We start from the raw sequence: 120,794 nt of genomic DNA, 5'->3' as shown, positions 1-120,794 counted from the left end.
AACCGCTAAATAAAGGTACACGATTTAAGCATTTTCTTCTATTTCTTTCTGCCTTGACTCTACTGGTCAAGAAACATCACAATAGGCAAAATGGGTGAAATGACAACGGCGGCTCTTACCGTGTCCAGGCTGCGGCGTTCCGTTTGCGACAACGACTCTTCTTACTGCCCGGCTTGCCGTCGACTCGTCCACGCCGACCGGTTCACTAGCCTTTATGAGAAAGCCGCCGGTAGCAAAAACTTCAACGCCAGAAGCACCAGGCAGTATGAAGTTACCGCATGACTGCGATGAGTCGGGCTCGGTTAACGGATGCTGACCCTGCCGAAGCGAGATCGCAGCTGCAGCTCAAACTCGCAGGGATATTTCCTGTCCCTGAAAGCACGTTCACGACACAAGTGGAGATCTGCAACGGGCAGCACGCGATACTGACGTTCCGCAGGCATTCGACGAACGAGAAAACGTGAGCGAACGCACACCACGCCGATCAACACACAACGAGTGACCATCTATTTAGTTTTACGGCCTCGCAAAACATGACGACGGGATTTAGTGCAGTTTCAGTTATTTTGTAAAGCTGCCGAGAAGCGGCGCGCACATCCTTATTTGACAAAACAACGCAAGAAAGGCAAAGGGTTAAAACAAAAACCAAAACGCGTATATGAGCGTCAAGCCAAGCGCTACTTCTAAGGCGTTGCCACCTCGCGGTGAAATATTGCGGCAAACGTCGTGACTGTCCAGCTCGTTCATAGGCTTTGTGCAGGCATCAAGTCTATCTCGGTTGGCTCTGTATGTCCCTATGGCCAGCGTTCTTAGCTTAGATTTCCCTACGGCTTAAGTCGCTTGCACAAAACTTTCAGTGCGCGTTTAAGACTGCGGTTAAGACGGAGCTTAAAGACAGCGTTCAGGCAGTCTTAACTGCGAACTTTATTAAGATTCAAAATGGCTGCAGTGCGGCTGGTACGGCTGGATACACATGATAGACCACTTCGAGCGTGGAAAACGTGCAACTAAGTTTTTCTGTACCCCTTCGTGTTGATGCAGAGGTGACACGCGTCCTCTCGGAGTTGTTTAGTGACTGGGAACTTGTGTCGACGTTCTTCTGTTGCTCTTTGGACGCGCTGGCTTCGTCGGCTTGAGGTGAGCTTGAACATTTTCGCCATTCTTTTGCGCAGGTGCTTTGCTATGATACGTCTCTCGTGAATTAAACGGTGAATGCAGTAAAAAAAAATAATAGTACGCGAAACGATGCTCTTCATCACCGTTTTGTTTGTGCTATGATCCCGGGCGATGCAGAATAATTGATGGTGCGTTTCCGAACCCATTTCTTGGTTGCCGTATTTGTAGTCGTAGTTGTTGCGACGCACATATTTCTTTTTTTTTTCGTTTTCCCTGTTGTGTGTACTGGCACCGTATATCCCACGGGGGCCTTTAGTGGTGTGACTATACGGCTAAACGCGGCACGAGCTGCCGGTTTCAAACCTCGCATGAGTCTCGCTTGCTAATCGCCTCTTTCTTTCCGCTCAGTGTGTAAAATGGGGCGTGCAGCTCAAACATGCGTTCGTACCGCTACATGTAGGTTCCAAATCAAGAGCAATTGAAACATGTGTCACAAGTGAAACACGTACGTCTTGTTTCCAGCCGTCATTCTCCGGAGGATGGGCCTTGCGTGAATACATCAAAGCTTTGGGAGGCTTCCAACGTGTCGTGGGCGCCATCCATTGCACTCTCTTCAAGATCCTAGTGCTGGGCTGCGTCTGAGAGCGTGCACAAACCAACTGATCGTCTTCGCATTAGTGCTTCAGTGATTTTGCGCTGTTCAAACAGCGCTTGTTCTGCCATCTCAGGTAGTTTGGTGATGGTGATCTCAGGTGTTCTGCCATCGCAAGTAGTTTGGTGATGGTTGGATGTTTATACGTCCCCGCTGCTTTTGGTGTCAACGCTGCGTGCTTATTGTGTGGAGCCCTTCACAGCGTCACCAGAAGTGAGACCAGCTGCAGATCGTTTTGATTGCTCATGTGTGCTTGGTGTCAGCACTATGTGTTCAGTGTGTGCAACTTGATGTTCACAGTGCCGCTAGAGAAGTGAGACCCGTTGCACCTGTGCTGTTGGTGCCAGCCTTGTCAGCTTTGTGTGGTGCCGAAACAATCAGTGTCAACACATGTGAAGCTGCAGCTGCCAATGGACTTCTAACATATCTTGCAAATCTTAAAAGTTGCTGTATCAGGCTCCAGCATATTTAAGCACTCACTTTTGTGGAGACAATTGGTAAAGTCCTGACCGGCCTGCTTTTAAAGTGTGATTCACAAGAATGCAGATGTTTGCAAAGTGTTTATGCAATTAAAAAGGCAATTGCTTTCATTTATAGCAAAGTATCAATACACTGTTTAAAATGTATTACTGCATATGCAACTTTTGGAACCCTTTCATTATCCCACAGAGTTCACATACTCATACTCCTGTATCCAATGTGAGCAATGTGTTTTGAATACTGATACTACCTGTTGCTGCAGGCAGGTACGTTATGTGTTTGCCAAGAATGTGGGAGATGTTTCCAACTCCCTTGAATATTCTGTCCCATGTCTCGAAGACCTTTTTCTCAGGCTGCATTACCACGATAGAAATGTGCTGTAGCAAAATCCAGCTCTGAACCAAGGCTTGTCCTTTATGCATTATTTATTTATGTATTATGTTACTGTGAAAGCTACTGTGGCAATCAGCAAAAGACGCTAAAGACGCAGGCACAAATTTAAACTTATCAGTGACAAACTGACAGTAAATGGTGTAGCCTATACCTGAAACATGGAAACTAACAGTCGTGTTAAGCTGAGCAGCACTCGCGGCAGCTCATGCGATAAAGACCATTGACAAATATTCAATAAGGAACTCAATCTGCTAAATGTTAATGCCCGCAGTATTGTTATTAAGCCTGAACTATTCGAATTTTTGTCAGTGTTGCACGAACCACACTTAATTGCTGGCACAGAAACTTAGTTGCACTACGACGTACAGAACGCTGAAAACCGTCTCATCTTTATTTGCCGTTGGCTCGGGCTTTTTCAGATAGTAGCATCACAATATTTTACATGACAAACTACAATCCTTCAACATTCAACCCTTTAAGGCTCATGATCTTTTTAAATTGCTTAGTTTTTCTTTAGGTTATTGAGCAGGCTGAGTGCATGGTAACAATGTGCACAACAGGCTATTTTGCTAAGATTCTGCATCATGATATATTAATTGTTTGTACACATTTCCTTGTGGTTGTGCTATGCCGCACTTCACTTCCAAATGGTCATCATTGAAATATTCGTGTGAATCACAAAAGGCCAACAATTGAGTGTAATAATTGCAATATGCCAAGTTTGAACGCATTTTGTTCTAACACATTCCTGCTTACAAAAATTTAAATATTTCAGCAGAGAAATAGCTCGATTGTGGTACAGCAGAACAAAATTGCATACTGTTCGTCACGTCAGCTCTATAAGTGCAGTATCGTCACTTGTCTAGCATCTTAATCTTTGCTTTTGCTGTTAAGTGAAAGCCTCCTACAAAGCCTCCAGGCATGAGGTTTTCAGTGATTTTCAGCCTCCAGGCAGAGGTTTTCAATACCTTTAATGATTACAGCAGACAAAGTAGGTCACGGTCACAACACCCAGCACCAATAAATGGTTGTTGACATATTTATGCACTCTCCTTCGCACCTGATTTCATAAGGGACGTTAAATACCGTTAATGAAAGTATGTTCTTTGTCCTCGCTAATATCCGAACACTGTGATTCTTTAACTGCATGTGCACTAGCAGCTCATACTGACAATGGTTAACCTATTATTTGAAAGTAGATGGGAGGCTACAATTTTAATGGAGTGTTTGGCTGGGTTTAAACGAAACTTCAGGGAAAAAAAAAGGGGGGGGGACATGCCCACCAATATGGTATACAGAGAAATACCGTAAAGCAGTCTTTTAGGCCCCCTTCTTTTTATTGTCTACAGTAATGATCTTGTTTCCATAGATTCATCTGCAAAACACATTTACGCTGATGATACAAGTCTGTTTTTCTCTGTCACTCGGGCGTAGAGCTATCCAGTCGGGCTAACATAACCTTGGAAAAAAACTGAACACTGAGCGTGTCAAAACAGTCTAAAACTCACTGACAATAAAACAAAAGCAGTTCTCTTCCATCACAGAAATAAAGCAATCGAGCTTTATCAATACACTCAGTGGCACTAAAACAGAAATTGCTCACTCTGTGAAAACGTTAGGCGTGTACTTCTCAGGGCACATGACATGGGAAGTTCACATAGAATATTTAGTCAACAAACTACCACACACAGTAGGTTCTCTACGCCGACATTTCCCAGTATTTCCACTTACCATTAACATTATGCTTTATAATTCACTCTTTTCGTCAGTTCTGAACTACTCCTTGCTAGTATGGACAACAACAACAGCAGAAAAACGTACAATAAGAAATATTGCTAAAGCTTCTTACCTCGAACATACAGGACCAATATTTAAGCAGCTAAAAATGGGTAAAGTAATATCTTTGTATACCTACAGGCTTTTGTGATTATATAAACAAGACATCAATAAAAAGGACAACACACTAACACTCATAGCAGCGCTTCAAGACAACACACACATACGACACCCGTAACCCGGAGCATTGGCACGTTACAGCATGCCAGACGAACTATGTCAAGCAGATGCTTCGCTTCAGGCTTTCTACCATATTAAATCAATAATTCCCTTATAGTGGTCAAGATTTCTCTCTTCCTCCCATTAAATTAATCCGTAAAATGTTCTATGAATACATATTTTTAAATTAAGTGTTCTATTGTGCAACATGTCTCTGTATTATTTTCATGTATTTTTCCTAATTTACCTTGTGCTTTTTTGTAATCTAATTATTTCTCCATTCATTATTTATTCATTGTGTAAGCGTGACTTCTCTGCTGTTAAATGCCATCACATACAGGGGCAGCTGGGGCGTCAAGCTGCTCTTCGAAGCAGCTTTTTAGCGGCTGCTCCTTTCCTTGTATTAAAGGAAAAATAAAGTATATTATAATATTATTATTATTAAATTGCTGTTTTGTATTTCACAATGTGATGCATAGTGCACTGAATTTTTCAAGAGGTACCTGTGTAACATTTAGAATATTACAATGCAATTTTTATTAAATACATTAAATATTAAATAAAATTACATAAACATGCAACATTCCTATTCAGTGGTCCTTGTTTGGAAATGCTGACAGTTATTATTAAGACTGTTGGGGGGGGGGGGGGGGTCACTGATTTCAGTCTACTGCATGTTTCCTTTTTTCAGCCGTTCTATGAACATCTTTGCCGATGTCATTGTGAAAGTGCATGCAAAATGTTTTCAGCCAGCAGCAAGAAGCTCATGCTAGTTGGTCACTGTCTAATAAGGCCAGTGCCCAGCAAGCATTTGCATGCCTGTTGCTTATGAGTTTTTTTGTTGTTTTTTTTTCAAGAATAATTTTTCTCAGTAATTTCCTCTTGCAAAATAAACTGTTTCCTTCGTTAGTTGCCTTGTTTTCAGCCTCAATAATTTATCATTACCAAGCCTTTGTGTTGTTCCTAGGCCCTAAATTACATCATTCACATCACAGCTTGCAGCTCGGCGGCCTATGGGTACTAATGTTGTCTCAGCACAACGCAGTGGCCCAGTTTATGGAACTTGACTGTTAGATTTGGAGAACCCTACTTCGATTCTGCCTTGGTGTCTGCGTTTCGATGGTGACTAAACACAAAGCTGGCCGTGCACTGGGCAATCTCAGTGTATGTTAAAAAAAAGGCACAATAAGCTTGTGCACATCCCGACTATGACATTGCTTAAAACTTGACATGGTAAATCCTGTAAACAAAAAAAATCATGTTCTCAAAACGTATGGGCAGAGGATATACAGACAGCACTAAATGGGTGCTTGAATGAAGACATAGTCAAATTGTTAATTTTCAGTAGGTGAGCGGCGGACCGGTCACCGGGAAGTGTCTGTCATATGAGGACAGGTGAAAGGAAAAATGATAGTGGTATTGATTATTAGAGGTTATGACTTGTGATGACCCACATGTGTACCGACGACCTGTAATTGCAATTGATTAGAAATGAATAAAATGACTTGTAATGACCAAATGTCTAGCAATGACTTGTTACGACTACAATTGATGCATGAGTGCTTGGTATTCCAGCCAAGCGGCAACAAGTCCTGTCATTGACACCGCATAGTAAGAGTCGCTTAAGCACTTGATGTTTTATGTGCATGCGCTGTTATGTGTATGCATGTGTATGCCCTGTTCACAAATGTGGAGCACCACCAAATCGTCTGACAGCAGTTCCGATTTTTGAAGACATGTGCCACACAAAAAGTCCTGTCTGTCAAGCTTACTATATTTAATCAACATCAAGCAACACAGGTAATGAATATACCCCTTGTTAGCTATCAAACTAGGCTGTTTTCTGCAGTGCAACACACCATACCGCAATTCCTATTATGTCAAAAGGTAAAAATACGGCCAGCAAAAACAAAGATAATAGCAAGGTTGAGTCCTTCCCAATCTTCATACAAAGAACATATCTGTACTAAAGCGGGGGGAAAAATGGTAGCACATCTGTGGCGCACATTGCAAAAATAAGGGAATAAAATAAAATGCTGCGATAGCAGCAGCTAGTGAAAACGTGGTCTGTGCGTGTCTCTTCCCGATTTTTCCTCACATTCAACTTCATAAACCCTTTCTTGCCATTTGTGCGTTAATTGCAGCGCGAATGTTCACGCCAATCGCAGCCCAAATGCTTTGTGAACACAAACACGACCCAAGGACGAAAGTTTGTGCTGATCACCGGTCGTTTACAGTACGGAGACAGTAAAATGAAGGCATGTAGAGAGCACAGCATTACATTAAAGCCACCGACGACCACAGACGTGACACAGGCGTGATCACGCGCACAACTCATCACTTCGCCACGAGACGTATGCACACGGTGCACAGCGCGCACACATAAGCGCGCACACACACATACGTCGAATAAAATTACACATCACAGCATGCGCGTTGGACGCGGAAGCTCTTCGGCCATCACCGGAGACGCACTTAGTCACAAGGTAGATTTTATCGCACATTCTATTTTTTTCTTTCTTTTCACTGAACGCTCACTGATTAACGATGTGCTTGGCTGCCTTACTGCGCCGCGAAAGGGGCCCAAATGCTTCGTACGCTTGCAGCCGGATGCCGAAACGCAGAACCAGAGATTTCAACAGTTGCAGAGTAATAGACTGCTGGAGAACGAATGCTGACAGAGGAAAAAACGAACTAGTGAGCGCACAGGCCACACAGCAAAACACCCGACTGCAATCTTCGTTGCTCACTTCGGCTCGGCCCGTGTTCACCAGAGTGGCTTCCACGAACACCCTCAGCAACCACGTTAGTCATTTTACCTCATGACACAATCTTAAGTCGCAAAAAAGCAACGGCACGGATCTAGCACAACGCAAGAATGGCAATGTTTACATCTCAAAGCTGGGACGGGGCCAGCACGTCCCTGATTTCCCCAGTTTCGCTACTTAGGTACCTGCCGTCCTTGTGTCTTAGCTAAGACGGCACTAGAGTCGTAATCTTGCAAGCGACTTATTCAAGTCAAGACTGACGCCCAGTCTTGGCTCCAGTCTTAAGCAGCCATGCTAACGGCCTATCCTTAAGACTGCAGTTAAGTCTGAACTTAGCTAAGACAGTCTTAAGATCGTTTGTGCAAGCGGGCCCAGGTGAACAGAAAACTGCCATCGTTGTCCGAGAAAAGCCCATACACAAGACGTTCAGGACCCACGTATGCCTAGGAAACCAAACGTGCTGCTTTACATAGTCACACATATACAAGCGCACGAAAAAAAAAAGAACCCGAGTATCAATTTGGATACATGGTGAGGAGCACCTTGGACCGCTTAGAAACAGCGGCTAAGCGCGTCCGCATTCCCATTTAACTTCCCCTTTTTGTTTCAAAATTGTACTGCTGTAAAATCAAGCTCCATCTTAGAAGGCGACTGTTCTTTGATGTCGCAGTTTGCAGCCAAGCCAGGGGACAATGGTCCGTCTCTACGGTGAATTTGGCCCCTCCAATATAGCACTGCAATTTTTGAATGGCCCATACAATGCAAGCGCACTCTTTCTCTGACGCGCAATAAGCCCTCTCTCTAGAACTCACTTTTCTGCTCAGGTAGAGCACGGGGTGCTCATTACCGTCGTCATCTCTCTGGCAGAGAACAGCACCTAGCCCTCGATCACTTGCATCACACTGGACCGTGAATTCTCGGTCATAGTCTGGAGCTCGCAATACCGGACGGCTAATCAGCACAGCCTTCAGGTTTACGAAGGAGGCTTCCTTTTGTTCGTCCCAGACTACATTTGTCGGTTCTGTCTTGCGGAAAGCGTCGGTCAGAGGGCTAGCCAAAGCTGAATAGTTAGGGATGTAGTGATTGTAGTATCCCGTCAGCCCCAGGAATGCCCGAATTTCCGTCTTCGTGCTCGGCCGCGGGTAGTCTGCTACCGCAGAAATCTTAATCTCGCTGGATTTCCTGAAACCTTGACCTACATTGTGACCCAAGTTGTCCACGGTCGCCCTTGCCAGGCAACATTTCTCGGCCTTTACGGTTAGCCCAGCTTGACGCAAAAGGCTCAGTACAGCTCTTAAATGTACCATATGGTCCGCCCATGAGTCGGAAAAAACCGCAATGTCATCTAAATAAGGCACCGCGAATGTTTCACACCCCTTTAAAACCCTATCCATGAGTCGGGAAAAACAAGATGGAGCATTTTTGAGCCCGAAACTCATCATTGTTGGCTGGTAGCTGCCCGTCGGAGTGACGAAAGCCGCGTATCTGCTGGCGCTTTCAGTGAGCGGTACTTGCCAGTATCCTCGAGTAAGGTCCAGCGTAGTCACATATGCCGCTCTACTGACCTGTTCTACTCTCTCCTCGATATTCGGAATAGGATACACTTGATCCCTGGGGAGAGAATTTAGCTTTCGGTAGTCTACCACAGGCCTAGGGTCTTTACCTGGAGCTTCTACTAAGATCATAGGCGAAGCATAATCGCTTTCCGCGGGTTTTATTACTCCCAATTCCAGCATGCGAGTTACTTCCCTATCCAGAATTTCTCTTTGCCTAGGAGAAAATCGGTAGCACCTTGATCGCACTGGCACGTCTGAAGTCAGCTCAATATCGTGCTCAGTCAAATCAGTCCTGCCTTGCCTGTCCACGAAGCAGGCCTCAAACTCTGTTATTATCTCGCCCAGATCGGACAGCTGGGATTTCTTTAGTTCTCCTCTCTGCTCCGTCTTTTTGAGAAGCTCCTGAGCGTTGCTTTCTTTTCCGCTGAGGCAAATCAAGTTGTCCCCCATCTCCTCGGGAAGGTTTAATGTTAGATTTACAACGGCTTCCCTCTGCACATAAGGCTTCATAAGGTTGCAATGATAAATGCGCACTTATTTAAGCCTACCGGGGATTTTCACTGCGTAGTTAGTGTTAGAAAGCTTTGCAACGACTTCAGCAGGTCCTTCTCACTCTACTTCGAGCTTATTCTGCCTTGAACCTCTCAGCAACATCACCTGGTCCCCGATACGAAACGTCCTTTGACGGGCTGACTTATCATAGTACACTTTGTAACGAGCCTGGGCTGATTTTATGCTGGCCTCAACGAGTTCCTTAGCGTTGTGTAAGCGATTCAAGAGGTTCAGAATGAATTCTACTACTGTTGGGTCTTCTCCGCGCCCCTCCCAGGCTTCGCGCACCATTCGCAAAGGTGCGCAGTGACCTTCCGTACACCAACTCGGCTGGGCTAAATCCAGTGGATTCGTGCGGCACTAACCGCAAAGCGAAAAGTGCTGCAGGCAGGCAGGTATCCCATTCGCGCTTGTTTTCATAGCACAGTTCCATCAGGACTCGTTTGAGAACAGAATGCCATCTTTCTAATCTGTTGCTCTGCGGATGGTGGATCGAGCTATGCACTACCTTAATGCCGCATCGCTCGAGAAATGAGGTGGTGAGGACACTTGTGAAAACGCTACCCTGACCACTTTGGACCTCGGAAGGGAATCTAACTCGTGCAAACACTGATAGCAGCGAATAAACTACACTCTCGGACGTCACCTCGCGCAGCGTAAACTTCTGGAAAATTTGTGGCTGGGCATAACATAGTGAGAATATAACGGTACCCTGACTCTGTCACAGGAAGTGACCCAACTACATCTATTACTAACCGGTGAAACGGCTCGGTAATGATTGGTACTAACAAAATCGGAGCTTTCCACTTATCTTGCGCCCTTTCACCCGCTGGCACGTGTCGCATGACCGTACAAAATTTTCCGTGTCCTTAAAACATCCAGGCCAATAGTATTCTTGCAACAGCCTCTGCTTTGTTTTCCTTATTCCAAGGTGACATGACCACGAGCTGCCATGGGAAAGTCGCAGTAAGTCTTCGCGGTAGTTTTGGGGAACGACTAATTGGTCCCGCTCTACTCCGCGCTTATCCTTGAATAAGCGATACAGCACTCCCTTTCTCATCTCGAAAGAAATATGCTTTGCTGTCTTAGAGGCGCGGTGGCGCTCCCTTATCTCCTGTATCTTGGGATCATTGGATTGCTCCATAGCTAAGTCCTCTCGGGTTCCACTTAGTAGTCTCGTGAGATTACTAGACACTGGCGGCAAGAGGTTGCTCTCAAGAACGTCCTCATTCCGCGTCTCATCAAGCTCACTTTCAAGTTGACTTATCTGAGATGCCTCGCTCTGACAGTTTTCTGACCCGCTATCTTCCGCATCGACCACTGTTTTAACTGCCGTTTCCTCCGCTGTGAATTTTTCTGGATTGAGCAGTGTAGCTAGTTCTCGCGCCTTTTAACGTGTTAAGGCTTGCACAACTCTATCTCCGAAAAGAATGCCCCTCTTTCGCAGTAGCATGTCCGATTTATTGGAAAACAAATACGGACAGCACTTAGGAAGCTTTCTTGAAACGGCAGCCTCGGTTGTTAACTCGCCGAAAGGGCCCTCGATGACCACGTTCGCGATTGGCAAGCACACACTCTCTGTTCCTCCACTACCTGGCGGATCCATGTACACTGTCCTGTATAGTCGGAAGGCGACACATACGCCGGATGGACAACATCCATCGTTGCGGCCGAATCGCGCAGTACCTTCCAAGGCTTCCCATTAACTACTAGGTCATGTAGGTAGGGTTCCAAAAGCTGCATATTTTCATCACAGTCACTGACATACGAGGAAGCAATCTTTTCTTTCCGGCAGTTGAGGGCAATGTGACCCTGCTCATTACACCTAAAGCATGTGAGCGGCTTCCTAGCCTCAAGCTTATTCTTTGTGTTCTGCGCGTTGGTCACTTCCCCACTTTTCTCACTGCCGTCCTTTCTAGGAAGTTTGCCTGAAGAAGCCCTCCTTTCTTCGTTTGCAACTCTAGCGAAGTGCCTTTCCTGACGGTTATTCACACTCAACTTGGGATTGCGGGGCCTATCCACTGCTGGGTTGCTGAATTGTCGGCGCGAAGCGTACTCCTCAATAAGTTCGGCAGCCTCAGTTGCCGATTTAATGTCGCCTCGGTCCTGTAACGAATTTCTTTCTTTTTCTGGGAGGTAGTTATAAAACTGCTCCAAAAGAATTCGCTCGACTACAGCGTCTCTATCACTGTAGGAATCTGTGCTCTTTAGCCACTCGCCCAAATTGACTCTTAAATTGTACAGGAATTCAGGGTAACTCTCGTCCCTGGACTTAGTAGCGTTCCGAAAACGTTGTCTGAACGCCTCGGCGCTAAGCCTATACTTTCTCAGAAGGCAAGCTTTGACCTTCTCGTAGTTGTCCGCCTGTTTCTTGCTTAGCCGCGCGACAACCTCCGCTGCCTCGCAGGGCAGAACCGTCAATAATCTCTGAGATCAAGTGTCTCGCTGGAAGGACAGTTTTTCGCAGGTTCGCTCAAAGTTAGCCAAATACAGACCGATATCCCCTGATATCACATATGGCTGCATGTACTTTGACATCTTGAAATCTGCCTCCTTGTTGAGAAGAGGTACCGCTAGCTGGGGACAATTGCCCGACCTCTTGCTCAACTCTAGTTCTAATTTCCGGAGCTCAATTTCTTGCTCCAGCCTTTTTGCTTCTCTCTCAATTTCACGCCCAAGCCTCTTTTCCTCTTTTTCCAGCTTATTCAGCTGTCTGAGCTGCTCCTCCTTTTTTTGTCAGATGAGGGTTCATGCTTCACTGAGCTTCTCATCATCGGTTCCCAAATCAGTGATTGCCTTTAAAATCAAGGGTTTTCGTGCCAAACCACTTGTATCAATTCCCAATTCCTCACACAATAGCAACAGTTCCGGTTTCTGCAATTTTTGTAGGTCCATGATTGCTCCGAGTGTCGGCTACTTCCAAAACAACTGTGCAAACTACCAAACCTAAAGGCGTTTCAACACTCTTTACCAGTTCTAAAAGCTAGCCCTGTTCTAGCACCTGGTCCACATCAGAAGAAAAGACAAGCACTCACCCACACATGCGATCGATGTTCCGAGCTGCTCTCTTGTTGGCCGATTGTTGCTCCTGCTTGTTACTTGAGATGCCACCTCCGATCACAAGATGTTGTGGCTTGTAGCTTCAGATCCACCTCCAATCATCAGATGTTGTGGCTTGTAGATTCAGATCCACGTTCAATCACCAGATGCTGTGGCTTGTAGATTCAGATCCCAACGCTCGTCACCAGTTGTCGTGACGCTGGGGCTAAGTCGACCCAGCCTTCACTTGGTAGCGTGCAGAGACTCCGGGTTGATGAAGGATTGAATCTTCGAAGTTGGTAAAATATATACAAGCAGGTTTAATGGCACTTTGAGAAAAACTTATTTACATGAAAAAAGAAGGGTATATCAGCAAAATGACAAGCGTTAAGAGTTCATAGCGAGAAGCGTCTGGATGAGCCCTTTACCCAGGGCTGAGAGCGTCATTTCGTGCTCTGCAATGTCCTTAAAACCCCCTATGTCCAGCCCCTCTCTGAAGATGCTGACCAACCAGTTCCAGGGCACGCCCCTCAGGTATCGGCATCCAATCGAACACATCACTGCACTGATGGTCTGATGCACTGACTGGTCCGGCATTGATTCGTTGGGCGCGGTCACTTGTTGGTGGGTAGAGCTTTGGAACGGCGAGGAGGTACATTTCTATTCTTCAGCAAAGATCCGATATGCTGGTTCCGGCAAGTGGATTTCCTTCTCAGAAACCCAAGTGCACGTGCGCGCCGCATACTGCTCCCAGCATTGTCCCTTTCCGACAATTGCAAATCTTTGCTGCATTCCCGGGAATACCTCTAATGGCCGTATTCGTCATGCTCCTTTCTTGTCCTGTACGTCAGCGGACGTGTCACTCTGTCGTCTCCTTTGGACAATAGGCATTCCTCACTGGACAATAGCGCTTCTCGACGGGAAGGGTGAACAAATGAATAAAACCCCATCCGGCTATTACCCCCAGGGCGACATTTCTTTGTATTTTTCTTGACGTTCCCTTGACAGGGCCAATTTGGCATTTGCAGGTTTTCGACAAAGCAAAACAGGCTCACACAAAAGGATTCATGCAAAACAGGCTCACCTAGCGCCCTTGCACCAACAGCACATATCCACAGCACATATCCATGCCCACAGGCGAACAATAGAGCGCGCAAGAGTGGACTATACACGGTAATAACAGTACATACCGCGGCTGACATATTTTGGTCTTAGTTGCTTATGCTCTTCGGCTAGTTGAATAAGGAGAGAACGACAAACTTCCTAAGCCTGGTTGCTTGAAGACCTAAGAAGATGCTCATTTATTTGAACTCTGTAGATCATGAACGGAACAACCAAGTGTCCTTTGATACATCTGCTGTCCAGCGCAGCCGCTGTCAGCAGGATCCATTTTAATGCTAAAGTATGCTCTCAGCGGGTTAGTGTCATTTTGCTCTTCCAGGCAGCAGGCTTTCTCACACGAGTCTTCAGCATGAGCTACACATTCGGCTGCCGTGGCAGCTGCGGACACGCAATGTAAAAACATAAAACAAAACGTAGCAAAATAACAGTTCTAACATTTTTTACCACTATTGTTTTGATGGATACGAGAAACTTTAGTGTATTTATGCAGCAGTATTTTGATGCCGCTTATCAGGCAGCAATATTGATTACGCTACTGAAATTTAAATAATGAAACATTTCATAAAAGTTATGTCCCAAGAAAATGACTCAGTGCAGTAAAGCAGTAAAAAATTATTGAACATAGGCTTCGCATACAAGCCTATGAGAAGGTAAAGTTATTGCCTCCGATTCGCTCTGAATTTGGCGTTACTTGCTTGTGTATATCAATTTTGCTACATCATTAAAGTTCGTGAATATTATCGACTCATCGTAATTGGGACAGATTCAGGTTACAACACTCTGTAAAAGATTATACAAAATATGTACACAGATCCGTACTACAATGCCCTATCAAGGCGTCTGCCTAGTATAGGAAAGGCATAGTTGAGTCAGCGTTGAAAAAACTTTATATTAAACACACATTTGATCTTCAATGTCAAAAACCCACGTAAAGGCATGGCTCAGCTGGAATTGCTGCTAACTGATTCGTGTCAGTGATCTCCAGCATCGGACGCACAAGCTCCGCATAAGTTGGGGTTCTTGAAGAACAGGACATTCTACCGTATGTTTTGCTTAATAACGCCGGCGATCTATTTTCGTAGTTAAATCTAGAGGTTATTTTCCCCGGTGCCATTCTCTAAAAAAAAAGCCATGTCGGAAATAAAGGTAAGTATTACTTAAGTGCATTCAGTGCAATGTTACGGAAGATGAAGAAGCGGGCACTGGGTGGCCCGCTAACTTCGCTTAACAGATCCACTTCCCCTCTCGGCCTCAGGACTAATTATTTATGACTGAATGAACTAAGCTCGAATACAACTGAATAAACCTAACGCTAAGACTTTATTTGGCCAGCAGACGTTAGCATATTTGACTGCCATGACTCGCCAATATTATCTAAATAGTTTAAATATATCAATAGTTTGTTAGAGCAAACATGACTGTTTCGCCCCTTTTATTACATTTCGTTCTCTTATCACTAGCTGCTGCTTTTTTGCAACGGGTAATTTTAAAAGTTCCAATGATTTAACCTTTATTTGTTTCCTCACTTCTAGCTTTGGCTCAGAGATGCATTTTGGTTCGCTGCGCTGCACTGTTTTTTGTCTTCGCCTGTTCGTACGCATTTGTATTTTATTTAAACTGAATATATATATGTACCACTTTTGATTTATTTTACGCAAAAGCCATTTAGGCTTATGGATCGAAATCCCGTGCTTAATAGTTGTGTGCGAAATTTTATCGCGGATCTATCCTCTGTTGTCAGTATTCAATTATTCTGATCATGTCACCAGAGAAATAAAAACGTTGTCCCCACCGGGAATCGAACAACCGCGCCTCGTATCCCCATCAGAGCAATTTATCCAACTTCACCACACTAGAGATTGTAAAACACACTTATTATTTCTCCTTGTCTGCCGTGAAGATGGGAGTATGAAACATAATGACGCTGCAATCTGTGATTATAACAGTGATGACAGTATCAATGATAATAACGGTGCATTCAGTTCATAAACGATCATGAGAGAAAACGTGATGCACTCTGTGCAACAGCAAAGCATTTCTGCAGCGTCCATTCCACAGTGCTCTTAGAATTATTATACGGCGCTTTTTGATATGGACCTCTGCACCACGGACGAGGTCATTTAGTAAAGAATGTTTTAATATTATTTGGATGAAGTTGTAAATATCACCTTAAACTTAGAATAACTTCGACGAACCTCTTTATTGAGGTACAGTGGGTGGAAACAGAAATCAAAACTGTTTCTCCGCTATAAAATAAGAATATTGACTGCCTCTGCATAAAACTTACCAAAACCTTCCAAATATTCTAGATACACAGTTAAGTTCCGACAATCAAATCTGCTCCAAAAAAAACGTGATTAACCGTGAGCAGCGTTTCTATATTTGCCTCATATTTTCCCTCTACTTAAAAGCGCAATATGTTCCGAGTAAGCTATTCATGTGTTGCTTAGAACAAGCTGTAAAAAAACACATTGCGATTTTGTTATGATAAGAGCCAGCACGAAAAGAAGAGGGCCATCAGTGGAGCTAACACGCACCTGCCAAGATAATGGTTATCTTAAGCTATTTCCTCGTCAGACAGCCCATCTATTAGAGAGTTTTTTTATTATTTCCCTAAATACGTCCGACAAATCTACGCATCCTGCACAAATTACCAATACTTTTCAGTTCTAATCACTGTGCCTCGTCTGCGTCGGTTATAGGAGACGCTGTTGTGAAGAGCTGCGAAAAATATCACGACCTGGGGTTGTTTAACATCGCTTACATTACGCCTGACACGGGTGCTTTCTTTTCGCCTCCATTGAAAAGCGGCTTACGTGGCCATGATTAGAACTCTATGTTCTATTATTCTGTAAAGTGCTATCTGTAAGAAGGTTGATTTCTCTTGTTGAGGTAACTAAACGTGTTTCTTGCTCGTTTTTGTTGTTATTCAAGTTGTTATTCATGTATGCAGCTTCATTTTTATCGTAAGGCTGTCGATGCAAAGGAAACGAAGTTGAATGTATCTCATATAATTTAAGTTGCCGAGATATGACTATGATACAATAATGCGAACGTTGAGAAGAATTTCATATGTTGCAAAACTTGTTGTATCGTAGATGCGATTACTCTACACATGCAAGGAATTACACACATTTTCCAAATGCAATCAAATGGCAATGAATTATATGCTGATATTGGAAGAAGCTATTAAAAGTATTTCTATTCACCTTTACTGAAGCACGTAGAAATGAGATTCCGGACTCCATTATTCAATAATAGAATTGAAAGATGCAACAAATTGGTATGCCATGTAATAAAGGATAGATAGCGCCCATAATTACTTTAGTACCTTGTTGGAGGTTACTGATGCGTCTGTCCCAATCATTCAAATAACCCGCAGCTTGCAACCTACGTAGTAAGCAATTGTTATCTTGTTTTAATTAATAGCTCTTCTTAATATAACTCAAATTGTAGAATAAATTATGCTTGTGCGATCTTCACGGTAGACAGGAAAGTTTCTTAAAAAGACATTCAGCGAAGGTACTAATAAGCAATACTTAAGCAAATAACTAAAAACTAAGAACCAGAAAGCGTAACGACTGAGCAGCGTTTTCAGACTACCATTAACAATCAGTAATTATGCAATCGTACCTCAACAGTATGCGACAACAATAAAAAATGCAAAGGCGAATGCAATGGCATGCACATAGTTTGGTCATGAGCAGTTAGTAACAACGACACTAAAACAAAAATACACAATTCTTCAACAGAAGAATAACAAAAGTATTACAAAAAAATCTGGAGCAGAGTAAGTATTGTTTTTTATATTCCACAGCTTTTCGACTGCCACGTACACTGATCGTCTTATTTTGCAATTGCTTCATGATGTTTCCGTCAATGGGTTGTAGGAAAAGCTTAGGCATTTGTGCAATGTGTTGCATTTGCGGATCATGTTTTATTCTAAGGTTCGCAATTCTCTGCTTTTCTTATTAAGTTTATTTTCAAGAAAGAATACATTTTCAAATAATATTGGATAATTGCATGAGGGTAGGGATATGACTACATAAAAGTGCTCATTAGGTATGTGTCCGCGGCTATAAAAATGAAAGTTCCTTCTGGAGAGACCAGGAGCTCTGATCTCGCAAAACATACAGCCAAACGCATTTAAGTTTTCACATGAAGTCGGCAGTGCTTTTCGTTGTCATCCTTCTGGCTTTCATTCCTGCATCACAGTAAGAATTATCTGAAATGTTTACTTTTCATAACATAGGCAATGAATTATTGGCAATGCACGGAAATAAACACATGCCATTGTTAGTGAAACAGGCTGTCAATTGCATATATTAGGTAGGAACGTAAATCATAGCCGAAATTGATAATCGAATCAGCATATAATTGTAAAATCTGGAGCTTCAGTGCATCCACGCTTCTCCACAATTTATAGATGCATGTTTCTACTAGGATCACTTGTGATTAGCTTATTGTATACGTTTTTATTCTTGCTTCCGCGCACCTGGTGTAGCCGAGCAGCCCGACTATAATTTTTATACGATTGTCGAAGCAGATTTTTTTTTAATATTACCTTCAGACGCAAGTTTATGCTTACATTTGGGGAATATTCTATAAGCTTCAAGTTCATATTATTCGGCCTGCGGTCGACTTTCTCTTGTGGGGGACAGCTTCGATATGGCGAACATTGATTATGCGGAACCAGTATCAAAAATATGTAAACCAAGTCGGTTCATGATCGCACAACTTATTATAGCACACTCTCAGATATAGAAAACAAGTGTATGCAATTCCGACCTTTCAACATTGTATGTAAACGTTCTGTACGCTATTTTTCTTTGCAGTTGCCAACCTCCACGAAGGCGGCTTTGCCCTCTTTGGGTGAGCAGACGTTAGATATATGAAACACTCTACCACTGCACAAATAAATACGCAAGGTTTCAAGATTTTTTTTTTTTCATGTTTTAGATCACAAGCTAAAACATAAGTACATGAAAGTAATACAGACATAAATATTATGCCGATATTTTAACCCTGAGGAAGGTATACGTCATATCGAATATATTGCTAGAAAATATTAGGCCACTATAGTGAAAAATGATTCAGGTATTTTGCTCTATGCATTTTGCTTTCTCCAATATTTCTAGACTGTCCCCGCCGAGATGGCTCAGTGGTTACGACGCTCGACTGCTGTTCCCTGGGATGGAGAATCGAGTCCCGGCCTCGGCGGCCGCTTTTAGATGGAGGAACAAAGAATTGCGCCCGTGTACTGCGCGATGTCAGCGCACGTTAAACAACCCTAGGTGGTCGAAATTTCAGTACTACACTACGGCGTATCTCATAGCCTGAGTTGCTTTGGGACGTTAAACCCCACAAACCAAAACCAACAAAAAATATTTGTAAACTTTTCTTTCTTTAAAGAACTGCTCTAGTGTAATCTTGAAAGATTGTATTAATTTAATATTTATGCTAATGGCGATGTATTGCATTGCCTCACTTGCTACACCTTTTTTGATGATCTGACTTGAGCATGCGCAAAGAATGTTTCAACTATTACACACGTTTTCATGCTCCAAAATTGTCACATCGAACGTCACCTATTTGTCGCGAAGGTGGTTTACATGTTCTCGGTTGATTTTGACTGTAGGGAAGACAGAAATGTTGAAGGAGCATAAAAAGGAAAGCAGCTGGAAAAACCTCGCGCCACAACCGAAGTGTAATAATTAAGAAAAAAATATTATTTACTGTACATATAGAACCAGCAGGCGCCCCAAACCAAGATGACTCAACGTATTGTGTGCCAAACAATACGATCCAAACAACGGTCCCTACGTTATGATAAATCAGCTCTACTAGTTATCATAGCCCTATCTCTAGAATATAAAGCTCCTCACTTGAGATAATCCTACGATAAAGATTTGGGGGCACGCAGGGTAACCAGGACGTAGAGTAGGTACTTCCACCAAGTCTTAGCTCGCACTGAATCTAATTACCTTTATTGAGCTTTCTCTTTTCTTTCTTTTGCGGGTATATGAAATCAGTTCGTCTTCCCCTTTAATAGCGGCCTGTGGACATCGTTGATGCGTGGGCCTAAGCAATACTTTCTTTATCTTTGCTTGGGGCGCTGAAGTAACTGTACCGTAATGTTTTCCGGGATTCCATTTCAAAAACTTCTTGTATTGCTTTGATAAAGAAGCTTTAAACGAAAATTGAGATGTGTTAAAAAGGTTTTGTGGTTATGCGAGCATGAAGTCTCTATCCTTTCATTTGCTGCCATGACCATGCATTTTTTATTATTGTTGGCAGCGTTTTTGCGACACTTAGTTTCTATTAAATTACAGTCATGGATACTTCCATATTCAAGTAAGAAACCACTATACGACCAACAGTCTAGGGGAGAAGTAATTCTCGTGCTGGTTTCCGCTGAGAAGTGCAACACTACATTTCGCCCTCTATTCTCCAAAAACCAAACCTAGCAAAAACATTCAACTATTTGCCAAAAACGCATGCCTGCCGTTCAACGATAAATCAGCAAACAAATATATACCACACAGTGCTTCTTCGGAACTATTAACGTCGGTTTTAAACTACGCCCAAATTTGTTTAGGTTTTGTAGTAGTTAAACTCAGCCGGTTATTCTTTTTCTCTAAGGGTCGGAGCCGTTGCCGTTATTTTCGGGAGAGTAGCAATAGGTTTATTTATGTTTATTTTTTAATGCAGAATCTGGACCTAAATGTGCACACCTTGCATATATATTTGGTTCTAATTATTCCTTTTTGTGAATTAACGATCGAATATTCAGGCCCTAAGGAGGCACATTTAATTCCCGGGGAAAACTTTTTGAACAATCCATATTTAAATATCTAATTTAAAACATCAATATACGGCCCATTGCAGTACTCCAATAGGCGCAGTCGGGAATGGTCATTCTGCGGAAAATATAGCTTTGTATTCGAAAAAGTTGTATCATCTACTAATTTACGCATTTTATTGGGAAAAACAAACATTTTGTTTCTATATCTGGGTTAAAGCTTCATAATAAATTGAATATATTTGTAAGGCATTGCTCTGTTATCTCTTGTTAAAGTTTTGAATTTTTGTTTCTTTCCATCCGCTAGTGCGAACAAGGAGCCCTGCCTGGAAGTGAATGCACTCGAGGCTGTGTTTGTGGCCATCGCCCGATTCCCGCTCTGTTCAATCGGCTTCCCTGTAACCCAACACAGCCACCTCGTCCCCGCCCACCTTTGCCGCATAATCGAAGGCCACGTTCACCGCCACATCAAGGACCAAGCCATATCACAGCCGGGGCCAAATAGGAGAATAGATATGGTGGAACACATCTCGCAAAGTTTTACAACTGGGAATAAAATCAATACAGTGCAGTTTTCATGTCTTGTACGAATATGGATAATAATCACACAAAGCAGCTTCTGACACTATGTGCGTAGATATGTTAGTGCTGCTGCTGGCATTCTGCAATTAAGTAATTGTAAAATCTCTTTAAAGTTGCAACTGCCACGTTCATCTAGAAAAGTTGCAGGAAGGTTTTAGCATGATTTCTGGATATCGTAGGCATATAATTCACCGGGAACTTGAGCCGCATAAGTATCAACTCAATGAAATATCTTAGAAGGCTGCTAAATGTTATTGTTGTTTCTTTGAAGTGTTTGAATGCACACATGTATTAGTCAAAATGGGATTACTATTCAGCAGTGAAAAGAAACGGAACTGAGGATTACGAGAAGCCTATGTTCTTTAGTTAACAATTGTCTTGTTTTTGTATGCGCTGAGCTTTTACGAATAGCGAGATTTATATAGCCTTTAACTTCTGAAGGAAAAAAATAAAGGCGGAGATGAGATGAGGCGTGCGGTGTAGGGCTGAGATGCATTGCAGATAGTTTTTCCTGCCTGAACTCAAAACCTGTGATGCACTGACCTAAAAAAAATGAAATGACAAAGTTACAGACAAGAACAGTGCGAGGTAGCTCAAGTAACTGCACAATAACAGGATTGATTTGGACTATAGTTTTTTGTAGAGCATCATTAGTGAAAGCTTCCAAAGTGCAGCCTTTGAAGAATATTTGAGAACTCTCCGGAAATGGAGACATGCCACCATAGACTGTCCAAAACTGCTGCACAAATCACACTGCTTTTAGAATTCCTCCGGTACAGTACGCCCATACTTTCAAACACGTTCGAGATTAATATGTGTGCCCTCCAGGCCTTCATGAGTTAGGCCCTTAGCACAGGCCTGGACCTCCCTCGATGCGCATCAACATTGAGAAGTGTTACATTCGCCAAACGCCACCCGCTATCAAAGTGCATTATGCTGGACTCCTTGCGAATGCGCAAACGACACATTTCCAGAGTACCACAGCATCACAATGCGCAGATGCCTCTGCAGAGGCCACATTGTGCATTCGCCAGGATAATAGCAACGCACCAGACATCCATCCTGAACCGTTCACTCCGCTAGCACGACCTCCATCGCTACGGTGGTGTCTGCTGCTTCCATGTGTTCGTTGCTATCCCGGTGATATCGAAGAAATCAAATTTATCAACGGCAGCCCTTTAGCAACTGACATTGCTCATCCTACAGAATGACTATTAGGATGGTATTCACGCCCATACCGATGGCTCGATAGCCCCTACTTGTTCTGCCCACACCGTTGTCGTTCCTGCAAGACAAGCAAACATGTGCCAACTAATTCGCATAAGACTACCTCTCCTGGAGCAGAATTGGTCGCACCTCGGGCTGTTGTAAAGTATACCTGTGAACAAACTTCTCAAAACTGGGCTGTGTTTTGTGTTTATAAATGGCCTACAATGTTTTCTATCGGTCTTGAGCCATGGTGACAATGAGCAACTTGTAGCGGATGTGCATCTGCACCACCAGGCATTATTAGGCGCCAAGAAATCGCCTACGAATGGCTAGCAAGCCATAGTGTAACTGTTGGCGACGACTTACGTTAGGATACTGCTCGATCTGCTCACGATAGAGCCAGCATTATGCCGATACCATTGACAAGAGCCGACGCAGCAAGACACCACCGACTGCTCACCCCAAACATGACTGACAATCATGGCCTATGCCTGGGACTGGACATCGCGCTCGCACCACTGATCTCAACTGCAGATAAAAGTCGGCTGCCCCTGCTATCATGCTACAATGTTGTGTCGCCAGTTTACTATCCCCGCTCATTCTTTTACTATAGACCTCTAGGCACGTGACAGCTGTCATATCCTTGGCCCTTTTGCTTTCCTTTTCCTCCCTTTGTTTCCTTCGCCCATGTTGGGTCGCCTACTTGACATGGCCTAATTAACTTTGCTGCCTTTCTGTTCTACTATTTCTCTCTGCACAAATCATTACTGGCGGCGGCGATGGCGTAGTGGTCTGTTGCCTAACCACGACGATGTGCATAAATATTGCTCCAACGCTCGAGGTGGAGCAAGCTTCGGTGCACAAGTGATCATCATCAGCAACATCAGTAGCAGTCAGACTACATCTCTGCAGGTTGAATTCCTCTCCCATATTCCTCCCATTACCGCACGGCGGCGCTCTTTTCCCAACAAGTTTGACGGCCGCCAAGCACAGCTGTGCGCCGCATGTGGCTGGGTGGGCAAGGATGCGTCGCCATCCCTTGAACTCGACAGGTAGTTTATCGAGGAATAACCCAAAATTCGGTAATACAATCAACGGAGATATCGCCCTAAAACCTAAACATCCGTGCCGTCAGCAGACATTAGCACAAGCGGTTGCCATGAATCAACTATATTGTCTATCTGAAAATACTATGAACCGAATGTCATCTTAGACCACAAAGGGCTGTTATCCCGCATTTAAAAGATTTCTTCCTGTTAACACTAACAGCTACTTCTTTTAAACGAATAATTTCAAAAGTTCTATTATTTTACATTTATTGGTTGCTTCACTTAAACTTTCAACTTGAATATAAATGTGGCTGGCAGAGTTACAAGCTCATTTTCCTATGATGATGTACATTTGCTGTTGATGTAATCTTCCAAGCTCCATTGTGCTGCTTTTGACTCATTTTATGGGCAACTTTTTGTATGGAACTTTCTAAACAATAACTCGAAGGTTTTTAATATCATTTTTATGAGTTTGCGCACCTCGGAAATATCGCCTTAAACTGGAAATGTCTTCAATGAACATCCGTATCCAGGTAGAGTGTGTTCAGGCCGAACTCCCGAAGTGTTTCACAGCCCTATAAATTGAGAATACTGAAGGCCTCCGCATATGCCTTAGCAACAACACCAATTGTTCTAAAGCTGCTCGTACAGAATATATGATGAGGAGATAGTTGTGTTTTTAGCCATGCATTAGTTGTGTCTAAGAGGAAGGCAGGCGTATCTTCAGAGTACGCTCCCTATGTGGTGGTTAGAAGACGTTTACTATACATAGATTAAGATTTTTATTATGATAACAGCCAATCACTAAAAAAAAAAGATATGATGTCTAAAAATGTAACTGAACACCAATCTGCACAGTTAATGGTTATCTTAAGAGTTTGCTTTCTCTAAGCAGCCTATTTATTGGAGAACACTTTTCTTTGGTGCTATTGAAATATACTGACACAATAATAAGAAAATCACGCACATTAGCTATATTTTTTACACCCTCATACTGGTGGCATCATGATACAAAAATTGTGTATGTCAATGAGGTACATGTCACGTCCCCAAGCGGCTAATGCTGAATTCTAACTTAAAATCCGGGTTAAAATTTTCTGCACTGTTTAGAGCAGTGATTATTCAGTGTTAAAATGGTAGTGAGAGATATCTGTTCCAATTGCAGATTAGAATCAGGTATTGGTACGAAATCTCTCCGTGGAGCAGCTCTCTTTGCTCCGGCAAAATTTGGAGAATTCGGCCAGAAATCCGTATGACCGCAGCTCTCTTTGCTCCGGCAAAATTTGGAGAATTCGGCCAGAAATCCGTATGACCTTTCTTTTGTGTACGCTCCTCCTTCCTGTTGCGCCTGCCTCATCCTCTTTTTCTCTCATCGATACATGGTGGCCCGAGCTGCTTTTAATAGCACGAACGATGCCTATTCTGCTTGACAAAATACAAGGTGTAATATTTCACCCTGAAATTCTCGCAACGAAAACCTTCTTCGGTAAGCTGCATCGTAATCTTTGGACAAAGCGAAAAAGGAGTAGACGCCGCCGGCATATACCGACATCTGTCCTATGAAGCAACGGCGCAAAAGACACAACTATAGCATACAGCGAAAGAGCCCGGAAAGCGACAAAACAGCGTAAAAAGGAAAGCGATCTGCGCAATTATAAAGAAACGCAGCAAATCCGGTTATCATCCCGGCACGTCCCCGCCGTAGGCCACGACATATATTGGCTGTGTCGCACGAGTTTGCTTATGTAGGTGCCGTGAGCTAATCTTTCATGGTGGGCTTACAAGACATGTCATGTGAGCTACACGCGTGATTCCCAACTTTTTTCATGCACACTCCGTCTGCAGCAACGCGACGAAACCTCAACATCAGCCATGGCGACGTAATTATTTTTCCCATTCGGATCTCGTAAATGGTTCCGCATCACAGCCAACGTGAAGTGTTTGTAAGCACTCTCCACTTTAATGTTACCAAAACAAGAGAGCCCCCGAATAACCGCTGGGAGGAAAAATTTGTATTCACCTCACATGAGAAGGGTCCGCGGTGCTCACGGCATCCAAGCGATTTTCCGAACGACGCCTCTTCCACTTCAAAGATGTGTTGTTACCTTCTACCAAAAATTTTACTCTGCTTTATCAGAAACGCCACGTTTTATGCAATTACACACCCTTGTCTTGACAACAGTTGCAAATGGGCTCACTGCTAAGCTACGGCGGCTGGAGGCGGCGGCGGCCTTTGCAGAGGCCGACGCCCGGAAAGCCATTTCTGTGCGCTAAGTCCCCCAAGGAGCGTGCTCCCGCGTGAGCGCTCGAATTCCAATGCAAATTTGGAGCAAGGGATCTCTGGCAGGGCGAAAGCTCAGTTTATGATCAGGCCATGGGTGCGCTGTCTGCCATCGGGATTCAACATTAGGCTAAGAGAGGTGCCGTAGTGAAGAGCTCCAGAAATGTCGACCACCTGTGGTTGTTCAGGTTGCTTTGACAGCACACCGGTGGCTTGCATTTTGCCTCCATCGAAAAGCGGCTGCCAGAACCGACGTTACATTTCTCAGCCTTGGTTATTTTAATAAACAAGGTATGGTAGACATGCTAAAAACTTTCATTGCTGCCATTGCCAGTATTGTGGAATAGATACGTAAAGGTCAATTTATTTAATAGACCTTAAAACAATTGGGAAAAACTATCCCCTTATGAGATCGTGTAAAAAATGTCACTGCCTGCCATGCTAAGTGAACCTATGCCTCAAAAAACATAATACTCTTTCAGAATGCTCAGAGCACTGCATTCGGTTGGAAGGCTCCGTGGCTAAGCGAGAACATCTCCGACGGATATGGTTCCGATGAACCTGGCGTTGATATGCTACTTTACAGTGTCATTCCCCCCCCCCCCCCCCCCTCAAGTAATGCATTCCGGCCTTCAAGGCTTCAATAAATGAAATAAACTACATCAGGAAAAGCTTTATTTACCGGACTTCCGATAAAAGACGCCTTGCCATGAAATGACGTTCTTTGAGTCAAGTACGAAAAAAAATAAACAGTAAAAGAAATTTCGCAGCAACACATGCAGGAGAATCCTTAGCTGCGCTGTGGCAAGTCCAGATTAAAATATCATGAAGCTTTTGACGCAGGACAAGTTTTCATGTTCAAGTCAAAGACATGCTATCTGCGGTGTGTAATTTAGAGGTATATGTATTTCAATATGCATTTTCGTATGTATCAGAATAAATCAACCTTTCCGCGCCGCTCAACTTCTCTCTTTGTAAGTATACTTGTGATGCCCACTAAAATATGACCTCTGTTTTGACCCTCCATGAGCATGTTTTTTGTCATGCTGAAAGCGTTTCCACTTAAGTATGCGGATACTAAAATAACAGTGTATATCCTTCTTTAGAACATATTTCTGGGGATGAAAATGATGGCAGGGCAGAGAAATACGTTTATGACTTCCTGTGTATGCTGCCAGCTGTAGCCATCTACTGCGCAAGGGCCTTGGCCACTATCCTGTCATTGCCTACTACAAGTTAATCATCAAGACAGGGATCGGGCTAGCAAGCCTGACTTTTTTCAAGAATCTAGGGGATTTCAGAGCCTCCAATCAACATCTAGATCACTAGAGACGATAATTAAATTGCCTTTCGACGCGGCTGTTGTCTTGGGAGCGGCAGCAGTTAGCAGGTTCAGTTTTATGCTGTACAGTGCTCCCCACTCAGCAGGTTAATTTCGAGTCATTAGGAAAATAAACTCCCTTCTCGCTTGTATGGCCTTTATTAAAACACGCAGCTCCATTGGTGGCGTAAGGCAGTGGGTGCAAATGAAGCGAAATCGAATATATCTAATATAATATAGGCTACCGATATATCACAGGGACCCATTATGTGGAACATTTTTAAAGTTTTCACCTGTTGGAAAGTCCACTGTACCATCGATGCGGTTTCTACCCGTACACGGAATTACAGACGTGTCACAAACGCAGGCAAGATACAACAAATTACAGGATTGCCTTGGAGTCAGATATACAGTAATACAGATATTTACCTTTAGTGAAGCGCCTACGAGTGAGCTCTCCGACTACATTATTCACTAATATACTTGCAAGACAAATCAGATTGTGAACGCATATGATATATGACGAAAGCTAGATCACATAATTATTTTAGTTTCTTGTTAGATACTATAGATGCGGCGGTCCCAATTATTCAGATTAACCTGAGCTTGCAAAAAATGTCGAAAATTGTTAACATTTTCTTTTCAACAAGTTTTCTTTATTAATATACGAAGCGTAGAACAACCCATTCCAGTATCAATAATAATACACTCAGGAAAGTTCCTGAATAGTAGTCTAGAGACCAAAGCTAATAATAATCAATAAAAGAAGCCATTAACAAGCTAGGAAACAAGAACCTTAATGGCCAAACAACGTTTTCAGAGTACCCCTTGCAATGAAAAAATAGCAATATGGCAGAAGGATGTACAGTTGTGGACAAAAGTGGTATACTCCACGAGATCCGCAACGGTTGCATGTTTTCAGTATAAAAAAAATTGCCACACAAAATTGCTTGGGTAAGACGGAAAGGATATCAAGGAGGGCACGTTATGCATATCTCAGAAATAACTGCTTATCAATCAAAAAATCTTGCTGGCAGATTTCTCGGAGCGCGTGGAGTATATCATTTTTCTACACGGGGGTACATGTAAAGAAACAGACAATAACCTAAAATTCAAGGAAGAATGCCCCATCAGGCACACAGATAAGTGATAAGAAATTAAGAAGAGCTAAATGTAAACTAAAATTCACATTTTATTCATATGAATAAAGAAAATATAGACTAATAACTGAAATACTCGAAAAATAAAACAATATGGTGCAGATAGGTCATTTTTTTTATTACTTCACAAGTTTTCAAGTTTCGCATACACATCAAACATTTAATTTTGCGATTCATTCATGCAGTTCAGGCATTTATTCAATATGATGCCATTTGCCCAGCATGTTTTACGCTCAAGTTCGCAGTTCATTTCTGTTCTTATTTAGTTTATTTTGAAAATAATTTTTTTCTTAATAGTATCGGATAATTGTATATCATAAGGAATATTATTACATAGCAGTGCCCGTGTGCTTGCATCCAGCGGCTATAAAATATTACTTTCTTGAAAGAGCTGGAGCTAGCATTTCTCGTCTTATCTTACGGCTAAGCATTTATTTGAAGCCGGTAGTATTTTTCAGTGTTATCATCCTGTCTTTGGTTGCTGCATCACAGTAAGTGTTGTTTGCAGTTATTTTTTTAAACTTAGGCAGTGGATTAGTAATTCAATGCACTGAAAGGATTTCATTCAAGTTTAAGAGAAATAGTGAAGTGCACGTTGGCAGTGTTAGAAATATTCCTAGCCTAAAATATTAATCGAAACAAAAAACATGTTATAATATTCAGAAAAATACCACCTAGCGAGAAAGCAGGAGCTTCCGTGTATCTATGCTTCCCCAGAACTAATAGATGCTTGTCATTGCAAGGATCGCTTGTGATCTGCGCAGTTGAAGTTATTTTGATGTTCTCGCTTCTGCTTGCCTGCTGAATAGGAGCAGCACAATTTGAGTATATGTGTTATATCCTGCGAGCAGAGATATTGTGTTTCAATTTATATGTTGGAGCACGTCTGTACATATTGGTATTCTTCTGTCCCAAATATTTTGTGCCATGGTCCACAGTTGGCGTTCTATTCCTATGGTTGGTTAAATACAGACAACATTCTAGGCAATTTTTACCGTTAAACGTAATAAATAAAGGATGTTGTCAACCTCCATCACCACCATACTGCTCTCCTTGTGCGAGGACTTATATTAGATATAGTAAGTACACTATCACTGCGGCAAAAAATGTGCAATTTCTCCAGATTCATTCCTCCTAGTTGATTTAACGCCCCGCCTGAAATATATGTAAGAGAAAGTATTACACAAATAAATAATATATCGACGTCTTAGAGCCGGAGGGAATTTTAAATCTAAGCGATTAAACTGCAAGAAATTATGAAACAATTATTGTGAAAGAATTTAGACATTTTTCTAGCATTTCGCTCTCTCGACAATTAAATAAGTTTTAAGCTTGAGCAGCAGCAGTTCAATCACCAAGAACTTTTCTGATATATTACTTACGCAAATGGCGATGAATTATTTCGCTCGCATGCGACACCTCGTTTGAATAGCAGACTCGTGCATACGCAAAGTATATTCATTAAATATTCGATAATTTCATATGGGCGCAAAATGTCGCATCGAATGTCAGCTGCTTCTCGCGAGATGCCTTTCCAGATTTCCGATTGGTTTTGTCTGCCCACAAGACAGAAAGTTTGAAGGAGCATAAAAATGAAGCAGCAAGGAAGGAAGCGAAGTGTAAAACAAAAGAGAAAAAACATTTATCGTGTGTTCCGAAGCAAAGGCCCTCGAAACCAAGATTGTTCAATGTAGTGTCTGCCAAACAATACTACGTGATGATGACTGCCCTCCAGCCCTTACCATAGACCTATCTCAAGAATTGGAAGCTGTCTAAGTAAGATAATTCAGCGACAGAGCAGCCAGGATGTAGCGTAGGTCCAACAGAGTCGGACCTGCAGCTGAATCTAATGGTCTTGAATGGGTTATCTCCTTTGATTCGTTTCGGTGTCGTAAAGTTTTTTCACCGTCGTCTATATTAGTAGCCTGTAGACATCATTAATGCATGTGTCTGCCCAAAGAAATAACTGTACCATAATGTTTTCCAGATTTCTTTAGCAAAGACTTCTAATATCCTTTTATAAAGAAGTTTTCAGCAGAAAGTTTTAACTGGTAAACGGGATATATGCATGGTCATGCGAGTATGAAGATTCTATCCTTTCATTTTCTTCCATAACCACATATTTTTATAATTGGTGGCAGCGTTTGTGCGGCACTTGGTTTTGAAATCCAAACGATTCAGGAGTGAAGGAATAAACTGCTGTTGATTGGCATCAGAACACGACTGCCTGTAGAGGCTGCACGAGCCACGGCCAGGCGCCGTCTTCATTTTCTGCGCCGGGTGGCACGCAATATCCGTGTTTTCAGCGTCATCCAAGAGGGCGCTACAGTTTTAATCGATTTACTGTGATCATGAATGACGCTTAAGCAATAAAGCACTATACGACGTACAGACTAGAGGAGAGGTAATGGTCGTGCAGATTTCTGCTGAGAAATGCACACTGCGCCTTCCTTTTCATAAAAACCAAATTAGCAAAAAACATTCAGCACTTTTCCAAAAGTGTACCTCTCGCTCAACCTTACACGGCCAAGCAAAATTATGCCGCGCAGTGCTTCTCAGAACATTTAGTGATGCTGTTGAACTACGCCTAAATTTTGAACGCTTTGGCGTAGATGAACCCAGCCAGTAAGTTTTTTCGACAATGATCGTAGCTGTTATTTTCGGAAGCGCAGCTCTATGTTTTTATAAGTGACCTTTTTTAATGCACAACCTTAACCCAAATGTTGACACCTCGCACATATTGCTGTTTTAAATTTTTTTTGCGAATTATCACCGAATGTGCTAGCACTGAGTGGGCTCATTTTAATGTCTAGAACAACTAAAATGACAAATTCACGTTTAAATTCAATTTATATGTACTAATATAAGGACGAATGACGTCCTTTAGCAGGCACAGACGTCAATGGCTTTGCTGCGGAAATTTTTGTTATATAGGTATATCAGCTGCGAATTTGCTTTTTTAATTGGTGAAAACATTTTATTTTTAGATATGGGTTACAACTTCATTACAAATGGATATAATTTTAGTTAATTGTTCCTCAAGATTCTATACTAGTTTTAATATTTTACATTTTTTCACCCACTAGTGGCAACCGGGAGCCCTGCCTGGAAGTGTGTGCGCTTGAGGCTGTGTTGCCTCGAGTGAGTGACTACAGTAAGTGGGATGATAGCCTTAAACAGAGCGGCGCCATCTTCTATTTGTCTGACGTAACAAAGTTCTGCTTCTGAAACCATAGGCCAAAATTTCTACTTAGGCGGCTCTCAAAACTACCCTCACACAGTATTTTGGCCACCCCGTTCTTCAGAAAGTTGGCACCGAAGAACGGTTGCGTACTCTGGCTCAGAAAAAAGGCGAAACCTTTACCATTACACTGAGGATGTTGTCGACCTATGTAAACGGTTTAACCTATTAATCGCTGAGGAAGGCAAGATCAAGCATGTCCTCAAGGGAATTGAAGATGACTCTTTTCTGATGCTGACCGCCAAGAATCTACAGCCGTTTATGACGTCATGTTTTTGTGTGAACGTTATGGCGAGCTCCGAAAACACCGGCTAATGATGCGCCGTAGCATTTGCTCGAAAGACGCTGTTTCCACTTTGGATCTTGCTGCCTATCCTCGACGTCCCGCAAAAGCTTCTCCGGCCAATTGAGCAGTTTGAACGGAAGGACGGGGCTAGTCAGTTGCTTTAGTTACCTGTTGCCCTGACCCACTGTCTCGGTCGTCTGCTATACAACGTATAGTTCAGAAGCAGGTTTCTGAGATCCTGCCCCCGGCAACCCATCGCCAATGGTCGCCGCTTCACTGAAATATGCCCAAATTGCTAGCAGGCCGCAGCTTTCATCCGCTATGCTTACATATGTGACACCAAGCCCCAACTTTACTTCGTGCCAGCCCGTACCTCCGGGCCCACCTCCTCAGCCTGCTCGTCCTCCCACCGGTCCACGCGCTATCAATCCATGATGCATACAAGATAACCGCCCCATTTCATATGTCTGCGGTGTAGCCGGTCATATGTCCCGCTAGTGCCGTGCACGCGTGTCCCGTCCTTACACATACGGACGCGCGACTACGTACGACGTGCCTGTCTCCGTTCTAGTATCGCGTCATCCGGCTTTGCCTCACTCTCCTACTCGTTCCGGGCTGTAGACAAACCGATCGCCTTCTCCTCGTCACCGGTCCCGCTCTTCTAAGACCCGCCGTGTACTACCCGTTCTGACGGAAAACTAGGCGCCGTAATTCTGGAGGCAATAACTGCGCCCTCAGCAACTGTTTCAAGCCCTGCCAACATTATTGAAGTTTACATAGAAGGTGTTCCTGTTGATTGGCCTTATTGACACTGGTACTGCGGTGACCGCAATTGGTCGTAATCTGTGCCGAAAAGTTCAGGAATTGACGACGACACTCCGTGATGTTTCACTGCAAACCTCTAGTGCCGAACCGATTCGTTCCCTTGCTGCGTGCACCGTCTTGCTCATCATACAAGGCATCTCTTACACCATTGAACTCGTCATTCCCGCCCGCTACTCTCATGAAGTAACTCTCGGATGGGAGTTTTTGTCTAAACATTACGCCATCATCGACTGTGCACGGGCTCACATTGATATGCTGCACTTTTTGAGACTGGCGTGGAAGGAACTACTGCTACCTCCACGCCTATACTCGCCGACATCGAAGCCTTTGCTTTCTCGTCTATCCTTGCGGCTGTGATGTGTACCGCCCTCGCTGACTTTACAGTCATACATACACCTTCCGATCTTTGTGCGCATCGCAAATGTGTGCTGCTGCCGCATGCCGTGCTCACAATTTCTGCTGGAAATAACACTCTGTACGTCGCCTGCCCATTGCCGTTTCCTAGGATTTTACATCGAAGCGAGTCGCTTGACACTGTTGATATCACTGATTTCGCCTACGCCTTTACTGTTACTGATGTCGCTTGAGTCCATCATTTTACCAGCCTAACTCCTTCCATTGGAGTGAAAGACTCGACGCCATCTCATGTTTTCAACCGTTCCGTCGACGCTTCTTTGCTCCCTCCCCAGCGTGACCAGCTTGTCTTGCTCAACAATTTAGTGCCTCCAGAGACTACCAACAATCTTCGCTGGGGCGTACAGCAACAGGTTACCACCATGTCGACGGTGCTATCGTTTGATATGAAGCCAAGCAGCCAAAAAAATTTAAAATGTTTATTTTTTTCTTTCCACGTTTTTGTAAATCTTTTGAAAAGACGAATCATACTAAAGCCAGTTTGGTCTGGACTTTGAAACACATAGGAAAGTTCTTTAAAATGAAAATTAGAATAAAATCCTAACAGACGCCAACAGGAAAAACCATTACCCACAAATGAGGAACTGTAAAGCGTAATTAGGCAACAGGGCTTGAAAGAACCTCTTACGCGGCGCAATAGCTGAGTGTGAGATAAAGATTACTTGATAATAACGATGAAATTTCAAATACAAGGAGCGAAGCGTTAACACGCAAGTAATTGTTACCAATAATCAATTAGTGTGAAGGAAACAGAAAAACAAAAGAACATTTTCTGCGCCTAAGCAACCGACGTTACAGTATTGCAAAAGTCAATATATTAAAGTCAAGACATTATTGACAAGTGAGCAAGCTTCGCTTGCGCGGAGTTTTCCGTTAGCATTGCTGCATGCACGTCGCGCAAAAGACGCTAAGACAAATTCTCGATCAGTTTTATCATATCCAAAATTCGCATCACAAACTTCCCATTGAAGTGTTCTTTTCTATTCTGTACTACACTTATGGTTTTGATTACAGCTTCACAGTAAGTATGATTTTGACTGTTTCCCCTTCGTATAGTTTAGACAATGAATAGACCTAATTAGCATGCACAGGAATACCCCTACGCTAGTATGACTGCAACCATACGATTACAACCTGTGCAGGCCTTTGTCTTAACACAGTCATAATCCAAACAACACTTATATTGTAAATTAAATTCCCAATGTCCCTTTAGAAAGAAAACTGGAGTTGGAGTACGCTTTACAACTTGTTGCAATCTGTTTGGATTAAACCTTCAGCTCTATACAACAGAGAGTTAGTGTGAAACAAACAACTTCATTGCATTTACGCTTCTGCAGAATACTTCAATAAATGTCACAGCAATGATGTTATTTGAATATTCTCCTAAATTCTGCTTGTATGGCGGCGATAAACAGGAGGATTTTGTTTATTTAATCGTTACACTAGAAACAATATTTAATTTGCCTTCGGAAATTCCTCCTTGCTGACATTTTGGAGTAATTCAACCTATACGCTTTTTTCTGTTTTCATCTATGGTCTTCTTTCTATTTATGAGGTCAAGTTCGAAAGAGGAACATAAAATGTGCCTTCGTGCATTAGGCGACCATTAGATAGGATTTCTGCAGGCGTTGTTTGCAATCATATCTTTGCAGCTGCCAGCCTCCGCCACAACCGCGTTGCCCTCCTTGGGTAAGTAAATGTCGTACCGAGCAGATATTTTCTATTCAGCCTACCAATATTCAAATTTAACGATTCTCTACTCACCTTTACACTTAGTGAGAGCAATTAGTGAAATAAGTATATTGTATCAATACTTTAACGCAGAAAGAAATGTGAGAGCGAATGTCAATATGGCTTGCAGGTTTCAAGTAATGTTTTGTGCATTGTACTTTCTCGACAGCTCAGTAAGTTTATTTTCCTAAAGAACAGGTACTAGCGCATACACAATAATTTGCTTGACGATATATTCTGACAACCTACAGGGTTGTCAACTGTTAGGTTGAACGCATCAGCGCATGGCCACTTTCTACATAGCGTAATCGCTATCGACTTGGCCATAGAGTTGAGTACATGACACGCCTTGGAACGTAGCACATCCAGAGCCCTCTATGTCGGGCCACGTTGCTTCAATACTTGACTGTATTGGGCGAAATGGAGCCTCGAAGACAGCGACAACCTCTTCGCTTCTTGACCCTAAGAGCGGTCTATCCTACAACCCCCGTTGGAATGCGACGCCCCTTTTAATACGTTTATGATAGGGTGGAAATAGCTATTGAAGCGGAGACTGGGGAAGCATCCTTTATTTCCGCCTAAAAGCATTTCACATATTTTGGTTGACTTTTTGTGTTTGCTGTGTGAGTAACATGAAGCGCGAAGAACCAAAAACGAAGATGAGAAAAACGACACTAGCTGCGGTCCATTTTCCAGCGAGCTCTTCTATAATTTGTATTGTTTTTTGGACCTACTGCAGAGCTCAACTACTCTGGGACACTGTGCAGACACAGGAGGGCCGCAATACTCAAGGACCGAGTTCCTCCCACTAGTGACTCAAATGACAAAGCAGTATTTTCCGAGTGGTGGGAATCAACAACTACTAAAAAATTGAAAAGCAAGACGGTTAACCGCAATGCTTACCGCACAACGCGATTCAAATCTAGCTCACTACGAGGTAATGGCTTATCGCTTGCTCGTGCTATACGCCAGTATAGAATCAAAGCCCGCGACTCGAGTTAGTAAAACAGCAAGGCGATGGTTGAAGAGGCTGCACAGCCAAGACATATATGGTGTGTAATGCTTCATCCCCTGTTCCATTATGTCTTATCACAAAGCTTTTGATGGTCGTTATAGTTATTAATACCCTTAAGACCATTATCGCATAGATGCAATTCTACCGTCTTTTTATTACAACCGTCGTCCTCAGATGAGTACCTCGGCCTTCTTTTCCTGTCTTCTTCACGTGTTTCTTCTATTATATTGCAACGTTTGTCTCCATATTTCTTTTTTCTAAAAACTGTAGGTTGAAGATATGATTAAAAGATGGATATGAAGTGTTTTATTTAATTTTCTACTATTGATATATTATTTCATATTGTAAGAAGCATTTATGGAACTCCTTCTTTTCATGGACTTTAAGAGACCACGAATGCAGTGTCACATTGTATTGCGAGAACACTCATACGATAGACACAGCCAAGCAAAACTTATGCCTTCGTTGGTTTGTACAGACAACTGCGGCAGATACTCGGGCTTTATTTCCCCAAGAACTACATCAATCGAAGACCTATCTATTTGGCGATAATCTGTGTAAATCTCTATCCCGAAGAGCCAAAACAATTTAAAACAGTGATTCCACATGTCTTTTCGATTTTACTATAAATAAATGACCCCTGATTTTGTTTTCTTTTAGCATTTACACATTACAATTCTGCGAGCAGATTATATAATTTTTTTCCAACACGTTTCATACTGTAATAAAGTAATTCAAGCTCGCAGTTGACACAAACCTGGAATTTGTCTTCTTTATACAACGTTTTTGAACTGGCCATTTACTCTTCCCTACAGTCTCATGGTGCATTTAACCAGGGAACGACCCAAAAGGCAATCGCATTATAAAAATATGTTTATCCCTATCAATACGCAGTCAAATGGAACGCTCCAGCACACGCAGTCCGGAATTACCATGCTGCAAGCATTGAAACAAATATATATTTTTTTAATAGAAATTTTATATTAGCTGGAACATATTTACACAGGGCATAAAAGTACGAACGAGGGCCCCATAGTAAGATGACTGCACCTGAACCCTTGAACCCAGATTTAGTATTTAACGACTTATAAACTCTTGAGTTCAAATGCCATTTTATTTATGTATGTCTAATTGTTCATAATGCTAAAATCAATCGTATGTAAAAGTAGTTCACTGGAGTTTTCTAACCGTTATAAACGATTACAATTCATTTTTTCTCGCAGTGCGCTTTTGGAGCCCAGCCTGGATCTGTATGCGCTCCAGGCTGCATTTGCGGTCGCCATCAAATCCCAGATCCACTTAATCGGCTTCCCTGTAACCCAATGCATTTCGGAGGGCAGCCACCTCGGCCACAGTATCGCCGGTCCCCTTCACCGCCTAATGGACGGCCGCGCCTGCGACCGCAGCAAGGACATAGGAATACTGCAGCCGCTGCAAGATAGTAGGATTGATTCATTTGAATACACAAAATCAATTTCTGCTGATATGAAATGAAATCAATGAATGCCCTTTTTCTTGTCTGTCGAGAGGGTACGAATATAAAACCCCAGACTAAAATCAGTTTGGGGTCCTTTTTGTTTTTGACGTATGGGGGCTGGTACTGACCTTCTAGAACTGAATAGGGTAATGACGGTTTTAAAATACGTAAGACGCTCAGACCTTCGCCAGCGCAGCAGGTAGATATAGCATCATTTTAACAACAGCGGCTTGTCACCCACAGGGAACTAGTGCCCTACTATCGCCCACTATATGAAATGTATTGAAGTTTGTAGGCAACGAAATTATTACTGCTTTTTTTAGATTTGAAAGCAAGAGTTTAGCAGAGAAAACAAGTATGTCATTAACGAGTTGTACAAAACTGAATGTGGATTCAAGGCAAAAGTCAGTTCGTTAGCCAACGTTTAATGTCTCTTCGCTTCGGTTCTGTGTTCGTCATATTTTATTTGCCGTACGCGTTTGTTTCTGGAGAAGGGAGAACTAATATAATGTATAGTGTAGACGAGTTATCCTTAGAGATCGCATCGCCTTAATTGAGAAGTTGTAATATGCCAACCCGACATGTAAAATAAAAAGGCTGCATGAAAAGGAAGAGCGCGAGGTACACCATAAAGCACCACCAACCCTGAGTTCGATGTTGCAAGCAGTTTGCTGGAGAACATTACATGTTTCACTGGAAGCTCATAAGAAATGCAGTTGCAGGACCATAATTGAGGAGTTCAGTTCAGTTCAGTTCAGGCGTTCAGTCGTGTCCGACTCTTCGTGACCCTATGGACCATGTCACGCCACGCTTTCCGGTCTCTCACTATCTTCTTAACATCACATAGCTTCATCTGCAATGCCTCGAGAATGCCATCTAACCATCGCGTTCGCTGCCTACCCCTTCTCCGGCGACCCTCAACCTTTCCCAACATCAAATCTTTCTCCAGCGACTCCTCTCTTCTCATCAGATGACCAAAGTAGCTGAGCTTTAACTTTAGAATTTGACCCTCCAATGAGCAGTCAGGGTTTATGGTCGACAATATCGACTGATTTGATCTTCTGGCAGTCCAAGGAACTCTTAAGAGTCTTCGCCAGCACCACAATTCAAACGCGTCAATTCTTCGGCGGTCAGCCTTTTTCACAGTCCAACTCTCGCATCCATACATCACAACTGGAAAGACCATAGCACGGGTTATACGGATCTTGGTTGGCAGACTAATGTCTCTGCTCTTTACTAGGCGGTCAAGGCTAACCATTGCTCTCTTTCCCAGAAGCAGGCGTCTCCTAATTTCATGGCTGCAGTCTCCTTCCGAGGTAATCTTGGCTCCCAAGAACAGAAAATCTGTCACAGCTTCCACTTCTTGTCCATTGATGCTCCAGGACTTGATAGGGCAAGACGCCATGATCTTCGTCTTTTTAATGTTCAGTTTAAGCCCAAACTTCTCACTCTCTTCTTGTACGCGCATCAGAAGTCTCTTGAGTTCCACTTCACTTTCTGCCATTAAAGTGGTATCATCCGCATATCTAAGGTTGTTGATACGTTTTCCAGCAATCTTCACTCCAGCTGATGACTCGTCCAGACCCAGAAATGGGGAAACACACAAACATAAGCTCGTCGATGATGTTATGCGAATAAAAATTTTTACAATCAAGACACTTGGCGGTGGCGCTGTAAAAACTACACAAGTATTTGTTTACAGGAAATGGAGAGCGGCTCGCAGGCCATCATACCAGCCTGGCTTAGAACACTAGAAGGTGCTAAGAGGAAAAGATTACCACAGGCGAGAGAGAAGAGGAAAAGTTGTGAATGTTTGAAACGAGTTGGCGAAGTGTCTAAATGGGGAGACCGAAAAAGAAGTAAAATAAGGAATAACAATCACAAAAAAAGTTATGGTGTGTCACACATCAACATAATAAAAATATATAAAATACACTTGCAGAGGAACAATATACATAAAAAGCAAAAAAGTTGTGCGAAATGTTTGCTTGAAACACAAATAGGGGTCATGCCTTTGAGGGGAAGAATTGTGAAAAACGTACAATTCACGATATTTATGATTACCTTCGAGAAGACTTAGGGGAGAAATCAACGTAGGCAAGATTGAAGACATCTTCATTTTATATGATCATGAATAAAATGCCGCAATAGTTCGTCTCTAATTTTCATAGTTATCACAGCAAACCTGCACTAACTTGCTGTAATCCCCAAATGGAAATCTATTTTTCAACTCTGTTATGCGCCTGGAAAACAGCAAACGTAAAACTTGTTTGTACAAAAGGGAGCAAGCTTGACGAAACGTAGATATAACCTGCCATTCTCGAATACAATCAAAGAAAGTTTGCTTTGTAGCAAAGGCGACGCGACTAGCAAAGAAATATTTAGAGATGGTGATGACTACTTCAAAACGTTGGCTGAGATTCAGCTCTGGTTAACCCTAGATGAGCTTCTAAAGCAACGGCAGAATCTTCTTGTGCCTGCTAAATTTTTTCTACCACGCCCTATGAGTGTAAGGTGCTACATTATTGCGACCACTTAAGCTCATCCTTTTAGGGTATGGCGCGAGAGCGTAAGCTAGCAGTCCAAATATGTAGTCTCGCTTCAACCACGCCGTATGAACGTGCCTGCGTATCGTATGGGCCACAAGAATGCAAACGTTTCTGGCAGGCTGATTCTGATATCACTCTCCCATATAAAAGCAGCGACCTGAGTAGACACCTCCTGCGCAGCATAGGGGTAACGTGAAATCAAATGTCATTGCAGGCTTATTCTGATGTCACCCTCGCACATTAAAGGAGAGGCCCGAGTGAGCGCTCTCACTGAGTACACGAGCGCTCGATATACACCGCTAATGGCTACCCTATCAGCACTACTATCATCCTCACGGTAAAGAAGAATTAGAATGCGCTATTCACAGTTCCAGGCATGGCTAGCTAAGTTGCTAAAGCGCGCGGCTGAGGATCCGATGATGCGAGGGATGAAGGTTCGATTCCAGATGGTGACAATATTTCTTATGAGGAGGTAGTAGCTACGCCTTTTCACATGCACGGCGTAAATGCGGCCACCGGAGGTCTCGCTTTGGCTGTCGAAGTGTTGCTTTCGCAGCAACAGAAAGCAAAGAAGCTCGGAGCTTGCGGAGCTCGACTTGCGGAGCTCGACTGAAACGGTTGCTTAGCAATGGTTGTTGAAGGCCATTCATGCCCATCGGCTACGCGACGAGTCTAAATCTGGCTTAATGTTGCTTTCACAACAAAAACACGTACTTTCAATAAACGCGATGTGTATGGCAAAACTGTGTATATGGAAAAATTTCAATCCCGCTGCGTGAGAAGGGCGAGATCTCTTCAGTAACGTGGACTATCTCAAATAGATTTGCTGTGGTCGTGCTATGAAATGTTCCTTCACTCGGCCCTAACTCTACTTCCTTTTCCGCCGTCGGCATTGTGAATTGGTAGGCCATGGTATCTACCACCGGCTGCTCTATCCCCCTTTTCTTTCATGAAACCACTTTTTGTAGCACCCATGAAAGTAGGTTGCCTTGCACAATGCCGAACGTTATATACCGTCTAGGATGTTCCTCCCCACCAAACAATATACCGTAATAAGTGGGAAGTGGGGGAGAGCTGGATGAAAATGTTATTGTGCTGGGAGTGAAAACACTATAGGACGGTTAGTACGTCTGGTAAGGAGCAGAAATTGACAAAACAGCTTTACAGGACTGTTCCTATTTACGGCATCGTCATTCTAATGGCTACTATCATACCGGTAAGCTCCTAGTCATAATCAGCGAGTGCTTGCCAAATGTGCTCCATGCCAATCTTTTTCTCCTCGTTGTTTGCCTTCCATGGTCCGGATCTGCGATTACTACTTGTCCTAAGTAGATATATTCATCTACTACTTCCCGTGCTTCGCTACCTATCGTAAACTACTGTTCCTTCCCGAGGCTGTGTAAACATTACCTTCGTCTTCTGCACAATGATTTTCAGCCTGCCTTTCTCCTTTTCCAGCCTAGGTCATCAATCATCAAGCATCAGCGAGATCAAGTGGACCGGAATGGGAGAATTTTATTCCGGCGAACATTACGTCTTTTATTGCAGGCACGAATCCAGGAAAAGGAATGGGGTCTCTCTAATAGTAAACAGAATAATGGGCAATGCAGTGCTAGGGTACAACCCCAAAAAAGACCGAATGATTTCGCGTCGCATCCAAGGTCACCCTTTCTACATAACAGTTATCCAAGTCTATGCACCAACCACTACTGCTGAAGAAGCTGACGTTGAGAGATTTTATGCGGACCTACAATGCCTTTTAGACCGCACCCCATCATCAGACGTCGTTTTTCTCATAAGAGACTTGAATGCTACGGTCGGGAGTGAATAAATATCCGGAATTACAGGCAAGTTCGGTCTCGGCGAGTCAAATGAAGCTGGGCAGAGGCTAGTAGAGTTTTGTCAAGAAAATAACCTGACCATAACGAATACTCATTTTCAACCGCACAAGAGGCGCCTGTACACATGGACTTCACCGGACGGTCTGTACAAGAATCAGATTGATTATATTCTTTGCCGGCAGAGACAGAGAAGCGCTATACAAGCAGTAAAAACAAGGCCTGGGGCCGATTGTGGCACCAATCATCAGCTTCTTGTTGCCAAATTTAAGCTTTGATTAAGGAAAACGCAGAAAACTAGAAGGCCTTTCAGGTATGATCTGGATCAAAAACATCAAAATATGCTGTTGAAGTGAGGAATCGATTTCTAGAATTAGATCTAGAAGACAAATAAACTGAAGAGACGTGGACTGATGTTCGTGATATAATACAAGACGTTGCTACTAAGGTAGTTCCAAAGGAAAAGAAATGCAAGAACGCAATCTGGTTATCTGAAGAGGCTTTGCAAATAGCTGAGGAAAGGAGAATGGCAAACATTATGGGGGATAGAGAAAGATACAAGGTTCCCCAAAGCGGATTTTCACAAAATAGCAAGGAGAGATAAGAATGCCTTCCAGATCATGCAGCGCCAAGCAGTTGAGGACAACAGCCATTGAGGAACACAAGAGCTCTGTATAAGAAAATCAAAGATATCAAAGAAAGCTTCTGTGCTAAGCCAGGCGTGATAAAGGACGAACGAGGCAGGGACCTCACTGAAGCTTCACAGATAACGAAGAGGTGGCGGGAACACACAGAAGAACTGTACAAGAAGGACCCGTATGTGGAAACCCAACATAAGGCGGTTGTGATTACTGATCTCGAGCCGGGCATCCTGAAGAGAGAATTTGAAAGGGCCTTAGCTAGCCTTTCTAAGAACAAAGCTAGCGGAATTGATGGCATTCCAGCTGAGTTGTTTCAAAACCTCAACTATGACACTGATAACGTTCTGTATACATTATTTCAGCAAATTTGGACAACCCTGCAGTGACCACAGTATTGGAGGAAGTCAGTTTACATCCACATTCCAAAGAAAGGCAGTGCAAAAGATTGTTTCAACTACCGCACGATCGCGCTTATTTCGCATGCTAGCAAGGTAATGTTGAAAATCCTCCAAGATCGGCTGCAGCAGCATGTAGATCGTGAGCATCCGGACTTGCATGCTGGGTTTCGCAAGGGAAGAGGAACTAGAGACCTGATTGCCAACCTTCGCTGGATCATAGAAAACGCAAGAGTTCCAGAAACCCATCTACTTCTACTTTACTTATTATGTAAAAGCGTTTGACTGCGTAGATCACAGAACATTGTGGCAAGCGCTCCAAGAGATGGGAGATCCAATTCACCTCGCCTGTTTCTGTCGCCCTGCCTATTTAACCTATATGATGAGTGCATCATTAGGAAGGCCGGTCTGGACGAGTCTTCAGCTGGATTGAAAATTGTTGAAAAGCATATCACAACCTTAGATATGCGGATGATACCACTTTAATGGCAGGCAGTTAAGTGGAACACAAGAGACGTCTGATACGCGTTCAAGACGAGAATGATAAGTTTGGGCTTAAACTGAACGCTAAAAAGACAAAGATCATGGCGTCTTGCCCTACGAAGTCCTGGAGCATCAAGGGACAAAAAGTGGAAGCTGTGACAGATTTTCTCTTCTTGGGCTCCAAGATTACCCCAAAAGGAGATTGCAGCTATGAAATTAGGAGACGCCTGGTTCTGGGAAAGAGAGCAAAGGTTTATTCTTGAGCGCCTAGTAAAGAGCAGAGACATGAGACTGCCAACCAAGATCCGTATAAGTGGTGCTATGATCTTTCCAGTTGTAATGTATGGATGCGAGATTTGGACTGTGAAGAAAGTTGACCGCCGAAGAATTGACACGTTTGGAATGTGGTGCTGGCGGAGACTCTGGAGAGTTCCTTGGACTGCCAGAAGATCAAATCAGTGGATATTGTCGACCATAAACCCTGACTGCTCATTGGAGGGCCAAACTCTAAAGTTAAAGCGCAGCTACTTGGGTCATATCATGAGAAGAAAGGAGTCACAGGAGAAAGCTTTGGTGTTGGGAAAGGTTGAGGGTCACCGGAGAAGGGGTAGGCAACAAACGCGATGGTTGGATGGCATCCTCGAGGCGCTGCAGATGAAGTTAGTGAAGTTAAGAAGATAGTGATAGACCGGAAAGCGTGGCGTGATATGGTCCTTAGGGTCACGAGGAGTTGAACACGACTGAACGACTGAACTGAAGTTGTCTACATTGTTTATGTTGTCGTCGCCAACGTTGCGCTTGACCAATCATAGTAATTATTCTACCATTCGGCAGAAAAAGCCAGCAAGGCGGGGCACTGGTCGGTCGGAAAGGTTAGTTACCTTATCGCGTCTCTTGAATGACCGCTTTTTTGACAGCTGGAAACCATGTTTCCTTTTTGAACATTAAAACGGCGTTTTTCCACCTCTATTGATATACGAGTTTTGCACGAGGCAATTACGTCGTATCGTGCAAAACTAAGGTTCAGTCCTTTATATCGAGACATGTGCCCACTAGGTATAAACGTTTTATTGAAAACAAAAAAAGGTCATGGGCCTCAACTGCGGTCCTTTTTTGAACACGTCGATATAATGCAAAACAAACACATGTAAAGTGACAACAAACACCACGGTTAACTGGGCTTTTTCGAAAGCATAATTACGGCTAAACACTAGCGAAAAAATAGCGACAACAATAATTAACAGCACTGAGTTTGTTATTTTTTTGTTGTCCCTGATTTTCGCCCTGGTTTAGCTGGTTTCTTCCAAATATGAAGAGCCAGAAGTTAGCATTCAACTGCATCATATCAAAACTTCGTATTTGGGCCCGAGGCGAAATGTTATTTGACATTGGGACTTCTTTTTTCATCTAGTAGAGCTTCAATGTTGCACCTGGTAATCCTCTTTTGTCTCGATTCGCATAATGAGTCTCAGTGCCGATATTTGATATTCAATTGGTGCCTACAGTCATTGCGGCAAGGCTCAGAATTTATTGCAGGGGTGGACGTCTTCCTTTTTCATAACAGCACATCTACTTTCACTGCTGTTATACCCCAAACAGGTTTTGACACGTGGCACGTGGAGCGCGTTCTTAGTATTACAATGCAGTCAAAAATAGGGCTACAGATTTAGCCCACTGAAATTTTTAGATGATTTGCTCGAATACAAGATAAACGTGTAGTAGGTTGCCCTCCAAACCTCGAATGTTTGCCTGCTGCCAAGAATTCACAGTTGATATTCTTCAGCCCCTTGGTAAAAATGTACCGCCTACCATGTCTGGGAGCAATCCGTATCAAACCAAATGTGGGCCCTACTATCAAATGATGCGCGGCTACTCACATTACGTGTACACCGAACCCCTACAACTTAAAGGTTACAGCGTTCGGCTATGAATAGCGAGACCGCGACTTGAATCCCTGCCGCGTTTCGAAAAATGTTTCGAAGACTTCAATACACTGCTGAATGTCAGTTCTCGTTGATATTTGAAGGCTTCAACAACAGCATACCTGAACGCCGATTCCTTTTTTCGCAAAAAACCTCATACACCATACCATATCCTAACAGTATGTAGACTGTATGGTTATATTATCCTACCGCTGCAGGACCAATACTGGAATAGAAATAGTTCATGACATTAGTTATGCTGTAAATCTCAAAGCCTTGTTACAGAGACCGTGAACTTCAGTGTTCTTGACCACTGTCACAACGCGCTTGCCCACTCCATTAATTTCATGTTTCGCGGCAACGTCCGGGTGCTCCACAAAGGTATAGTTCATAATGCAAGGTTCCACCAGTGGGGCTGCTAGCTAGCGGTCTTTTAACTAGCATTTTTATACAGACGCAAAACTCTATCGCTACTACAAAGTGACAATTCTTGTGCTAGGAGCTCAGCAACACGTTGGTGATGTCTTCATAGCATTATGCCATATATTGTAAACTCGCAAGCACCGGTATTAAATTGATGAAGACCAATTATTTATGACAATTATATCCTCTATCATTACTGCTTTTTCTCGACCCCATCTGGGACACTTATGTTGGCCTGAATACACCAATCCTTTGGTAATAATATTTTCTACTAATCTTCACTTGGTAGACTGCTTTCTTTGTACTACAACTAACATGGTACGAAATAATGTACCCTGTCAATGAACTTTAAACGATCATAATGGCAAGCATCCACACTATTATTTTCTAGATCAAGGCAGCAAGTTTACTGAGTAGTTTTTGAAATTTAAATCAGATGAGCTTCGCTAACTGTTGAAAAGGAAATCATATTTCTCTGCATTCAGATATCATCATATAACATACATATTATTAAGTTGAAGGTCTTTGCAGACTCTGCCGGAGGAATGGTGAGTACAAAACGTGTCCGGAGCTGTTGTGTCGTTCTTAGAAGAGTTACGATTGAGCATATGGCTATGATTGACAAAATATATTGTGAGGGTGCTGCAGAAGAAGAAAGTGTCATTTGCATGAATAGGTAATTAATTAGAACGCGAAACAGAAAAGTAAAATATGTCACACATTGAAATAGCCGTCCGAATAGTTTTGACGTCCAAGGGAGTTGACATCCCGCCAACCGGAAGTGGATGTTTCTGACTTAATAAGCCATATGAATGCGTGATAGGGATCATAAGCTTGTAATAAGAGTCAAACTTCGCGTCGGCGAGATTTGTCCTCGAGATTTGTCAGCGGGATTTCATGATCGCCTATAAACCGATTATAGAACACCGGTTAACATCAGTGCGTCCAAGGGAACGCTGGATGTGTTCTATATGTGTGTGCGTGACGTATCGTAAGCAGCAGCAACGCTCAGACTTTCGCATTTCTCCACTGCAGATTGCGCTGTGGTCTCGGAGTCCTTTATGAATACAAAGATTTAGTGTGCATACAAACAATTGTTCTATGCCTAAGAAAAAATATGTAATGGCCTTTTATTTCTGCTTTTTATTAGCACATTTTAAGACATCTAGACCTCGATAGTGCAAATGCTTACTGCAAGTTCACTAACAAGACCAATTACACGACCGAATAAGAAAACGTACAGGACGGCGGTTGCACGCTGAACGCAGGAGGTCAGTTTTCAGAAGAAAAGTTGAATATCAAACACAAAAACGAAATTAGTGGTCCGCATGAAAGATTGCCTTTTTCTACTTCAAGGAGACAGTGCAAATACCCGGATTTGTTGTTTAATTTTATTCTGGAAAATGTACTTAATATGCATCCTACGCCAGCAAGCATAACTATTGTCACCTCATCACAGCCTTAAGTTCATAAAGATGGTAGTTGCGCAGTGAACTAAAATAATTACTATCTCATTACCTTTCGGTTTTAATCATATTGTCACGACTGAAGTCACAGGGAGCCGTGTAGGTACACGTTGCCGAGGACCAGAGAATAAGGTCGGCTTGTCGTTCCGATCACACAGTCACAGAGTCCAGCACCAGCGCGCCGCTCGTGCCAACAACAACCGCTTCGTCGTCGTCGGCACCAAACAAGGCTGTCGCGCGGCGCTGGGCACGTGGCATTATTCCCCCCCCCCCGTGAAAGAAAACATCGTCCCGATGACAAGGTGAGAGGAGATAAAAAAATTAGGCGCGAGGTGAACTGTACAATAACGCGAGGTTTCACTTGCAGGAAGCGCTCAGTCACGAGAAAAGTATGGCTTAAAGCGCACCACATGCACAATTTCAGGCCGCTGGCGTCGAACACTGACGGTCGCAGTTCCATCTGGAATGACTTCGTAATTTACGTTGTTTAAGCGGCGCAGGACTTTATAGGGTCCGAAATAGCGGTGGAGTAGTTTCTCGCTCAAGCCTTTGTGGCGCACGGAGGTCCACACCCACACTTGGTCACCTGGTTCGTAGTGGACTTCCCTGTGCCGGAGGTTATAGTGTCGAGCGTCGGTGGCATGCTGCTCCTTGATGTGCAAGCGGGCCAGCTGACGGGCTTGCTCGGCCTGTTCTGCGAAATGGGTGGCATCGGGTTTGATCGCTTCTTCCCCGCACGGGAGCATCGCGTCCAACATTGTGCGGGCCTCTCTGTCATATACGAGACGGAACGACGTAAACTTCGTGGTTTCCTGCGGCGCCGTATTGTAGGCGAAGGTGACATACGGCAGGATCTCGTCCCACATTTTATGTTCGACGTCGATGTACATTGAGATCATGTCCGCCAAAGTTTTGCTTAGTCGTTCCGTTAATCCCTTTGTCTGAGGGTGATACGCTGTTGTTGTGCGATGCTCGGTATGGCTGAGAGTTAAGGTGTCCCGCAGTAGCCGAGCTGTAAACGCCTTTCCTCGGTCAGTAATGATGGTTGACGGTGCACCGTGTCTAAGCACAATGTCGTTCATAAAGAATCGAGCAACTTCGCCGGCAGTACCTCGGGCAAGGGCCTTCGTTTCGGCGTAGCGTGTTAAGTGGTCTGTGGCGACTACGATCCACTTGTGTCCGTTCGAGGATAAAGGAAATGGGCCTAAAAGGTCCATGCCCACTTGCTCGATGGGTGTGAGGGGTGGTTCAATAGATTGTGGTGCTGGCGAAGACTCTTAAGAGTTCCTTGGACTGCCAGAAGATCAAATCAGTCGATATTGTCGACCATAAACCCTGACTGCTCAGTGGAGGGTCAAATTCTAAAGTTAAAGCTCAGCTACTTTGGTCATCTGATGAGAAGAGAGGAGTCGCTGGAGAAAGATTTGATGTTGGGAAAGGTTGAGGGTCGCCGGAGAAGGGGTAGGCAGCGAACGCGATGGTTAGATGGCATTCTCGAGGCATTGCAGATGAAGCTATGTGATGTTAAAAAGATCGTGAGAGACCGGAAAGCGTGGCGTGACATGGTCCATAGGGTCACGAAGAGTCGGACACGACTGAACGCCTGAACTGAACTGAACTGAACATACCGGATGGCTTGAGCGTGGGTTTTTTCGCCGCTGGCGTTGTCGACAAGTCTGTACGTAACGTCTAACGCTCGGAGAAAGATGTGGCCAGTAATAGTTCTGCCGGACTCGGTTCTGCCGGCAATATTATTGCTAAACGCAATGATTTTGAACTAGGCATTTCATTAAAAGAGTTTTAACAAAAATAACAGTTATCGTAAAATATTGTTTTTCATGGGGGAATTGCACAGCGAAATACATATGAACAATATATGTGAATGGTTTCATTATTATACCTCTGGGCAACAAGCTATGAAAGTTGTTGTGAGCCGAAACAGCAAAATACTATTTTGAGAAATAGAATATGCTTCATATACCTAGTTACATATGCCATATAACCTTAATTATCAGAGGGCCTGAAATTGACTGTCTACAACCAAGGTCCTCCTTAGTCTTCTCTTTAATACTTTTGACTGCCTATTTGCTCGCTTTTTCCCTCGAATTTCTTGCTGCATCAATTAAGTGACGGGAGCACTTCTTGTTGCGCTCTTCGTCGCCTGTCGCGCAAGCTTCCAAATAAAGGCTAGCCATTACCATGCAGTTAAAGTGCGTAAGCAACAAGGTGAAGGCATGGAAGTACACGAGGCGCTGAACAGGCAGTATTGAATGTTCAATTTGCGCGGGAATGCTCCCGTGTACATCACCAACGTGGTCTAAATCTTATGCATTCCCCTTCACATTTTACTCGATATCTTGGATAGCTTGGAGGGGTGCAGCGGTGGCGCAGCGCTAGAATATCCGCCTCGCATGCAAAAGGACTGGGGCTCAAATCCCGGTGCCGCGCAATTCTCCACCGGATGAAAAAAAAAATTAAAGAAAAAAAATCCGCGTGTCGATGGAATTGCATACACAGGTTTGGGGTGCGACCTGATTCCGGTGAACACCTCCGGCAACGCACTCCCTCACCAGAACAGGAGTTGGCCACCCTTGTGCAGTAATTGGCCACAACCTCCTATGATAAGCTTGGGAAGCCTTGACGCAAAAAGGCAGATTCCGGCGTTGTTGTTGTCGTTGTACGTGTTAACATTAAAATCCACAATTAATTAAATAAACAAAAGTAAATTATACTTCTCTGAACGTACCGTTTTTCGATCTCGTGGCCTTCCGATTGCCAGAAAAACACGATACCAGCATACAAAAATTCCACACCGATTCTTTGGAGTAAATAAGTGCCTTGTGTTAGCTTTGTCGTACGCTATGGCATAAGAAAGGACTCTTAGGAAAGTAAAAAATTAAGCGCGTAACGCAGTACATATTCGTAAATTTTAAGCATGCCAACATACCATTTGGTAGCAATATCGCACCGGCGGTAACCATAACCGACCTAGTGCAGCTTCTTTAGGGTAGATGGCGCAACCACGTGGCCGGCCGGCCAAGCGCCCGGCTCTATGCTGGCTCTGCAATTTTTAATGCACGCGGAGCGGACACGTTTCTGTAACTACATGTGTGATGAATGCGCTGTCGACTAACAGTGCGGGATAGTTGTAATGAGTAGGTTTCGTCTCCTGCAACTGTAAATGATGCATTTATGTCTGCGCCTGCTCTGACGCCTTCTACAAATGCGGGCGGTGTATGTACGGCTGGTCCTCGGCCAGTGAGGTCGGCCAAGTAAGTCTGAAGCCGACAATGCGGACGAGAAGGCTAGAGTGAGCTTAGGCAATGACGATTAGGTGGAGCGGAAATGCTGATATGTGAGCATGACAGGTGAGAAAATAGGACGGAAGTGTGCCCTAGACGCGGATTATCGCCAGGTCCAGGCGTTTGCGAACCGGCGCAAGAAAGCCGAAGATGCTGACTATTGAGGGAGGGAGGCGGATGCTGCTCGAGACGGCCTGTGGGAACGAGTTTATTGTCGACGGCTTAACGGTACACACGCGGAACACCAAAAAACGCGTCCACTTATCTGGGCAAGCCATTTATACCATTGTAATGGCGCTGAGGTACAGATTTTATTTTATTTTATTGCTGCCATCAAGGTAAAAATTGCAGAGGGGAGTGGGGATTATAACAAAGCATTTGGCACATATAAAAACGTGCAGCATGTATTGAAACAGTAAGAAAAATAAACAAACAAACAAGTAAGTAGATCATGGTCATACATAAGCATCAGTACATTATAGCATATACGTAAAGCACTTTTTTGCTAGGCATCATTGCGCAACATTGGACACTGATAACTGGAACAATGGTAACCGCTCAATTGTTGCCACTGACGAAGGAAGGTGGTTCCAGTCCACAGATGTGCGAGGTATAAACGAGTCAGAAAATGCTTTGGTGTTACATGAAATTAGGCCATGACCGTGGCTCCCTGCTGGTTACAATATTCAACACTTTTTCTCCCCTTATTTTGGCTCGCTACCAAGCGATAATTGGTACCCATACCTTTCAGGCACTCGCCGGGTTCTAGTGGATCACCGCAGGGACCCTGGTCCTACTGGCTGCTGTGTGGAAGTCTGTTCGCGTACTGATCCCTCTCCCGATGGCATCGACGATTGAACGGGCGTGTCGGTGTCTAATGTGCCTTCATTCGGTGAAATTTGGCGTATCGTCTCGCTTTGAGGCTCTGCGTTCGCAGATAGCGGCATCACTGACCAGGGAACGTTTTATGATTCCACTGTACTGCTTAAGTGATCTGCATGACAAAACCGAAGAATGCCACCTACCCGTACGATGAAAGTCACTTTTGACACCTTTTTAACAATTTTGCCAGGCCACCATTTAAGCTTTCCGTTGCGAACAGTGCTGACATACACCTCTGCGCCTGGCGTAAACATGCGGCTGTTTCCTCTTTTCGCATCTGCCGAGAGCTCATTTTTTCTCAATTATGTTTTTTCACAGCGAAATGTCGCATGGTTTCCAACTGGTTCCAATTTTTCGTCCCAGAAATTCGCAGGGCGCTGATTCTGTGAATGATTGAGGCGTTGTCCGGTATGAAAACAAAATTTTCACTGCGGTGCTGTAATAACCGACCGAGAGCCAACTGAAAGTTGGATCTCTCATCTTCTAGCTGCAATTTCAAGATACCCCTCTTTGTGGTCTGCACACGCCATTCTACTGCACCGTTGGACTGAGGGTGATATGGTGGCATCAAAATTGACTTTACACCATTTTAATTTATCAATTGTTGAAATTCACTGGATCTGAACTGCGAGCCGTTGTCTGTCACCACAACATTGGGTAGGTAATGCGCCGCAAACCTGCTCCTTACTGCTTCACAGGGCTATGTGCCGTGCATTACTTTTATTTCAAGCTTATTAGATTAGGCATCCACTCTCAGCAGCTGAAATGATTTCCCTTCTACTTGCGAAAACTCCAAATGAACCCTTTCCCCAGGATTTGCAGTTATTGGCCAAGGTTGAATTGGTAGTTACTGCGCAGAATTCCGCACACTGAGAAACCTCCCATGTTCGTACTATGTCCCCTAAATCTGTATCAAGATTTGGCCACTAAATCCAACTTCCGGCCAGAAGTTTTATTTTTGTCATTCCTGGGTGGCTCTCATGCATTAATGACAGAAGACTTGCCCTGATGGCTGTCGGGATAACAACCCCATTGTTCCACAATAAACAACCCTGCTATATTACCTCCCCCCCCTCCCCCAGCTCACGTCCGCGATTGAAATAAGGGCGGTATTGCTGTGCTGTTTCTTGCGGCCAACCTTGCCATATCATGTCGGCTACTGCTCTCGAAACCTCATCTCTGCTCGCTTCTTCAGCTTCTTCATCGGCTTTGAAGAGAACCTCCGATAGTGACGAGAAAAATTTTTTTGTTGTTGTTCGCCAACAGTTGTTTCCAGTGGAAGCCTTGATAAACCGTCTGCGTGGCCTACTTGTTCACCCTTCTTGTACTCGATCACATACTGATAAAGAAATTTTTCTATCACTGCACTTTTGCAATCGCTACTTGACTGTCGTGTCCCCTCGGATCAAACAACTTGTCAGCGGCTGATGATCAGTCACTATTTTTAACAGCCTACGAAGCAAGGACTTGTGAAGCTTTTGAATGCCAAAAAATATGGCTAACGCTTCGCGCTTAATTTGTGCATAGCATCTTTCGGTCGCTGTAAGCCTGCGGGACGCGAAAGTGACCGGTCTCTCGCCGTGACCATCAGTATGTGCGAGCACCGATCCGAGGCCATAGGCAGATGAGTCACACCTCCGATATTGCGGTTTATTTCATTTGTTCAAAACTAGCACTGACTCCTCGCTTAGAAGTAACTCCTTTCTGAAAGCTGCTCTCACATTCTTGTGTGCACTCCCACAAACAATCTTTTTTGAGCAGATTGTAGAGTGGTTCTATGGTTGTTGTGGCTTCAGAAAGGAACCTAGCGTAAATTCACCAGTCTTAGAAAAAATTTAACTCGGAAATGCTAGTCGGGGTTGCAGCCTTCGTTATGGCTTCTACTTTATCTTTTGTGGGATTAAGGCCGACTGCGTCAAATTTGTGACCTAACTAGCGGACTTAGTGTTTCAGAAATTGACACTTATCGGTGTTGGCATGTATGCCATGCGTTCGTAGTATCTGTAGCACCCGCTCAGTACGTCTTAGGTACTCGTGTTCGGTCTTTCCTGGTATGAGAACATCATCGAGCTAGCACACTGTGCCCACCAAGCCAACCAATATCCGATCCAGTACCGATTAGAAAATGGCGGGGACGCTCGCGAACCAAACGGTAAATACGCGAAACGAAAAAAAACCGAGCTGTGTGTTTATCGTTAGTAACTCTTGTGAAAGGCTATCCATTTGAAGTTGCAAGTACGCCTTCGATAAATCCAATACTCTGAAACAAGTCCGCCCAGGCAATGACTCAAACACATCTTGCAGCGACAGAAGCGGGTAATGAGCGACGACTATAGAGGGATTTAAGGACACATGGTAGTCGCCACATTACCTGACAATTTCTCCGCCACTCTTCAAAACTGCTACAACAGGCGTTGCCCATTGGATTTCGTGTACCGGGTACAACACATCTGCTGCTTCTAATTTCTTCAACTCTTTTTTAACTTTGTCTTCCAACGCGTACGGCACTAGCCTGGCTTTATTTTATAGAATAAAGGTTGTGCTCTCTGCTTCAAAACTATAGAGCCACTAATCTATATATAGTTCCGATTGGGCGCGTGAATTTGTCCTTTTTCTTGTCTAGCAGCCATTCCTGTTTAGAGATTTCATTCACTCTCAAAACTTGTGACCAGTTTAGGCGAATGTGATACAATCAATCTCGGCCGACCAGTGCCGGTACCGTGCTTCCTCGTTTATTGCAAGCTATCACTAGTGGCAATCTAAAAGAAATGCCTTCATGAGCTACAGTTACAGTGACCCTGCCCTTCAATGGCACACTGGAGTTGTTGTATATCCTTAATCAAAATGGTAGACGCTGATATGGCAGATGTCCAAAATGTCTCAGAAATTCATGTTCAGGAATAATAGATACCACTGAGCCTGTATCTATTTCCATGGCAATGGTTTTCCAGTTTAAGTGCATGTCAGCTTTGCACGAATGAATTGTTTCTCATAGCGCGTACAGTTCTAAACTAGACACCTCTTTTCCAGTGAAATCGCTTTGCCTTGTAGCACACATGCTAGCTAAACGTCCTGTCAGAGAGCAATAGTAGCACACTGCCTTGATGTACCGCCAGTCCTGCTAGTGGTGGTGACCCCTACAACGAAAGCACGACGGTATTCTGTCCTTGTCATTGGAAGATCTTTTTTTCACCCACCGTCCCACTTTGCAGATTGTCTCAGCACAGTTGCTATGTCGTCACCTGACCTCTTCCTCCGGTTCTCGTGTCACAGTGGGTCCTGATAGCATATCCCTCGCGTTGTTCTCAGCGACGTCCATAGACGTGGCGATAACGCACGCTTTATCCCACGTTAAGCCCTAGTCGTCTGCAGCGGCCAGAAGCTTGCACCAAATAGTCTCGCTGCGCACCGAGCAGTTTGTCGCCAATCACTTCATTTCTACTCGTCATATGATTTCCGGGGTCCCTGTGTGCAGTTATGGAAGTTATAACACTCTGTGACTACCGAACTCTTCGGCGCATAATGGTTCAGAGGAAGAGGCAGATGAGGTGGAAAGGCAGAGAGGTTAACCCGTTCAGAAGCGCCTGTTTTATCGTTTGATAAATTCGTTTTGGGTGCGTCCGGGAACATGAAGTTCATCAAAATGGTATATGCGCTGTCACCCAGTATAATGATAAGCACGTCCGTCTTGCCTTGCTCGTCCAGCTTATTCACTCTCGCCAAGACCTCGAATCGATCAAGGTAAACAAACATGTTACCTGTCTGGTGTAGAATCCCGACAGACACCCGATGAACGGTGCTGATTCTTGGGTGGCGTTCCTGACGGCTGCTGCGTTTTGCTGCTTGAGGCAGAGCCGCCAGGTTCGTGGTATTCTCGCCGCCATTGTTAGAGTCGAGAGGGCCAGTGTGAACGGGTTTATTGTCGACGGCTTGACGGTACACACATGCCGCACCAAAGAAAGCGTCGCGATACCTGTGCAGGCTATTGATATCATTGTACAGATGACCGTAGCCTCCTGCTCGTTATAATGTGCAATATAATAATATAATATGATCGTATTCTTCAGCGGCAACAACGGGCTCAAGATGCTGAGTACTGAGCCAAGGAAACGGATGCCTTGTGCCAAAAGCAACGGGCTGAAGCGGAGCTTAACGTCGTACCAACGGCTTTTCTTAAACGTAAAAAGAAATAGATTTTCTTCCTGGAACCAAGTGTGATTAAAAAATTTAAGCAGTAAAAAGCAAAAACGCTAGACCATCAAAGGGGGAAACATTTTTTGAATCGGTTAGATCTGAAAATAGTTTCGGTTTCTCAATATCCTCAGAGGTTTGAAAACTTCGTGTAATAAAAATATTCTACTCTCTGTTTGGCTATATTTGGAGTGGTTTATTTGAGGTATATAACGTTTATTCTTCACAATAAAAAATAATGTGATGAACTTTAAAAACAAAATAATTTTACTTGTTTATGAACTTGCAAAGCTAAGTTGTCAAATTGTTATGCGTCCCATTTTGAGCGTTTTTATTGTTGCATACTAAAAGGAAATTCTCATGATATTCCACAAAATGTTTGGGTTTCTGCAAACTGAAAGTGTCAGTTTCGGTTTTATAACATGCACAGTGAGGTACATTTTTTTTTATACCTGGAAAGTGTTTAGTTAGTGATTTGATTTAAACTTTTTTAAGACATTGCTTTTTCAAAAATAACTAGCTTTCAAAATTGCCTCTTACCTCGCAGAAGTGGCGTAATCCATTTTACTGGCCTGTTTTCACTAAATGTATCGTCATCGTTATTCCTGCTGCCATAATCACCAAAATCGTTCATATCATTATAATGAGGTAAATACAGCGCTCCAGAAGTGGAAACACGAGAGGGGGCTAACTAAAATTAAATTGCTGAACTATGAATGTAGAACCCGTAACATAGTGTGCTTCAATAGTGCACTTCAGTCTTTTGCTTAAACTGGCCAAATCACGAAACAGCTCCTCTGTAAGCAAAATATTAGTTCGAAGGAGGGAATTTAGGGAAAAGATTTATATAATAACAATAAATTAATGATCTGGGTAGCCACTGGCAGCAGAACGCAAGGACTGACCAATACCGCAACTGTGCATATCACTTTTTTGTGTTCGAATGCATGGATTCATGTTATTACTGCAAAGGACTAAGCGCAGAACTCTTTACAGGTGTCAACCGCGTATCCAGCGCCCAGGCACACCGCCTCAATGTACACCTTGGGTAACTACATTTGAAACTAGCGTTCTGGTTAAGAACAAGCAGTTTAAAATTTAGAGGTGTTTACAATTGTTAGTGGCCAATGAGATGTTGCATGAAAATATACCACCAGCTTCATGAATAATCACGCGGCTCATAGAAATACCCTTATGTACATTGTCATATAGATGAAAGAAAAATCTTCCGCGTCGATTGCCCTGCTCTGCAAACTGAATAAATACAACCACAACACTAGCAACATTACTACCAAAACAAGCCTAGTGCTTACCTCAAATGAGGTGTTTGTTTGCTGAGAGGAGAATAACCAAATGCTTAACCTATGTATATATATATATATATATATATATATATATATATATATATATATATATATTGTTGTAGAAGGCTTCAACAGGGCAATACGTCGTCAACAGTCAATGGAACATTCTGCGATCAGTCGTGAGACTTGTGTCAGTACACGTACGAGCGTCGAAGCGAGCTTCGTTGTCGTTTTCTTTCCTGACCGTCACGCGCGTTGAACATGCTTGTCGTCGTTCTCTTCAGCATCAGGCGCTGAACATACCAGAGCCCAATACCTGTTTTACAACTTCCCCCGGGCGAAAAGACGCCATCAATGGCTCATGGCGATGTTACGATGGCCGGATCGTAGTAAGGTTTCAGGCGGTTACTGTGTACGATTTCAGGATTTCGGCGACGGTGGTCAGTGGATGGCGTGAGGGGTTCGATGAGGTAGTTGACGGGGGATGTTTGCTTGACATTACGGTAGGGGCCCTGATACTTGCTCAGAAGTTTGGCTGGAAGGTCGGGACTGGAGGAAGGCACCCATAGCCAGACCGAAGAGTCTGTACGGTAAGTAGGAAGAAGTGGACATTGATCTCGGGTGGTTTTCTGCTGTTGCTGGGCGTGAGAAGTGAAAGACCGGGCAAGCTGGCGGAATTATTCGGCATAAGTTGCAGCTTGTGAAAGAGTCGTGAATTCGGAAGAATTCGGTCGGTAAGGGAGAATGGTGTCCATGGTACAAGAGGGCTCACGACCGTAAAGGAGGAAGTATGGCGAGAAACCGGTGGTTGCTTATGTGGCAGAGTTATAAGCGAATGTGACGAATGGAAGAACGCGGTCCCAGTTGGAGTGGTCGGAAGCGACATACATTGCTAGCATGTCGCCCATGGTGCGGTTAAAACGCTCAACAATTCCATTTGTTTGCCGATGGTACGCGGAGGTGGCGCGGTGAACGATTTTGCATTCTCTAAGAATTAACAGCTTCGACAACTTCAGAAAGGAAAGCGGGACCTCTGTCACTCAGCAATTCTTTGGGAGCCCCGTGGCGAAGAATTATGCGATGGAGGATGAAGGAGGCAATGTCTTTGGCTGTAGCAGATGTCAAAGGCGCCGTTTCGACGTAGCGTGTGAGATGATCGATTGCAACGATGATCCAGCGATTGCCTGTTGATGTGCTAGGAAGCGGGCTGTATAGGTCTACTCCAACACGCTCAAAGGGCTGAGCTGGGCAGGTCAGCGGCTGCAGAGGTGGGTGTTTTCGGCGCTGACACTCCTGGCAGGACTGGAGGAACCGACGAACATAACGGTACATCCCACGCCAGTAGTACCGCTGTCGCAGGCAAGGGAAGGTTTTCAATAAGCCGGCGTGGGCACACTGAGGATCGTCGTGGTAATGGGAGCAAATCAGGTAATTCCTACGGTAGAGGAGCTCGTCTCTGATGGTGAAATGGTGAGACTGGCAACGGAGAGCGCGGAAAGGGGGTCGTGAAGCACGGCCAGATAAAAAATCCAGGAGTGAAGCGATCCATGCGTCTTTGCGTTGCTCGGAAGTCATATCGGTGGGAATGTCGGTGGGATGTAGAACGGATATAGCATGAGTAGTTTCAGACGGCAAGGAAGAACGTGAGAGAGCGTCAGCATCGGCATGTTTACGGCCAGAGCTATAGATGAGGTTAATGTCGTATTCTTGGAGCCTCAGAGTCCAACGGGCCAGTCGACCAGAAGGATATTTCAAATAAGACAGCCAGCAGAGGGAGTGATGATCGGTGACCACATCAAAAGAACGGCCATAGAAGTAGGGGCGAAATTTTGCTATTGCCCAGAGAATAGCGAGACACTCTTTCTCGGTGACGGAATAGTTTGCTTCAGCTTTTGTTAGGGTCTTACTTGCGTAAGCGACAACGTACTCATCAAAGCCAGACTTCCGCTTAGCGAGTATTGCGCCGAGGCCGACGCCGCTGGCATCAGTGTGGATTTCCGTGGGAGAAGAAGTGTCGAAATGACGCAGGATTGGCGGAGTCGTGAGAAGGGGGCGGAGTGTCGTGAAGGCATCATCACAGTGTGGAGACCAGGCTGAAAGATTGTGTCTGGACAGAAGCTTGGTGAGAGGGTCGATGATTGCGGCGAAATTGCGAACGAAGCGCCGGAAGTACGAGCAGAGGCCGACGAAGCTGCGGAGTTCTTTCACATTAGTTGGCTTGGGAAATTCTGCCACAGCGAGCAGTTTTGCCGGATCGGGAAGAGCGCCATCCTTGGAGACGACATGTCCGAGTATGGTTAGCTGCCATGCTCCGAAACGGCACTTCTTTAAATTTAATTGGAGGCCAGCGTCGGTCAGGCATCGCAGAACTGTGTCAAGGCGCTGGAGGTGAGATAGAAAATCTGGGGAAAAGATGGCAACGTCGTCAAGGTAGCAAAGGCAAGTGTGCCATTTGAGCCCTCTGAGTAGGTTGTCCATCATGCGTTCGAATATGGCAAGGGCATTGCATGACATGACATTAAACTCATAGAGCCCATCGGGTGTGACGAAAGCGGTTTTTGGGCAATCGGCCTCTGCCATCGGCACCTGCCAGTAGCCGGAACTCAGGTCTATTGAAGAAAAAAGCTAAGCTCCCAGCAGGCAGTCAAGGGCGTCATCGATACGAGGGAGAGGATAAACGTCCTTACGTGTGAACTTGTTCAGTCGGCGGTAATCTTTACAGAATCGGATGGAACCGTCTTTTTTTTTTTGGCCAGGACGACCGGAGACGCCCAAGGGTTGTGCGACGGTTGGATTGCGTTGCACTGGAGCATGTCGCTCACCTGTTCGTCAATAATGCGGCGCTCGGCGGCTGAAATGCTGGCGCAAAGAGGAATGGGTGCCGGCATCAATACGGTGAGTAACGGTAGTTGTGCGCCCCAACGAATGTTGCTGGGAGTCGAACGAAGCCGCGAAACGTTGTAGTATGGAGACAAGCTGGGCTCGTTGTAAGCGCGTCAGGCCAACATCGATGGACCAGTGGAAAACTTCGAGGGATGATGGAGTGGTGACAGGAATAGGCGTTATGGCGCTGATGTGAAGGCTGGCGGTGGTATCGCCTAAGGGATAGGTAGGCGTGGAATCGAGCAAAGCAACACTACCCAGTGACTGGCCACGAAGTAAAGTGGTAGGACAGGGGCACGGGTTACAAACAAAAATAGCACTTGATTTGCGAAAAATTGTCGCCACAGCATGGGGCAGCAACACGGATATTTGGTCAGCGCATCGTAACGAAGGTGTGTTGATAACAGTGGCGTCGGAAAGAGAAGCACAATAAAGAGGCACAAGCACTGAGGAGAAAGGCGAGGTGTCCTCTGAGACATGCTAGTTAGCTGCAGCAGCTGCGGGTGCGTCGAAAAAAGTGTCACTGAGGGGTGATAACTCAAGTTCAGCACGGGCGCAGTCTATCATGGCATTATGATTGGAGATGAAGTCCCAACCGAGGATGACGTCGTGTGATGAGCGGGCGAGGACGAGGAATTCTATTGTGTATTGAACGTCGTCGATGTCAAGGCGGGTGGTGTAGGCGGCTAATGGTCGAATGTCTTGAGCGATGGCGGTGCGAAGAGAAACTGCAGGAAGCGGCGTCATCACCTTTTGAGTTTACTACAGAGGGCGTAATTAAGAATTGAAACGGCTGCGCCAATGTCTACAAGTGCTTCGACAGGAACGCCCTAGATGAATAGGGTAATAATGTTGGTTGGTACGTGAACAGGTGTTGAGTTGGTCCCTGATGGCGCACTTCTTGCCTCCGGAACTGCGGCCGTTAGTTTTCCGTGTAAACGGCTGATTGGCGGCGGAGCATCGGAGAACGGGAATGACGGCCAGGAGAAGGTGAGCGGAGGGAGCGGCGATAGTAACTTGAAGAGGACTGCGGAGGAGGCTCAGGGAACACAGGCGAGGAGGACGGGGGAAGATTGTACATCGGCTCACGTGTATAGTCGTAGGGACGAGGGCCACGATTGCGGCACAAACGAGCCCCATGACCGGCGACTCCGCAGGCGTAGCAAATAGGTCGGTTGTCTTGTGTGCGCCAGGAGTTGGAAGGTTTTGCTGTGGCCGACGGGTGAGAACCGGACGATAAAGAGGGATTGTAGGTTGCTCAGTTTGCTGACATCCGTGAGGCTCGTATAGGAGGGGAGGCCGGCTGTACACAGGGGCGATAGGGCGTGGTGGCCGCACCAAAACATCAGCGAACGGGAGAGGAGCCGCCATCAACGGCTGCTGAGGAGGTGAAGGCAGAACCTCAGCGACTTGCTTTGTATGACACGCTGAAGCGTCGGTGTGAGCGGCGGCGCAGGCGCAAGTGCTGGCGGGCAAGTGAAGCTGGACAAGAAAAGCTGGCGTGCGACTTCCTCACCAAAAAACTGTTGAATGTCCTGAATTAGCGACTGCTGGTCCTGGGCACCGTCCCCGGAGAGCGCCAAGCTGGAAGAAGTGACCTGCTGAAGGCCAGCACGTTGTGTGAAAAGCCGCCTCTTGCGCTGCTCATCGAAGCTTTGGCAGAAGCTGATAACGTCGGACACAGTTTGGGGGCTTTTGGTGACGAGCATCTGGAAGGCGTCATCGTCAATGTCTTGCATAATGTTTCCAAACTTCTCGGCGTCGCTCATGGCAGGGTTTACGCGCTTGGAGAGGTCTACGAGATCTTCTACGAAACTGGTGAAGTTTTCGCCGGTTTGTTGTGCCCGACTTTGCAAGCGTTGCTCGGCGCGAAGCTTACGTATAGCGACGGCCAAAAACTTCGGTCAGGCTGGTCTTGAGAGCCGTCCAGGTAAAAATGTCACTCCCATGGTTGCGAAACCATAGATTGGCAATGTCGCTCAAATAGAAAATGACGTTTGTTAGCTTCACGGTGTAGTCCCACTTGTTGTACGCACTTACGCGTTCATACGACGCCAACCAGTGTTCTACATCCTGTGTTTTCTTCCTGTCGTTGTTTTATTCGTGCTGCGAATGGGTTTTAATGTGATACTTCTCTCAGCACACGTACGAGAATCGAAGCGAGCTTCGTTGTCGTTTTCTTTCCTGACCGTCACGCGCGTTGAACATGCTTGTTGTCGATCTCTTCAGCATCAGGCACTGAACATATCAGAGCCAAATACGTGTTTTACAATATATATATATATATATATATATATATATATATATATATATATATATATATATATATATATATATATATATATATATATATATATATATATATATGTATATATATATATTGTAATGAAGACAAAGAACAGAAAAACGCTGCGGCATCGCCATCACCATCGCTTGTCTCCGGCGCCCATCTCGCTCGCGCTGAAGCTGTTCCCTGTGGCTGGTAATTCGACCCTGCTGTGCCCGAAGTACTGCCAGTGCTAGACGTTCCAGCCAACCATTAAATCCACATTTCACTTGGTGGAGGTCAATCTGAGGTTCCCTGTACCAATCTCGCCCTGGAACTTCGCAGCCGAACATTGACTACCCCAATGACGGAGCCGACTTCATTGCACCTACCTCCGCCAGTCACCTGCACAGGTGCCGTTCGTCAACGGGACCCGGCTACCTTCAGTGGAAGCAGCGATGACGACGTCGACGATTGGCTGACCACTTACGAACGGGTCAGCCGTCACAATAACTGGGACGACAACCGTAAGCTCAACAATGTCATCTTTTACTTGAGCGACGTCGCTAATCTGTGGTTTCGAAACCACGAGTCGGACTTTGGCACCTGGGCGAATTTCAAGACGAAATTTTCTGATGTCTTTGGCCGCCCCGCCGTCCGAAAACTCCGCGCGGAACAGCGTCTTCGGTCGCGACTGCAGCTGCCCGGTGAAACGTTCACCAGTTACATTGAGGACATTGTTGATATGTGTCGTCGCGTTGACCCGACCATGACCGAGGCCGCTAGAATACGTCATGTCCTCACAGGAATTGATGACGGCGCTTTTCACATGCTCATCGCGAAAGGCCCCACTACGGTCAAGGAAATCTATGACCTCTGTCAAAGCTACGACGAGCTCCGGAGGGAGCGTGCTTTGATTCGCCAGCCTCATACATCACTTGCTGGACTAGCCGCGGAGAGGGAGTCGTCTAGCCTCTCTGAAGACATCAAGGCTTTTGTACGCTAGGAAGTCGCGCGGCAACTGTCCCTGCAGCCCTATGTTAAGGAGTCGTCAACAACTGGCCTTGTTCCGGAGCTTCGCCATGCAATCCAACAGCATGTATCTGAAGTCCTCTCTAATCCTGTTCCTCAACCAGCTCCGGTCGCACCTTCAATGCCGTTACTCACGCCCACAGTTTCATCGTCCGGCGTTGCGCCACTGAGCTACGCTCCAGCATTCGCGCCGGCTCCTCCTCAAGTATTGCGCCGCACGTATGCCGAAGTCACTTCAAGTCCACCGCCTGAGCCAGCATCTGCCTATGCTTCGCCCCCCATACGGTCGGCACCAACAGCTTTTGCTCCCCCCTTGCTTCCGACACGATCTCCATGGCGCACATCAGACAACAGGCCTACTTGCTACCACTGCGGCATCCCTGGGCACACTACACGCTACTGCAGGCGCCGAATAAATATGGCCTTTGCTGCACGGCCTGCGCCACCTTATTTGGCCCCCCAGTTCCCAGTCCCATCGGGTCCTCCAACAGCCCCCCCTGAACCTCCGGACTTCCGCCCTCGTCGTTCGCCATCACCACGTCGCCGCTCCTTTTCGCCAATGCGCCGACGACCCGCTACCCAGCCGGAAAACTAACCGCCGCAGTTCGCGAGGCACAAACTGCGTATCCGACCGAATTTCAAAGTCCTCGTCTTAATCCCGCGAATGTTATTCCTGTCATCGTTGAAGGTGTTCATACTCTTGCGCTCGTCGACACCGGTGCCGCTGTATCAGTTATCAGCCAAAAACTTTGCCGCTCCATCCGAAAGGTGACTACGCCTCTCGAGGGACTATCGCTTCGTACCGCATCCGCTCACAGTATACAGCCGACAGCTATCTGCACTGCTCGCGTCGTCATTGCTGCAGCCTTGTACATCATCGAATTCGTCGTTCTCCCCACATGTTCTCATGACGTCATTCTCGGCTGGGATTTCCTGTCCCAGCATCATGCTATCATTGGCTGCGCCAGTCCTCAAGTAGAGCTCATTGAATCGAGTGATGCACCGTCTGATGCCCTGCTCCACGAGCCGTGTCCTCGTTTTGCGACCAAACTTCTCGTAGCACATGACACAACCATCCCACCCGTTAGCGCTGTTCTGGTTCCCCTCACTGCCTCTTTTACCACCGCCGCGACAGTCCTCTTTGTGCCCTCTAACGTTGTCTGCCGCCGCCGCCACTTACCGCTGCCGTTTGCCGTCCTTGACATGAAAAACGGCGCTAGCACACTTCTGGTAGCCAATCCTCTTCCGTCTCCCGCTATGTTGTTCGAAGGGGAGTGCCTCGGCCGCATCGAGCCCGTGGACCTTCTGTTCACCTTTGATGATGTGTCATTGCCTGTTTGCCAAGTTGACGCCTTGACTCCAACTCGTGTGGCTTCAGATCCGCTACAGCGGGACCTTTTTGACCATTCCGTGGACAGCGCTCTAGAACCGCGCCACCGAGAGCAACTTCTTGACCTTCTGCACCAATTCCGCGCCTCCTTCGACATTCCGCAATCTTCCTTGGGCCGCACGACGACCGTTTCCCACCTCATCAACACTGGCGCTCACCCACCTCTCCATCAGCGGCCGTATCGGGTGTCCCCGACTGAGCGCCGTGTTATTGCCCAACAAGTCGATGACATGCTGCAACGCGGACTAATTAGAGAATCCTGTAGCCCATGGTCGTCTCCTGTGGTCCTAGTTAAAAAGAAGGATGGCTCCATACGATTTTGTGTTGATTATCGCCGCCTCAACAAAATCACTCGTCGTGATGTGTACCCCCTCCCACGAATCGACGATGCCCTAGACTGTTTTCAAGGCGCAGAATTCTTTTCCTCACTCGATTTACGCTCCGGGTATTGGCAGGTGCCCATGGCAGAGGCGGATCGTCCTAAGACCGCCTTCATTACTCCAGACGGACTATACGAATTTAATGTTATGCCATTCGGACTCTGTAACGCCCCCGCCACATTTGAAAGAATGATGGACACTGTACTGCGCGGCCTGAAATGGAACATCTGTTTATGCTACCTCGATGATATCGTCGTCTTTTCAACCGACTTCCCGACCCACCTGACTCGGCTTCGCCAGGTCTTCACCTGCCTAACCCGCGCCGGTCTTCAACTGAACCTCAAAAAGTGCCGCTTTGGTGCCCGCCAGCTCACAATACTCGGACATGTTGTGTGTAAAGATGGCGTTCTGCCTGATCCTGAGAAGCTGCGCGCCGTCGCTGACTTTCCGAAACCGACCACTTTGAAACAACTGCGAAGCTTCGTGGGCCTCTGCTCGTACTTTCGTCGTTTTGTTCGGAATTTCGCAACCATCATAGCCCCCCTTACACAGCTCTTGAAAGGCACCCCTAACCTCTCCTCTTGGTCGCCAGCCTGCGATGATGCATTCGCGACACTGCGCAATGTTCTGACGTCACCACCAATCCTTCGCCATTACGACCCTACTGCACCTACAGAACTTCACACCGATGCCAGTGGTGTCGGCCTCGGCGCCGTCCTCGCCCAGCGCAAGCCTGGCTTCTCCGAATACGTTGTCGCCTACGCAAGCCGTGCTCTCACCAAAGCCGAGTCCAACTACTCCGTTACCGAAAAGGAGTGCTTAGCAATCGTGTGGGCTGTAACGAAGTTCCGCCCTTACTTATACGGCCACTCCTTCGAGGTAGTTACAGATCATCACGCTCTCTGCTGGCTCGCGTCTCTCAAGGATCCGTCTGGCCGGTTCGGGCGCTGGGCTCTCAGGCTTCAGGAATACGACATCCGTGTAGTGTACCGCTCTGGCCGCAAGCACTCTGACGCCGACGCTCTTTCTCGGTCACCGGTGTTCTCGCCTAACTCATCGTCCCCTCCTCAAGCATTCTTGTCATCACTCACCATTGAGGATATGCCTTTCGAGCAACGACAGGATCCTTGGGTTTCTAACCTGCTGGATATCCTTGGCACTACTTCCGCGGCTACGCATCCTCGGGCACTCCGCCGACAGGCCTCCCATTTCGGCATTCGGGACGGCCTTCTCTACCGCAGGAACTACAACTCAGACGGCAGAACGTGGCTTCTTGTCATTCCGCGCCACCTCCGCTCCGAGGTTTGTGCTCACCATCACATTGACCCTCAAAGCGCTCATGCCGGCGTCCTCAAAACCTATGATCGAATTCGTCAGAGGTACTACTGGCGGGGAATGTACAATTTCGTACGGCGCTACATTCGCTCTTGTACCGCCTGTCAACAACGCAAGATTCCTCGCCACCCCGCTGGCCCTCTCCAGCCTTTACCTTGTCCAGCTCGCCCGTTTGATCGCGTGGGAATCGACCTTTATGGTCCGCTACCATGCACTGCCGCTGGTAATCGATGGGTCATCGTCGCAGTCGATTACCTGACCCGTTACGCCGAGACTGCTGCACTTTCCGCGGCGACAGCCCGAGAGGTAGCCCATTTTCTTCTACACCACTTCATTCTTCGACACGGCGCCCCTCGCGAGCTACTGAGTGACAGAGGTCGTGTCTTTCTTTCCGAAGTAGTTCAAGAGCTCCTGTCGTCTTGCAAATCGATACATCGGGCTACAACCGCGTATCACCCGCAAACAAACGGCCTCACGGAGCGCTTCGACCGTACGCTTGGGGACATGCTCGCAATGTATGTTACATCTGAATTGGGAAGCTCCAACTGGGACCAGGTACTGCCATTCGTAACGTTCGCGTACAACACTGCCACCCAAGCAACAACTGGGTTTTCGCCCTTCTTTCTCTTATATGGCCGTGAACCATCTTGTACTCTGGACACAATTTTGCCATACCATCCAGATGCCTCTGAGTACAGTGCTTTGTCAGATATTGCACAGAAGGCCGAGGAATGCCGTCAGCTTGCTCGCACGTTTACCTCCAACACTCAAGGCTATCGCAAAGATCAGCATGATACCGATACCCCTGCTCCCACGTTCCTGGCCGACAGCTTCGTTTGGCTATGCGTTCCTGCCACCAACAAACTAGACACCAAATACCACGGACCTTATCGCGCCTTGTAACGCACATCCCCTGTGAACTACGTCATCGAGCCAGTCACCCCTTCTTCCGACCACCGCCGTCGCGGCCGCGAGGTTGTCCACGTTAGCCGCCTCAAGCCATATTACAACCCTCTGGTCGTCTCTTCTCCCTGAGTCGCCAGGATGGCGAGTTCTTCACACGGGGGAAATGTAAAGAAGACAAAGAACAGAAAAACGCTGCGGCATCGCCATCACCATCGCTTGTCTCCGGCGCCCATCTCGCTCGCGCTGAAGCTGTGCCCTGTGGCTGGTAATTCGACCCTGCTGTGCCCGAAGTGCTGCCAGTGCTAGACGTTCCAGCCAACCATTAAATCCACATTTCAATATATATATATATATATATATATATATATATATATATATATATATATATATATAGGTAAATCTGCAGGTTTCACTGCAGCGTTTGCTCCTTGGAAGGAAACATCTTTATCAAAGTGTGGTATTTTTAAACTAAATGATCTGTCCTTAAATCATTCTTGAAATTAATATATTCATTATTACGCTATATAACTTCAGCTCGAGATAAGGCAATAATTTTATATCATATAATCTTAGAGGCAATATTTTACTGCACGAAATAATTTATAATAATGGAGTTTGAAAAACACTTATACTTCATGCTCCGTGAATAGTGTACGTTTATTTTAGAAAGAAATCAAAATGATGAAATTTGAGATATTTACTATTTATCTATCTTTAAAATGGCCTCTATTTGTTGGCGCAGATTGCTTCAGTGGTTTAAGAGCCTATACGAACTGTACAAATAGGCTTTCTAACATTCAGCTTTAGTATGTCGCGCGGCTGTGGATGAAAAGATGCCTCACGCGTATCGAAACAGGAACGCTGCTTTAATTTCCTTGAATGATTTTGGCAGCTGAACTGCTTCTACGGCACATCATAGCATTAGGTTTTAAAATGTGACAGGAATACCGCGTCATCTAAAGTGACTGCTGCCCTATGCGGCCAACAACATATCTGCAGGGAAATACATCACTCATCTCTCTTCACTAGAGCCATTTTTGCGCTACAGTAGCATATGCAAAGTAGATTTAAATCAATTTAACATCATAGGCTGAGCATCGTAGACTCGACTGCACAAACCGAGAACAGCTGCGGGTTTGGCCGAGCCCACAAACATGCTTGATAGAGTCCGGTAGCCAGCGCAAATGTGAACACGGCGACGACTCGGGTTATCGCAACTTCACACATCCCGATACTGAACAAGAGCGAAATCATGCCTTTAGCTCATATGGCCAGAGTAAACCGTCGAAAACGTTTCGAATTTTGCAACACAAAACTGCCGCGATATCAGGGTCTGCTTTCTTTTCGACATGCCTCCAAACGCTTATGCCTTTAAGACCGCACTCCATCATCAGACGTCGTTTTTTTCATAGGAGACTGGAATGCTAAGGTCTGCAGTGAAGAAATATCCGGAATTACAGGCATGCTCGGTCTTGGTGAGCCAAATGGAGCTGGGCAGACGCTAGTACAGTTTTGTCAAGAAAGCAACCTGACCATAGCACTCATTTTCAACAGCACAAGAGACGCCTGTAAACATGGTCTTCACCGGACGGTCTCTGCAGGAATCAGATCGATTATAAACTTTGCCGGCAGAGATGGAGAAGCGCTATACAAGCAGTAAAAACGAGGCCTGGGGCCGATTGTGGCACCGATCATCAACTTCATATTGCCAAAATTAAGCTGCGATTGAAGAACCCGCAGAAAACTAGAAAGACTTTCAGGTATGATCTGGATCAAATTCTATTAGAATATGCTGTGGAAGTGAGGAATCGACTTCAAGAATTAGATCTAGAAGACAGAGAACCTGAAGAGATGTGAACTGTGATTTAATATAAGAAGTTGCTACTAAGGTAGTTCCAAAGCAAAAGAAATGCAAGAAAGCAAAGTGGTTATCTGAAGAGGTTTGCAAACAACTGAGGAGAGGAGGATAGCAAAAGTTATGGGGGAAGAGAAAGATAGAATGTTCTCATTGCGGATTTTCAAGAATATAGCAAGGAGAGATAAGAATGCCTTCCTGAACATACAGTGTCAAGCAGTTGAGGACAGCAGCCAATTAAGGAACACAAGAGCTCTGTATAAGACAATCAAAGTTATCAAAGAAAGCTTCTGTGCTAAATTGGGCGTGATAAAGGACAAACGAGTCAAGGCCCTCACTGAAGCCTCAGAGATAAAGAAGAGATTGGAGGAATACAGAGACGAACTGTACAAGAAGAATCCGGATGTGCAAACCCAACATAAGACGGTTGCGATTACTGATCTCTAGCCGGGCATCCTGAAGAGTGAAGTAAAATGGGCCTTAGCCATCCTTGCTAAGAACAAAGCTAACGGAATTGATGGCATTCCTGCTGAGTTGCTTCAAACCCTCAACTATGACGCTGTTAACGTTCTGCATACATTATGTCTGCAAATTTGGACAACCCTGCAGTGGCCACAGGATTGGAGGAGGTCAGTTTACATCCCCATTCCAAAGAAATGCAGTGCTAAAGATTGTTCCAACTACCACACGATCGCGCTTATTTCGCATGCTAGCGAGGTAACGTTGAAACTCCTCCAAGGTAGGCTGCAGCAGTATGTGGATCGGGAGCTTCCGGACGTGCAAGCTGGGTTTCGCAAGGTCAGAGGAACTATAGACCACATTGCCAACCTTCGCTGGATCATGGAAAAAGCGAGAGAGTTCCAGAAGCGCATGTATTTCTGCTTTATTGATTATGCGAAAGCGTTTGCCTGCGTAGATCACAGCAGATTGTGGCAAGCTCTCCAAGAGATGGGAGTTCCAATTCTCCTAATCTGTCTCCTCAAGAACCTGTATGAAGGACAAGAGGCCACAGTCAGAACCGGGCATGGTCTTACTGATTGGTTTCCGATTGAGAAAGGAGTGAAACAAGGCTGCATACTGTCACCCTACCTATTTAATCTATATGCAGAGCGCATGATGAGGACGGCCGGTGTGGAAAAGTCTTCAGCTGGAGTGAAGATTGCTGCAAAATGCATCGACAACCTTAGATATGCCGATGATACCACTTTAATGGTGCGTCTCTCACAGCCTGGGTCGCTTTGGGACGTTAAACCCCACTAACCAAACCAAACCACTTTAATGACAGAAGGTGAAGTGGAACTCAAGAGGGTCTGATGCGCGTACAAGAGAGAGATAAGTTTGGGCTAAAACTGAGCATTAAAAGGACGAAGATCATGGCGTCTTGCCCTATCAAGTTCTGGAGCATCAAGGAACAAGAAGTGGAAGCTGTGACAGATTTTCTGTTCTTGGGCTCCAAGATTACCCCGGAAGGAGACTGCAGCCATGAAATTAGGAGACGCCAGCTTCTTGGAAAGAGAGCCATGGTTAGCCTTGACCACCTAATAAAGAGCAGATACATTAGACTACCTACAAAGATCCGTATAACTCGTGCTATGGTCTTTCCAGTTGTGGTGTAGGGATACGAAAGTCAGACTGTGAAGAAGGCTGACCGCCGAAGAATTGACGCGTTTGAAATGTGGTGCTGGCGGAGACTCGTGAGAGTTCCTTGGACGTCCAGAAGATCAAATCAGTCGATATTGTCGACCATAAGCCCTGACTGTGCATTGGAGGGTCTAAATTCTAAATTTAAAGCTCAGCTACTTTAGTCATCTGATGAGAAGAGAGGAATCGCTGGAGAAAGATTTGATGTTGGGAAAAGTTGAGGGTCGCCGGATCAGGGGTAGGCAGCGAACGCGATGGTTAGATGGCATCCTCGAGGCGCTGCAGATGAAGTTATGTGATGTTAGGAAGATATTGAGAGACCGGAAGGCGTGACGTGACATGGTTCATAAGGTCACGAAGAGTCGGACACTACTGAACGACTGAACTGAACTGAAACGCTTATGCAATAAAAACTAAAATTAACAATAGTTCCTATGGATCGCAGCTCATGCGAGAGGCGTGTTCGGTATGTGGGCGTCTTTTATAAAAGCCCGGCACTTTATTTTATGCATGTGTAAGGCCCTATTGGCTTCAAGTTTTCTATTCTATTTTCAAAAACAGCTACTGCACTCATGGTTGGAGTTTCCATAGCTCTTTTTTTGTGCCGCGATCTACTCGTTGTGCCAAGATCCCATTTTTTATGCTGCTAAGCAGCTAGCTAGTGTTCCTTTCTCTTCATCCTGTACTTTCCTGTAAAATTGGAGAAAGTTTCCAAATGGATGTAAAGTCGTTCAATGATATATAGTCCCTGTATTGAGACTTTATACTTTTCAGCTAGAAGGCAGTGTCACCTTCTCACGGTCTGTCCTGTAGGTATATATGTAACAATTGTATCGGATGAAGAAATATTTGAAGAGACCCTTTAATTTCATGAAAGTTAGCTGAAACACCATGCAATAAACTCCTACTGATATACTATCACAATGTTAGTAGGATTCAATGATACGTCATATATTTTCAAATCGTCTACAAAGTGAAGTTCGGGATTCTGTTTACGCGCTTCAGCAGATTTAGGGTTGCTTCATTGTTTAATTAATATTCACATTCGTGCAGATCTATTTACAAAGACCAGTGATATCTTTTTTGTGACGAAGGCAGGGAAACTATTTTAATAGCCATCAGTGGTTTTGTTGGGCGCTTTCTAAGGCACAGGTACTCAAAACATCAAGTTAAATATTCTAAAAGAGCGACAAATACAGCCCCCAGTATGAAAAATCGAAATGCTTGGCTGTTGTATAATTGTCAAAATTGCCAGGTTACCTATTAAAAGCCAGCGGCTACAAAAACTCAACGCTATTTATAAACATAACGCAAAATATTTAATGACGCTATATGACTGAACTGTTAACGCGGCAGCACTTGGGCGGTTTACTTAATCTTCCACAAACATAAGGTTTATTGACTGTATGAAAGTAGTTTTTGTACATAGCGTCATCGAGAAATACCATTGTCTTGGTTTGCTCGGTCCCAATACCCCATAAGTACATTGAAAAGAGTATATATTTTTAATTGTTAGCCATCAATGCTTTGACATTGCTCGAAGGAGTGTGTCTCTATTTTGCACTTTGATACATGAGCTTTGCTTTGCAGAACAATTGTAGCTACGAAAACTGAAGGCCGTATTTTGGTTATGTGATGTCCAAAACCTAAGCACATATTTTTGATTAAAGCCATGGCATCTCACTTCATGGAAATCTGAAAAAGGCACCTAGTGTTTGGTGATTTTTGTGCGCATTTCTCTACCTCAAGTTGCAGAATGTAATGTCCACATCTCCAATGCGGCTTCCTTTATACGCCATGTAAATTTGACCAGTTATACCCCACAGCATTCCTTTAAACTTTCTGAGTTATTCACTAAAATAGTCTGCCAGATAGCTACCGTTACCTTAACAGCCTAAGTTCTTCACGTTCACTTAATTTTAGATCAAAAGGTACTTCTGCAAGTTACTATGCAACAAGTTTACTTGCATTTATAGTTTTTAGACTAATACAGCATGCCTAATTTCAGGATGCCAAAGATTTTATGTGTCGCTCACCTCACACAGGCAACATTCATAAAGTAGGTAAAACATTTCTGTCGAGTGTTCGATATTAAAATGCAGATAAAATGGCTGTTGTCGCCTTAAGCACTTGTGCAGAGAAGAAATACAGGAGGAAAAATTTTTATTACAAATAATATTTAAAAAAATGTAGGATAAGCGTCTTCAAACTTACATGGTTTAATCTTCCACCTTTTGTCCTAAGGTTCCTGTTAAATTTAAAGAGTAGGATAGTGCCCATTTTTTCTAATTCCTCATATCATCGTTCATTTCGAGCAGTATTCATAAGGACTACGACAGTCGTGGAATCAAGCCATATAATACATTTATAACCGTAGGAACTAAAACGCCAGATATTTGCATTTTAAATAAATTGTTAAGTGTTTTCGACTTCTTTTCACGGCTACGAATAGTGACTGATGTCTTAGCCACGAACTAATTGAATACTCTCGGCGCAAATTGAATGTCGAAGATGTGAATATGTGTGAAAAGGTGAGTGAAAACAAAGGGATGTCTTCTGGTAGGTGGAAGCTAATAGGATGAGGTAAAGGAATAAGTAGCCCGAGAGGAGAGAGACTATACATTGAAGGGAGAAGTAGTGAAAACCTTAATGAGGACGTTCACAACCAGAGCTTAAAAAAGCCAGTCTGGCCGTAATAATAAGTCTATGTTTAGTAGGTGTGTGGCAAGATAAGCTTCCGCAGCGCCGACTTTTACATCGTGCACTGGGCTGAGGTGATCATTAGGAAAGGGTACTATCAGCATAGCTGCATCTTAACGTAAAAACACCTGCTCAGTACAATCTAAAGCCGGCAGCTTTAAAGTTTAATGATAAGCTTTATGGGCTACCAAACAACTGGTTTAATCTTTTTATTGCATATAAAATTTAGAGGAGCATGAGGATTAGGTGCTCTAGAAAGAATGTGACCATCCCTTTTTATCTGCTCTGCATAAAAGGTTCAAAAGTGTTTAGGCAGGGTTTGGTTTTTAACCCTCCTTCGTTGTTTACGCGTAGTTTTCTTCGAGTATTAGACCAGTTTGGCGACTTTTATTTTGTCTATTATGAATTATTTGCCCACTCAACACCGGTAACAAACATTGTCGATATCCTATGATGTATTGTGATTTTCAGAAGTAAACTTGCTAACTACTCTAGCTACCTCTTCAAGTCCGCATAGTTATCGAGAAATACAAAACTCCTTACAACTGTATAGATTGAAGAGTGAACTACCTTTGGTTTTACCGAATTTATTGGAAACATGGAAAAAACTGGCCCAAGCAATTATGGATGTAAAACTGAGCCTTCTTGTCCTCAGATAATTATAAAAAGGCAAATGTACTGAACATGGTTGTTCTAACTTTGTAATTCCTTGTGTCATAAAAACATTTTCTCTTTTCACTCATACTTAGTGCCTTTACGGACAGAGGCAAGGAGACACGTACGATTTTCGTCCTGGCTGTCGATGCGGTTTTCTTCAATTTCCTAATGGACTTCGCCGATGCCGGCCCGCTGAGATATTCGGATAGCTTCGAACCAGAGGCTGGCTGTACCAAATAACAAAAAATCAATAAAACTGAATTTATTAAAATATATTCGATTGCATGATATTAAAGAAAACAACAGTAACGTATGTGAAGTGGGAAGTTCACAAACAGGGGACATACGTACATGCAATAGACATACAACTTTAGTAGCGAAGTTCCACTCCACAACATATCGGCTGCAAATCTTTTCCAAATCAAATTCGGACGCTCAGAAGACGCACCGTGTCATGGCCGTTCTTTTTGAGCTTCTTATAATGTTTCCACCCAAACTTTACCACTTAATTTAAAGACACATAAAAATACCTTACTTTGAAAAAATTCTAAAAAAGGAACCGTGACAGAAGTTTTTCGCGAGCTATGATATTCAAGATAAATAATTGAAGGAAGTGCCCGGCAGAAAGGCACAATGTTGATATAAAAGATTGAAATAAAAATAGACTAAAACGATTAAGATAGGAAGTGATAATAAACACAGTTATTATAAACAGGATAATAAACATGCCCTCTTTGCTGCCAGGAGCGGCAAGGCGGGGAGCCGGAATTGGGGAACAATCGGATGTGACGTCAATCGCGGAATGCAGGCAGGTCGGCTAGGTCAGCCGTGCGTTTCGCATGCTTGCTTCGCTCTATCCCGCTCTTTTGGGATCGACGGATCAGTGAAATTTGTTGCTGGTGCCGCTTGTTTTCTCCAGTTCGGTCTCTATACTGAAGCTTCCGCGTGTTAAACGACTAAACGAGGTCAGCAAGCAGAAGAGCAGCTTTTTCGGAGTGGAGAAACGGATTTTTATGCATGCCTTCGTACATCTTGTGTAGTGTCTTCAAGCTCAGCTAATGCGCCCACTTTTTTAAGCTACAAGACGCATTACGAGACATCTTACACAACTTATCAAATGAGTAAACTACGTAACTTTTAATTTCCAACACTATACATTGCGAAAAAGTCAACCTAAAATTTCCCACATATATCAAAAGCAAAGAAAGCCACAAGCAACAGTGTGAAAATGACAAAATGTAGTTCTCCTTAACTTAAAATTATACTAATGAAGAAAACGCAAAAACAATCCTACACAAAAAATGACTAGGAAAGATGCACATTGTCATTCATTCTCACATGCAATGAAACTACCAACAGTAGATGAGATCTCCGCTTCTTTCGTTTAATGTCCCAAAGCAACTCAGGCTATGAGAGACGCCGTAGTGGAGGACTCCGGAAGTTTCGACCACCTGGGGTTCTTTAACGTGCACTGACACACAGCACACGGACGCCTTGCTTTTCGCCTCCAGCGAAAAGCTGCTGCCGAGTCCGGGATTCGATCCCGCGTCCTTGGGAACACTAGTTTAGCGCCGTAACCACTGCGCCACCCCGGCGGGGTTGAGAGAGTATTTATACATTCTATATATATCATTGATCAAGAAGGAAACAATAGCATTTTATAACTGAAAACTTGATTGATTGCACGGCAAAAAAAATCCACAACGTCATAAAGTTTAGTATAAGTAGCTGGAAGAGAAAGCCTATATATTTTCCACAATTCATAACCCCCCATAAGCAACAAAATATTATTTATTGAAGTGCAATATAGGTTTGGTCTGGTTTATTGGGGTTTAACATCCCGAAGTGAATCGGGCTATCACCCTAGTTAAAGTATCCGGAAATTTCGACCCCCAGTGATTCTTTACTAAGCACTGACATTGCACAACACGCGGGCACCTTGCTTTCTACCTCCATAGAAAAGTAACCATCGTAGTCGGAATTTGACCTTGCATACTAAGATTAAGCAGTCGAGTGCCCTAACCATTGCACCACTGCGGCAAGACTGAAATGCTTCCCAAAAATGCGGGATCGAATCCCGACCTCGGCGACCGCTTTTCTATGGAGGCGAACAGCAAGGCGTCCGTGTGCTTGTGGTGTCAGTTCACGTTAAGGAACCCCAGGTGGTCGAAACTTCTGGAGTTCTCCATAACCGCATCTCTCATAGCCTCAGTCGCTTTGGGACGTTAAACCCCACAAACTAAACAAATCAATATATTTGTTTTCCAAACACATCATCATCATCAGCCTGACTCTACCCACTGCAGGGCAAAGGACTCTCCCATATTTCTCAAATTAACCCGGTTCCGTGCTAGCTGCATCCACTTAACCCCTGTGAACTTCTTAACCTCGTCCGCCCATCTAACGTTCTGGCGCTCCCTGCTACGCTTGCCTTCCCTTGGAATCCAGTTTGTCACCCTAAGCGACCATCGGTTATCCTCTCTTCGCACAAAATGTCCTGCCCATGCCCATTACTTCTTAATTTCCAGTAGAATGTAGGTAACTTGAGTTGTTTCTCTGACCCACTCTGCACGCTTCGTATCTTTTAATGTTACTCCTACCAATTTTCTTTCCATAGAGGGTTGTCCTAAACTTAAGTAGAACCCTCTTGGTTAAGAGTGGACAGTTTTTCTAACACGATATCCCCCCCGTCCTTTAACAAAGCTGTAGTTATCTAATCCTCTGCAACTCATTTCCCCCTTTGCATAGTTTCTAATGCTTTCTTGACCTCGTCCTTTGTCACTGGTGGAATGTCTGACTGTTTTTCCCTACCGCCAATCTCATTACGTTCCTGACTACTTTCGCTGCTGTAGAGATCTGTATAGAACTCATCTGCTGCTTTGACTATCTTGTCCATATTCGTGGTGACGTCGCCCGCCTTGTCCCTTATGGCATACATCTGGTTTGTGCCTATGCCAATTTTCTTCTTTACCGTTTAAGGCTTGCCCCGTTTTTTACAGCATGGTCAATGTTATGCATGTTATACTTCCTTATATCGGCCATCTTGCGCTTATTGATTAGCTTTGATATCTCGGCCAATTATATCTGGTCTGTTGGATTTGAAGCTTTCATACTCTGGCGTTTCTTAATCAAATATTTTGTCTCCTTAGACAGCTTACCGGTATCCTCTCTAACTATCCTACCGCCGACTTCTACAGCGCACTCAGTAATATAACATCTCTGAAACTATTGTTCATTCCTTCTAGAGTAATGTCGCCATCCTCGGTTAGAGCGATCTATTCTGTAGCGACATCCTGAACTCTTCTGCCCTCCCCCTCACTGCTAATTCGTTGATGGGTTTCTGTCTTACTAATCCTTGCGCTACTTCTTCAGATTCAGGCTAATTCGGGACCTCACCATCCCGTGGTCACTGCATCGCACTTTCCCGACTACCTCTACATCTTGCATAATGGCGGGGGTTGTACACAGTATGAAGCCAATTTCATTTTCAGGCACATACCTTAGTGTAAGAAGTCTGCATTATGCAACGCTATAGATATGACCACTCCGAGAGCCTAATAAAAAGTGACAGTTTCAGTTCATTTCTTGCCATACAGTTGCAAGTAATCTGCGACTCAGTGCCTTAGTACTAGCTACAAGTACAATAAACTATAGCTCCGACTGCATACTGCAGAAAGCAAAAACAAGGAGCTGATTATGCGAGGGGAAGAAACCTGCATTGCAGTTCATACTTAACTACACTCTGCTGCTGAAAACAGGTACTATACTGTCACTAGCCCAGGTCAATCACTTCCACAGCACATGGCCAATGAATGAAGTGTGAGAGAGCAACGTATGTAGGACAGACGCGCAGCATACCAGCTGGTGTCACTATGCAGCAAAACATAGCCTTTGTCAGAATTACTCGGTATGAAAGATTCATTGATGAACCTATAGTGGAGCTCGTTGGTTTTCAATCAGTTTTAGCAGCACATAGCAGGATGAGAATAGAGCATGAGAACCTCATAGGATAAACAAGCACTGAACCAGACTTAAAAGGAAAAAATGTATTTATAAAATGAGGACATGTAAAGGATGCAAATAAAATCATGGATAAAATCAGATAAAAGCACAGATGAATGCAATCTATGTGCTTGAGAGGAACACAGGCTGTCTGGCACATTTATTCTTAATCTTCACGATCATGGCTGCTTCCACTATTTTGCGTGTGAGCTTATTATGGCATTTGCTCAGAATGGTGTTTGTTCCAAAACTGGGGAACATTTACCGTTGCTGTCATATTTGTGACAGTGCACTGGAAGGTTTCTGGACTGTGAAAGTTTAACATCATTGCTGCACTCTATAAATGAATCTTTTATTGATAGTTGGGCCAGTTTCGCCATTTTATGCTTGCCAGAAAATAGTAGATGAAGTATATTGTATATGACAATATCTGTGCATGCTACGATGGGATTCTTGTTTCATATAGTACAACCAGTGTTTCCCTTTGCCGTATCTATCAATAAAATACTAACAAAACACACATCTCTCAAAGAAATACTAACAAAGCACAGCAATGACATTAAATTCTCCCTGTTTAGAAATCTGCAGTGAACACTGCAAACATGACAGCAATGCAAGATGTACCCATGTTTTTGAATAAACATCCATTCTGAACAAGTGCCCAAAAAAAGCCCACACGCGGGGTAGTGGAAGCCGTCACTATTGCAAACCTCGAGGATGAATGCATGAGTACAGCATCTCTTTTTCTTTCATTCATTCATTCATTTCATTTATTGATACTGTCGGCCACCATAAGGGGCTGTAACAGGAGTGGAAAATGCAAAACAAAAAAATAAGAAATACGGAGCTCGATGAAAATAAATAGTCTATCAAGAATCGTCTCTGAATACACACACAAACAAAACAAAATGCGTCACACAGAAATCGGAACAACAGCCATCTTACACAACAGCAATATGACCTCAACGCCCTGTGATAGGGTCATAGATGAAATTTTCTAAATGGCGTACAAATTCACATAATGATTAAGATCGAAAAACAGAATCTGGAAGAGAGTTCCAGTGTTTATAAGTAAGCGGAAAATAACTAAACATGAATCAATTATTTTTTATAGCCGGCAATGGGGGGATGAACCTACAGTGACGATGCCTTGATGTCTGATTAGTTTTGATCTCAAAGTGATCTGATTTGTTAATTTTTAGATAATTATTGCTAATGAGGTAAAGAGTTTTTAGTCTTTATACCTGGTTCTGCTTTCTAGCATTGGTAGTTGGGCTTGTTGGCAGAGGTCTGTTGAAGAATGGTTACGGCGGTCTTTGTTAAAGATAAACCTTGCAGCGAGTCGCTGAATCCTATCTAGGTTGAGACAATTAGTTGCTGCGTGAGGATCCCATATTACTTTAGCACGTTTGATAATTGGTCCGACTAGGGTTGTGTAAGCCAGGCACTCAACATCCGGGGTAGCACTGTGCATAGTGCGTCGCAGATACCATAGTGTTTTAAAAGCTTTGGAAATGACATTTTCAATGTGGGGGGGATATTCCATCGTAGGTCTGATGTAACATTTATGCCTAGGTATTTATACTGATCAACTCTTTTTACCATGTAACCATGTCTTTGATAATTAAAACTAAGAACATTCTTTTTCCTAGTAACTGACATGAACACAGACGTTTTTAACTCCATCTGCCAGTTGTTACACCATTTGACTATTCTTTGTAGGTTTAAATTTAATTTAATCTATCATCAATCGTATTTACGCTACTGTACATCACAGAGTCGTCAGCAAAAAGTCTTATTGGAACATCAATGCTAATTTGTAAATCATTAATGAAGATGAGAAAGAGGAGCGGGTCTAAAGCAGAAGGGAGGTTGCTTTCATCTGTGATTTTATGCTTGAATTTATTTGCACCTTTTACACGCCCTCAGTTTACATTTTATTTCTTTTAATAGTTCAGTTCAGCTAATCAAAAATGAAATTTTATCTTTTTGAAAATGAAAAGATACCAAATGTGTTAGGCAAAGCAGTTTCCACCCAAAGAAACAAGGTCAAACAAACATAGCAAAAGCACAGTCACACATTAAGACTTGGAGCAGTCACAAGCAACACACATACCTAAACACAAAGCAAAACAGAGCAGCCACACAACCCTCACAATATTACGGAATGACGCGTAATTCCGTTTCCCCAACGGTAGGGCATCACAACTTCTTTCTCTCCACTGGTTGTCTCTCAGCGAGTTATACGGCAATTTTTGCTGACATACACCCAATGAAGGTAGGAAATGATTACGGTGCAGGTAATTGTATAGTGTAACTATGTCATATCGTCCCCTCCTGGCTGCGTTCACGGGTGGTTTTGCGCCTATTAAGGATCAAAAACATCTCATAATGCAATCTAAAGTGGAACATAGCCCAGGAAAGATATTGGTAGCTAATTTAAACATTGGAAATTTAAAAAGAAATTCCGCTCGGAGGATATAAACAGACGTACCAGTGCTCAGGTAAGTAGTTTTAATTCATTTCGCAACAGAAGCTTTTTTTTTTTTTTTTTTTAGCGGGTACGGCAGGCTTTAAATGCGCTCTTATTCATTTTGACAATATTTTGCTGTTTGTCGCCAGGTGACACTACTTAGAGGACCCTACTTGAGCTACTGATTGGTTTCCGATAGAGAAAGAAGTGAGACAAGGCTGCATACTGTCGCCCTGCCTATTAAAAATATATACTGAGTGCATCATGAATAAGGCCGGTCTCGACGAGTCTTCAGCTGGACTGAAGATTGCTGGGAAACGTATAAACAACCTCAGATATGCGGATGATACCACTTTAATGAGAGAAAGTGAAGTGGACCTTAAGAAACTTCTGATGCGCGTACAAGAAAAGAGTGAGATGTTTGGGCTTAAATTGAACATTAAAAAGACAAAGATCAAGGCGTCTTGCCCTATCAAGTCCTGGAGCATCAAGGGACAAGAAGTGGAAGCTGTGACAGATTTTCTCATCTTGGGCTCTACAATTACCCCGGAAAGAGACTGCAGCCATGAAATTAGGAGACGCCTGCTTCTGTGAAAGCCATGGCTAGCCTTGACCGGCTAGTAAAGAGCAGAGACATTGCTCTGCCAACCAAGATCCGTATAACTCGTGCTATGGCCTTTCTGGTTGCGATGTATGGATGCGAGAGTCGGATTGTAAAGAAGTCTGATCGTCGAAGAATTGACGCGTTTGAATTGTGGTGCTGGCGGAGGCTCTTGAGAGTTCCTTGGACGGCCAGAAGATCAAATTAGTCAATGATGTTGATCATAAACCCTGACTGCTCATTGGAGGGTCAAATTCTAAAGTTAAAGCTCAGCTACTTTGGTGATCTGATGAGAAGAGAGGAGTCGCTGGAGAAAGATTTGATGTCGGGAAAGGTTGAGGGTCACCGGAAAAGGGGTAGGCAGCGAACGCGGTGGTTAGATGGCATCCTCGAGGCGCTGCAGATGAAGTTATGTGATATTAAGAAGATAGTTAAAGACCGGAAAGCGTGGCGTGATATGGCCCATAGGGTCACAAAGACTCGGACATGACTGAACTGAACTGACTAGAGCTACTACCCTACCGTTGAGAGAACGGAATCATGTGTCGCTGACACATCTGCTGCCTTTCTTTGTTTTGTCAAAAAAGCTGCTAAAATTTCATGCGCCGCTTCATGAGGGATGGGCGGACGCTGCTTTGGCTTTTTTGGTAATTTGTTAATTCTTGAAAAGGAAACATTTTCATTGTTTATTAGCCTTAGTCATGGGTAATAGAAGGATTTTGTGAGATAGCAATGAGTCTTCTGCTTAGGCGTGAAGGAAAAGGTTGGCTACTTGTTTTCGTAATGGTTGCTGATAGTGTGCATGTGCTTGCGGGTTCTCTCTGTGCTACTGTAGTTGCGCCGTTATTCCTGTGTTCATTGACAAATCATGTAGCAGGGAATTGACAGCCTATCTGAAAAATCAGGGCTCGAAAGGAGTAAAGAAGAGTGGTCTGCTCACAATTCAGGGACCTGTAGCTACGTGGGTGCGTGAGCTATAACATGTTTGTCAATGCTGCACCAATGCATGTCACCATCTCACTATTGTCCATACACAAAGATAAGGATTTATGTACAGAATATAAGTGAAGCCAGCAAATCTTAGAGGACCTTTAAACATTGTTGTACACTTCTACTGCGCAGTGCAGCACACTATGCCGTACGTGTTTAATCACTCTGCAAGCCAAAGGACACGTAATGCTCATGTAATGCCCCATACCAGGGGCCTTTGAGGTATCAAATAAATAAATAAAAACTAGTAAATATTATGCAAAAGCAATATCATTGAATTTTCAGCCTACCTGTTCTTTCCGTAACCTGGCATTATTTCAGCACCAATCCGCTACGTGGGGAGGTCATATCTACAAAACAAAAGAGGGGCGGCGGGGATTAAAAACATTGCAAAGTCCCGCACCACTGCAAATCCCTAGTATGTCTGGCATTATGCTTTATTCGCATTCCGTTTAACCACAACTGCGAATTTACACATAATTTAGCCACGAAATCTGTGAGCTCTCTTTTATCGCAGTGCGGCTGCGCACGGGTGAACGTAATAATTACTCTCATTCTAAAACTCCGCTCTGCCTTGAGGGTTTTCTCTACATTATTACCAAACACTCAAAATAAGAAGCGCAGATAGAAGAAAGAGGCACGAGGCACTCGTTTCCGGGCCTTTGTGGTACGCTCGTGAACGCGAATAAGCATGTCTCGTGGCAGGTATCGTCTCACGGTTGTAACCGCTCCATGCTTGAAACTTCCCGCCAGGTTGAACAAAGAGCGCAGTAGATTGCAACCGTGTTGTAACACTTCACCCATCCAGCAATAACATCTATAAGTATTGTTCACGCATTATTACTTGCATTCGGGAATGACCAGCCGCTCCTTTCATTCAAAACAACAAAGCACATTCTTGGAGAAGTCAGTTAGAAATCTTCAGGCCCAAAAGTAGGCCTCGACTTGCGCATAAGTGGAACATCACTTTTGTAGCATAGCCAAATGGCCACACAATAAACAAACAACACTAAATAAGCTCAAAATACGGCATTCCAAGAAAGAACCACGGAACTGCACGGAATGACAAAAAATGACAGCCATCATGGCGCAAAAAAATACTTGTCTGCTGGATTGGATCGGACCGCATCGACTTTCAGTGGTTTGAGGTGGCTCCTATGCTGCGTTTCGTTTTCACCGAACGAAGAGTGCATGCCTCGGCACGGAAAAATGCCGGAGAAGGAAAACGGCAATAATTGTCGGATCAGATGATAAAAAGTTGCATGATTAATTTTGATGTTATTTTATATCAACGCTAATAGGAATACGGTCAGATAATTTCGTAAACCGCAGAACAGCCGAATCACCTGTTAAATATTTTGCGTGAGGACAATTAAAACATGAATGTCAGCCACAAATTCGTGGCCATAGACGGATATTCACGGATACCTCTTGGAGGAGCGCATGCGTATATCCGCTCGCCATAACGGATGCAATAACGGATGCCCCTCGGACATACACCGAATATCCGGTACGGATATCCGAATTTGGACGTCCATACGGATGCCTTACGAACGTCCTCTCATGGCAATGGAGATTCGGATGCTAATCGAACGTACCACGGATATCCGTGGTTGACTGGGACGGACTATTTCAACACTAAACGTGCCCCTGTAATCAAGAGTTCGACGAAACATCGCCTGGTCAGGTGGTGAAAAAAGACATAGATTGTGAACAAGGAAGCCATAGGGCTTCCGAAACGTCATTTCGTTTTTATTAAACTTTGAATTGGTCAGTGACCCTATACGTTTCTTTAAACATGCCTCTAAAAACGTATGTACAGTTGATACGCCAGCGCGCCATCACGAGCAGAGGACGCGGGGTAGAGGTAACGGGTCGGCGCTGGTATGTGTGCCGCTACAGGGATTCGACTACTTCTAAAACCTCGCCGCTCGTCATCGGACCACCGAGACGCTTTGCACTGCAGCCCCATGAGGCAGTGCAGCCAGAGCTCCTGTTTCTGTTGGGCATAGGGTTACCTTTCTTCTCTCTTGCATGCACTCCCTTCTTCCGCACTCCTCTTGTGTTTCATTGACTTTGTGAAACTGAAGTAGGCTATGAACCTCATTGCAATACCCAGCAAAACTGCGTCCAGCCCGACCACAGCTATCGTACAACCGTTGTTTGTGTGTGAAGAAGGGAAGGGGGGGGGGGAGGGATCGCGGATCCCGAAAATAGCTTCGTAGACCCTAGGAGTCCGCTGTGCTTATATTGCGCACTTTGTCTCATGATTTGTTTTTTCACCGCTATTGTGCGACCTATCTTTGCGGCGACGAAGGCGGGGGGGGGGGGGGGGTGGCTTGTATTGCGCACTTTGTTCCGTAGTTCCTCATGATTTTTGTTTTCGCAACTATCGCGCAAACGGACCCCGCAAATCTCCTGATGGACACTTGGGCCCAGCGGTGTTTATATTGCCCACTTTGGGTTGTAAGTTACTCGTGAATCTTTTATACGCACAAGTCGTGGGATATGTGTCTGCATATTTACTTGCACTGATTTTCGCAACTCCAATATAAATAACTCAGTTCACAAGGGTGACATGTCTAAAGAAGCGCCGCTTGAGTACATGCAGAAGTGGAGAAAGGCTTACCTGCCGACGTACTAACCGCTGCCTCCGAAAGCATACCGAGACGACGAAGAAACATTCGAGACGACGACGGATCCAACGTTGTTAGTAAACGGCTCTGGCTGGGATTAGGGAAGAAGCTGATGGCGACATGACACGCAGGCAGAAGTAAAATACGGCAGAGAACACAAAGCGTGAAACAGCCCACCGGGATTCAACTAAACAGACGGCCATTTGCAAACAGCTGCGTCTACGGTAACTGCGGAACAGTGGGTCGTGAGAAGGCGCAGACGATATATATAAATACAAACGCGGCAATAAAACACTGAGGCTGTCTTATTAATAAAACAAAAATATACTTGTTTCTGAAAGGTTGATAGCCAAAATAAAGCTGTAGTTTTCTTTAAGTTTCAACCAATGCAAGCATTGGCAGCCCGTCCGCGGGAAGTTTGAAATTGTGTATTGTTGCAGTATGCGTGCTTTAACCCACAGAAATCAGCACAATGATATCCAAGCGAATACTGCCCTCATGTTCCCATTGCGGGGATGACCTAGAGCATATATGTTTAAATGGGAATCCTGAAAACTGGTTGGAGGGCCTGCAGATTACCGATTCGGAAAAGTGGGAGACGCATTGCTTAGATCCGATCCAGGCCGGCAAAACGCCATCACAGCCTAAGCCAAGAAGATCGCCGAGAGCCATCGAACGACGACCACCCCTGAGGCGGCTTGAGAAGAAGTGTCCTCACACGAAAAAAGCACCCACCAATTTCTGCGTAATAAAGTTTTCTCCTCCGAGCTTGAGAAGAGTGGTAAATGTAATGATTAAGTTATCCTGGGTACACTGCAGTAAATTATTTTTGGATCAATAATGACCGTCTGAGTCCGACAGCATCTGTTCCGAGACGCTCAGTTAAATTGTTTTGTGAAACACAAATATTGCGTGACACATATTATCAGCGAAAGAAATGCGTCGTGCGCCGCACATTGTGCGAAACACATCCTGCGACAGAAATGCGTCGCGTGACCTATATACATCCCTCGAAAGAAGTTTGTCGTCCGACGAATCCATCGCAGAAATCTGTCGAAACACAGAACCAGCGACAGATATTTCTTCCATTCGACAAAACCTTCAACAGGCATCTTTGTCGCATGACAAATAACAAGGACAATGTTTGTCGCACTATACAATCCACTACAGGTAATTTTGATGTGCGACAGAACCCGTAACGCAAGTCACTGTCGCACGACAAAATGCATGACTGAGACGCTTGTCGCGCTACACAAAATTCTGTCCCGTATTTTATCAACCATTATATAAATATATATATATATATATATATATATATATAATAGATCATCTTGTCATTAAACTGGTTGATATAATTCTTTGTGCTTAACTTTCGATATTCCCCTTCATGGAACACTGCCTTGCCGTGGCGGAGGGGCTTGCGAAACTCGATGAAGTCGTGAGCTCTGCTGTGTAGGGCCACACAAGATAGACAGGTCACGGCAGAGAGTTCTGGCAAAATGTGATTCACTGGAGAAGGTAATGGCAACCCACTCCAGTATTTTCTGCCAAGAAAACCCTATGGCCGGTCACAATACCAATAATGATATGGCACCGGAAGATGAGCCCCCAGGTTGGAAGGCGTCCCACATGTTACTGGGGATGAACAAAGGGCGATTCCTAGTAGCTCCAGGGCGAATGAAGTGGCTGGGCTAAAGCCAAAATTACGCTCAGTTGTGGATGTGTCGGGGACCGACCGGAAAGTCCGATGTGCAAGGAAATATATCACATAGCAACATGGAATGTAAGATCTATGACGCAAGGTAAACTGGATGTCGTCAAGCGAGAAATGGACAGATTGAACATTGATATCTTGGGTATCAGCTAGCTCAAATGGACCGGAATGGGAGAATTTAACTCTTGCGACCATTATGTCTTTTACAGTGGGCACGAATCCAAGAGAAGGAATGGGGTCGCTCTCATAGTAAATAGAAGAATGGGCAAAGCAGCGCTAACCCCAGAAACGACCGAATGATTTCACTTCGGACCCAAGGTCACCCTTTCAACATAACAGTTATCCACGTCTATGCACAAACCACTACTACCGAAGAAGCTGACATTGAGAGGTTTTATGCGGACCTACAATGCCTTTTAGACCGCACCCTATCATCAGCCGTCGTTTTTCTCATAGGAGACTGGAATGCTAAGGTCGGGAGTGAAGAAATATCTGGAATTATAGGCAAGTTCGGTCTTGACGAGCCAAATCAAGCTGGACAGAGGCTAGCAGAGTTTTGTCAAGAAAACAGACTGACCATAGCGAATACTCATTTTCAACAGCACAAGAGGCGCCTGTACACATGGGCTTCACCGGAAGGTCTGTACAGGAATCAGATCGATTATATTCTTTGCCGGCAGAGATGGAAAAGCACTATACAAGGAGTAAAAACAAGGCCTGGGGCCGATTGTGGCACCGATCTTCAGCTTCTTGTTGCCAAAATTAAGCTTCAGTTGAGGAAAACGCAGAAAACTAGAAGGCCTTTCAGGTATGATCTGGATCAAATTCATCTAGAATACGCTGTGGAAGTGAGGAATCGATTTGAAGAATTAGATCTAGAAGACAGAGAGCCCGAAGAGATGTTGGACTGATGTTCGTGATATAATACAAGAAGTTGCTACTGAGGTAGTTCCAAAGCAAAAGAAATGCAAGAAAGCAACCTGGTTATCTGAAGAGGCTTTGCCAATAGCTGAGGAAAAGAGGATGGCAAAAGTTATGGGGGAAAGAGAAAGATACAAGGTTCTCAATGCGGATTTTCAGAAAACAGCAAGGAGAGATAAGAATGCCTTCCTGAACATACAATGCCAAGCAGTTGAGGACAGCAGCCAATTAAGGAACACAAGAGCTCTGTATAAGACAATCAAAGATATCAAAGGAAGCTTCTGTGCTAAGCTGGGCGTGATAAAGGACAAACGAGGCAAGGACCTCACTGAAGCCTCAGAGATAAAGAAGAGGTGGCAGGAATACACAGAAGAACTGTACAAGAAGGACCCGAAGGTGAAAACACAACATAAGACGGTTGTGATTACTGATCTCGAGCCGGGCATCCTGAAGAGTGAAGTTGAATGGGCCTTATCGAGCCTTGCTAAGAACAAAGCTAGCGGAATTGGTGGCATTCCAGCTGAGTTGCTTCAAAACCTCAACCATGACGCTGTTGACATTCTGCATAGATTATGTCAGAAGATTTGGACAACCCTGCAGTGGCCACAGGATTGGAGGAGGTCAGTTTACATTCCCATTCCAAAGAAAGGCAGTGCCAAAGATTGTTCCAACTACCGCAAGATCGCGCTTATTTCGCATGCTAGCAAGGTGATGTTGAAAATTCTCCAAGGTAGGCTGCAGCAGTATGTGGATCGGGAGCTTCCGGACGTGCAAGCTGGGTTTCGCAAAGGCAGAGGAACTAGAGACCAAATTGTTAACCTTCGCTGGATCATGGAAAAAGCAAGAGAGTTCCAGAAACCCATCTACTTCTGCTTTATTGAGTACGCGAAAGCGTTTGACTGCGTAGATCACAGCAGATTGTGGGAATCTCTCCAAGAGATGGGAGTTCCAGTTCACCTCACCTGTCTCCTCAGGAACCTGTATGAAGGGCAAGAGGCCACATTCAGAACTGGGCATGGTCTTACTGATTGGTTTCCGATCGAGAAAGGAGTGAGGCAAGGCTGCATACTGTCGCCCTGATTATTTAACCTATATGCAGAGTGCATCATGAGGAAGGCCGGTCTGGACGAGTCTTCAGCTGGAGTGAAGATTGCTGGAAAACGTATCAACAACCTTAGATATGCGGATGATACTACTTTAATTTGAAAAAGTGAAGTGGAACTCAAGAGACTTCTGATGCGCGTACAAGAAGGGAGTGAGAAGTTTGGGCTTAAACTGAACATTAAAAAGACAAAGATCATGGCGTCTTGCTCTATCAAGTCCTGGAGCATCAAGGGACAAGAAGCGGAAGCCGTGACAGATTTTCTGTTCTTGGGCTCCAAGGTTACCTCGGAAGGAGACTACAGACATGAAATTAGGAGACGCCTGCTTTTGGGAAAGAGAGCAATGGTTAGCCTAGGCCGCCTAGTAAAGAGCAGAGACATTAGTCTGCCAACCAAGATCCGTATAACTCGTGCTATGGTCTTTCCAGTTGTGATGTATGGATGCGAGAGTTGGACTGTGAAAAAGGCTGACCGCCGAAGAATTGACGCGTTTGAATTGTGGTGCTGTCGAAGACACTTGAGAGTTCCTTGGACTGCCAGAAGATCAGATCAGTCGATATTGTCGACCATAAACCCTGACTGCTCATTGGAGGGTCAAATTCTAAAGCTACAGCTCAGCTACTTTGGTCATTTGATGAAAAGAGAGGAGTCGCTGCAGAATGATTTGATGTTGGGTAACGTTGAGGGTCGCCGAAGAAGGGGTAGGCAGCGAACGCGATGGTTAGATGGCATCCTCGAGGCACTGCAGATGAAGTTATGTGATCTTAGGAAGATAGTAAGAGACCGGAAAGCGTGGCGTGACATGGTCCGTAGGGTCACGAAGAGTCGGACACGACTGAACGACTGATACTTCGATATTAGTTTCATTATTGTTAATAATTTGCCTTTTTTATTTATGTATAATTTTTTAATATCCTTATTTTAAAGCTCAGTGAGCCCCAGTAGCACCCTCAACGACTACTGCCACTGGACATTATTTGCTCAAACTTCTAATATCAGTTCTGCAGCATGGAATCTGCAGAATATTTATCAAAGCAACAACAAAATGAGCAACTGGAAAGCTGGTTCTAGCGAAGCGGTACAGTCATCGGCCTACTGTCCTCAATTTGCAAAATATTCTTAGAATAGTAATTAATCAATTATTAGCGCAATTTGCATAAAATGAATATTTGAAATAGTATATATGATATGTGGCAATATGCTCAGAATAGAAAGCCAAGTTTGCTCATGGTAAGTATTGCTGTTAAAAAAAATAAGAGAGAACAATTTTCACGTGAGAGAAACACTATCACATCATCAGCGTGTATCTTAAGTGCCTTCCAATTTTTTTTTAAATTTCCATGAAAGTGTAGACGAGATTTTATCATTTATATATCAGCTTTCATTTTCCTGTTTGGCGTTATAATCCAAAGCATGGAAAATTTCATAGCTGCCCACACTTTCTCACATGACACTTCTTATATATTTACTCGGAAATAAAATCACTCAACACGCATGTATCAGGCCTGATTGTGTTGCAATCCCTATTCGAAATAAAGCTGAACACATGGCTCAGAGCTCTTACGTTAATTAGCAGACCAAGTAAAAACTAGCATGAACACTACTCAGTTAAAAGGTCAAAAGTGTGCTTTCAAATACACTTCGGCAAATTAATTTATTCTCCTGAGCGACGCAACATCTCTCAGATCATGTGTAGACTCACCTATTATACAGAACCGCAAGTTCAGTTCAAAACGATTATCTTGATTAGGCACAGCCAAGATATATCAGAAAAAGTAAAAGTTTTTTATGAAGAGCGAAAACGGGCACTGCCTCGCGTCCTCAAACATGGAAGAACACCAGACCTATAAAGCAAAACACGTTTGTGAATCGTCGCCTGTTACAGTGTTGCACAACACTTTTTTTTTCGCAACGGACCTTGGAAGCATAACTATATCGCCCACCCAAGGGAGCACACGGCAAGGAATCAATACCATTGCTAACACTGGAATTTTATGTGCTCATAAACATGCCTGCTGCGATGTAGTGCCCGAAATCCGAATAATCATTTTGTATGAATGAATAGCAAGCAGAAAAGTTCTCTCCTTGATCAAAGATCAAAGCTACCGCTGAAGAATAACTTATTATGATTCGGAAGGAATCTAACAGAAACCAAGTCCTCAAGAGGACGATGCCATGCTCCTGATACGCGCATTCGTCGTTTCGTTGGTTACTTACTCCGCCTCCTATCTCCAGCTGACGAAGGCAAAAAGGACACCCTAAACACGATGCTTCATAAAGCAACGAAGCAAGCACTGGGCAGGCCCATATACTCGTCCACGCAAAGCTGCTAGACATGGGCCTCCACGACACGATGGAGGAGCTCATTGAAGCCCAACTCTCTAATCAGAGAATACAGCTCAGTCTCGCGGAACACAGACGAGTCGTCTTACGCAAGATAAGATAGCAGTTGAGCCAGTACCCATCAAGGCGGCCATCCCGGAAGACTGGAAGACGACTATTCAGATCAAAGTCCTTCTGCTGAAAATGACGCCGGGCAAGGACGACGAGCGGCGCACGGTACGAGCCAAAGCAATAGCCCTGAAGCTGAAGAGAACCCGGAGGTCTTTTACGCGGATACCTCGCTCGGAAAAAACAGTGACCATGCAGTGGAGGTGGTTACGTCAAAATATAGGCTGGTCGTCAGTCCGTCCACGAAGACAACAGACCCCGCAGTTGCCGCAGGTGCGGCCGTGGCCCTCGCACATGCACAGACCAGCGTGGACAATGTGGTCACAGACTCAAAGATGGTCTACAGAGGATTCCTCAGGGGGGTAATCTTCTCCGCGGCCCGAGTCATTCTATACAAGTGCAAGCCTCCAGGAAGAGCCATACAGCTATTGTGAGTCGCGGCTCACTTGCAGGTAGCAGGCAACACCATCGCAGACTGCATATGCCCGAGAAATGTCAATCCAGGGCGAGCAGCAGCCGGAATAGCTGCCGCATCCGGTTTCCAGCTTTCGGGAGATTACCCGGATGTACCGCGATGAGAGGTGCATACTGCCAGAACCGCGCTCCAAATTCACTGACAACAACAGACCATCCTCGGTCGACCGCAGGCGGCATATCTTGCGCATCCCGTACTGATAGGCCGCATGTAGCTTACGGAAGACGATATGCTCTGTCCTTGTTGTAGAAAAAGAAAAGAGCACCCGATGTTGTTCATAGGCAAAGCGAAACTAAATGGTAAAGTGCTGCACTCATCACTCGCTATAATAACGTGCGCCGCCAAACGCGAATCATAATCCCGCCAGCCCTACTGAACAGCATTGATCACACTAGCCGAATTTGATAACATTCATCATTACAAAGGCCCTTAAGGGACAGGAAGCAAAACACTATAATAAAACAGCAACGAGTACGGTAATCATGTGTACTGTCGACATGGAGGACAATACGTCGCGGTACACAATGCTGGTATAGAATTGATAACTGTGCTTTTATTTGGCCTCACTTATCCACCTTTTATGCAATCGATACCTGAATGAAGCAGCAGCCAAAACTTTATTTGGGAAGAAGAATTCGTAATTTTTTGTATACTTGGATTATTTATCCTATCGCAAATAACATGGCTACAAAGGCAACTGTTTTTCACACAGCTTAACAAGAAGAGGACTTCTGTCGCAGCGCAGGCTCGGGAAAGACTGGAAAGGCTCTTAGTACATAATCTATAATGGGGTGATATCCGTTTTTGTTATATAAAGATTGTAATAAAAAAATTATTATTCAATATGCTGTTTATTATTTTACTCATATTACAAGCGCACATAGGAAAAAAGGCTCTAAAAGGAAAGAGCCTCAAAAGAGCGTTGCATGGTGAAATCGTAATCCAATTCTCCAGTCTTCAGAAATGCTATTATTAAAAAAGCTGGTGCTTTACGTCAGGGAGTGGAGAAACATGTGGAAATGAAGGAAAATTTACACAGAAGCATCTTCCGTGACTCAATTCCAAAGAATATTCTTAACGCCACAAGTCTGCACGTTCATAGTAATCCTTATGTGCATAATCTACAGCCTAACTTGATGTTTAATAAATCTGCACGGAGACAGCTAACGGATATTGTAAAATTTCAAACAATCAACGCCATAACGTTTGTGACATAGAGTAAAATAAATTAGGTAGGATGATTTATTGTCTTTATTTAGAAACCACAATATGATTAGAGGGTTCAGCAGATTCCAAAGGTCAAGTAAAGTCAATTTTTGGATGTGCTCTAAGCTATTTCGTTGTTCACAAAAATATAAAGTCAGCAAAGTTCCGTGCAAATAAATAAGAGGGGAGGGGAGTATTACGACAAAAATAAATATGCATTATGTTTTTATATTACTACTGTACTGTGGTAATCTTCATTGTTATTGCCACTAACATGCATCGCGTGCTGGCGCTCTCGAGGACGAAGAAATTGTTCGTTGTCTTCGTGATTCGGCACGCCTGATGCTCCGCTGCGAATTGATCCTGAGCAGCTGAATCCCTCTACGTGGACTGAATAAACACACCCCCTACAATTAGTGGAGGTGCTGGGTAAGTTCCCGTCCACCCTGGAACTAAGAAGTCGCCCATTGCCATCTGCGTCCACCATGCCGGATGATACCGCCTCGACATCGCCACCTCTCCCAACCACGGTCCTCGGTTCTGGAGCTCTACGGCAGCCTGACCCATGCTTCTTCAGCGGCACGGCCGATCAAGACGTCGACGATTGGTTGTCGACGTACGAGCGTGTCAGTAGCTACAACAGATAGGACGACACTACCAAACTAATTAACGTAATCTTTTATCTGAATGACATGGCGAACCTCTGGTTTCGCAACCATGAGGCATACCTGCCATCTTGATCTGCATTTAGGAAGAATTTTTCGGAAGTGTTCCGCCGCCCTGCAATTCGCAAGCTCTGAGCAGAACAACACTTGCGCGAGCGCACTCAGCAGGCCGAAGAGTCGTTCACCAGTTATATAGAAGACATCGTTGACCTCTGCAAGCGTGTCGACCCCCTAATGTCCGAAGGGGATAAGATCAAAAACATCCTAAAGGGCATCTCTCAGGACGCGTGCCAGACGCTGTGGGTGAAAAGTCCTGCCACGGTCAGTGACGTGATCAAACTTTGCCAGAGCTATGACGAGCTTCGTAAAAAGCGCGATTCTACCCGGCGGTCCAGCGGAGGAGACGACGCCATCTCTGCACTAGCGTGGGCGGTTCTACTCCATAAGAAAACAGCCCTTTGCTTCAACAAATCAAAGCGTTCGTTCGAGAAGAGGTCGCCCGCCAGCTGTCACTGATCCCTCAGTTACAGGATACTGGCCGCCTTGTTCCTGACATGGCTTCGTCTATGGCCCCTACCATACGGCGTGCCGTGCAAGATCACATCGCTGATATTCTTCCGCCCAGCTCCATGCTCCCGCCCAGCCCTGTGGTGCAGCCCCGCCCCGTGCCGGCGCATGTAACAGCCCCACTGACTTACGCCCAAGTCGCGGCCAGGTCGCTAATGCCATCAGCATCTATTTCATACCAGGCCGCTTCTTCCAACCTTCCTTCGCCTTTGCCTGGGTCTGCACTCCATGTCCCTATTCCAAGGGTACGCCAATGCCCTACGAACCCTTGGCGTACCGCCGACAACCGGCCAATTTGCTACTCTTGCGGGCTGCCGGGCCATGTCGCACGCCCTTGCTGCCAACGCCTTCCGCCTTCTCGAGCTAACCTCTGGAACTACTCCTACGATATGAACCATCCTTCGCCGAGAACTCCGCCCGGTTCCGACTTTGTATCTCGCGACAATCAAACGTATACCACTCGCCGATCACCTTCCCCTCGTCGCCGTTCCCCGTCCCAACTTCGACGTTCTACCGGCACTGTTGAGGGAAACTAACAGTCACAGTTCCCGGGGCAAGAACTGCGCTTGGTTCGAACTCTTCAAGTCCTCGGTGTTCTCCCACTAACATAATACAAGTGTTTGTTGACGGCGTCGCAATACTCGCTCTTGTCGACGCGGACGCTGCCGTATCCGTCATCAGTGAAGCTCTTTGCCGTCGTCTTCGTAAGGTGACCACCGCGCTTTTTGACTTTTCGCTTCGCACCGCCTCATCACAGCGCATTCATCCCTCAGCGCCGTGCACGGCCCGTGTTCTCATCGAAGACGTCTTATACACCATCGAGTTTTTTGTACTTTCTCGCTACTCACACGACATCATCCTGGGCTACGATTTCCTTTCCACTCATCATGCTGTTATTGACTGCGCCCGCGCGGAAGTTTCCTTTTTACCTCTTTGTGATACCGTCTTGTGTGACGTCCCTACCCGGCCTGCAAAACTCCTCGTCGCCAATGACAAAGATTTTCCTCCATTTTCTGCTGCCCTCGTTCCACTCTCCTGTGAAAGCGTTATTAGTTCGACTCTCTTCTTCACACCTTTCGACGCCGCTTCACGCCATCCCTGCCTCCTGATTCCATTTCCTGTCCTCAAGTTCGAAGATGGCAATAGCGCAATGTACGTCTCAAATCCATTTTCGTGCACGTCCGTCCTGCTACGCGGCGAGTCTCTCGGTCGTATTGAAGAACTTGATCCCGCGCTTGTAAATACTCTTCCTGCCACGCCTACTTCATTAGACGTTAATGTTCTCAGCTCTTGCGATATAGCGATATAGCGCTATAGCGACGTAATAATAATAATAATATTGTACCAATAGTTCCGAATTTCTCGGATATAAATGAAACAAACAATATACGAAACGAACGTGCATGCCACGCCTGCATTAAAATGGTGGTGCCGTCATTTTCACAGTGCTACACTAAAAGGTAATATTAAGCTCTGACCATTCGGAATAATAACGCTGCCGTGAAAAGCGAATCATAATGCCGCCACCCCTACTGAACGGCATCGATCACAAACGTCGATTTTGATACAATGATCACGATGAATAAGTGGGCGGAAATGGAACATAGGGACAGAAAAGGGGAAAAAAGGACCGGCGTCGTTTCACAACTGCTTTAGCAATTCTGAGGCGATCCTTCAGGAATTGTACTTGATGACGCCACTCGCAAGACATCATGCGGCACAGCCTTCTCGGAAGGTCCTGAAAAGGCTGTGCTGCATGATGTGCTCCGTGCTGTATCATCAAGAACGCTTCCTGAAGGATCGCCTCAGAATTGCTTGCTCTCCTTCGCCGCCCACCACTAGACGTCACAGGCCCCACCGAGATTTGTGTACTACCAAAGACCTGTTCACTGAATTTCTCTAGAACACTGTACGTCCGATGCTTCTGACAAGGAAGAGAAGGTGTGCTTCGCTAGGAAGCTTCATAAAGGTCGGGAAAAGAACTATTCTTCAGGAACACCAGATAACTCAGCGGTGAGGCACAAAGTTCATCTTCCAGCCTTCACCCAAGACGGTCCAGAAGGTCGTCATGACCAGGTCAATCGCCTGGCTTGCTACTCAGGACTACAGGCCTCGGAGCATTTTCGAGTGCGTAGATGTAATAGAGCACACTTTGAGAGACACAAGAAGGTTCGGCAAAGTGGGAAAGGAGGCAAAAGAGTTATTGCAAAACAACCAAACGATTCTAGCATCAGATAAGGAAGGTTGTATTAACATAGTATCAAACTGCACATAACATCAAGGCGCCCACTGCAGTTCAGAACTACAAGGAAGTGTGTCTTCAGGCATCTGAAGTTAAATAAGAATCCATTGAAATTCTTCTAGATTTAAGTCTACAAACGTTTCACGGTTCGGTAAGCGCGGCCAAAATTGACCAACATGAAGTTTCCTTTTGCACAAAAATTCACACGCCTGATATTCTGCTTCATGCCATCGTGTCTGAACGGGAAACTTGGCAGAATCATGTGGCCGTTTATTTACAGAAGCACCTGTCGAAATTTGTCTACATTTAACATTTTGTTGTTCAAAAATTTTGCTTTTATTGTCACCTTTCTAAGAGACCAAAATCCCGCCGCAGCGTATGCCTTCAGCATAGACATGGAAGACATATATTACTCCTTACCACATAACTGGCTTTTCTCTTCCTTGAAGTCATACATAACACAGCGTGATGACGAAATTAACTTTGTAAATGAATCGGGCGTCTCGTTGGAAGGATTTTTAGAACTGTTGATTTTGTTCGTGACTTCCATAGATGTCGGTTGGAGTGTTAAACGTTCTCTAAATAAATCAGGCATTTGCATCCGGTCGTCTGTTGCAGCAATTGTGGGTGGTATTTTTTGTCAATGTGGATCGTGCACTTAGCCAAAAGTTTTTACGTTTTTCACAAAGGCATTTAGATGATTTTGTGGTTTTATTAGAAAGTGCGGGGTTTATTATTCCCATGCTGAACATCTTAAATATATTCAGCGTGTCGCTCAGGGCTCAAATTCACCTTAGAAGTTTCTAAAAGAATAAGGTACCGTTTCTTGATCTCAAGATGCACTTCATTCCCACGCTTGTCTGCTGGCAGCTTTTTGATAGATTTAAAATTAGCATTACTCAATTATAGCTCAAAACATTCAGAATTAGTTTCAAACGGAATAGCTGTTTCTTATCTCAAAATCAAGACCTGCAAATTCTGGCCGTATGTTCCTTGTGATAGCTTCACTCCCCAAGTTTCAAGATTGTAAATGCAGTCTGCCACAATACTGTCATTTCCTAGTCACGCATGAAGTGCTGTGCAAAATAGAGACAAGGACATTCAACTATGGGCCGTCCAGCAGGCCCGGCGTGCACTCGAAAACCACAAGCCTCACAACCCACCACAAACGGGCCAAATGAGGTACTTCAGATTAGGGCATAATCCCTGGTCGAAGCTTGGCCGGCGTCACGACATTTCAACCCGTCGTTTGCCAGCTCCTTACAAAAGTTATACATAAATATATGAAGTTATTGAAATAGGTCAAATTTTGCGTATCGCCCGTTTAAGTGAACGTGAAGAAGCGTGTTGTTATTCCATACATTCGTCGCCTGTCACATGGGCTAAAACATGTTGCAAAAATAATTGATGTAGGAATAGCCTTATTCGGCCCCTTGAAGTTAGGAAGATTGTCGTCTTGTGTAAAGAGAGGCAGAAAACGTAGCCAATGTTTCCCGCTCCTGCAAAGTGAAACATACAGGAAGGTTTGTGCATTGTGAATCTGGTGTGGTTTACAAAATTCATTTTCTCTGTGGTAGGAAACACAAAAATTACAGTTCTTCAGGGATGCGTGAACACCTGCGATAGTGCAATAATTGTAGCCCTATCTATATGACGATACACTTGACCTGTTTCGTCATCCTCAGAAAAGAACCAGACAGGTGAAGGAAGCGTTCTACATCGCCTCTTGTGGAAACTGCGTGAGCTAGTCTTCGGTTTCACTATTTAAAAGATAAGTAGGATGTCTGCGAAGATTTTGAATTGATTCTCTTCTTCATGAATTCATAACTAATAGTATCTGTTATACCTGTTGTTATTTAAATGTTCTTTTTTTGTTTCAATAAACCAGCTGTGAAAACGGCGCCTGTCCTGTTGTCTCCTTTTCTCTGCCTACTTTCTGTTTGCGCCCAATTATTTATCTTGAACAGCCGTAGACTAGCCCAAATTTTCATTCTTTTTGTAAGGTGCATAATTATAAAGCCCCTTAAGGGACAGGAAGCAAATTTATCATAATAAAACAATAAAGAGTACGGTAATTATGTGTGGTGTCGTCATGGGAAACAATATTGCGCAGTACACAATGCTGATTTAGCGTAGATGTACTTTTACAGGCCTCTCCTATCCAACTTTAATGCAATCGATACTTAAATGAATCAGCAGGCTGAACTTTAATTGGCAATTAAGCATTTGTAATTTTTGTAGAGCTGAAATACTTATGCTATCGAAAGTAACATGGCTGCAAAGAGTAACTATTTATATACAGCTCAACAAGAAGAGGACTTCTGCCGGAGCGCAGGCTGGAGAAAGACTGGAAAGGCGCTAAGTACATGATCTATCCAGTGGTGATATCCGCTTTTTGTTATACACAAATTATAAAAAGGCGACTATTTAATATGCTGTACAATATTTTGTTCAAATATTACAAAAGCGTTTTAGGAAAATGAACTCCAAAAGGAAAGAGCCTCAAAAGGGCGTTGCACCGTCAAGTCCTAATCAAATTCTTCAGTGTTCAGAAACGGAATTTATAAAAAAATCGCAGTATTCTGGCACTTTACGTCAGGGAGTGGAGAAACATGTGGCAATGAAGGAAAATTTGCAAAGACGCATCGTCCGTGACTCAGTTCCAAATGATATGATGCCAAATACATCTTAGGCTGTCTTTAGGTGTACGTCACACCACGTTATACTGAGAAAAAAATGTTACACCGGTACCACAGAAAGCGCATCGATACAAAGCTCACATGTTGAGTTCGCTTGAGCTGAGACACACTGCGCATAACTGTTGGTGAACTGGAAATGTCATGAAGAATTCTCGTTAGCAATGCACATAATTTATCAGGGTAAAGAATATACTTAACACCACAAGTGTGCACGTTCATAGCAATCCTTATGTGCATACCCTACAGCCTAACTTGATGTTTAATAAAACTGCATGGAGACAGCTAACGGATATTGTAAAATTTCAAACAATCAACGCAATAAATTTTGTGACATAATGTAGAATAAATTAGGTAAGGCGACTTGTTGTCTTTATTTAGAAACCGCCATATGTTAAGAGGGTTCAGCAGATTCGCAAGGTCAAGTAAATCAATTTGATGAATGTGCCCTAAGCTATTTGGTTCTTCACAAAAGTATAAAGTCAGCAAAGGTCGGTGAAAATAAATAAGAGGGGAGGGGAGTAATTGGACAAAAATAAACATGCGTTATGTTTTTATATTACTATGTAATATTAAGAAATAATATTGTACCAATTGTTAAGAATTTCTCGGACAGAAATGAAACAAACGATACACAAAAAAAACGTGCGTGCCACGTCTGCATTAAAACGATGGTGCCATTATTTTCGCAATGTTATACTAGATGGTAAAATGCAGCTCTGACCATTCGCAATAATAACGCTGCTGTGAAAAGCGAATCATAATGCCGCCACCGCTACTGAACGGCATTGATCACATATGTCGATTTTGATAGGATGCTGACGATGCTGGGCAGAAACTGAACGTAGGCGCAGAAAAGCAGACAAAAGGACCAGCGCCGTTTCACAACTGCTTTTTCAGTTCTGAGGCGATCCTTGAGGAAGTGTACTTGATGAAGCCACTCGCAAGACATCATACGGCTCAGCCTTCTCGGAAGGTTCTGAGAAGGCTGTGCTGCATGATGTCTTCCGTGTTGCGTCATCAGGTACGCTTCCTCAAGGATCGCCTCAGAATTGCTTGCGCTCCTTCGCCGCCCACCACTAAACGTCACAGCCCCCATCGAGATTTGTGTACTACCAAAGACCTGTTCACTGAATGTCTCTGGAACACTGTACGTCCGATGTTTCCGACAAAGAAGAGAAGGTGTGCCTCGCTAGGAGTCTTTACAAAGGTCGAGAAAAGAACTATCCCTCAGAAACACCAGATAACTTAGCGGTTAGGCCCGAAGTTCATCTTATAGCCTTTACCCAAGACGGTTCAAAAGGTCGTCATGACCAGGTCCATCGCCTGGCTTGCTACTTAAGACTACAGACCTCGGTGCATTTTCAAGTGCGTAGATTTCATTAGAGCACACCTTCAGAGACACAAGAAGGTTCGACAAAGTGGAACAGGAGGCCAAATGGTTATTACAAAACAACCGAACGATTCTAGCATCAGATAAGAAAGGTATTTTTAACATAGTATTAAACTGCACACAACAAAAAGGCGCCCACTACAGTTCAGAGTAACTTCCAGGAAGTGTGTCTTCAGGTACTTGAAGTTAAGCAAGAATCTCTAGAAATGCTTCTAGATTTGAGTCTGCAAACGTTTCTCGGTTCGGTAGGCGCAGCCAAACTTGACTAACATCAAGTTTTCTTTTCCACAAAAACACAAAAGCCTGACATTCCGTTCCATGCCATAGTGTCTGAACGGGGAACTTGGCAGAATGATGTGGCCGTTTATTTACAAAAGCACCTATCGAATTAGGTCTACATTGATCCTTTTGGTGTTCAGATATTTGGATTCTATTGTCGCCTTTCTAAGAGACCACAATCCCGGCACAGCGTATGCCTTCAGCATAGACATCGAAGACATGTATTACTCCTTACCAGATGACCGGCTTTTTTATTCCTTGAAGTCGTACATAACGGAGCATAATGACGGAATTGAGCTTTTAAATGAATCGGGTGTCTCGTTGGAAGGATTTTTAGCACTTCTGATAGTGTTCGTGAGTTCTATATTTGTCGGTTGGAGTGTTAAAATTTCTCAAAAGAAATCGGGCTTTTGCATCGGGTCGCCGGTTGCACTAATTTTGAGTGGTATTTTTAGCGATGTTGATTGTGCACTTAGCCAAACGTTTTTATTTTTTTCACAAAGGCATCTAGATGATTATGTGGTTTTATTCGACCGAGCGGAGTTTATTATTCGCATGGTGAACATCTTAAATATCTTCACAGTGTCGCTCACGGCTCAAATTCACCTTAGAGGTTCCTAAACAAAAATAAGGTACAGTTTTTTGATCTCAAGAAGCACTTCATTTCCACGCATGTCTGCTATCGGTATTATCCTAGGGTAAAAAAAAATCAAAACATTACTCAATTACATCTCACAACATTCTAAATAAGTTTAAAACGGAATAACTGTTTCTTGTATCACATCTAGACTTGCAAATTCTACCCCATATGTTCCTTGTGATAGCTTGACAGCCCAAGTTTTTAGATTCTAAATGCAGTCTACCCCAATACTGTCATTTCCCAGTCATGCATGAAGTGATTGAAATGGGTCAAATTTTGCGTATCACCCGTTTAAGTGAACATGAAGAAGCGTTTTGTTATTCCATACATTCGTCGCCTGTCACATTGGCTAATTAACACGTTGCAAAAGTAATTGATGCAGGAATAGCCCTATTCGCCCCCTTGAAGTTAAGAAGATTGTCATCTTGTGTAATGAAAGGAAGAAAACGTAGCCAATGTTTCCCGCTTCTGCAAAGTGAAAGATACAGCCAGGTTCGTGCATTGCGAATCTCGTGTGGTTTACAAAAATCCTTTTCTTTACGGTTTGGCATACATAGGACAAACCGGGCGGTGTTTCAATATCGGTCTTCGAGAACACAAAAAAGAACAGTTATTTAGTGGTGAGTGACCACCTGCGAGAGTGCAATATTTGCAGCCCTATCTATGAAGGTACACGTGTCCTGTTTGTCATCCTCAGAAAAGAACCAGAGAGGTGAAGGAAGCGTTCTACATCGCCAGGTGGGAAAACTGTGTCAGCTAGCCTTCGGTTTCACTATATAAAAGAGAAGTAGGATATCTGTCAAGATTTTGAATTTGTTATCTTCTTCTTCATGAATTGTTAACTTACCGTGTCGGTTATATCTGTTCTTATTTAAAAGTTCCTTTTTTTATTCAATAAACCAGCTGTGAAAACGGCGCCTGTCCTGTTGTGTCCATTTGTCTGTCTACGTTCCGTTTGCGTCCACGTATTGATCATAAACAGCCGTAGACTATCCCAACTTTCCATACTTTTTGTAAGGTGCATCATTATACAGCCCCTTAAGGGATAGGAAGAAAATTCATCATGATAAAATAATAATGAATGAGGTTATCATGTGTGGTGTCGACATGGGAAACAATATGTCGCTGTACACGATGCTGGTTTAGAGTTGATGAATGTACTTTTAAATGGCCTCTCCCATCCATCTTTAATGCAATCGATACTTGAATGAAGCAGCAGCCGAAACTTTATTTGGCAAGGAGAATTTGTAAGTTTTGAAGAGTTGAATTATTTATGCTATCTCAAGTACCATGGCTGCAAAGAGCAACTCTTTATCCAACAGCTCAACAAGGAGGACTTCTGTTGCAGCACAGGCTCGAGAAAGACTGAAAAGGCGCTTAGTAGATGATCTATCCAGTGGTGAGATTCGCTTTTTGTTATGCAAAAATTAGAATAAAAGTGGACTATTGAATATGCTGTTCAATATTTTGTTCAGATGTTACAAAAGCGTTTTTGGAAAAGAGAAAGACTGAAAAGGCGCTTAGTAGATGATCTATCCAGTGGTGAGATTCGCTTTTTGTTATGCAAAAATTAGAATAAAAGTGGACTATTGAATATGCTGTTCAATATTTTGTTCAGATGTTACAAAAGCGTTTTTGGAAAAGAGGTTCTAAAAGGAAAGAGCCTCAAAAGGGCGTTGCACGGTGATAGCCTAATCCAATTCAGTGCTCAGAAACTGCATTTATTTAAAAATTCGCAGAAATCTGGTACGTTACGTCAGGGAGTTTGAGAAACACGTGACAATAAAAGATAATTAGCACAGAAGCAATTTCTGTGACTCAGATCTAATGATATATAGCTAAATATTCCTTAGGTTATCTTTAGCTTCAGGTTACACTACGTCATACTGAAAAAAAAACTAGCACTTGTACCACGCAAAGCAAATCGATACAAAGCTCACTTGTTGAGTTGGCGTGATCCAAAAAGCTCAAGCCATAACTTATGGAGCACTCGAAATGTCAAGAAGACTCCTAGTCATCAATGCACATATTTTATTATGGTAAATTATATATTCATAGCCAGCAGTATGCACGTTTATAGTACTATTTATGTGCATGGAATACAGCCTAACTTCACGTTTTATAAAATAGCCTGAAGACAGCTGACGAATATTGTAAAATGTAAATAAATGCGTAATAGTTTTCTGACATAAGCCAGAATTACATTTGGTAATATAATTTGTTGCTTTCAGTTTGAAACCGCAATACAATAAGATAGTTTTGCAGAATCGCAAGGTCAAATGAAGTAAATTATATACATGTGCAATGTGCTAATTGATCTTCACAAAAGATATAAATTCAGCAATTTTAAGAGCAATACCACCTTACCTCTTCAAGAGCATTTTTTTTCTACAAGACTGTCAGAAGCCGAGCAGATGAAGGAAAAAGTTCTCTTCTTGAGCTTGGCATTGGCTTTCTTTTTCACCGCGGAGTAAGTCACCACTTCTTTTTTGTGGAACTATGTAACATGCGTAGCTTGTGACCTACACCTAAAAGATAACATTCGATAATAAATATGATTTTAACAAAGACAGAATCATGAAAGCTTAAGAGAACTAGTCAATGTGTAAGCTCATGAATCGTGACGCTTATTGTAATCGAGATAGTGACAGCCGGTATTGAGAACGAAAATCAGTTCCTGTTTCCTAAAAAATAATAGAATGCCAGTTATTGCAAACTAGGTATGCATGCCAAATAATATTTCATAACAATAATATTTTTAATGTATTGAGAAATGAACTGAGTTTGGGCAAAAGACAGGAGGCACATCAGATTCGTTAGAATACAATTGTTCCTAATTGTAAACTTCTTTCTGATGAAGAAAAAAAATGCTATGGATATTAACAACTACTATTGTTTACCTTATTACGAGGAAATAATGATTCACAGAAGCTAATAAAGATTCCACTCTTTTAAACAGTGATACCGTGCTGTAAATTATTTGAGTGCTGAAACGCATAGTCTTAACTAAATATAGAACATGAAACCTTCATCAAAATCATACATCAAAATGCTTCTATCACAACACTTCCCGTGCAGGCCCGTTACCTAAGTATAAAATCTAAATTATTTTTTATTTTGATTTAGGCCTTGTTTCACAAGTATACAAAACTACAGGAGTTCTCAAACTTGGTTCAGAGAAACCCAGGTGGTCCGTGAACTACTTTAATGGGTTCCGCTAGCTTCCACCAGACTACCCTCTACTATCTCTGTACCTACCCTGAATTACGTACATACATTACGTGCTGAACAAGCGTTATTCAATAAAACCCATAGTACAGCGTTACTCTTACCGCGAACACATACACATCTCGTTCAGTCGAACACCTATCGGCGTCCGACCTCACCGTGTGTCGGAAGTTTTAGTGGCAAAAGGTTCGAATAGTTGACACGGGTATAACATCGCAATCACACGAGCTTGTTCAAAAACTTCAAATACCCATTGTCCCAAATCAACATATATAACCAATTAGGGAAACATCCTAGTGAAGCCAATTTTAGCTGACGCTACTCCTCTAATATATAGCTTCAGAAATTAGAAGCGAAGAATGAAACAATTTTTTTGACATTCCGGCTCGAAATTAGGTCATCTGCATCTCTAACGCCCACGCAACGCATTGTCCCCGAAAGTTGTTTCATAGCCTTCTTTATCGTAAATGATTTGCCACCGTCAAAGAATACAAAGACGTGACAAACATCCTTTTATACACAACAACAAAACTTCGTTAATGGCGCCAAATTGTGAAAACAAACCTAAACCAACGACTCCTGCTGAACTCGTAGAACAAGCAGAAGATATGCCAAACTCGATGAAATATCACGCATAGAGCGAACACTTTCACCGGTGTGACAGACATTTATTCTTGCCCTCCAAAGCGTGTGGAAATATTGAACCGGTAATCTGGCTTGTGGTACTTGACCCGCGTTTATAACCGGTGCATAGCAGATGACATAAGGCGCAACTGCAAATCCTTTTTCAAGGTGCTGTGAAGGACGTCCCAGCAGAAATTAGCTTCCCAAAATTCAGTCAAGGTGCGTATCATAGTTGCAGGTGCATTGCAAACGCAGTAGTTTGTTGACTAAAAAAAACAATTGCCTTTCTCACGAAGTCATGTTTTTATATCAAAGGTGGTTTTTACAGATTAACAAAAAATATATTATGCAGGGTTTTACCGGCCCTTTCTTCACCACTTTGAAAATATAATTGCCCAGAGCAATCCTGTACAAAGGAACCGGCATCAAGATAATAATTAAGTCTCGGCACCCGAATCTGTGAAATATTCTAGCACATTTGCAGTGTGAATATTTGTAAATATTAAGTGCACCTTGTATCCCACAAGTTCAACTCCATCAATGTTATTACTGATTGCCGCCTTTCAGCTAGTGCTTGCATAACTATTTTATAATCATCATTCCTAAGAATGATAAGGTCATTACCCCTACTGAGACTAGTCTCATAGCATCATCAGTTTCAGCTATGAGAACCAAATGGGCAATAAGAAAGTGGTGATAACTAGCCACTTTATCTCCACCACGCCGAAGGTGACGCACTAGTTACAACGTTTGACTACAGTACCAAGGATGGGGGATAAAATTCCGGCCTCGGCTGCAGCTTTTCAGGGGAGGCGAAATCTATGCGTCCGTGTGCGGTTGAATGTCAGTGCACATTAAAGTACCCAATGTGGTCGACATTTCTAGTGCCCTCCACTATGGCGTCTCTAAGCCTGAATCGCTTTCGAACATCAAACCCCGAAACAAAAATCAGACGAAATCAGACGAATCAGACGATCTCCATACCATATCTACATTATCATTTTGCGACTGCACAGCTCTTTTCAACACTAAACGTCTTTCCGCTGCAGAATGGGTTACATCAATTCTGAAGTCTTGCTATAATTTTGCTTAAGTTGGTATTTCGGTTTGTTTGTGTAATCACGAGCTTTTGCACATGATTAGGTTTCAACGAAGCAAGTTATAAGAAAACGAATGGCTGTATTAAATAAAAGATGAAGACACCTCACAGAGGAAACGATTTGGTTCATGTGGACCTGTTAGGTATTGGAGCAAATTAAGTCACTCCATAGGAAAATAGTCAAAATGAGTAATGCCTTTTCTCGACGTCCCAATGTCCAATTGGGACGTCCGATATTACATCGACGTCGGGATGTGATATCACTGCGTAACGTCAGAAAACGGAAGTGGATTTGTCTCAACATGACTGAGCAGAAAAAACGAGTGAAAGTGATCAGAAAATGTGCAAAGTATCGTTTATTCTAACGAAAAAGAAAAGATGTTTCGGGAGAACTATAGAATATGCAGTGCAGAAATGAAAAAGCCTGTGCGCTACTGCTCACCTTATAACGTGCGCGCCTTGTCCAACAGACCCAGTGTTTCTTTAAACGCACCAATGTTCTCCGGCATTCTGTAATTGGTTTACAGGAAAGGGAAGGCGCGTATCTGTCAGTCCCGGAATCTCGATAACAGATCTCCTGGACAACAGCAACGCTCAGACTTACGAATATCACCAGAGCAGAGTTTTTAGTGGGCTCGCAATTTTCTCTATTAAACATTGCAATTCAGCGTTAAGCAATAATCAGCCTTTCTTTAACGAAATAAAGCATTGTCTTCTAGAAGTTTAACATCAAGGTTCCATAATCCCAAGAGACTGCCGTCTTTTTTGCCTTTTGTACTGTTGAAAAAATACACTGCGATTGATAAACAACGGGTGCAGTGAAATCTCTGTTGCATAATGACAGCATTTCCAAGGAAATATATAACTTATGGGATCTCGCATGGCTCGACATCTGTAGATGAGTAAACGGTGGCCGGCCGCCACTGGTTGAACCTGCGGTCAACGAAAAGGTTGAACCATGCGGTCAGTTTGTTCTATACTTGCAATCTTTTCCCCTGAAACTGCAACGATGTCCAAATTATATTGCAACTATAAGCGGCTCAGTTGCAATAGCTGGCACTGCGAAGCGAGGCCACAGACCTTTCATGTTGCTATGTGAAGTGGTTGGTTGGTTGGTTCATAGGAAGGGAAAGGCGCAGTATCTGTCACACTTGCTCTGTGGACACCTGAACCGCGCCGTAAGGGAAGGGATGAAGGTGGGAGTGAAAGTGGATAGAGAGAAAGGGGGACCGTAGTGGAGGGCTACGCAGTAATTTCGACCACCTGGGGATCTTTAACGTGCGCTGACATCGCACAGCACACGGACGCCACTTCGTTTCGCCTCCATCGAAACGCAGCCGCCGAGGTCGGGATTCGATCCCGGGAACTCCGGCACAGTGGTCGGGCGTCTTACCACTGCACCACCCCGGCGGGGCCTATGTGAAGTGCTATTTCAGGTTTTTGTGCCATTTATTCGCAACAATCAGGATGCACGGTCGCCATATTGTGGCCGCTGAGGATAGATGTCATGATCTTGGATGGATGTCGTGATGTCATGACATGCATGTTCGAAAGGCGTCCAGCATCTTTCATTTACCTTCAGAAAGCTTCACCCCCTATATTTCCGAAACATGATTGCCACTAATAATGAAGAAAAGCTCATAATTAGGTTCAAATGAACAATCTGGCAACCTAAGTTTTTAGTAACAGAGACAAAAAACGCAAAGACTACTGAAAACTTGTACACCCGCAGTTATCGCAATAGTTGTCTTGTATTGTCTTTAAAGCAAACATTTTACCACCCACGTCTAGCCAAAGTGGACGGTGTCGTATATGCGACCTCACATGCGGCTCCAGGAGCCAGCGCCGCCCCTTCTTCGCACGTGCGTTGCATCAAGCCGGCGGCGATTATGTCACCTACTTCGAGATTTGTTACTGCGTCTTGTTCTTTATCACATATCTGGCAATCATCATTCGTACCGGTACATATCTCCTGAGATATAAAACAGTGCCAGACATACCGCAATACAACTTTTCAGTCGCCTATCTACCCTTTCTCTCCATCTCCACTGCTGCCCAACTGGCGTGTCTCTTGGAAACTCCCACTGCAAAATTATCTTGGCACATTCACGTTCTCTAGGCCTCCCAGTGGTGGACCTAATGGTCACTGTCAGACATTGATGATTGACGGTCTTGAACTAGTGCTTCGGCAGCAATTTCTTGATGTTTGCACAGAGCAGAGAGCAGAGTTAAACCGCAGCAAAGTTTGTCTGATTATGCATAATCGAATTACCGCTTTGATAACCAGGCTATGTACGTGAGCCTAGTGTGATTTAGCACAGATCATAGCCCAGCCGAATAAAGATTACGCATGCTTGACCACCTATGGCTAAGTCGCAGCTATTTTTTCACCTTCAGCGTTCCACTTGTATGCTGTAGGTTCGCTGCTATTTGAAATTTATATTCTTAATAAAACACAATAAAACACTTCCATTAGTAGTCTGTAACCCAAGGATCCTGGACGGAGTGTGAGGCTTTGACGAGATGTTCGAAAATTGAACTATTCTTCTAAACAAAAATAAAAAAAATTCACTCAGTGCTGTAAGAAAAAAAGGAAATCGTTAGTACAGCCAATACACAACAAAATAAGTAATGGCGGCCTTTTGAATTTCTTGTTCTTGGAGTTTTTAGTGTTACAGAGAATATCGTTCCTCTGTTAAGGTGTAAAGCCCATTTTATTCTTTAAAAACGAGACGAATACTAGACACTTCTTTGGGGTTCAGGAACTGCAAACAACTGTTCGTGGCAGCAATTTAGCGCCGTCCAACTCTTGTAATCTCCTAATATTTTCAGATGTCAGCCTCCTAAGGGGATTCCAAAGTTTCCACCGTTACCTCAACCCCGATGTACTCCATGGGTAAGTATTGATACGGAGCAGGAGGCTAGCTTCGTCGTCTCTGCCTCCATTCTTCATCGTCGTTCTCTTCGGTGGCATATAAGTAACAGTATATTTTATGATATGGCAGTGATTAATCCTTTTTCGTAAATGCGTAAAAATGTTATAATTTGCGATCTCTCCTCTTCACTAAGCCTATCAGTGTTGCTTCAACATTCATTGACTGAAAGTACAAGGAAAGACAAATATAAATACCTGTTTCATCTTCGAAATCGTTATAGAAGACGAATTTTTTTATGTACGTGTGTAGTGTGTGGAGGGAATATTATAGAGTACAAACATTTAACAAATATTACCTTCATAGTGGTACATAAATGGCAGCTAAGAAAATAGGTGCGTATCCTTATAAGTGGAGATGCGGAATCGCCGTAGGAAAAGCACATCCTGCATTACTTGCACTTTCACCATCCGCGCGATACTTAGTGACTGGCAACGACACCAAGTCCATATTTTTTACGACAAAGGCATTTTCAAAGCAAGCCACCACAGGTGTTTCCTATTGCAAAAGTCAATATTCATGCAGTGTCCCTATAATGATTGGATCATTATTGAATTTGGTGGTTTTACAAAACAAAGTGTTAAAACTAGGAACTTTAGTGAGAAGGCAAGCGCTCAAAGCATTAGTTTGCTGAAACATTTTATAATACTGGTAATAAAAATGCAATCATGGGCCATAGGGAGAATAATGAAACTTGAAATAAAAGGGCTGCAAATGAAAAAATAAATGGCAGTGGCTTAGCTCGGCTAGGCCAGGATATAAGAAGCGAGGGCTACTTTCCTCTGGTTTCGGCAGGTTGCCGAGGCTATTGTCGAGTTTATATTTATTAGCAATGGAAAAAACATTGGTTGACACATATCGTTTTTTTAGTTCATGCACAGAAGGTAATACGACCCGGTGATCAACATAGTAACAAGTGGCTATAGTCCTTCGCATGTACTGCGCATGTGTCCAAGCCTGTTGTTTATGGGAACGAGAGAGAGAGAAATAAAATTTATTGGCATCCGTCAAAAGGTTGGCGAGGATCCGAGGCCCAGCTCTGCCCCAGCAATGTCCTCCCCCTCAGCCGTCGACCTGGATCTCTTAGATCTGAGCAGCGGCCATGGAGAGACGAATGACTTCACGTTGCCCTTTTTCGTCCTGTTTGAGAACTAGTGCCTCCCAGGACTCATCTGTTCTGTCGTGCTGTCCAAATCTTGGACACTTCCATATCATAAGGATCATATCCGCTTTGTCATCGCAACGTTTGCACCTGGGGCTAAAAATGTCCGGGTGCCACTTGCTCGAATGCTAGGGGTTCTGTAATACTCCCGTTTGTAGCTTACGCCACCTCCTCGCTTTGGGTGAGTTACACGCGTTTGGAAATATTGATCTGCCTAATTTGTAATGATTTGTAATGCTTATTAAGTCTGTTTCAAATGTTCGAACCGCACAAAAACTTTCTGGCAGTCGAATGGTATGATCAGTTTTACGACGGCCCTTTATTCCTCTTGTGTCGCTGTCGTCGGTTCCCCTTAATCATCCGAAGGCTCCATCTGAGCTGTTAAGCGCTCCCTGTAGCTCTACATCCTGGCAGTTCCGCTTGGCGACACGTTCTTTTCTTTGTTCAGACGTCTCTGCTGCTCACGTGGCCTTTCGGTATTCGATCTTTCTCTCTTGAATGGCCATTTGCCAGGAATCAAATACTCGAAGAATAGATCCTCTCCTGTCGATACCTCCACTGACCCGCCACGGTACCTCCACTCTCCTTCATGAGAAACAACTTTGTTGCGTCCACCTTATCACACCTCTGATTATACCCACAGTTGCGCATGCGCAGCTATGCGCATAGCTAGCACGTGGCTTGCGCGTGACATCGCGCGCGGCAGCTGTGGCTGCACTCGGCAGCGAAGCTCTGATGTCACGCACCTGGCATAATAATAATCATAATTTTCGTTGTCAACCTTGAGGATGATAGTAGCGATGAAAATAACGCTGAAATTATTGATAACGACAACAATGTTATTAGCAATGATAATGACGGTGCATATAAATGAAAATTATAGAGAAACGTGATGAACTGTGTGCACCACCAACGCTTAGGCTTTCACAGTTCTGTTGTGTAGATTTCACACTGCTTTCAGATTTTTTTTGCTTCAACGCGTGTGCATCTGACGGTACGCTTCATACGTCCACAAAAAACAGCAATAGTCTCCCGCCTTCTCACTGTCGCGAAAGACCTTATATGGTCGTCTTCGTGATGGTGGGGTGGTTTTGAGGAGACTGCGGAGAAGTGAGGTTAACCACAAAAACTAGCATACCTATAACTGGGTGCTTCTTTTAGGCTCAGTTGCGTGGCTTTCGGCTAGGTGACACGCCAACAAAGGGCGTCAAAAACGGTTTATAATTCTAAACAGCCAACCAATACATTAACCAGAAGCAAAATTTGCATGAAATACTTTTAGTGAGAAAAATATCACTTGCACAGCATCTATTTTGGCACCGATACCTTATACTGATTTTCTCTATGAATGTGAAAACATTGTAATCCTGAGTTGAACGTTTGTCTTTGTGTGGTTTTTGTCATGTAATAAAAAATACGTGCTATTATTATAGTAGGCTTGCGTGTTTACGTATTTCACTAAGATTCCCAAGCTTCATAAACTGTTTCAGAGCCACGTTTGCTCAAAGTTTCATTAATATGATTTGCTTTAGTAGATCACACATGTTCTCTGCGACGACCACTCTCGCAAGTTATCCCAGGTAGAACAAAGTGGGCTATGAAGGGTGGGCCCCGGTGGGTCCGATGTAGGCAATGCAGGACAGCCCCGGTGGGCTCAATGGGGGTGCTGCAAGAGGGGCCGACGTAGGCCTGTAGGGGGATGTCGACAAAGCCCCGATGGGCCCTACTAGGGACCGATGCAGGCAGCCCTTGTGGGGCTGCCCACATTTTTCCCGCATTGCCAAAAGGGCACATCCCGCCAACTCTCCACGATGGTCCTACTTTGGACAGATTCGGGAAGCCGCTCTGGAGGAACATTTTTTTTATTTCCGTTAGCCCCTCAGATAATGACATAGGACCGATGCGGGTTCTATAGCGTAAGAAGCACTTGGGCTTGCCCACATTATTCTCATAGAGGTCCGATGCAGGAAATTGATCGGAAGCCCTAGTCCAAGTTTTCCCAATCAATATTTATGCACATAATCAAGTAATTATTTTATACATGCCCGCACTTTCTAAACAGCCACAATATTAAATTTTACAATAATTCACAACATTAATCTAGCCTAAATGACTTCTTGTTCAGGCTATGGAGATGTGTGTTCTAAACAGTAATATTGTGCCGAGTGTTGCAGGCTGTCCACAGTAACCACATAAGGAGAAAGAGTTAGCACTCAGTATGTTTTAGTATTTTGAGTGCAATTTGCATGAGCGAGAGAACTAAAGACATGTAATATTTCTAACCGACTTAACATGGCAACAACTGTTATACAAATAATCTAGAATAGTAATTTAGGGCAACATGTAATACAAATAAAGGTTGGAAAGAATGATTACACAATTGCACGCACGCCTTCGAACCCCATTTCGGCCGATGTGGGACCTGCAGCGGTTTTGGGTGGGCAGCCTCAATTAGGCTGGGTGTTATTTTTGAACCTAAAGCCTACTTGCTGTTGCTTCAAATTCCCCAGAAGGGACCGATGTTGGTATTACGCTGGCCCTCCCGCCTTGCAGCCCCATTATGGCCAATGTGGGATATAAAGCAGTTTTGTGTGGGCAGCCCCAATTGGGCTGGGTGTTGTTTTTTAACCTAGAGCCCAACTGCTGTTGCACTTGCCTTCAGAGTCTCTACCAGGGACCGATTTTGGCACCATGCAGGCACGCCCGCCTTCCAGCCCCATTACAGCCTATGTGGGACCGAAATAGGTCTTGCTAAGGCTGCCTCATTTGGGCTTCACGAGGGCTTCCCAAATTGAGCTCTTATTCATATTTCACCTGCCCTCAAGTAACCTACAAGGGGCCGATTGGGGCAACTTGTGGGTATGTCCGTTTTTTTTTTTGCCCCACTACGGCCGATGTTGGTCCCACAAAGATTTAATGGGGGCGGCCTCATTTCGGATCTATGAGGGCGTTCCCATAAAGAGCCCACATTTACGTTGGATTGCCCTCAAATATTCGACAAGGGACCCTTGTAGTCTGGATGCAAGAATCTGCTCTTCATTAGCCCGAGCAACGCCTCTATGGGACCCATGCAGGAGAAATAGGGCAAGCCTGATTGGGGCTTGCCCACTTATGCGCCATCGGGAACCGATGCAGGTTTTATGATGGTTGCCCCAGCCCCACTTGCCTACACCGGACCTACTGGGGCCCCACATTCTGAGCTACCTGGGATACATAAATATTCTCTGCGCATGAGTCATTACGCAACTAGAGATAGTATGATAGACGCTCTGCAACATACGGTTGCGCTAATTGTTTGATACGCATTACTTGAAAGATGATGTCCCATGAGGGTAGTCAAGTGAGGAGTAGATAACGACACATTGAGGGTTATCCATACTGGCGCCAGCCGCGCTCCCGGTCGGACCATAATTTATGCAAGGAATCATCGGATATATTTGCTTGCTGTGAAGGTGACAGAGGCCCTCACTGATTTCATTCCTTTTGTTGCTTTTATAGGAGTATACAAAAACGTGTTTCGCACACCTTAGTTGGCTCAAGCAAAGTTAAACCTGAGGCAATTTTACACAATAGCCTCTACAACTCGTATCGCGAATGGTCTCCATTATTGTGAGCTAGTGAGCAGGTACCGCGCCAACAGACGCCATACTACACTATTGCGCGAACTCTTAAGGGAGGGAAAAAGCCTCCGACGAACTTTGAACGCTATCCACAACTACCCTTTGCTTGTGCACGTGTCGAGATATGTGAGTTATTCACAGGAAAAGTCGTAGTTTTATTTAACTAATAGAGATATATAATATAGACCGGTATCGCTGAAGAGGAAAGTATACAACAGTTGCATCTCACCTGTTACTCAACTATCGAACTGAAACGTGGAGGCTAACCAAGAGAGTTCTACTTACGTTGAGAACAACTCAGAGGGCTATGGAATGAAAAATGGTAGGGATAATATTAAGAGATAGGAGGCGTGCACAGTGGGTCAGAGAAATATCTCAAGTTACTGACATTCTAGTGGAAATCAAGAAGAAGAAATGGGCATGGGCAGGACATGTAGCGCGACGAGAGGATAATCGATGGTCGCTTAGGGTAACAAACTGGATTCCAAGGGAAGGAAAGCGTAGGAGGGGGCGGCAGAAAGTTGGGTGAGAGCATGAGGTTAAGAAGTTCGCAGGAGTCAAGTAGATGCAGCTTGCACAGAACCGGGTTAATTGGAGAAATATTGGAGAGGCCTTCGCCCTACAATGAGTATAGTCAGGCTGATGATGATGATGATGATGATGATGATGATGATGATGATGATGATGATGAATATAAATAAATTCTATAAACAGTACCTTTGTACATTCTTTGCCGCTAGCTCTTTTTGAAGAGGATATATGAATTTTATGTGACACTTGACTTTGAGTACGCACAAAATTATAATAAGAGGTGCCAAATTAAGGCGCACTAGCTGAAAGCTAACGCTGAAGAACGATAAAAAGCCCATTTCTCACTGTGTGCAAACGAAAAATTCAAAATGAGTAGGGGCTTTTTCATTTTTATTGCCATTTAACCTGCGTTTAAGTTGGCGCACGCTGCGTGAAGGTTGAACGCAGAACTGAAATATCATATATCGAGCTGGGCGTATCCGTATCCTTGATAGGTTACCAGAGTGTTTTGCAACATAACAGCGTGGCTGTGCACATTATTGCAGCTGCTCCAAATCAAAATTGTGGTTTTCACAGTTACCGATAGTAACGGCGGCTTATTGCTTGACACTGCACAAGCATTCACTCGCGTCATTGGAGCTCACCGCTGTATTTTGCACTCACTTTTAAATATGACTAAAGGAGCGTAAAAAGAATGAAAGGAATGAACAGCAAATGTACAAACCTAAATGTTTAAAGAATTTTAATCGAAGATTTTATGTAAGCGCCTTAGCTTAATAAAGAGGAATTGGCCGACATTACCAGCTAACATCGATGTTTTGTGTCTTGCTCCTCGTTTTTGATGACAGAACCGCTTTCCTTGGATGCACTGTGCAGAGAGGGACAGTGTGGAAGTGATTCCTCATCTTTATTGCCCCTTAAGCTACGCTTACGTCACCGCTCTGTTCTTCAAGTGCGGACGCTGCGCTAAAATCGTAAACATATATATTTGGCGTACTTATATATTTGGTAGGCTAGGGGACATTTTGTTTCAGTTTTGAAATTCCTATGGGAGATAGTTTCCTTCTTTATATACATTAGTGAAGCTCTTGCCAATCCTAATTTTTTGTGGCAGTAGCCGAAGATAGGCAACCTACAGCGGAGTTGGTCGTGCCTATCATAGCTCCCTCACACAAGGCGCGACAAAATGGGAAGGTGTTTTTGAGCCTTTCGTAATACTACTTCATGCCAATTGTCTTCGCGTATCAGAATGAAGATCTGTCGATGCGGTGCGTTGCATGCGGTCAGCTAACGAGGCTACGGGGAAAAAAGTTAGAAGAGAAACAATCTCGACTTATTGCGTGGATCGGATGATTAAGAATGCCGCTCTGCATAATCAGCAATTTAGGTTTCCTTAAAACAGTTTGATGCTCCTAGAAGTGCTTCTTTTGAAATCATTTCGTAGCTTTAAACAAAAGGGAGCCACTACCATCCTTTCGCAATGTATGAGACTAGCACATTTTAAAGCGGGCTTTGCACGTATTTGGCTTAACTCCTGCAAAACTCGTTACGCTGCTTGAAACCTTATCTTTCATATTTTTCAACCTTTTTTTGTGAGTATAATGGTCATGCATATCTAATAACTTCTACTACATGGTTCATGTGAGTAGGTCTATATATTATTCATCGCGCTGGGATCTTTCACTGCTTAACACGGACATGCACCCTCCACATAGCGATTGCACATGCGACGGGGAATGCGATGAATGCACATTCGCTTCCCCAAAATTTCCTTGTATGTCATGATTTGTTACATGGTGAGTTTTCGCCAGTACCTGATTTGATATTACGGCAGGCGTTGAACGGAAGCAAGGAGCAGACATTTGTTGGTGGAAGCGAACTTCCAGCACATTTCTTTGTTAATTTGGTTTCGTAATTGGTAGAAGTGCTTTCGCTAGATTTGAGCATAGCTAAAGAGGAGCTTTTAATGGATATAAAACGCATTGCACGAAGTATCTTCTAGATCAGCGTGAACAAAGAAATAGGCCAAGAAAATTTGTTGCGATGTCCCAAAGCAATTTATGATTCTAAAACATCGAACAAACTACGCTGTAATTCATTGGCAGTGACAGCCCCCCTCAATGGTGTCAAAAAACCCCTATAAAAAAAATAAGGCACTTTTATGACTAGAGTAGCGGCTGCACCACACTGCTGTCTCACGCGCATGGCTACAATTAGCAGGGGCACCTCCTTTTGCATTAAACGTTCCGAAAATAGCTGTCACAGTCAGTGCGGTCGCCCCAATCAAGAGCGGCATTTGTCAAGTTCGTTGCCAAAGCAACAGAGAGTGCCTCACAGCGATGCAATAGCAGTGCCTGGCTTCAAAGTTTGTACGTGAACGTGCCGATGGCTGAGGTAAGGAGGTGTCGAAAAAGTCGAGCATATAATTTGTGGATCATTAGACAATGGTTGATCACCACGTTCTACAAGGCATCTTGCGTTCGATAGCAAGAAGTACAATTTTTCTCTCATTTCCAACCGTTGGATTTATTAAATTCATTTATTTTTCAGAAATAACTGCAATGCAGAGTGAGATATACATTGGTTTGTCTCCACTTTGTGGAGCAGATACATCAGGGGACGCAAGAAAAGCATATTCAAGCTCTTACTACCGCTTTACAAGCCGCTGAATCCGCATGTGTATTATCTCTCAATCAGCGCACACAACTTCGAGAACATGACCTAATTCATTCTGCCGTCATTTTACAGTCCTAAATAGCGACTCATTTTGCTACCCACCCTTTCTCGATTATCAATTTTAAATCGTTAACACTACATGTCGACTAACTAACCTTGCCTTAACCGTCTCCTTACTTCTGTATGTTCTGAAACCACATTTTATGCTGATAACAGCTGCAGATTGTCTTATGATCACCTTTCACGAAACTGATTCTGTAATGTTTTCAAGGGACTCCTTTCCAGGCATTCTTGCGGCAAACTAATTATGGCAATTTCATTAGAGCTTTTTGATCTTTCTTAATTGCATTATTATTTATTTTTGCCTATCCCTTGTGCCGAGTGACTCATTTTTCCGAGGAATATTTTCCACGTCGTATTATCGCAACAGTGTTCGTATACCTGTAAGTGGCTGTTACGGGTTGTGGAAGATAAAAAATTTCATTTAAATAGATTAAAGCTTCAGCACTAGGCTTGTAAATGAACACACATAAATTTATTTAAAAGTATCTCTGGGAAATCTAAAAAGGAGCTGCGTAGCACTGGTTCTAAGTCACCGATAGTCTTCGCAAGGGTTTGGACACTGAATTCGGCGTCGTCTACAGGAGCACAGATAGTCTATTCTTCGTAGCTGTTAAAAATAGCATATTTCTTTATCTATGAAGCAGCAGAGGGGGCGGATGGTATGAGTTCTGGATCTTCTACAATATAGCACATTGTGTTTTTTTCCTCCGTTTAGTGCCACCCAAGACAATCAACTGGACATATATGCTCGCCAGGGTGTAGATGCGGACACGCACGTGAGAGAAACCAATATGGATGGCTTCCATGCAAAGAGGTTGGTAGCGTTGGCTAACAATCTGTCCCACAGCATTCTAATGATGTGAAGAAAATCAACATATTGGGACTAATAAAAAGCCCGTTTTCAAATTGAGCGCTTTTGTGACTGATCTTGCGTGCTTTGCAATAATTCCAAATCACCTTAAAAGTCTATGTGTATTGGTAACTTTCTGCAGCGAACTTGTATTATCTCCGCAATGCTGATAAGTTGTCACTCAAAGTCTCGGAACAGCGCCGCCGGGGTGGCGCAGCAGTTTAGGCGCTCGACAACTATGGCCTAGGATGCTTGATCGAACCCCGGCCTCGGCGGCTACGTTTCGATGGAGGCGAAACGGAGTGGCTTCCGTGTGCAGTGCGATGACAGTGCCCGTTAAAGAACCCCAGGTGGTTCAAATTTCTGGAGTCCTCCGCTACGGCGTCTCTCATAGTCTTTGTCGCTTTGGGATGTTAAACCTCACAAACCAAACCAAACCAAAGTTTCGGAACACACGAGAAATTGCATAGAAAGATAATTTATGATGTTAAATACATAACTACTTGCGAACTGCGGACTCGCACCAGAACTTGCTACTTCATAAACGTCTATTAGCATTGAGCTATGCAAAGTTTGTAAGACGAAAATGATATCGCGGTGCAACGATCCAACCTTTCCAGTCTCTCCCTACCATGCAACGCCCGCTGAGGAATGTTTTGGGTATAAGCTAATAGGAAAGGAAAGAAGCAAGACAACAACAAACCAGGAGGTCTACATCTGAAACAAGGAAGTTAAAAAATGGGTTCTCAGTAAGACCGTAAGGCACTGTGCATCTCTAAAGATATACGCAATGATGTCATTTTTCTATTTTATATAAGTGCCGTCTGCAAAGGCAAAAGAGGCGGAAATATTATCCACCTAAGAAGGCAACTTCAGCAGAAAACATCTCACAAAAAAAAAACATTCCGAGGCTAAACAGATGGTTTGAAATCCGATAAAGAGGCCGATGCCTCTGCCTTTCGTTTTTTCGATTGTGATTTTTACCAAAGCTAAGAAAGAAAAATAGCCAGCAGCTTCAGTATTATTTTTTTTTCATTCGTGGACCAGTATGGTCCCGCTCGCGGCTTGTCGATTTGCGCTTCAGATAAGTACGCGTATGTCGGCCACAGTAGGGGAAAAATCGGTTTTCTCTGCATAGTAGTGTTTCTATGGGAGTCCGTGTATTCGAGATGCAATGTGAGTGCGATTATAACGGCAATATACTTTGACGTTAGAAACCTACTGGCCATTGATAAGCGCGCCTTTGTTATAAATACTTGCGTTATAAATATATTGTACTGTACTGTGTGTGTGTAATATATTGTACGTAGTTGAAGCTGGGCAGAGGCTAGTAGAGTTTTGTCAAGAAACAACCTGACCATAGCGAATACTCATTTTCAACAGCCCAAGAGGCGCCTGTACACATGGACTTCACCGGACGGTCTGTACAGGAATCAGATCGATTATATTCTTTGCCGGCAGGAATGGAGAAGCGCTATACAAGCAGTAAAAACAAGGCCTGGGGCCGATTGTGGCACCGATCATCAGCTTCTTGTTGCCAAAATTAAGGTTCGATTGAGGAAAACGCAGAAAACTATAAGGACTTTCAGGTATGATCTGAATCAAATCCCATTCGAATATGCTGTGGAAGTGAGGAATCGATTTCAAGAATTAGATCTGGAAGACAGAGAGCCCGAAGAGATGTGGACTGATGTTCGTGATATAATACAAGAAGTTGCTACTAAGGTAGTTCCAAAGCAAAAGAAATGCAAGAAAGCAAACTGGTTATCTGAAGAGGCTTTGCAAATAGCTGAGGAAAGGAGGATGGCAAAAGTTATGGGGGAAAGAGAAAGATACAAGGTTCTCAATGCGGATTTTCAGAAAATAGCAAGGAGAGATAAGAATGCCTTCCTGAACATACAGTGCCAAGCAATTGAGGACAACAGCCAATTAAGGAACACTGGAGCTCTGTATAAGACAATCAAAGATATCAAAGGAAGCTTCTGTGCTAAACTGGGCGTGATAAAGGACAAACAAGGCAAGGACCTCACTGAAGCCTCAGAGATAAAGAAGAGGTGGCAGGAATACACAGAAGAACTGTACAAGAAAGACCCGAATGTGCAAACCCAATATAAGACGGTTGTGATTACTGATCTCGAGCCCGGCATCCTGAAGAGTGAAGTTGAATGGGCCTTAGCCAGCCTTGCTAAGAACAAAGCTAGTGGAATTGATGGCATTCCAGCTGAGTTGCTTCAAAACCTCAATCATCACGCTGGTAACATTCTGCATACATTATGTCAGAAGATTTGGACAACCCTGCAGTGGCCACAGAATTGGAGGAGGTCAGTTTATATACCCATTCCAAAGAAAGGCAGTGCCAAAGATTGTGCCAACTACCGCACGATCGCGCTATTTCGCATGCTAGCAAGGTGATGTTGAAAATCCTCCAAGGTAGGCTGCAGCAGTATGTGGATCGGGAGCTTCCGGACGTGCAAGCTGGGTTTCGCAAGGGCAGAGGAACTAGAGACCAAATTGCTAACCCTCGCTGGATCATGGAAAAAGCAAGAGAGTTCCAGAAACCCATCTACTTCTGCTTTATTGATTATGCGAAAGCGTTTGACTGCGTAGATCACAGCAGATTGTGGCAAGCTCTCCAAGAGATGGGAGTTCCAATTCACCTCATCTGTCTCCTCAGGAACCTGTATGAAGGGCAAGAGGCCACAGTCAGAACTGGGCATGGTCTTACTGATTGGTTTCCGATCGAGAAAGGAGTGAGGCAAGGCTGCATACTGTCGCCCTGCCTATTTAACCTATATGCAGAGTGCATCATGAGGAAGGCCGGTCTGGACGAGTCTTCAGCTGGAGTGAAGGTTGCTGGAAAACGTGTCAACAACCTTAGATATGCGGATGATACCACTTTAATGGCAGAAAGTGAAGTGGAACTCAAGAGACTTCTGATCCGCGTACAAGAAGAGAGTGAGAAGTTTGGGCTTAAACTGAACATTAAAAAGACAAAGATCATGTCGTCTTGCCCTATCAAGTCCTGGGGCATCAATGGACAAGAAGTGGAAGCTGTGACAGATTTTCTGTTCTTGGGCTCCAAGATTACCTCGGAAGGAGACTGCAGCCATGAAATTAGGAGACGCCTGCTTCTGGGAAAGAGAGCAATGGTTAGCCTTGACCGCCTAGTAAAGAGCAGAGACATTAGTCTGCCAACCAAGATCCGTATAACTCGTGATATGGTCTTTCCAGTTGTGATGTATGGATGCGAGAGTTGGACTGTGAAAAAGGCTGACCGCCGAAGAATTGACGCTTTTGAATTGTGGTGTTGGCGAAGACTCTTGAGAGTTCCTTGGACTGCCAGAAGATCAAATCAGTCGATATTGTCGACCATAAACCCTGACTGCTCATTGGAGGGTCAAATTTTAAAGTTAAAGCTCAGCTACTTTGGTCATCTGATGAGAAGAG

At 44.1% G+C, this 120,794-nt stretch overlaps 1 protein-coding gene and 2 long non-coding RNA genes across 4 annotated transcripts; 2 read left to right on the top strand and 1 right to left on the bottom strand.

Annotated features, from left to right (window-relative positions):
* Positions 1–13,853: 13,853 nt before the first annotated feature.
* LOC146181530 (uncharacterized) lies at positions 13,854–27,392 on the bottom strand. Of its 2 annotated transcripts, none has more exons than XR_014700442.1 (3): positions 27,347–27,392; positions 16,883–17,063; positions 13,854–14,051 (listed from the first exon to the last, which is right to left on the bottom strand). It is a non-coding gene; the product is annotated as an uncharacterized LOC146181530 (long non-coding RNA). The 2 variants fall into 2 exon arrangements; XR_014700443.1 differs by lacking the exon at positions 27,347–27,392 and adding an exon at positions 27,211–27,304.
* Positions 17,797–21,039, top strand: LOC146181531 (uncharacterized). The gene is made up of 3 exons (XR_014700441.1): positions 17,797–17,887; positions 18,509–18,545; positions 20,783–21,039. It is a non-coding gene; the product is annotated as an uncharacterized LOC146181531 (long non-coding RNA).
* A 6,273-nt stretch (positions 27,393–33,665) lies between the features above and the next one.
* On the top strand, positions 33,666–73,780 carry LOC146181529 (uncharacterized). Its single transcript, XM_084577896.1, has 4 exons — positions 33,666–33,864; positions 34,496–34,532; positions 56,155–56,206; positions 73,600–73,780. The coding sequence occupies exons 1-4, from the start codon at positions 33,730–33,732 to the stop codon at positions 73,745–73,747; spliced, it is 372 nt and encodes a 123-aa protein (XP_084434022.1). The 5' UTR covers positions 33,666–33,729; the 3' UTR covers positions 73,748–73,780.
* Positions 73,781–120,794: the final 47,014 nt, after the last annotated feature.

Source organism: Amblyomma maculatum, chromosome 8, assembly GCF_055883805.1.
Source record: "Amblyomma maculatum isolate TAMU_Amacu chromosome 8, ASM5588380v1, whole genome shotgun sequence".
Lineage (NCBI taxonomy): Eukaryota > Metazoa > Arthropoda > Arachnida > Ixodida > Ixodidae > Amblyomma > Amblyomma maculatum.
The sequence above is the reverse complement of the archived record's forward strand: the minus strand, read 5'-3'. Positions and strand labels throughout refer to the sequence as shown.

Bases quoted from the DNA above. Each gene is read 5' to 3' on its own strand.
- LOC146181529 (XM_084577896.1), top strand. From the start codon at position 33,730: ATGCACGTCGCGCAAAAGACGCTAAGACAAATTCTCGATCAGTTTTAT. The intron at 33,865-34,495 runs GTAAGTATGATT...ATATCTTTGCAG, and splicing joins GTTTTGATTACAGCTTCACA to CTGCCAGCCTCCGCCACAAC. The intron at 56,207-73,599 runs GTAACTACATTT...ACTCATACTTAG, and splicing joins CGCCTCAATGTACACCTTGG to TGCCTTTACGGACAGAGGCA.